Consider the following 124582-nt stretch of genomic DNA (forward strand, 5'->3'; position numbering starts at 1 on the left):
ATACATAATAATATTCTTTAAGTGGTAATAATTGCGTAATCCACAAGACGACCCGAGTCGACCTCGTGTCGGAACGAGCAGCCAGTTCCGAGGCATTACCTGTAAGTGCGTCAAACCCACAAAAGCTATATTATAATCAATCAAATGAGGAATTCTTAGTAATTATTCATTACTAGTCAGCCGTTTCATATACTATTCTCAAAAATAATGATTGCATAAATAATAAAAGTACATTGAAAATGCTAATCAGAGGTATACAGAAAAACAATTTGCTAAACAATTGCGACAGTCAAATATTAATTTGTATACAAAATATTTATAACACGTTGCTTAATATATTGCACTGCCGTGAAAGAGGTTTTTAAGTTCATTCACTAAAAGATAAAGTTACCCTGAATTAACATGATTGGGTAAGACACGATCACGGCTTTAAATAATTTATAATGAATATAATAAACTTCGGTACATGGCTGAACCAAACATGGATATATATCCTACAAACACTAATACGTACATAATATGTATTAACACGATTATTTATCTATATAGGTGTGTATAATTAACTACATGTTTCAATATTAAGTCGGATGTTAATATATATCTCTATAAACAGGAGATTGGAGATCCGATTGGTCGACCATACACGTCTAGTAACGTGCATGTGTATATCATATCAGACTATAGTAACACTGTAACACTAACACCTACGCCACGGCGGCTTGAACACTTTGTGCATAGTTGCGGATAAGGAGGGTCCTTATAGATAACACACGGCCGGAGAGACTCGCTACATTTTGTAGCTAAAGAAGATTTTCACAAACCGGCATTTACTTTTAAAATGTCACAGCTTCAATGTTAGCCCGATAGCTTTATTTATAAATTTCAAATCAAAATACTGAATAAAAAAAATATTTGTTCACCTACATGCTTAATTTATTAATTGACAATATCAAATCATAAATATTTTTAAATTTATTTGAAACACCCGATCGTTTCGATCAACCTTATCAATCATAAACTTGATAAAAATATTACATCATTTGAATGCAAAAAGTCACCGATTGAGTTAAAGATGAAACGTGGATATCATTCAGATATCTTCTGTTTAGTTAAAGGGTCACTATTTGAGTACGTTCCACCTCGCGTCGGGGGATAAAATCGACAAAAGATTGGCCTATTTTCCTGAACACAAAAACATCACGTACACTTGTATTAGACGGACAGTTAGCCTGTAATTGTAGCTGCATATATATCTCGCAGACGGGAGTCAGTCGGCCTACCCTGAGCGGTGGAGGTGCCGTTATAAGTATTGCTCCCAGAGCTGGGAGTCGGTCCCCGCCGGGCAGGAGGGGGGGGCCAGGCGACACGTGTAGTCGCACTCCCCGCTGTACTGGTCCACGTAGTTCCCGTACTCGTCCGTGTAGCAGCGGTGGCGCGGCCCGGCACACACGGCGGCCGCTGGCCACGGTTCTTCCTCCTCCCTGGGTTCGTATACTGGAAAGTTAAGAGTCAAACGTTGAACGCGAGCCAGCCAGCTAGAAGACGGAAAATTCCAAAACCAAAAACGGAAACCCACCCAGATGACGGGGCAATTAGCAACATTGACGATTTACAATTCGGAACCTGGAATGTATTATCTACCGAGGTATGATAAATATCGATCTACCGACATGTCAATCTGTGTTTTCAGGAAGATAAGACTATCGATAAAGAAAAATGGTATTATTTATTTGCCATAGTGTCTGTCATTAGTTTTTTATATTTTGAATCTGTTACTGTTGGCATCCCCAATAAATGAAATAAAAACAAACACAAATTGTGCATACCCTGGATCATTTCATTATATAGTTAGAGTTGATGTCATATACTCACGCTCGGGTGTATCTACAAAGGTGTAGGTGTAATTGGAGGGCGGTGGGGTCGGAAGGCCGGCGGGGGGGAGGGCTCCGGGGACGCTGGGCCCGTCCGCCGCTGCGTGGACCCCCGCGGCGCCCCCCAGGGGCCCCGCCCAGCCCCCGAAGTCGCTGCTGTTGCTGCTGCACTCTGGACTATACGGTGAACTCTAAACAATGGAAATATTACATTATTTATTGTGAATGCATTTGGTAGAATTCCATTTTCACTATCCAAAATATTGGAGTTTTACCTACCATTAAAACTCTTATTATGTTTCTATTGATTTCTGGAGTCCAGGTCCAACACCTACCTGGTGCATTATGAGCTTTATGAAAAAACAAAATCCATGGATGACCGGGATACCAAATTGGCGGAAACGGACAGAGCGACCATAGATTAAGACATTGACCCAGGAATAGACGATACGAAACCACAGCAACGGGAAAGAAAATGAACGCTTCTCTCATAATATGGACTCCAGAAATCAATTCAGAACACATAATAAAAGAATATTGGATTTGATTCTACTTTGATTTTAATAATATACAAGCGTATACAATGTGACGTGTTTCGTCTTGTCGGGATATTATCGAAACAAAATGCGCCTTTAGGCTTTTGCGATGAGACCACGCCGTGTGTAGTGCACAGTTGTAGCGCTACAATGTTTCGATTGAATTGAAAGTCCGCTCGGGAGGCCTGGGGCACAAGGGCCTGAAAACATACTTTCATTGTCAATATTCCTTATTAGGATAGTCCCTATTTATTTAGGATAGTTTAAATAGTGCCATTTTGTGAAAATTGCCTCGAGAGTGCTGAACAATAAATATCCCAACATGCCTTGGAGGTACAGAGCACATGGACGTTTAGAAATCTGGCCCTATTTACATTGTAGAAAAAAAAATGCTAAGTGTTTTCAAATTTACAAATTATCTAAAATGTCTTGCAGCTATAGAGCGAATGGGTGGTTGAAAATCTGGACGCTATTTACAATTGAAGTTTAAGCTAGGGATAATTTAATGATAATTTCATTTACATAATATGGAAGCCAATATCACTAAAAGTCGAGGAGAATTCCAGCAACTTAAAAATGATTTTAAAAAGTTGACAAAAAAAATCCATTGAGCAAAGAAGTAGTAAGTTTGGCAAGTGTACATGATGGCACAAAAAGTAAACAAAGGTATCATTCCTTAAGGTATTATGGTTAGCAAGATTACAAAAGCGATGGCTGATACCCGAAGGGTGGGTATTTTAGGTGTTCAGTGTCCGCTGTCCTCTGCCTAGTAACAGTAAAAATATTTGGCTCAGAGCTGCTTGCTTCCCGGGAGATGGTAGATGCACATGTGTGCAAGTAGTGTAGATACCAATTTCTTGTCCTCAAAATTTCTGATTGTAATTATTTTACATTACCTTTCTGTCAAAGGTGCATATGCTTTTTCATAAAATTAAGCAAACAAAAAAGAAAAAATCTGGCTGAAGCAAATTTGCGTAGAATAAATAAAATAATATTCGAGTGACACGAAAACACTGTAAATTAAATATTGAACGCTGTATCATTCCTCCTCAGGACGGGTTTCCTTTGTGAGGACTCAATTAATTTCGTATAAAATTTTTTTTCTCACTACAGTATAGTAATAAAAAAACAAACATAAAAAAATATCTCCCTGAATTCCCAGAGGGATGTCTGTAGTGATAGGAATGTATCTCACCCTAAAGATAGCCTTTTTCCTCTTGGCGTGTCCTTCCTTGTGCGGGAAGCTAAGGTCAATAGCCCAATATGAGCCCTTCCCCGGGTCATCTTTACCGCGGGCTATTTTCTGGAAACACTTGTTCAGGGACAGATTGTGCCGGATGGAATTCTGGAAGAGATTAATAGGCAATCACATTTCCTTATCCGCACAGTGGTGCAGAGAACAATGCTCGATACAGTCCGGGAGACTCGATACTCGTCCCGGACTCCGGTTCTATTTTGTAGACAGAAGTGTACTTCATTCCACCTGGACGTGGGAACGTCCTAGAAGTCACTACTTATATTTTACTCGGGCCAACCCGTGACAAAATGATAATTTTCGTTGTAAGTAAATATTATATTCATCGAAACAAACATATTTATAAAGATAAACATGAAATAAAGCGGTGAAGAAATGTGGAAACTAAAACAAAGCAAAAGTGCTGAATTTTAATTGAGGAATTTAAGTTTTCAGGTCCGATATTAAAAACTTGGAGCAATTTCATATCCTAGATATCGTCGCTGGGCGCGTAATACCTCCAACGTGACGATTTTTCCAATGTGCCATGTCTCAATCACTCAGATTAAAATAAACCTCCAATTTGTTATGTCTCCCAAAGGTAGGACCGTAATAACTCCAATGTGCACAATCGTCACATTGGAGCTTTTACATTAACAGCTGTAACTTCCCCTGGACCTGGCTCTCCACATCGGAGGTATTTCCCTACAAGTTTTCAAAAATACAATTTACCATCGAATTACTCATCTATTAGGCCAGGCAGAAAGGCGGAGGATCCAGTAGTTGTCGACATATAATAAGACAATTCAAATATGCACCCGATGGTTGTGTGTATTTAACATTGGATTATTCTTCCAATTGGGAGATATTACCGAGTCGCCGCGAAAGTCAGAACGTGATTATTTACTCCGAGAATTTATACAAAGCCCGGCTTCCAATATCAGAAGAAAAATTCAAGCAACTACAAGAAATTAAATTGGTTATGGAAAAAGACCATCATCCTTTCTACGATACCCTACCCCACCGAGACAAAACAAATCATTTCCTATTAATTGTTAGGTAGTAGTTTTATTTAGTGCTTTATAAGGTTTTGTGTAAGAACTTTTCTTTGCATCTCCAAATATACCTATGCAACTGTAAAAACGGTTTTTATTTATTTATTTATTTAAATCTTAAAGTAGGGCACACATATCATACATATTGTTATGTGTGTTCTAATAATAACATTGCAAATACACAATTTACACAATTCAAGTAACTTTTAATTAAGGCTTTAACAAAATTAAAGTCACCTTTCATTTTCCTTATCTTATAAACAGAGAAGATGCTAAATAAATTCAATACGATAAGTTGTCAATACAAAAACCCCGAATGTGTCATTTTTAAGAACGAACAATACCTCCAATGTAACATTTTTAATTATATTTCTAAATGTATCTATTCAAATAAAATTTAAAAAATGCTATTTATAAAAATACATAATTATTTACACGGTCCTTGCTTAAAAATCGGTTTTTTCACTCTCTTGTGTAATTTTAATTTGGTCACAATAGAGGTATTACGCACCCAGAGACGATATAAAGCATTAAATTGTCTAGGAGCCAGAAACATATGACTTATCTGTTCAAAACAATAAAACATAGGAATAGGGTTCAGAAGGAGTTTTCGACTCGTGAGATTGGTAATATTCTATTTTAATGCATTTTTTTTCATACTGTAGAAATTATACAGTTTTTGACAAAAACTACATCGTATAAAGATTACATTGGAAAAAAAAATAAGGACAATTACAGATTACAGTTATATTTACGATGGTTATGGTAGAAGAAAAATGTTACCTTCCAACCGGAGCTGGCCATCCGGTAGTAAGGAAAGGTTTGTATTATAAACTGGTAGATCTCCGAGAGGGTCATCTTCCCATTAGGACAGTTGCTGATGGCCAACCTGATGAGACTCGCATAGCTGAAACAAGATCCTTTGTTTCAAATAGACTGCGTTGATAACAAAATACCTATACTAGCTACGCAGCAATAAAAAAAAACATAATAAAATTGATACATTTTATTTAGTAAAACTAAAACAAACTGATTCTTTCAAAATTTACAAAAAATATACTTTAATAAGAAATACTACTTCCTTACTTTACTTTTAGGAATAAGATCATGAACAAAGTATAAATGAGGGTACTACTTGCAAACCCGGCAAATTCCAAAATTTAAAAAAAGTGAAATATTAATTGAAACTTATTCAGAATACATTTTTTTACAATAATTTCAACATTGTCAGTTAAAATAAGGCTTAATTTGTAAGACTTGACTTATACATGCTTATTTGAGGTCGGCTAGATATAGAGAAAAGTTAGGTATACGTGTAGAGAAAAACTTCATAATTATAATGACCTGTATGGGGGCTTGGCGTCTTTGGGCTTGGCCGTGTGCAGGGGGGGCGCGGGGGAGGCGAGGACAGGCTGAGGGAGCTCCAGCTCTCCCCACTCCAGCTCCGGGTCCACCATGGCGGGGGTGGAGGACTACGCCACCACTAGCATGGCCTTACTCTCGCCCGATCCTGCCGACGACCGATGTACGATTAGATCAGATGTGGAAATGTTATAGAAAAATTGCACAAAAAAGCAACAACTCACATATAAAAAGTGAAGAACCTCGATACAGCGAGTGAACCTTGAACCGGGTTGTGGTCCTGTGGCTAGAGTCGTGGATCGGAGATCCAAGTTTTGAACTCCACTTTACCACAACTTGATTCCCATTTTCTATGGTGAGTTATTTACAACTCTTTGAAAATGGGCACCAGGACAAATAAAATGTACTCTCACTATAAAATTGCTATCAAAAATTGGATAATGGAGGTGGGTTGCGCACGGATTGATGAGTGCATCAGGCCAAATAAGTAAAAATGTATTTTTATTGGATTAATTTTGCTTAATATGCATTTAGGGCAAGTTTCAGAATAATGTAAAAGTTTCCCTCGGCGTGTGACCCCAAATATACGAAAATTGTGAAAGAACAAATAAATAAAATAAACAAAATACAGTGACCTACATGAAAACAAACAGTCTGCAGAATATGGTTACTTGACATCATTTTGATGCACACAATTACTAATAAATTAATCGCAACTCAGCAATTAATTCTTTACATGCATTTTTTTATTGCGTACCCAGCGATTTTCATATATTAATTAATTGCTTATTTAATTAATAAAATTGACAATATCTTTAATTCTCAAATCTTTGTGTACACCTGATGGTGCATAGGACAGTGCAATAGTACAATCAATGCAGCGTATCTCGATCTTTGGTTACAGGAAGGTAAAGTGATCAGTCTTACACTTCAGGTCCAGGGACAATGAATATTGTGGTGTAAACTATACCATAAATAAATATTTCAAGTCGACCCTTCCAGGATTCGAACCCAAAACATGTAAAGCGTATGCGCCAACCATCACATTCGGGGTGGACCCTTCACCGCATGATTTCCTTTTTCAGGATTTTTACTTGAGAGCAGTCATCGAGACGAAAACACTCACTCAGGAATCTGGTTCTATTTCACACACATAACTGTATTCTTCATTCGCCCAGACACAGAAAAGTTTATTAAAATTACACACAGATGATTAAGAACACTCATTGTATTAATGGACAAGAAAAAAATATTTCAAAGTGTATTTTTATATTTTATTGACTTCAAAATGACTTCGTATTTGTTACGTTAGCATTTTTTTTACATTTAATGACTTTCTTACTTCAAAAACAAACTAACCTCAATATTCTTATTGTTATTCTTGTTTCCTATGAGTTTAATGTCTTTGAAGAAATGTCTGTTTTCTTTTAAGTGTTTGAGAAGAATATACTTCAAAGTGTTAAAATCCTACTGTAAAAAGGGAAATATAAAATATGTTTTGAAATACAATACGCGCGCGTAGTGAATTTTACTATTTTATATCATACCATAATATCAATAAATCGTAGTACTATCTACTATCACTTGTGTCAATTAATAATAATTGGAATTCAGGACGACGATTGGCAAAAGCAATATTTGAATTTATTCGTTTTAACATAAAACGGGGGAAGGCGGAAACAGGCTGATAAAATCACAAGATAATAGACTTTACCTTCGATATTATAATTGCATCCTTGAAAACATACGAAATTAAGGCTACACGGAAGAGTCCGAAATATAATTCAACTCAAAAATACCACCTTACAAAAAGTTTTTAAATTGCTTAAAGAAAAGAAAGAATATTTTGAAAAACTTACAATAACATGTGTGCGATGAAATTTGTTTATAAACATTAATCTTCACAGAAACAAACAATAGCGCAAAATCGCCAAACGGGTGACATCTTTTCAGTGTTGCTAGATTATCATTTATCTTCGACACTGCTAGAAAAAAATCAATTTAAGAACTGTTTTATTTACGGGGCTTGTATTTTTTAAGTAGTAAAATAATTCCTCCAGTCTATCGCTATCCAACACTTTCGCTCCTCTTATCTTAATCTCGCGTCCCTTAGTTACGGCGAATAAAACCGGAAGTCTTCCAGGATGAGACCGGCACTATACTAACTAACTAACTAACCATCACGCCATTTCCCCAGAGGGGTAGGCAGAGAGGATAGAACGCCACACCACTCTGTCCTGGCACACTTCCTTTGCTTCCTTCACATTCATACATCTACTCATGCACGCACGTCGATTATTCCGACTTTTCACATGACCACTTTCAAGAATTTGTTGTACTTGATCATGCCATGTCTTTCTCGGCCTTCCTCGACTTCTACAACCAGACACATTCGCATCATAAATCTTTTTAGCCGTTCTTTCATCATTCATTCGCTTCACATGACCGAACCATCGCAAAAGACCTTTCTTAATTTTGTCGATAATGCTTAACTCAGCCTTGCATTCTGCTCTAATTTCGACATTAGGGCACCTATCATATACAATAGTTAAATAATCGGAATTTCGTTTTGACCGAGTAGACTAAAGTTCCAGACGGTAGGAATTGTGTTTTATTATTATCTAAAGCTTTTCGAACTTTTGTTACATATTTCATAAAAAAATCATATTTTCTTGCCTTTTCTAGGTTTATACTTAACTAATTTTTGACAGAAATTGTAGTTTCGGTCTTTCTCCGTACGAATGCAGAATAATGTTGTGGGGACTATTACTTTAAAAAAATAAATTATTTCGCATTTTAAAAATGCATCATCATAATTTCCTTTTCGCACCTAATGGTGCATAGGGCACTGCACTGGTACACCAATCGCAGTATATCTTAATATTTTTTGTTACATGAAGGTAAAATGATCTGTCTTACGGTTCAGGTGCCAGTTCAGAGTCCATTTTAGTAACATTGTTGTCGATTTTGAGAGAGCTTTTTGTTAAATAAAATAATTCTGAATATTTTATTATTTATTAAAAATAACATAAATCATCATCATCGTTCCCTTTCCACCCCTAATGGTGCATAGGGTACTGCATTGGTACACCAATCACAGTGTATCTTGATAATTTTTGTTACATGAAGGTAAGGTAATCTTACGCTTCAGGTACCAGTCCAGGGACTATGAAATAATCTAGTGTAAAAACACCTTTTAAAATAAATATTTCATGACAACCATGTTAGGAATCGAGCCGAGACCTCTGCATCGTACACCACGAGGCCGACAAATGACATAATTAAAATCAATATTTTGTTTATTTCACTAGAGTTTATTTTGAAGCACTATTAGTTTTGGAAAGCACAGATCCCTCCACCTACAGGTGTAATTATTATTAACCACATATTATTTCATTTCATTTTCTTTTTTTTTTGCACCACAACAGGCCAGGAGGCCCAATTGCAGTGGTGAATTACATTACAGAACAACCAGGCTTGAGAAAAATTATATATAGGTACTAATATAAACTAGAAAATAAATTTAAAATCTAAGTACTGACAGGGGTGCGAGGAGCTAATAAAGGAGGGGAGGGAGTTTACATAACGGGAATATTGTGGTAATGATAACAGATTTTTTAGTATAATTTTAATTAACATTCTTTTAAAAATTTTTTTTTTCTGTATTTCTCGATTTTGTAAGCTATTCATTATTTGGCCTTTACTTGTTCTAGAATGAAGGTGTTTGATTACATATGAATAAACAAAATAAACAAAATGGCTCGATTCCATTATGTGATTGGCGAATTCTGAGAAGGTATTAGATGTAAGGGCTTGATGGTGTTTTTTCATTCTATTTTTTTAATTTTCCTGTTCGTCTGATGTACTAATGGTTATCTCCACACCGGATATGGTTAATATGCCATTTCTATTTAATATGTTTTGGATTATCAATTTTATTTTCCTAACTTATTATTCGTTAAATACACAGGTTCAATGTGTGAAGTGTTTGTTTTTTTAAAAGAAAATGTTTAATTCAATATATTTAATCATGTTATTCCACAAAGTTAATGCGGATTCAATAAATAATATAAAAATGACATATTGTTCTAATAATTTCTCTTACAATTTTCAATATGCCTTAGACAATTTTTGTCATCATTGATTTTTTTCTATTAATTTGCGAGAAAAATATATTTTGTTTTTAGACCATTTCTAAATTTGTCAACTATATACCAAAACCACAGTTCATATATATCAGAACCAGGGTTCCTTTAGTTCAACTGGATTTTTCGACATCTGGGTTTTAAATAGTTGACTAAATAAAACAAATTAAGCTTTTTTTAGTTTATTTATCAAAATGTTAACATTAATGAAATGCTACATAGCTGGTGGTGGTTTCGTCAAGAAACATAAAATTTAAAATGTAATAATGTGCCAAGAGTAAACATACCAATCAACCAATAATAATAATTAATTTGACTTAATCTACTAATAAAGGTGCTTAATATTCAAATGGTATTATCATAGTGTCCACATGGAGTTTGTAAAATAAATAATAACAATAATTTGATTACTTAATATCCATATAAATAATTAATGCAATACAACATTAGCTGCTATAATCACAGATTTGTAAGATAAATGAGTGCAATAAATATAATATTTTAAATAATTAAAACTACTAGCGCTATTTAAAGGCGTTGGCCGGGAACACGTGGAAATAATAATTTAATTGTTTTTACTGTTTCAACCACTAGTCACGGCACAACATTTGATAACTTCCTAATATATAATATTTAGGAATGTTAATTAGCATAAAAATATTATAACTATAGAATAAGGATAAGTATTTACGTGCTATGCACAAGATCTTTTTAAATCAGTAAATTTTACTTTATTTAGTAATTAAAATATCTTTAATAAAGCGAATTGCAGTTTTGGCTTAGCCAAGTTCCCCTTTTTCATTTAAACATCGAGGGTGATCAATAATAAATAATTAAAGCACCTTTTTGAGAAAAATTTAACCAAATATAAAAAATTCTCACAACCTAAATATAATTTATAACTTTGATTCATCTTTTACAATGATTAACACAGATGCCATTCGTTATATTATAACGATTGTTTATAAAATTTATTGAGTTTTCAGATATTAAATATAAAAATTATAATATCAATATTGTAAATCAAGATGAGCACAATTTGTGTCTTCATTAATAATAAAAAGGTTTTTATAACGGGTAAAATGGACACACGTTCAGTTTATCTTTTGTTTTCAATATTTTTTTAAATAACAGTTAACTTTTTTTGACAAGAGCCAAAGTTATTGTTTTAAAAAGGGTGAATGCAATTGGTGCAAGATCCAATAAATAAATTATAATCAGTGGGTAACGATGATTAGGTACTTGTTGTACATATGTGTTCCATTGTGATGGATGTTCTTGGTAATGGTATAAACAACTCTCAGTTCAGCCTTGGCCTGGGGGTTCAGCTTACGGAGAGGGAGGTACTTGTTGAATAATCTAAAAACAAACATTTAAATATGTGGAATATGATTACCAACGCAAAAAATAAATAAAATGGTTTTTTTCTAAATGTTATTAAATATTTGTATATAACCACTTACCGACATTTAACCGATAATCAAACAAACTTTAAATATAGCCCATTATCTATGTTCCATTGTAATGGTTACCCTGTATCTATTAAACTTACGCCCCTCCCTTCACCCCCTCCTTTTTTTTTCAACTTTTTCTCCCACGACATTTTTTTTTTTTTTAATAAAAATAAATATTTGCGTTCTTATGATTTACCCAAATATTTAATTTTGAGGGCCATTTTCAACGAGTTGTAAATAACTCACTATTAGAAAATGGGAATCAAGTTGGGGTTGAGTAGGATTCGAACCACGGACCTTTAGTCCGTGAGTCCGAGACACTAGCCACATAACCACAACCTGATTCAACATAAAATATTTTCATAACCTAATCAGTGCATGTAAGGGTTAATTATTAAAATGCATGGAATGTTGGTTTTATATTTTTGTGAAGGTGTATAGTGGGCTTTGCATGTTGGTTTAATGAAGAGGCGGGTACGTCTCTAAACCGGTAGACATTGAAAAGTCGGTAAGTGGTTATATGCAAATATTTAATAACATTTAGAAAAATGTTTGACCACAAAGCTAATGCTTTAAATATTAATAAGATTTTTTTCTAAATCAGTAGTTTAAAAATCTTAATTATAGATAGATTGTGAACAGTAACAAAATAAATTTTGCGAGTGTGAGGTTCCTAGTTCCTACCCCTATAATGTAACAACTTACCTTGCTAATAGAATCTAATCTTCTCTGTCCCGTTGGTGGTCCATTTGATTCCGGAATATATCCATTGGAAAGAAGTCTCCCTAAACTGTGACACAAAAAATACAACAGTTGTAACTAATCAAATGAATATTATAATAAGTAATACAAGAAGACATTTGTTAGTATCTACACAATGCGGGGGAAGACTAAATACTACAAGTCTTACATATAAAGATTAGTTATTTCTTAAAAGTATGGCATAACTTTACTAACAATTATGTACTAATAAAATGATTTACAACCGATTCTCTTTCAGCATTTTATGAACATGACAACGTTCAAATTTGAAACAAACAGATGTGATCCGATGTTTTCTAAATTTTCAACTAGAATAACTTTGAATAAAGTGCAGGCGTTGTCAATGTCTCCAATAATCATTCAAATAAAAATAGTACTAACACATAATATTATAATAAAGTTAGTTCATTACGAGCAATATATTATTATAAACCAATAAACATAATAGTAAAACAGTGTGATGGTAATAAAAAATGAATGTTGTGCATAATATTTTGGGGTAATTACTACACTATAAAATCAGCATTAGTGAGATACCCACTAAAAACACAAATTTGTATTTTCCTCAATAAATGCTACGAATAAACAAGCTGTGATTCGTAAAAATGATTTGAATGGATGACTCGTCTATTTGTAGCATTCATGGAGGAGGATAAAAAAATAGTTTTTAGTGGGTAAATCACAAATGCTGATTTTAAGGTTATCTAGTCGTAGTAACTACCCCGTGATATACAAAATATTGGGTCCACCAGAATAAAGACAATGGACTATGACGGGAAAATATAATATACTAGATAGCCCAAATTTAGATTTACACGCGCAAATACAATAGGCTAGAATAAAGAGAGCTTTCATGCATTTTGTATGATGAGTGGTGAAGAAGCACTACTGAAGACAAGCAAACCAAAAAGACTTGAAACTTTACCTAGATCGTTTATTTTTTTTTTCTGAGTTATGAGAATTTGAGTACCTATCGAAGTAATCTTTGTATATTGTATAACGATTGGGTTGCCAGATAGAATTAGTCAAGTCGTAATGTTTCTTTAGAAATTTGATCAGTTTGGGTGACGGGCGATCGTAGGCCATTGTTCCCGGAGTTAGATTCTCCACCTGCAAAATCACTTTATTAAAAAAATATATCACAAAGTTACAAAAAAAATATTTTAATTTACAATTACAAAATTTAAATGAAGAAAAATATACACAAGAAACAGTACATAAATACACGGAGCAAAGATTGACGGCGAATTAACAGTATAGGTGTACATTAAAAACACACCATCTACACATGAGCGCCGTGCATATTCTTCTTTATCCTACACTGTGTTATGGTGAAGAAAACTACGAAAAGAAATAAATAAAGTCGATCGTTATAATCATAATAAACTTACGGATAACATATAGTCAAATATTCGTCTCCCCCAACCCTTGCGCTGCTCCTGAGTGAATACGTAGAAGTCCAACACACAGGGAATGTCCGCAGCCACCTGTTCCCTCTGTCCGTCGGTGAGGAAAAGTTTCTTCTTGCCGACTTTAATAAATCCCGCAGCGGCTCCCTTGCCACTAAACAACATAATACAAATATCAGTTGAAATTGAAGATTTTAGGTAAGTAGTAAATACACCGGAACCTCTTTTTACACAGGCGATGCGTTCCACACAATACCATGTAAAAAAAAATTACTAAAAAAAAACAGTGATGGGTAGGTATAAAATAAATAAATATATCAAATTATCCTTGTATAAAAATCTTATAGGAATTGAAAAAAAATATTGTTTACTATTTATTGTACCTTAATTTTATTCAAAAACATAACATAACAATAAAATACTTTAAACAATAATAGCCATAATAGGCAGAATAACGTAAGCGACATTTTTGGCGAATTGCCTTTTTTTAAAGGAAGTGTTCCTTATTGCCAAAAACATCATGGCTCTATAAAATCCACTTGCCACATTTAAGAATATTTATTTATTAAAAACAATATTTACAAATAAACCAAAATTATAGGCCAATTATAGTTTTCTGTGTATTACTCCGCATCATTCCACTCTTAAAAAAAATATATGTTGGCACATTATTTTTAAGCTATACAAAACAACGTAACCGACGACAACAGTGAATGTGAACAGTGAAAACAGCGTTTCCGCCACTATCTTAAAAGCGGAAGGTATTTAAACAATTTGGCTGTCGTTTCAGTATTGGCAACCATTATAAATCCCATTTACCGAATTATTCAAAAAATATAAATGGAACAAACATTAAAGAAAACCTTCTCCTGCACAATTCACTCTTTGTCGCACACGTTGTTCTGCCGATTATGGCACAAAATATTGTTTATTAGTTAAGGTATAACTAGGTGTTTAAATTAAATTTGTACAACTATCTAAATAATTACATTACATATGGAGGGTAAGGTGATCAGTCTTACGCTTCTGGTAGCAGACTGAGAACAATAAAATATTGCAGTGTGGAAAGAACCACAGCTTTGAAACCAATACTTCTGACTATAGACTCGAAGCTCGAAAAAAGTAACGTAAACTAACATATGAAATAATTACAATGGCGCATGATACAAACACATCAAACTTTTCTCTCGAGATTCACAAAGAGTTTCTCCTTATTCTACGAATAGAAAATTACTCATTAAAATCTGGGTCCAGCGCCATGTAGATGGTGTGGTTGGTGTTGATGAGATTCTTGAAGGTGGTGATGGGCTTCTTCAGCTGCTGCTCGTGAGCTGACAGTTCTCCCAGAGCGTCGACCAACTTCTCCACCTGAAGGAAATACCTCCTGGAAACAATCATTCATATTGGCCAATTTGTTTACACCCATTCTGATAACAAATCACTTTGGGGACTGACTACCTATCATGTAAAAATGTACATACATACTTGGGTAGGGTCAAATGAAGAACAGTGTAACACGGGGTATACTATAAAAGTAATAATATTTCTTTTATTTTTCTTCATCGCAACACTGTTTTTTTTACGACCAACGAGAATTCAATATCTGCCATCCTAATACAGAGCTAATTTGATAACAGTTTTCATGATTTTTGAAGTAATTGCAATATTTTGTTTTTGTTGGTGTTAAGCAATGATTTTAAAAATAATCTTTTTTAAATAGTTGAGGGTTACTAGCAGCAAAATGTGCAAACCCAGCAAGACCCAAAATCTTTAAAAAGTGATATATGAATTGAAACATATTCAGAATACATTGAGGAAGTTCAGTGTCTTTTTTTATTTTTTTGTTTGTTAATAGAATATTAAACTTAGCCAAATTACTTTATTTTTATTTTTATATATCGTATAATCAGCGCAATGATTTTTTAAAGTTTTTTGTTTCTGAAATAACTCCACGTGTGATATCAGAGGTTGTTCTATGACAGTTCTTCGATTGGTTCGTTTAAGGTGACCAAACCGGATATCCTTCAATGCTCTCTATCATTGGATAGTTCATATGAACCAGTGACGTCATTCAAAGTAGTGCGTTTTTATTTAAATATATATTTTTTTTTAAATTGTACATTTTTAAGAAATTTTACCGTACAATTTGATGCATTAATTTTTACCGCGCGTAAGAAAACCTTTTTTGTATCTAATTTCCCGTAGGGCTGAAGTTCCTCATTGTTTACAATAGTTATAACATTGTCAGTTCAAAATATGGCTTTATTTGTGAGAATCTGACTTTCAAATTATTGGGTTTGTTGCAAGCATGGCAACCTTTGAGTATTGCAAAGTTGACTCCAAAATCAAATCAATTATTCCATTATTGTTTCTTGACATAATCATGATTATTTCATCACTCATCATCATTCCATATCCGCTCCCTAGTTGGAGCATATGGTATCCACAAAGAGCTTCCATGCATCTCTATCGGCAGCCAACTCCTTTGCGTCCTCCCAAGTCGGGTTCTCGTCCTGGAGTTCTGACATAAACTGCCAACGAACAGTCAGCAGTGGACGTCTAGGACGTCGAGAACCTGATGCAAGTAGGCAAGCGTGGTTAACATATAGGCAAAATGGTGAATGTTACACAGTGTGTAAAGTGGCCACTTAAACCAGCCAATAATCAGGTCATAAGCCCTGTAAATGCCTAGACTTCCATATTCCCTTATTTAAGGTATTCTCCATCCCTGTTGTAATTTGTTAAGTAAATAATAATATTTAAAGAATATCATACGAGAGAGTTAAATGAAATAATAATGATTTCGTTCCCAAAGCGTTAGGAGGGATAAAAAGGATAAAATAGATTAGGATAAAATAGGAAAAAGGGGGGATTCTGTTAAGGAGATTAACCTTAAAATGCCTATAAAGAATAGAGACAGGAGAATAACGTGATAGTGATACATATTTAATTAAAGTAGTTCTAATATTTATTTATTTTAAATGAGAATGTTTTGAATCAAATATATCACGGGAGGAACAAATTTTGTTGTATTCTGTGCAGCTATGGTTAATGAAGGAATATTGAGCGAAGAGAATTCATTATCATATAAATTTATGGGAGAAGAAAATCTGACAAAATATTACAATTACATGCTATAAAATGGCGAAATATGCAGGTTATCAAAATTGATAGATAGATTATTGGATTAACATAAAAATAGAAACCTTACATATTAGAATCATATATGAAGCATAGATGAATATTTTATTTAACAATATTTATTTTTCTTGTTTAGTATGACTATATGTATTTTTTTTTATAAGTATTATGATTATCAGTTTATATATTATCAAATTTCCAGAATACGGATATTTTAAGTTGGTTCCTAAACTCCGACGCCGAACAGTAAGTCTTCTGCTAAACTGGAAAACCGTGACTAAAAATAAATATCCTATTTTGGATGTAAGCTTCACGATAACCTTCGCAGGAGAGTGAAGCCGAGTTTAATTTTTATAATATTTTCCCTAGTATAAATTTGAAGAGGTCAGGCTGAAAACTAAATTTAGTTCACCAAAATACGCCAAACGTCATTTGAATGCCCACAACGGTAAAAATTATACCGTAAAAACTCAATTTAAAACCATATATCACCTTCTGTCATCGTTGTTGATTTTATAGTAGGATATCACGTCAACTTCACTGATAATTAAAAAGTCTGTGTTTTGAAGTTCCTTTACATCGTATTGAAATTCCATAACTATCTTAATTTACTTGATAATTTTTATTTTTAATATTGTACGCTGAACACTGACAGAAGCACAGAACCGAGAAAACCCGCTACTCGCCTGCGCCGCCTTTTGACACAAGACAACGTAATAATCGTAATAATGTCAGGAAAGCAAGCGAAGCATGCAATTATGACTCACTTCACGCCCGAGAAACCTTAGCTAGTTAGGAAAAAAATCTAGTCTTTATACGATAAAAGGCCTTATTTTATCTTTCCACAAGGGTAATTTTCTTATACTATTATTTTGATTGGTGCACGGCCACGTGTGACAAAAAGCGCCAAATTTAAAGATAGAATAGATTTTTTTTAATTTCCAACAAAACTAAAGTTTGATTTATGCTCTTATTTTTTTCTTATCTTTCTTGCATAGACATTTGTAAATGGGGGCTAAATTTCTAACTGTCTATGCGCTCTGTAGCTGCAAGACGTCCTGTAATCTAGCTCCTATCTGTTATAATTTTTGATTGACCTTAATTGAAAACGAGGAGCTAGAATCCCAACCGTCCATGCGCTCTGTAGCTGCAAGACGTACTGGGATATTTATTAATTGTACAGCGCCCTTGAGGTGATTTTCACAAAAATAGCGCTATATAAATTATCCAACTATATATATATATATTTGACCGACATTATCAAATATTATTTAACATGATATAAAAATATCAGTTTTATGTAAAATAAAATTTATTTTTATATTTTAAGTTTAAAGTTCATTAATTCAATTACTCTAATAAAATGATCCATTACTTATCTACTCTGTTGTGTCAATCAATATTTCCGAGATTGCTTTTTTTTTACCTTACATTTGTGTTATGATTTTTTTCCCTTCAAGCAACATTACGCTACGACCTCACGAATGCGCGCGGCGAAAGTAGGGCATAGTGGGGGAATTATTGGACACAGTTCGATGTATTCAAATATGATTCTACGCTCCTTCTGGAATATTCTTGATTCTATGCTTTCTTGTTATTTTACAATAGGTATCTAAAAAGTTTGTTATTGTTCTTGATGTTACTCTTTTTTAGGAAGTTCTAAATTTTATTTGGATGATTTGATCATTTATTATAAGAACCATTTTTTATTTTAAATATGTTTTTTGGTGAATTTTTCCTGATAATACTCGTTTTAAATTTATGTTGAAATCGTATAAGTCTTGTCATGTGTATATAATTAAATCCTTAGAGCATAGAATTAAGAATAGTCCTTAATTATATGCCTTAGAGTTTAGAGTATAATATACTCTACACCAACTCTTCTATGTTATTCTTGTATGAGTTTGTACACATTAATGCTTTATATTTATCTTGTTATTTGTATATTGTTATCCACTGTCTTTTTGGATTTGTTATTTTTAAGATACATACATAAATCTCTTATTTAATTTATAATTTGTATTTCAGTCGATTTTATCATGTTTTGGTTCACTAAAGTGGTCTTTTAAGACTCCGGTAAAATAATAAAATACACAGGTACCATTTTTCAGTCATGCAGGGCTTTTGATATATGCTATACCTAGATAACGACATACCTTCCTTCTCAAAAGAGCTTAGTGCGCATCACAACACAGGCTAAGTTACATTACAAGACCCATGCTTGAAATTTTTATTGATTATTTTACAGCACATACTTATTTAAGTAAAAACGTACATCTATGCATTTTTATTTTTATTTTTCCTTCAGGTAAAATGATAATAATATTTTAGAACATATTTTATTTTTAAAATCAAAAGCAGTATAGAAGAACTTCTTAAAATTAAACTCTTATAGTAACATTGTAATAGTAAAAAACAATAATACAAAAGCCTTGAAAATATGACAACATTGATATCAAGAGATCATTTTACATCAAAGTAATATTAATTATAATCTCTTGTTTCTTCATAAATGCCACAACTATTCAACAACAATTTTCTGGTGCCCAGGGGACATATTCTTTTTGAAATAAATATTTGAACCACTAACCTTGTGATTTTCCATGTAAAAAAAATGTTGACCGAGTATTCAAATTAATATTGCTGAAAATTAAACACGTTGTACCTCTGATAAAATAGAGTCAAAAGTCAAAAGATTTTAAGTTTGAGTTAAATATGCATAGTAAATTATTTAAAAAAAACTCATAAAGAAAAAATAGACATAATTCCAGCTTACGATTTAACCACTTAATGGCTCTGATACACTGGCTTTAACACTTATTTAAATGCGTCATTCTCAAATGTAAGTCATTCTCAAACAGTGTCATATTTCAACAATTTTTTATACGACAATCGAGGTTTTCTTTGAAAATGTAGTAATGTAATAACGTTTTTTAAGAAAAATCTAAATATATATGACACATCAGCATTGCTTCAAAGAGTGAAATGAAAAAAAAAACTAAAAAAAGAAAACCCAGTTTTAAGATGTGTTATTTTAGTTTTTAGACTGCCCTGGCAATTCAGCATTTTTGAGTTATGAGTCTATTTTATCGGATGTGCAACATGTTATCAGACAGGTACAGTGCAATTGAATGTTTATGAATTATTTATTTATGAACGCCCAAAATTTACTAACATTTTTTTGTTTATTTTCAAAAGTTTTGAATTGATTAGGTGATTTGCGAATTCAGAGAAATTATTATTAATTGAAGACACCTAATATGTTCTTTAACACGAATATCAAAATTTGATGTTCTTCCAACGTAAACAAGGAAAGGAGGCGAATGTGTGGTAAAACTATGTACGATAGATGCACAAATGTTGAGATCCGTACCTTATGTAAGGCTAAGACAAGCATTATCAACAAAATCAAGAAAGGAGCTCTGCGCTAGTTTGGACATGTAGAACGAATGGACAGCGAAAGAACAGCTAAGAATATTTACAATGCGAATGTTCAAGACCGAGAAAGATATGGCATGACCAAATCCAACAAATACTTGAAGATGGACATGTCAAAAGAAGATGTATGAATGTAGAAGAAGCGAGATCTGTATGCAAAGATAGAGTGATGTGGCGTTCTATCCTCTCTGCCTACCCTTACGGTGAAACGGCGTGATGGTTTTTTGTTGTTATTGTAAATAAATATAATGTTCACTGATTAAACTTTTTTAGTTTATTTACGCCTAGACAAAATAATAACAGTTCTGAATTAAATAAATGAAAATAGGTATATTGATTAATTTATTCTTCAATTTGGTTACTGGTTATTGGACACATAGGATGAAATAAATTTAAAATCAAATATTAAAATACCTACACTGCAATTGGTGTAATGGTATATTGTCCAATGCACCATTAAGTATGGATATGGTAAAGAAGAAGAGCGAAAAAATTGAGATTAGTATTTTTATTACATAAATACTTTCTTTCTGTCTGTATATTATTCTTAACCGAATTAAAATTATTTACGAAGAGTATTTTAAAATCACATGGAAACTCTCAATCACATGGAGCCGAGAGTGCCGTTAGGTATAGCAGGCATTGCTTTAAACAGTACAAAGACTGTTTGGAGATCGTAGATTATACAGTAAAAGCCAAATATCGACTATACAACACCTGCATAACATCTTTTCTCCTTTACGGATGCGAATATTGGCACCTAGCTAGGGCCCAAAACAGCAAAATATTGAGTTTTCTAAACTAGGTGTTTAAGAATAATTTCAGGCGAGCAGAAGTTCAACTTAGTGAGAAATGAAGAAATAAGAGAACAGACACAGAAATTTTCATTGAAAACCTTCATCAATCGAGGCGATACAGATACCTTCTGAGAGCATTAACTACGCTTGCCTACTTTACAAGTCATCTGGTTCATCAAGGACATCCACTGCTGATTGTTCATGGACAGTTCATCGCAGGACTACGGAACACAAATCTGACTTGAGAGGATGCACAGTAGCTGGCACCGGCCTGAAGACTGTTTGAAGACAACTCGCTCCAACTAGGAAGCTACATGGCTTATTTTGCCTTCCAAAAATTTACTTATTTATTTAATGGCAAATTTACTGAAGAAATAATAGAAAATTTAATTTATGAGCAGGCACATTCCTAAGGACAGCTGCCATGCGATCATTCTTCGCAAAATAGAATTAAGATTATATCGAGGCTTTACTGGTAGAATGCATTAAGTCATTAAAACAAGTTCCGAGATAATTGCATTTAAGGCTTTTTTATTCTTTCAACGCATTATTTCTCCCACAATTTTTTTTTTTAAGCTTTAAAGATTAATCTTTATTCTAGACATCGCATAAAATTTGAAATCAACATTTTGCACTAATATTAACAAATATTTTAAATATATAAAGACTGTTGACTTAATGCATTCTGTTAGTATAGACAAACAAACAAACAAAAAAACCATCACGCCATTTCCCCGTAGGGGTAGGCAGAGAGGATAAAATGCCATATCACTCTGCCTTAGCATACAGATCTCGCTTCCTTTACATTCATACATCTTCTCATGCACGCACGCCGATTATTCCTACTCTTGACATGTCCATCTCCAAGTATTTGATGGACTTGATCATGCCATGTCTTTCTCGGTCTTCCTCTTTATATGCACCCATTAACATTCGCATCGTAGATCCTTTTAGCCATTCTTTCGCTGTCCATTCGCTCTACATGTCCAAATCAACGCAACACCCCTCTCTTGATTCTGTCGATAATACATGTCTCAGCCTTACACAGTTCACGGATTTCGACATTCGTGCACCTATCATTCATCGTTTTACCACACATTCGCTTGAGGGACCGCATTTCGACAGCATTCAACCTATTTTCATCATAATTTTTCCAATTCCATACTTTGCTCCCGTACATTAGAGTTGGCACTAGAACTCCATTGGGAACTGCTAGTTTTGCCTCCTGCGATAAACGTTTGTTTGCCAAAGTAGATTTCAGTGCACCGTTCACCCTGTTCCCGGCACTCACCCTCCTTTCAATATCCTTCAATGTCAGTATAGCCATAATATATTATTACATATATTATAGAGACGTGTTGTGTTGTGGCTAGTGTCGAGCATTCCAAGTCAGGAGGTATTTACCACTAGAAGAATATGGTTAACAATATTGAAATATTTGTACGTAATAAGAATGCAAACATATATTTTTTTTAAAGTATATATTGTATTATTAAGATGATATAACATTACATCATTAAATATTTCTAGCATAGAGATTGTCTTTGAAATTTAAACAAATTTATATCCTTTGGTATTATATTATATTACATAATTAATATTACATAATATCACAATCATATGATAAAAACAGACATAATTTGGTAATGTAATAAATATCGTAATATATGTTTTACGTTTTGACTCATTAGTTTCTTTGTAGACGTCGCTCAGAATGCAACTCCGGATTTGAATTCAACTATGAACTAGCGAAAATTGGATCTCTCGGATTAAAGAACGCCGTGGTGGACATTTGACCGAAATTATCTTTAAAACATAAAATATTATTTAACACGACATAAAAACATCAGTTTTATGTGAAATCAAATTTGCTTTCTTTTTTAAGTTTAAAATTCATTAATTCAATTACTCTTATTAAATGACCCTACGACTTATCTACTCTGTTTTGTCAATCAATGTTTCCGCGTGTACAATAAGATTTTAGAGAAATTAACAAATTGCTTTTTTTTAAAAATAATTATCTTACATTTGTGTTATGGTTATATTTTTTGCGATCTGGCAACATTACGCGGCGACTTCAAGTATGCGCGCGGCGAAAGTGGGGCAGAGTGAGGGGATTTTTGGACACAGTTCGATGTATTCAAATATGATTCTACGCTCCTTCTGAACTATTCTTAACTCTATGGTGGCAGGTTTATTGCCAAATGGCAATTTCATCCAACCATCCAATAAAAGTTTCAATACGTATGTGAAAAAAAACAAAATAAAATAAAATAGGTAGTATATTTATATAGCAATGTGTATATAAATTAATTAATTTGTTACTATTCTTCAATAGGATAGAGGTAATAAAAGGATAAAAAGAAATTTGCATTTTAGCTTTTAATAAAGGTTCTCCATCTCTGTTGTAAATCTATTAAATATTTACAAAGTTAAGGATGCACGACTTCTTTCCAGAAGTGCAACAAGCAAATACATTTCACAAGCGTCTGTTAACTATTTAACTATTTATAAATAATACTTTGAAATAATTATAGTATCCGGCATTAAATAAAATACATCGGGCTTAAGAAAAAATCTGCCGGCCTAATTGGCTAACTTCGGCTTTGTAGATTGTAAAGATAGGAGAGTGGTTAGTATATTAGGAGGTAAAAGCAACTTGTAACAACGTATTAAAGCATGTAAAAAAATAAATCCTAATATATAATATTAAAACCTTTTATTTGAATAGATTGGTCAGTCTTCCCACCTCTTTTTTCTACCACTGTTTAAGTTGAGTTTAATACGAGTTTAAAAAAAATCATAAGTGTATACATTCATATATGTATTGTATTAAAATATTATCAAGTTTCATAATACAATTTTTTATTGAATGTTCTGACAGCGGGACTCGGCAGTATAAACATATATTATAAATTAAGTGAAGAACATTTAAATACTTACTGTAGTTTTGTTTACTAAGAATTGACATGTTTTCATTTCTCTTAGTAATATTAAATCCTTATTATAAAATTCAGTTACACATATTTTAAATACTGTATGTACTGCATGTATTTAGTATCAGTCTTTTCCAAAAGGCTTAAAAAATATTTCATGAATTCCAAATCTTAATATCAAGAGTATTTGATTGTAAAGTAGCCCAAAATATAAATGAAATGAGGATATAAGATAAATTAATAAGAACTATAACTGGTGTCAGATTCATTTCATTAATATTTTAACAGAAGCGGAGAACTCTTTTAACACTCGTCATTCTGCCCATTTTAGAACATTAAGAATCCTTCCATTTGTTGATTTCTGTGAAGTAAAAGAAATAATTAGTATGAATTATTTCACCTACTAGGCAATGTCTGAGAATACCCTTCGATTCGTATACTTCTATTTAAAATCTTATTATCAATGGCCAAATCAATGTAGACGTGTACAGCATTTAAGATTCTGGGAGAGAGACAGGTATGATTGATAAAATTAAGAAAGGGTCACTGAGATGGTTTGGTCAGGTATATGGCGAGAACGAAAGGCAACGTAGGACATAGATGACCAATATCTTAAGTCTGGTCATGTCAAAAGCAGGCATAACCGAAAGGCATGTATTACAAGATGTATGAATGTGCTAGGAATGTATGTCGGGAAAGACTTGTGTGGCGGTCCATCCTCTCTCCCTATCCCTATGGAGAAATGGCGTGATGGTGGTAGTAGTGGGGAGTTTATAGAGATTGATAGATGCTTCAACAAATAAGAACTTTTTTAAGAGAACATGGAAGCATTTACAGGGCTTATGATCCGTCATAGGCTGCTTAAAGTGATCACTTGCTGATAAAACCGAATAAATATATTTTTTTAAAATCTAAATCAATCGGTAAAGTCAGACACCAAAATGAATATTTTTTTATTAAATCTACTTATGTGGAAATAAATTATATAAATTAAATGCTGTTATATGCTACTTTGTGACAGAAAACAATAAAACTCAATTATTATGAATTTAAAAAAGTAAATAACCATAAATGCGAGTCAAAGGATACAATTTTTTCAAATTTAAAATTAAAACAAATTCCAAAAAATTTTGTTGTATTGATGTTTTCAAATACATACAAGCATAGAATTAAGAATAGTCCAGAAACCGCATACGAGCATCAACTACTTATAAATGAGTAGTTTTACGTTTGGACCTATTAGTTTCTTTGTAGACGTCGCTCAGTACGCAACTCTTGATTTGAATTAAACTATGCCGTGTTGTGTCCTTTTAAAGTGTAGAAATACTGCTAGGATCTTAAAGAAACAGGATGGGATCACATTTCATATGTAATTAGCAAATGAATGTGTAAGTAGCAAATACATTACTTAAAAATTGAATTATTTTTCCATCTGTCAGATTGTCAAAGAAATCAAAATGAACATTTCGTTAGTGATGCCAGGGTAGTAATTTTTTTTACCCTACTTTGCTCATCTAATGAGAAAACTAATAAAAATTGGACCTCGGATTAAACAACTCTGTGGTGGATATTTGACCACCTTTATTATTTATCTACTCTGCTGTGTCAATCAATATTTCCACGTGCACAATAAAATTTTTAAGAAATTAACAGATTGCTTTTTTTTTTACCTTACATTTGTGTTATGATTATATTTTTTCCCATCGTGCGACATTACGAATGCGCGCGGCGAAAGTGGAGCATAGTGGGGGGATTTTTGGACAAAGTACGATGTATTCAAATATGATTCTATGCTCCTTCTGGACTATTCTTAATTCTATGCATACAAGATTACAAATTCAGAACCGTCAAATTCTGAATCTGAATTTTAAGTTTACAATTTAGTCATTTTAATTACAATAATATTTAATTACATTGCAGTAGTAGAAATAAGACATGTATAAGATTGCATCTGTTTTTTTCCCTATATCACATCTTCCAAATTTTATCAAAAGCTAATGTCTACTAAAGCTAAATGTTATACATACATATTTTGTACATTTACACAAGTACCTAGTCAATAATAATACAATATGGTGTTATTAAGTCCATATAAAATATGGCATTTTCTTAATTTTGTAATTTAGTAACCCAAGTTGTTAGCTCAATCTATACATTTAGGAAAATAATTTTTCCTAACTATGAATACGAAAAAAAAACCTTTGGAAAACAGTTTGAGGGGACTCAAAGAGCAAAGATTTTTGATAAAGTTTTCGTAAAGTCTAAATTAAAATCTTTTCAATAAAATATACTAGAAGTTAGTTAACTCAATTGCAAATTTATGATTACACTACAATATTTTTTTAATCTTCAAGAACAGTTATAGAAAAAAGAGCCAATAATAACATATATATGATTTTGAGTAAGCAAACATAAACTAGACTAATAATACATAATATGTCTTTTGAATATTTCAAGCATTAACTTTATGGTCAAACATTTTGATAAATGTTAGTAAATATTTTTATATAACCTTTAACCAACAGCGGTCTCGACAGGACACTTATTACACTAACTTTGAAAAATAATATCCCAGTAATAATAATAATATTTGGCTGATTTATACAGCACCATTTTTGTAAAAAATCACCTCAAGGGCGCTTTACAATTGTATATTTAAACTTACATTCTAACTAAACTTAAGTGATACATTATATTTCCAGATTTAAAATTGAGGGTATGATAGTTTAAAGAAGTGGGATTTTAGTTGGGATCTGAACTGACTGGGACTGTCGATGATTCGTAAGTTTGAAGGCAATTGGTTCCAGGCAGAGGGGCCGGCGGCGGCAAAAGCACGATCTCCAAATCTAGTGTTTGGGGAGCGCCGGATTTCAATAAGTTTTCCTCTTCCTGAATCAAATGCTGACCTAAGAGTAGATTTTCTTTGATATGTATTTTCCCTAATACAAAGGTCCGATAGGTATTTTGAAGCCATTTCATGAAGGGATTTGAATACTGTCCAGCACAGCTTGTATTTTATTCTCTCTGGGCTTTTTAACCAGTGCAAATTTCGAAGATGTTGCGAGATGTGAGAATATTTTTTTACTCCCGTAATAAGCTTCGCTGCTGCATTGAAAACAGATTGAAGTTTATTAGTTTGATATTTTGGGATATTTGCGTATATTCCATTACAGTAATCTAGACGCGAAACGACATAAGCATTTACAAGAGCTTTAGTTGCATCTATAGGAATATTTCTCCGCACGGATTTGATCTGTCGGAGATGGAAGAAACCAGCACTTACAATAACAGTCAAATAACTTTTCAATATAGTCCACTATACGACGTTCCATTGTAATGGTCACCTTATGCCTAGTAAATTCAAACTCCTCCCTTCCTTTTTTTCCCCTTATTTTTATTTTATTTTATTTGGAAAACCAACAGTTCTACATACATATTTATGGTAAACAGATACAGTGTATAAACTCAGAACCAATAACAGATTTCCACAAAGCATACAAAGTTAGTAAATAAAATATAATACAAATTGAAATGCGATCTCTCAGGCGAATGTGTGGTAAAACTGTGTACGATAGATGCACAAATGTTGAGATCCGTACATTATGTAAGGCTGAGACAAGCATTATCGACAAAATCAAGAAAGGAGCTCTGCGCTGGTTTGGACATGTAGAACGAATGGACAGCGAAAGAACAGCTAAGAATATTTACAATGTGAATGTTGATGGATGCAGAAATAGAGGAAGACCGAGAAAGACGTGGCATGACCAAATCCAACAAATACTTGAAGATGGACATGTCAAAAGTCGGAATAATTGGCGTGCGTGCATGAGAAGATGTATGAATGTAGAAATTGCGAGATCTGTATGCAAAGATAGAGTGATGTGGGCAACGGCGTGATGGTTTGTTTGTTGTTTATATAAATACATATAAGTCTATACATACACGTAAACATTTTATTTTCATGTATATATGTATTTTTTAATAATAAAAAAAAATACACTTTTTAAAAAAAAAACAGTAAGTTATTGTAAATTGGGCGGGATTAGAACAAGGACGCATGAAGAGAGGATAAGGAGGGGAAGGGAGATATATTTATCATTATAATGTCTACTAAGTTACATAATGCATTTTTAGTGGCATTTTCCCAACTATTTCTCCCACAAGCTTAAAGATAAACAACAAAAAAATCAGTGCATGTTGGTGTCGACTTCTAATAACAAGAATCACATCAGCATGCCTGTTTTATATTTTCCTGCAACTATTAGGGTGAAGGTTTATAGTGGATTTTACATGTTAGGGTGATTAGTGTCCTGACGAAACCTAGTAGGTAGACATAGAAAAGTCGGTAAGTGGTCATACACAAATATTTACTAACATTTATTGAATAATTTATCTTCGACTAAAGCAAATTAATGTTAATTAACCCTTTGCACTCAAAAGGCTTTTGCTTTGTGCATACCGCCAACTCGAGGCATTTTTTAAGTATTTACATTTTTTTAAAACATAATTAAGTTTATAAAAATATACATTTTAAAAATAAAAATGTTTTTGTTAAAATAGGTATGCAAGGAATAGAGTGGCCTTGAAAATTGATTACTCAAAGTTTTTCATGGTATTCTTATTCTTAGTGGTGGGGGTCAGCGCTACGCAAGCTACTGACGTCACTGCGGCCTGTGAAGATCTATTGTGACGGGTCCCCGTGAATAGTTCTCGCCCTCCAAGCCCAGGTCTATAAAGATATTTTACAAAATATTTTCCAACGTTAAATACAGATTTACTTTCGCAAGTTTCGAAATACACCTGTGTTGCTTTTTTTCCACCTGAATTTTTCCATTTACCTTTCATCATCGACTACTTTATTTTTAAAGATGTATTTTCAGAATCAAAAATCTCTAAAACATTGAAATGTGACAGCAATATTCCAGCGCAGTAAGCATTGAAGTATGATGTTTCTCCGCGCAGTTAGCTCATGCAGTAATAATATATCAGAAGAGTACACGCGTCGCTCTTGGGACTCGTTTATCTCTGACCAAAATACTCTCAGGTATCTCACTTCTCAAAACATCCTTATCTGCAGAACTAGCATATCATTTAGCCTTACGTACAACTTTATATGGGTACAGAATAATTCCACCACACATTGATTATATCCTCCGTGTAGGTTGAACACCGTGGAAGAACCATTTGTCGAAATGTTCGGGAGGAAGAAAAAACCCTTTAAATTTTGTAAAAAAAATAAAGAAAAATAAATTTAAATGCATTTTACTTTGTGTTGTTGATTTATATTAGATTTATTATTTTACTATCGTATGCATCTATACGAAGTTAATTGTGGCAGATACATATGGCTTATTCGCTGTAAGTTTCATCCGCTGCATTGGGTTTTGAAATACATGCGATGTTGCTTTGCTTCTTTAATAGGGAGCATTCATTCGCGGTACTAAATTTAATCAAAAGCAAGCAGTCTAGTGGTAAATTTCGAAATTCAAATGTACCCATCAACGCGGCTTGTCCCATTCAACTGAAAACGCCAAAAATACAAATTTTCATTTTTTTGGCTCTCATTGAACTTAGATGGACGAAATATTATATTTATATGCAAAACCAACTTGATAATAAAACTTTTTTTAAATAATTTTTCGTAACTTAGGCTACACTTTGTAATATTAATTTTCATTTTAATACTTCTGCATTAATTTGGAATCTGAATGACTTATTACTCGTTTCTTGACCAAGTTCCGTAACTTATTATTATTTCAATGCACTTAAATGATACTCGCTTAAATAATATTGAAAACTTGAAAACCAAATATATTAAAAATATTGAATAAGACTTTATTTTCTTGCCGCCATAGCGACGGCACTCGAGTAATACGGCAGACCATGCATTCAAGTGGAAAGGGTTAATCCACGCATAACTTACAGTAATGCAAAAACATAATTCACCTTTAGGGAATTTCAAAATCTTACTTATCAGTTTATAGCATTTACCTAAATCACATTATTATCAGATTCGGAAAAAAATGGCAAGACTACATTAGTACAGACTTATTATAACAAAGTACATATGTTTTTAAATGCAGTATAAGTACTCCCACATAATTGGCACAATGCTAATTATTTATAGTTGGTATAAATTGGAAGCCATTTTGCTTACAGAATAACAAACATAAATTTATTTATTTACACCTTTTATCAAAAATACAGTTTTACGTTCACTTTGCCCAGCTAACAAGGGTACATACCCCGTTCCAAACTAGGCAATTCCATTCTAATATATAAATGAAGAGCGAGAAATGGCTAACATTTTGTCAAAATTACATTTTTAAGAAACATGAAGAGACAAATCTTATATGAAACATGGCATAAGATTTTACTTCTTTTTTCACATCCTGCAGGTGTAATTGTTCAATTTTTCAAAACAATTCTTACTGGGAATATTTTAACCCAGACAAGTATAATTCAATCATCATAAATACATATTTGAAATATTTGATCATTGATACAAACGACATGAGTTATTACAATATGTGCTGTTAAGGAAAGGATAGCTAAGTGTATTATTTTACAAGTTAAAAGCAAACAAGTCATTAGATAAAAAAAGTAGCGAATTCTGTTGACTATTTCCTCGAATAATGTTGCTTTTTATTTAAAAAGTTATGTCAATTGCTAGATAAAAATAATGCCACTGTTTTCAATTATTTTGTGCATTTTCCAGGATGGTTATAAAAATTTCTGCGCAAGTTTCATCAATCTCGTTCTCTTTTCCCGTTGTCCGGATGTTCATTCGTCAACAAGATGGATATTCAAATTTGACAACTGTAAAAAAATAAACTCAACATTAAAACATATCATACAACATTCATATGAATAGCCAAAATATCAATCCAGCACCATTTTTACATCTACACACAAATCTATATTATGTATATTGATGTTGAGTGTTTCTTTAAGTGTAATACAACATTGAAAGAAAAGTAGCAAATATTTGTCTCAACTCTTTTTTATTGTTATTATTTCCCATATAATGGGTGTTTTGTTTATGTGTATATAGGCTTCCAATGCTTCAAGAGTTGTTGCTTTGTTTTTATGGACCATGGACTTAACATAGCTTCATAGGAAATAATCCAATGGCATCAAATCGCAGGATCATGGAGGCTAATTAATAGGACCATTTCTGGAAATGATGTTGTCGCCAAACTTGTCGCGCAGTAAATTCATGGTTTTACAAAGGGCCCTATACGTTTGGAGAATTGAACTTTGATTTTTAAACTAAATTTACACACTTTGCAAGTGTTGATCGAGAGCAAGATGTTCCATTATTAATTTGAGTATTGTTACTGAGCACAAACGTAAAAAAAAAACTGCCACTATTAGATTGACAAGAGAAGGTATTACTAATCAAAAGTTCCATCATGACAAAAAAACACCTGATATAAATATTGTTGTGCGAAAATGTCTGTTTCTGGCAGCAGTGGGATTTGAGAGTTACGAGTGTTTAGTTTTTACTACATTAATTTTTATCAATCAGACAGAGTGTACTCTCTTCTTACCCCCACAGAGAAAAGGCGTAATGGTTGGTTTTTATAAAAAATAATTGGCTTCAATTACATCGTATTGTTTAACACAGTCAATGCCAACCATTTTCCAGGAATTAAAGAGAGTCGTATGTCAACATTCAAACTTTATTATATAAATTTGCACTTTAAATAAATATTATGTAGGATCATAGTGAATTATGTAATATATTGTTTTACATAAAACAATATTACGTGGTCAGCTACAATGTTTACAGTCGGTTCTAAGTAAGTAGAGAAACATCACATGGTTAACAATGAGACAAACATTCCTACAGTAGCTTCTACCAATGACGGACAACCGACAAACGAATACCACCAATGAGATGTGTTACGACAAACTAAATATTGGTGTGAACATGTACATGTACATGAACAGAACTAACCAACACGCAAATGGGTGAGAAAGACGCGTCGTCAATGATCTTCTTCCCACGATTGCCATAATGCATTCAGCAACCGAGTGTAATAAAATATCTGAAAATTTAAATAAGGCCATTGTCGTAAAAAATAACCTTAAGGCCGCTGCACATAAGAGGGCTCGATTTCAACATGTTTAACAGCTGCAGAGAGCAGCGATGGTTGATATTCTGGCCCTGTATTTACTGTTAAAATTATTTAAATAATTTACAATTAAAAACCTTCTGAATGTAAATTTAATTTACTAAGGGTCCATAAAAAAATAATTTTGAACTACATAAGTTCAAAACTTACCGCATCTTCCTGCTCCATATACGGCAGCCACGCGGCGCTTCTAGAATGTTGTTCTGTAAAATAATAAATTCATTACTTTGGGGCAGTGTTTTTCAACCTTTTTGAATACGCAACCCCTATGACAAAAATCTGGCGACCCCCGGGACCTTAATTTTATTATACTACTCATATGTCCATGTTTAAGACGGCGACATATTTAATTTTCTATCTATTGAGACCGTATTATTATTAATCGAGAAATCGAGTGCGGGTGTATGTAGCGGGCTGTCAGCAGCAAGATATATAAATCTTAGACCACATTTTAAAAATCTAATTTAATTCGTATGACTGACAGGAAGCTGTAAAGGAAAACTTAAAAATTAAAAGTGCCATTTGCCACATCCTACCATGTGAACTAATATTCTCTTCGATGGCAGACATAAAAACTAAAAAGAAAAAAGGCTCAAATAGATCAGAAAATATAAGCTATTTGTGTATCTGTATTATATCTTTAATTCTATTTTAAAATATGATTTATCCTTACCTAAAAATGTTCCATTAGATTGAGGATGATTCAACACCTGGAAAATAAAAAAAATATAAGCCTAAACTTTAACATATTAGTCTAGTTAAAGTGTCTAATGAACATTATAAGATATTATATAGAAGTCTAGGCTCACGACCTGTCATTGGCTGGTTGAAATAAATGTATACAGTATGATTTTGGCACATTATATGGAGGGCTTATGTCAGATATGGTCATTCTTCCTAGTTACTAAATTGCAATTACATGAACAGTAACAAAAGCGGTTTAATTAATTTGTAATTTCCAGTTACAAAAATCCATTTCCATTGCAGTATTTTATATAAATTTAATAATATCAATTCAGATTTGTTATAAAAATAAACAGAAGGAAGAAATGTGAATGTCTAAACATAGGCAGAACAGTGAGTGTTGTAGAGCACAGAAGGTGATCACTGAAATCAGCCAACCACAAGACAAAAGCCCCGTAATTGTGAAGTCTGCCATTCCCGTCCTAAAGAATTTCATTGTTATCATAACATAATGATTCACATTGTAACCAACAAGCAGACTCAGAATCAAATTATTGAATTGTAAACAAAATATTAAAATGAAGGTTCATATTTCAGAGTTGTTGACTATATTTATACTAGATAAGAAACTCACATTGAATGCACCATGTGTGGGTCGGAATTCTCGCAAATCTTTACGAACACTTATGAGTGGATAACGAGGAGCCTAAAATTAAAAACATGTCATAAAAAACACCATAATTATCAGTAAAGAAGCATAGTTTACTTGGTGGTCAGCAGAGCAATAAAGTGAGTTTCGGTGCAAAGGGTTGAGGAGTTTTCAAACTTGGCAACATTTTCAATACTGTAATTTTGTAAATAGAAAATCAATATTAGTTTATGTCTAGAAAAATAAAAACTATTGATCATTTACATAAACCAAAGTGTTTTTAAGGAATTATAGTGCTTTCAGACTTATAGGTACACAGATAGGGTGTGAACCCACAGCGTGCGAGCTGGTGTCTTGAAAGACATCAGACCCTCACAAAAATGGTTTAGTTATAAACCAGGTGTGCCTTTTAGAACCACTACCTTAAATTTTCAAGCCAGGAGATACGTCTTCTACGTATTGCACTCCTCGCATAGGATGTCCAAAGTACTCGTTGCTTTCTTTTCCTAATTGTACTCGGTATTTCTCTTTTTTTTTTTCATGTGTCTAAATACTTTGCGAACCCTCTCTGCCCATGATATAGAACTACATTTGGAATATCCAAGCACCAGTCATTTGAATTTTTAGAGCAATATCATATTGCAATCAGTGGCTGATCTCATTACTGCCTTTGAAATGGTTTTATTTTGTTTAATAACTATAATATTAACATATTATTGAAAAAAATTACAGCTGAATAAAAAAAAATTACAAGTAACAATAAAATTACGCTTACTTGCATGAGGTGGCCCTGAGGTGTGTAGGAGTGTTGGTTGTATAATCCATTCGGAGCTTGGCTGAGTGTGAAGCTGTGTGGGGCGGGTTGTCTATCTACCATGTGGACAGTGGAGTTCCAGTATGGTGGCGGAGGTCGCATCTCTTGGGAGGGATCTACCGGACGGGCGTAAGACTGCCCGGAGTAAGGCACACCCTGATACTGAGGGCCACATGACACGGCTTCTCCCACTACCGCGTACTTACTGTTGAAGGGTTGAGTTTCTACAGTTTGCGAGATTAGTAAATTGCGAGATTGAGAGGCCAAACCATTCTGCAAATGGTTTCCCATTGTCGGTTGTTCTTGAAAACTGTTCGATGTTTCGTAATAGTTGTTAAAACTAATGGGATACGGTTGATTTACATTCTGATGCCCGCTAGACAAGTGTGAATAGTGTGTGGAGATTCGGGTAGTTTCCGTAGATGAATAAAGATGCGTTTGTTGATGCTCTATTCCCAAGGAGTTTGTGACTGAGTTAACATTCTGATGGAAATTCGGCTCATTCCATCTACTCCGAGTCTTAGGTTTCCGGCTGGTACCTTTATTAGTGACTTTTTGTTTTCTCGGCTGTTGTGTATCGGTATGAGGATATGGTGCATTCAGATTCCAATTTAAAGTTCTAGGTAATCCTGAATGAGCTTGTGGATTTGGGTAATCCACTGCAGCACCGGTGGAAGGAGAAGCATGGGGTAAATTAGCATTCTCGTGACTTTGACACGAAGGAACCCAACTGGAGATCTGATCAGATTGCTGAGAAGAAAGCGATCTTTCCTCTCTGTTAGAGTTTAGAGTTGGTCCAATAGTAGTACTAGGGTCTTGGTGAATATTCCGGACACCTTGAGAACCATTTATCGATCTTACCGGGGTAGGATATAAATGGTCTTTCATTTTATGAGTAGGTACTACGGGTCTTTGCGGGATAGACTCTCTGTTAAAGTTTATTTGTCCAATAGCAGTACTAGGGCCCTGGGAAATATTTCCGGCACCTTGAAAACCATTTGTTGATCTTACCTGAGGATGGCAAGAATGGTCTCTTTCTTGAGGAATGGGTACTAAGGGTCTTTGCGGAATAAACTCACTGTTAAAGTTTATTTGACCAATAGTAGTACTAGGGCCCTGGGTAATATTCCTGACACCTTGAAAACCATTTGTTGATTCAACCGAAGGATAGTACGAATGGTCTGTCACTTGAGGAATGGGTACTAAGTATCTTTGAAGAATAGACTCTCCGTTAGAGTTTACTTGTCCAATAGTAGTACTAGGGCCTTGGACAATATTCCTGGCACCTTGAAAACCATTTATCGATCTCTCCGGAGGAGAGTACGAATGGTCTGTCACTTGAGGAATGGGTACTAAGGATCTTTGCGGAATAGACTCTCCGTTAGAGTTTACTTGTCCAATATTAGTACTAGGGCCCTGGGTAATATTCCTGACACCTTGAAAACCATTTATCGATCTCTCCGGAGGAGGGTACGAATGGTCTGTCTTTTTACAAATTGGTACTACGGGTCTGTGCGAGATAGTCCCACTACATTCTTTGGTAAAACTGTTTACATTTTGTCCATTTGGATATGGTGTTTTTGATTGCCTTAAAAAATGATTTTTCTTAGATTTTATTTCTGAAGATTTTTTCTTACTTATTTGTGAGGTTACTGTGATGGGAATATTACAATTTTCCCACTGACCATTCTCAAAAGTTTGAGCGTTGCCCTCGGTAGTTGTAAGTAACTTTAAAGTCGACTGATGTATATTTTTCACTTTTCCAATAGCTTCAGTTTCTAAGCCTCCGTAAATTGGGGTATTTAGAGGTTTATTCTGATTATTTATTGAATTCAAACTTTGATGATTATTTTCCGCACTTCTTGAATCTATTTCAGGAGTTTCATTTACGACATTTCTGCGTGCGGGGATATAAGGGGATGTGATCTGATGGTGAGAATTAATTGGAATGTTAGGAGACATAGCCTGATTTATTTTCTTATTATTGGAGTGAAAAACTACTTCTTCTGAACTGGGTAAATCTGATCCGACAGTGGGAGTATTTTGTTGAGTAATTAACATACTGGCTGTTGATATTTTTCCCTTCTGTATATAACGGAGAGTAGTATTCGGCAAAGTATCACCATTAACGGCAAGGCTTGCTGCTTGGAATTGATGATCATCAAAATCATTCACCTCAGTTAAATTAGGCATACTCCTTCCTAAGCATTGAACAATCTCAGCTTGTGTTGTAGGAACACTGTTTGATGTAACAGTCTCCTGAGCAGTTCTTCTCACGGGTAAAGAATGAAGCGCCGTGTCTTTAGTTGAACAAAGCTCCGAATTATTAGGAAAAGATAAAGGCACAAGATCCGATGACTCGAGCGGTGACACTAGAACACTATTTCTTCTCCGAGGAATGGACTTCTTTATTTCTTTAGATTTCGGGGCCTGTCTGGTTTTGAACGAAGTTCCACTTTGTGCCACGGCAGCAGCACCTTCAGGCTGAGAAAAGATCTTTCGTAATGAAATTGTTTCTTTTCTCTTTTTAGGGGTACTTGCATCCATGTCCACATTTTCTTGTTGCGAGATGTTTCTTACATTAAAAGATTTACCACCTACAGTAAAATATGGCAGAGCTACATTGAGTGAATTAAGATTATCGATTGGGGAATCGTTTGGTTGAATTGTTGGTGCTTTTGAAATCTGATTGGTGTTTTTTCTAAATGTTGACATTGATTTTTCAACATTTGTATCTTCTAATATAGTACACTTTAGGAGTTTTTCAGTGGTAGACAAAGTCGAATCATTCAGAATTATACATTTTTCAGCTTGAGATAATGGAGATTCAGATCGCTCACCTACTTGTATTTTAAAAGTATTCCTTGACAGTATTCCTCGGTGAACTGGTGGGTCGGGCGATTTAAATAAGCTCTCTACTTCAGTAGCTGATTCATTGTAAATGTTAACATTGCAATCTATTTCAGAAAGTGGCAATACTTGGTCAAATTGGGTTATACTTGATGACTTTTCTGAAGAATATGTCTTATGTTTTTGGCACTGTGGATATGAGTTCGAGGCATCTGAAATTTCGTCGCGAAGTGCATAATAATTCTCTTCAAGGACATTCGACATGGAGAGAGAATATATTGGTTTCAATAAGATGCTGCTTTGATCTAGCAGTTCTTCAGTGGATAAAGAATGTTCGAAAATTCTAGTAGTTTCTTCCTCGAGGGAGAATTTTGTATTTGGATAATCCTTTTCTAAAGATCCTAGGTCACTGCATACTTCTGAATAACTTTTAATTGTGTCTTGTACAGATCCATGATCATTAGTCACATTCACAGTACTGTCTTGCACAGATCCTTGATCATAAGTCACTTTCAGAGCACTCTCTTGCACAGATTCTGGATCATTAGTAACTTTCAAAGTGCTGTCTTGTACGGATACACGATCATTAGTCACATTCACAATACTGTCTTGTACAGATCCTTGATCATTAGTCACTTCCACGGTACTGCCTTGAACAGATCCTTGATCATTAGTCACTTTTCGAGTACTGCCTTGAACAGATCCTTGATCATTAGTTACTTTGACAGTGCTGTCTTGAACAGATCCTTGATCATTAGTCACTTTCACAGTACTGCCTTGAACAGATCCTTGATCATTAGTCACTTTTCGAGTACTGCCTTGAACAGATCCTTGATCATTAGTCACTTTTCGAGTACTGCCTTGAACAGATCCTTGATCATTAGTCACTTTCACAGTACTGCCTTGAACAGATCCTTGATCATTAGTCACTTTTTGAGTACTGCCTTGAACAGATCCTTGATCATTAGTCACTTTCACAGTACTGTCTCGAACAGATTCTTGATCATTAGTTATTTTGACAGTACTGCCTTGAACAGATCCTTGATCATTAGTCACTTTTACAGTACTGTCTTGAACAGATCCTTGATTACTAGTTACTTTGACAGTACTGTCTTGAACAGATCCTTGATCATTAGTCACTTCCACGGTACTCTCTCGTTCAGATTCTTGATCATTAGTCACTTTCACAGTACTGCCTTGAACAGATCCTTGATCATTAGTCACTTTTCGAGTACTGCCTTGAACAGATCCTTGATCATTAGTCACTTTCACAGTACTGTCTTGAACAGATCCTTGATCATTAGTTATTTTGACAGTACTGTCTTGAACAGATCCTTGATCATTAGTCACTTTTACAGTACTGTCTTGAACAGATCCTTGATTACTAGTTACTTTGACAGTACTGTCTTGAACAGATCCTTGATCATTAGTCACTTTCACAGTACTGTCTCGCATAGATTCGCTATCATCCAATATGTTGGAATCACTCGTACTCTCTTGTATAAATTTTAGGTCATTAATTACATTTGAATTAATGGATGTGTTTTGTGTGGCACCTTGTGTATTATTATCAGTTACTTCAGAATCACAAAGTGTAGAAGCTAATTTATTTGAACCATTCGTTATATTTATTTCTTCTATTTTTGTTTGCGGAATTTCCTGTTTCAAAATTTTTGTATTATTTTTGCAATTATGAGAGTGATATAAATTATATAAAATTGTGAATATCTCTTCTTTTGTAATATTAATGTTAATAGCATACGGCTTACTGGCATTGATCCAATTATAAGTCATATCGATTAAGATGTTTACGAAGATATTATTCGAAGAGAAATCTCTTAACTTGGTGTCGGAATATATAAAGTATAAATCTGATTCTTCCAAGTCTTGAAATTCTCCAACGACACATTGGACCACATAGTTTGAGAGCATTAACATATTGTACATAGAATAAACTTTATTTGACTTCTTCTCTTGCTTCACAGTAACGGTTTTATCGCAAGTATTGTTGTTTTCACTCGTGCATTTAGTGTCCATTTTTTGTCTTTTTGGATTAGGTGAAAAACAATATTTAGCAATTTTTGGCGAGTGTTCGATGCATTGTACTTTTTTAATATCATTCTTCTTGTTACTTTCATTTAGGGTACGATTCGAAACTAAGATATTCGGCTTTAATATAAGAATGGTTGATTCTATAGGTTTGTTTGTATCTGAGTTCTTCAGTTTTTCATCATCGGCATGTTTTCTTTTCTTATTTTCGTTTTCGTTCATGTTGTTGTTAATAACATCCGCATTAATATTCCGCAGTCCATCTTGATCCGAAGGATTGTTTAGAATATTTACTAGAGCGGGGGTCACCGCAGTTTGCCCTAGCAGTCCTCCCTGCATCGAGCCATCAATATTTAGGAGTGCAGATTTTATCTTGGATTGGTTTCGGTTACAGAGATCAGTTTTACCTATACTCTTAATCCTGTCTATCCAGGAAGACTTTATACTTGAATCTTCTCTCAGCAGCCCGGACATTTTTGAATATGTTTGGATATGCAACATTACGTCGGAGACGATAATATCTAGTCTATCCGAAGATAAAAAGTTAGAAAGGGGTTCCAGAGGCGGCGTCAAGCAACGGAAGAGCTCCGAATCATCTTGCGTCGCATCCTCCATGTCGCTATGGATCGGTGGCTCAGTCTGAAAACCAAAAAGACATAGTTTAATACTTATATACAAAAACAAAATTTGAAAGTTTTGTTTTGACTGACTTATTTCAATATTATACATATTTAAAAGTTCGTGATTCTTAAATCTATGATTTGTGGTAAAACATTTTATAACCAAAATATAAGAAAACAGTGGAAACTCTCAAACGTCATTTTATAACTGTTTAGTCTTTAAGCATGTGTTTATTTGTGACAAGCGGTTTACAAGGCAATTTAACTCTCTCGAATAATATTTATATATGTATATTTATCTAATATCAATGTAAAACAATTAGAATCAGAAATGTTATGGAAATTTTGCATATATTAGATTGTATAAAAACTTTTAGTATTTCTAATTATAAACATTTGTTTGTATTTTTCTTTAATTCTTTGTGAAATTATATGCCTTCAAGGATCGTTTTAAACAAATAAAACAGTTAAATTATTTAAGTTCTTACCTTTTTTATGGAATTATATATTGTCAATTGTTTTTAAAAATAATGTTTTGGTTGTAAGTTGTAAATAATTAATTTCTTCTGTGTTTTTATCAAAATTTGAAAGCTATTCAACGGCCGATATGAGCATTAATATTTGAGGCTAAATAGTATGATTTCCTTACTTTTTATCAGACTACGCAGCCTTAAACAAAACTAAAAAAAACATTTATAAGTTTATAAAATTCCATTCGTCCATGCTCTTAAGTAGCTGCAAGATGTTTGGTATTATATTATATCAGTAAACATTTATTTTTGTAATTAATTGAATGGGCATTCACTTCGTAACACTTCATTTTAAATTATTATGAAAATAAAACTTGATTATTAGTGTTTTTTTACGCAATTTTTATTATTTTACAAGAACACTACTTCAATTTCGGGAAAGCACTTCTCCCATCGACGGGTGATATAAAACTAATATAGTATCTTCCAGGAATTTAGCAAACAACGCGTGTTTGCACATGTGCGACACTGCGACAGTGACTACCCAAAATCTATGAAAGCTACCCTTTGGATATTTTTATCTGTTATGTTATCCATAGTGTTGAAACGGTGCTTTATCTGTTTAGTTTTTTATTGTTTACTTTTTATCATTTTTTAATTTTTTTTGCACCACAACAGGCCAGGAGGCCTAATTACAGTGGTGAATTACATCACAGAGCTCCCAGGCTTGAGAAAAATCACATTTTAATTTTTGTGTTCTCACCGGGAATCGAACCCGGAACCTTCCGTGCGTGAGTCAAGCGTCTTGACCACTACACTACGGAGGCCGCGCATGAACACTTTACAAATTTACTATTATGCTCGATGTTTATTTTTGTAACTTTATTGATAATTTCAAGTTGCTAGAGTTTCACGGGTCCATGCACTTTGTAGCTGCAAGACGACTAGTAATCTAGCTTCAATAGGTAATGTTATCAACTATCAAATATTCCAATTTAGTAAATGGGGTCTAGAATTCCAACCGTCCATGCATTCAGTAGCTGCAAGACTTGTAATCTAACTTCTATTTTTATAAATTTGAATTTTATTTCATTTTTCAAAATATCACTAAAACTCTAAACTTCATTGTCAAATATTTTTTTAAAAATGTAAATAGGGCTAGATTTCTTATTGTCCATGCGCTCTGTAGCTGCAAGACGTGCTGGGATATTTATTTATTGTACAGCGCCTTTGAGGTGATTTTCACAAAAACGGCGCAATATAAATTATCCATCCGCAAAAAGTGCGGAAAGGGAATGGTGATGATAATGATCAGTGCATCACTGTAACTAAGAAGAGCTTCGCATTTGCGCCGCTAGGCGTATGTATCGGACATCGCCGCGCGTGCGATAATACAACGTACAACACGGCCTGTGACGCGGCGAACGAGCGCCAAACGTTAGGCACCGACACCAAGCCGAGCGGCCCTTTTGCGGGCGCCCAGGCGGAGATGGTAGCTGCACGGGGAAAATGGACGGAATGACCGCGGAGAGACGGTCGAACCCCCGGCCACGACTGAAGCTTCCCGAGTGGCCGCTAGGGCGACGAATGGCGCTCGGACGAGAGTGTGCGGTGCCAGTGTTTTTAGGTTAATATTTGTATATCATGTTTTTATGTTTATTTTCGGCTAGGAGTCTCGATTTGTAATCTAACTAGCTGCCCCTAAAATAAAGACGGTTAATTATGTCACTCGCAGGGGCAGAAGTTAGGATATCGAGACCCTAGCCACATATTTGTATCAGATTGCGGGGAATCAGACCCTGTCAAATCCTCTAAAACTCATGTCACCCTTTTTCTCAGTATGTAGGACCTTTCCCTGTATCATTTCTACATTAAATAAGATACGGGGAAGAGGCCTACATACTCCCTTTACATGTAAAACTCATCTCGAGGGAGTTATTTTATCTTATAAGCATACGTGTAAAAACAATATCTGAAATTGTCCAGCCAATAGGAGAGCGTGCTACGGCGTAAGCCGGGAAAGTCCGACCCCTTCTCGCTCTCCCTTGCGGCTTATGTATGCTGTCTCGTACCGTGCCCGACTGCGGCACGGTACAAATTACTTGATAGAACCTCTGTATTTTTATTGAATAAAGTGTGTATAGTGTATAACCAAGACTGCGTTTTTATTATATCTACGCCCTCTCCGCCTCTGATGTCGCCGCCTGCCCTTCTGAAGAAGAAAACTGAAGCCTGAAGAAAGCTATCACCCGATAGCCGGTCAAATAGCAGCTCCAAGCCACCTCCTATCTACAGTTCAACTGTATGCACGGCGAGGTGTCGTGTATATAGTTGTGGTCCTTCGTTTCACCGGATCGGAGCTGCTATACGGACGCCACATCCCAGTGGAAGATGACGCCTTCACTTCGCTCTGGAAAAGGCTCCGCCGAGAAAACCTCTGATGTCACCCCCCCTGCCGACGTCGTATCCACGGTGACGGGTACCGAGGCGTCGTCACAGGAGGTTTCCGAGGAGGACACCGTCGAACTTCTGCAGGCTGAAGTTGCGAAACTGCGCGCCGCCCTGAGGCGCTCTGAGAAGACACCGACCGCACCTGGACCCCCAATGGAATCTCCTAGGGCAGATGCGGGCCCCAGCGGACGAGCTGGGGTGGCAGAGAGACAAACCGGAGACTGGGTACGCCGCTCTTCGGACCCGATCGCGCAGATGGCTGCGGCGATCACCGAGATGGCCACCGCGCTACGTGGAGGATCAACGGGGAGCCCACGATCACACGATGGCGACGATGGAAAAATGGAGGCGCTGTTGGCGCGCCAATCTACGGCAAAGGAATTGCCCGCCTTCGAAGGAGACCCACTGGAATGGCCTGCCTTCAAGGCCCAATATACGAGGTCTACGGAAGTCTGCCGGCTGACGACGCCGGAAAACCTGCTCCGACTACAACGTGCGCTGAAAGGGGCCGCCAAGGAGGCGGTTTCCTCCCTGATGGTGGATCCTCAGAATACGGACCTCATCATGGAAACCCTGGAACTGCAGTTCGGCCACGAGGAGATTGTGACGGCGCACATGCTGGAGAAAGCGCGCCGCCTACCCGCCATAGTGGAGAGCCCCAACTCAACCGGGATAGTTGAGTTATCCGTGGCCCTGAGGAACATGGTCGCCACTCTGGAGCGGACAAGGAACTCGAGCTGCCTATCATCACCGCAGCTACTGAACGAGATGGTGGCCAAGATCCCGCTAGCGATGCGGGCTCTGTGGTGGTACACCTTACCGAGGGACAGAGACGAACGCGCCACCGTGAAGGAATTTTCTTGCTGGCTTAGCGAGATCGCTCAGACGTCAATGAGCGCCGGTGGAATGGACGCGGGGTCGTTTTTTCCCAAAAAGAAAACAAAGAACAATGTGTATACAGTGTCCGCGCCAACCGAGACAAGGGACGAGTGCGGAGTGTGCAATCGCCCGCACAAAAGTGAAAAGTGTCGCGAGTTTTTAGCGAAATCGGTAGCGGGCCGATGGGAAATTGTTCGCGAAAAGGGTTTATGTTTCTCGTGTCTGAGGCATAAACATTTAGCCGGTAAATGCCCGGCGGCTAAGAAGTGCGGTATAGAAGAGTGTCGCTATACGCATCATAGGACACTACATGGACAGCGACGAGAAGGCCGCGATAATGTAGTGATGAGCACCTGCGAAAAAGTTCAACCGGTATTGCTCAAAGTGATAAAAGTGAACGTGACCGGCCCCAATGACGGTGCCGACGTTTACGCCCTGTTAGACGAGGGCTCCAATGTGACTTTAATAGACTCCGAACTGGCGGACAGTGTCGGTGCGCCCGGACGAGTGCGCGGGATAACGATTCATGGTGCGAGTGATATGTGTTCCGAGGATAAGGCGTCGCGACGCGTCACAGTGACTATTCGTGGGCCAAGTGGGAATGGATACCCGCTCGTCGGGAACACAATGACGAGTCTAAATCTCCCGCGCCAGTGCATTCCGGAGGGAAACGGTATGAAAGAAGTGCTACCGAAAATATTAATTGGGCAGGACAACGCTCATTTAATCGTGACTAGGAAAGTCAACGAGAAAGGGAGATATTTACGCTCTCTGACGTCGCTGGGATGGATCACGCACGGATGCGTGAATCATAAGCAGAACAAAGCCAGCAAAACACTCACACTGACGAGTGCTAGCGTAGAGGATCGCATGGACGAGTTAATGCGCCTCAATTACGCGGTGGACGCTATGGGCGTCAAACCTAGGCCACGTGTTAACAGCACAGACACGCGCGCTATGGAAATTCTACAGAAAACCACCAGACCAACGCCAACCGGTCAGTGGGAGACGGGTCTTCTATGGAAAGAAGACAACATATGGTTACCGGACAATCGACAGTGCGCAGTAAACAGACTGAAATCTGTCGAGAACAAGATGGCCAAGGACCCGAGCTACAAGGCGGCATATTGCGCGAAAATTAAGGAGTACATCGAGAAGGATTACGCCCGGGAAGTTACGCCGATAGAGATCGCTCGTTTCCCGCGGAAGTGGTACTTAGCCCATTTCGGCGTAGTAAATGTGAACAAGCCGGGAAAGCTGCGAGTCGTCTTCGACGCGGCCAGCCGATGCCGTGGAGTTTCGTTGAACGACAAACTACTCACCGGCCCTGACATGCTGACCTCGCTATGGGGTAACATATTACGCTTCAGAGAAGGCCGCATAGCGCTTGCGGCGGACATAAAAGATATGTTTCTACGGATAAAAATCCGCCCCGCCGATCAAGGAGCTCAGATGTTTTTGTGGAGGGAGCGACCCGACGCCGAGATTAAAACAATGGTGATGACCTCGATGACCTTTGGCGCCGCGTGCTCACCGACAAGTGCGCAATATGTGAAAAATAAGTTAGCCTGTGTAAACGCGAGTGAATTTCCGGAGGCGGCGCGCGCAGTGGAAAACAATTTTTATATGGACGATTATCTTGCCGCGGTGGCTACTACGGAACAAGCTATTCAGTTAAGAGATCAAACAAGTGAAATATTAAGACGGGGAGGATTCCAATTGACGAATTGGTCCTCAAATGACGGTGAAGTGCTACGTACCACCGCGGATAATTTGCGCGCCACGGACGCTCGCGAGATAATAGTGAACGGTAGTGAGTACTTGGAGCGAGTACTCGGTGTTAAATGGGACCCAGTCAGTGATCGATTTGTGTTTCAATTTAATAAGACAATAGCGTTAAGCGCACATGAGTGGCCCACTAAAAGACAATTACTGAGCGCGGTAATGAGCATATTCGATCCGCTCGGTTTTCTAGGGTGTGTTACGGTACGCCCGAAAATATTATTACAAGCAGTATGGCGATCGGGAATAGGATGGGATGACGTCATCCTGCCGACCCATCAAGAAAAATGGGCCGAATGGAGAGCCTGTGTGGAGCGCACAGAGAGCTCTATACCCCGGCGGTGTATAGAAAATCGCACCAGTCGGGTGGAACTACACGTATTCTGCGATGCCTCCGAACTGGCGGGGTGCGCAGTAGCGTATTTTGTGGAAAAGACGGACCGTAATAGACATGTACGGTTCGTGGGCAGTAAAGTTAAAGTTAGCCCCTTGCGAGCTCTATCAATACCTCGACTGGAGCTGCAAGCGGCGCTAATGGCCGTGAGACTGGCAGACACCATCAAGCGGGAGAGTGACGTCACTGTGGGGAGGACAGTCTATTGGACGGACTCGGCGACAGTACTGTGCTGGGTACGAAACGACAGCCGTGCGTTCTCGCCGTTCGTGGCCCATCGCCTCGGGGAGATAGATGAGTTATCCCACCCGAAAGAGTGGCGGTGGGTTCCGACTAAGATGAATCCCGCGGATGCTGCCACCAGGGACCTCAACGCGCCTGATCTTACACCTCAGGGAGCCTGGTTCGGGGGACCGGCCTTCCTGACTGGGGAGGAGGGCGAATGGCCGCATCACAAGGGACGCGGCCTGCAGCCCGACATCGCCGTCATGGAAGCAAAGCGCGCCGAACGCATAGTCACCGCGTTACAAGCGGCGCTGCCAGACGCCGCACGGTTTAGCTCGTGGAGACGGCTTATACGTGCCACGGCATGGTGCCTGCGGTTTGTGAATCGATGCCGCCGTGCCGCCCCAGAATGCGTGGGAAAATACCTAACCGCAAAGGAGTGTATAGCCGCTGAGCGATTGTGGATCAGGCGAACGCAAAACGACGCCTTTGGCAGCGACATAACAGCCCTAAAGCGGGGGGAGTCGCTACCCAGAGGCAGCCGCCTGCATGCCCTCACGCCCCGGCTAGACGACACCGGACTGGTGAGGATGGGAACGCGGTTATACGCGGCCAGCGGCGTACGGGAAAATATTGGATTCCCGATAATATTAGACGCCGCGCAGCTGTACGTACAACTGATGCTGAGACACCGGCATGAGATGTGCTATCACGGAAGCACTGAGAGGACTATGGCAGATGTGCGTCAAGATTTCTACGTGATGAGAATACGCACAAAGCTTCGATGGATTGTAGCTAACTGCCAGAAGTGTAAGAACGATCGTGCGCGACCGCAACCGCCTTTGATGGGACGTCTTCCGCCGGCGAGATTGGCACATCACATGCGCGCCTTCACGCATTGCGGAGTGGATCTGTTTGGACCGCTACACGTGACCATGGGACGGCGCAAAGAGAAGAGGTACGGGGCCTTGTTCACGTGTCTCACAACCAGGGCCGTACACATTGAGTTGGTGACGTCACTGAGCACCGACTCGACGATCCAAGCCATCCGGCGGATGGCCGCCAGAAGAGGACACCCGTCTGTCTTGTACTCTGACAACGGGACAAATTTTCGCGGGGCCGATAAAGAGATGGCCGCTGCCTTCCGAGACGTAGCCGAGGACAAGAAAGTGCTAGATGAAATGAGCACTATGAAGATTGAGTGGAAGTTTATCCCTCCTTCATCCCCGCACATGGGAGGGGCATGGGAACGATTAGTTCGTTCCATTAAGAGGGCGCTGTTTGCTATACTGAGAGAGCAAGCGCCTAGAGAAGAGACGTTACGGACGGCGCTAGCCGAGGCTGAATTCTCGGTCAACAGCCGTCCGCTGACGCACGTGACAGTAGACCCTCGTGACGGAGCTCCTTTAACTCCGAATCACTTTTTAATTGGGTCATCCGGGGGCATGCCTTGCCTCGCGGATTACAGCGAAGCGCCGGAGAACGTGTGTTTGCGCAAACAATGGCGCATAGCCCAGAAGATGGCGGATGCTTTCTGGCGCCGATGGATGCGCGAGTACCTGCCAGGCCTGGGCGGACGTCAGAAATGGCGCATCGCGGCCACTCCCCTGCAAGTTGGAGACGTGGTAGTGATCACCGATCCCGCGATGCCACGGAACCAATGGCCACGGGGAGTCGTCACGGGAACCATGCCCGGGAAGGACGGCCAGGTGCGAGCCGTCAGGGTGCGGACCTCCACGGGCGAGTACACAAGACCCACGGTCAAGATCGCGGTCCTGCTACGCCCCACTGATGACAGCGCCCGGAAGACAGCGCCACGCGGCGGCGAGGCCCGATGCGGGACCAGCAGGTGCCGACTGCGCGACACCGGGGGGAGTGTATCGGACATCGCCGCGCGTGCGATAATACAACGTACAACACGGCCTGTGACGCGGCGAACGAGCGCCAAACGTTAGGCACCGACACCAAGCCGAGCGGCCCTTTTGCGGGCGCCCAGGCGGAGATGGTAGCTGCACGGGGAAAATGGACGGAATGACCGCGGAGAGACGGTCGAACCCCCGGCCACGACTGAAGCTTCCCGAGTGGCCGCTAGGGCGACGAATGGCGCTCGGACGAGAGTGTGCGGTGCCAGTGTTTTTAGGTTAATATTTGTATATCATGTTTTTATGTTTATTTTCGGCTAGGAGTCTCGATTTGTAATCTAACTAGCTGCCCCTAAAATAAAGACGGTTAATTATGTCACTCGCAGGGGCAGAAGTTAGGATATCGAGACCCTAGCCACATATTTGTATCAGATTGCGGGGAATCAGACCCTGTCAAATCCTCTAAAACTCATGTCACCCTTTTTCTCAGTATGTAGGACCTTTCCCTGTATCATTTCTACATTAAATAAGATACGGGGAAGAGGCCTACATACTCCCTTTACATGTAAAACTCATCTCGAGGGAGTTATTTTATCTTATAAGCATACGTGTAAAAACAATATCTGAAATTGTCCAGCCAATAGGAGAGCGTGCTACGGCGTAAGCCGGGAAAGTCCGACCCCTTCTCGCTCTCCCTTGCGGCTTATGTATGCTGTCTCGTACCGTGCCCGACTGCGGCACGGTACAAATTACTTGATAGAACCTCTGTATTTTTATTGAATAAAGTGTGTATAGTGTATAACCAAGACTGCGTTTTTATTATATCTACGCCCTCTCCGCCTCTGATGTCGCCGCCTGCCCTTCTGAAGAAGAAAACTGAAGCCTGAAGAAAGCTATCACCCGATAGCCGGTCAAATAGCAGCTCCAAGCCACCTCCTATCTACAGTTCAACTGTATGCACGGCGAGGTGTCGTGTATAGCGTAGTTTGACGTTTACAAAAAAAGTTGTTTCTATTTGAATATTAATTGTTTTAAGCTTTGTTAATCACTCACGAACAAATATTTACCGATGAAAAGCTAAACTATCCTGTTTATAATGTTAATCCGAAAGGTTTTTACACGTTTTCATGACACAAGTAGGCATTTTTGTTTCGATTCTAAACGTCACGCCTAGCTGGAGGTCGAAGAACGACTAAATACGCGTTGGGCATGACTGAGCGTTTGGTCCTGAGTTTAAGTGTCATAATTTTTGAGGGCTCGGGGCATGTCTATGTATTAATATGTCAACGACACCAGCGCGCAAATCTTAAAAGAATATGCGGTGGACGAGCGATTTAATGAATAGGTATTTGAATATAGTTTTTCTATCACTCTCACAGATGCCTCCCCGAATACTGTGCGAAAAAGACAAGTGCACCTCGAACTGATTGTGCCTAGATAAAATCGAAGAAATTAAGATTTCGCATTCCCGTTTTCCGCACCCCAAAACTGAAACGATTTAGTTTTTTTCGAACACAGTTATCATGTTGGAATACCGGACGTCCGAAGGCGGCAGGGAAAACTAGGCTCTTGGTTGTTCGGTCCAGGACCAGGGTTCCGATCGCAATGGAAAGTTAACTTCGACCGTCTATAAGGAAAAACCGATGTTTGGGTACGAAAGTTAGTATATTTGCATGAATATTTTAAGTATCTTCGCCAATAACCTATAATTGAACATGTTTATAAGAAAAAATTGCATGCATATTCTGCTTTTCATACAGAAAACTTAATTTTACTTTGTAGATTTTAAACCCTTACGGGTTACATACATTTAACAAAATATTTTCACTTTTAAAATTGACATTCTACTGTTAAAAAATATTTTTTACATCTTTTGTAAAGGTTGTCTAAGTCTTTTGTTTAGTTTTGTCTGGTAGTTTATTGTATAATTTCAGTCCATGGTTTATTAGTCTCGATTGTCCTTTTCTTGTTTTAAAAGGTTGTTTATGATATTTTTCTGATATTCTCGAATTGTGTTCATGTTTACTACAGTTTTTTCAAGTTTTAATTCTTCGTCTACAATTTCATCAGTGGCTGATTTATGAATAAATTTTAAGGATTCTAGTTTAAAGAGTTCAGTTACATTTAATTGTTTAGTTTGTTTAAAAAATTCTTTAGTTGCTGTTAGATAGGGTAGGTCATATACTAACTTTAATATTTTATTTTGCTGTCTTTGTACTGATTTCCTGTTCCCCATAGTAGTTGCATAAAACATATTTTAGTTTTACATAGGCTTCATACATTTTTTTTTCTTTTATTGGAACAAAGTTTTTGAAAAAAAAAGACTCGATAAAGTCGCCACTTTGCTCATTAAATTGTTGAAATGAATTGTCTATGGCAATTGTCTGTCTATTGTTAGTCCTAAAAATTTAACATGTTCAATTTCAGTTAGTCGTTCATTATTTATGTAAGCATCTACTTTGTGACTGTTTTTCTAGATTCAAAATGGATAATATTGCTTTTTTTTCATTAAGTGTAAGTAAGTTTGTGTTTGTTCATTTAGTCAACATAGTAAGGTCTTCGTTTATGGCATTGTTTGTTAATACGTCTGTTTGATTTTTATAGAATAGTCCAATGTCGTTCGCATACATAATAATTTTTCCTTTAAAATTATACAGTGATAAGTCATTAATATATAAAATAGTGGACCCAAAATAGATCCTCGTGGGACTCCAAAATTTACTGTTTGTATTTGACTTTTTTTTCATTTACAGAGGTATACTGCTTCCGATTTGTCAAGTATTGAAATTTAATTCCTTAAATAAAATTTAAGATAAATTTTAACTTCCTATCAGAATACGTACCCACCCTCCACTATGTTTTCTTGATAAACTATTTCAGTAGCTCAATCACAAATAACATTACATTACAAAAAGCATTATAATGTACACTTGAAAGCTACCGTATTTATTTAAACTAAGTATTACGTCAGAGTGACGTAGTAACCACGTGAGATTACATTTCTAATTGCCCTGAAAGGACCACGGTCCTGTGTATAGTGTGCATGGACTTATATAGTACAATTTTGTGTCCTTGTGGAAGGAATAAGTAAAACAAAAAAGTTATTTTCATCTTCCTGATTATTTCTGTCTACATGCCCCCGTTCGGCGATACATGCGCTACTTTACTAATGGATTCCATAAATAGCTATTTTTAATAGCAGATGTAGATAACAGAATTTAAAATACACTGTTTTTAGTATTACAGATAATCTTAGACAAGTGTCACCCCATAATGATAAAGAGACCCATTATTTTAGCAGACGGCTAAATTAGGTTATTATCTACCCCCAGCTGATGTGCCCTATGTTGGTAAAACCAGAACAGTGCCATAATCCTGGGAGAGAATACGAAAATACGTTTGCATACAAAAGAAAAGTCAGACTGCGTTTCCTCTTCAGCTCAAATAAAAAGAGAAGCGTTGTAAAGGGGGGACAGGGAAAAGGGAAGCCTTTAGATATTTAAAATCAGCCGCAGATTGCAAATTATGCAACAAATTTAGTAAAAATATAAAACTAAGTACTTATATTCGTATCAGATACTCGCGTGTTTATATTTGCAGTCAAAGCAAAAATATCATTATTTGTCCTCTTTTTGTTTACAGTTAATACAAAATAACGACGCGCGTTTAGCGGTTAGGACTTTGAAGTCAATTTATTTGGATCATAAAAATAACGAAGTCGAATTTCGGAGCGTGAGCATAATTATTAATTTATTGAAGAATAATCTCCAGTTGCAATACATTTCTCAGAAGTTTCGTAAAGTGCTATCGCCGTGTGTAGGTAAGGAAATATTATTATTATGATTTGCATTCCGTACGGGTGACGGGTGACGAGTGACGAGTGACGTATACCGTAGACTCGGGACTCGGGAGCCCAATGTCCGACGCGCGTACTTACTACTTACATGCCGGTCGCGGTCGTGCAAATTACATTATTTTGTTTTATTTTTATTTATTTGGTGGCTACTCACGAGATACACTGATGACACTGTCATTATTGCCGACACTGCTGAACATCTACAGCAAACGAGGAGGTGCTACAGAAATTGGATAAAAAAATTAAAGCATTTATTAGTACGGCGAAATTTCTCGAAAACATGTGAAAAAAATAATAAAAATGATTTTCATAAAAATAAACCAATTTGAAATACGCCACTAGTCTCCGAAATAAACCAATGATAGTGTTGTGATAGATTTCCGGTTACCGGGAAGCCAACTAACCAATTAGGACAACTCGTAAAATCACGGGCGGAGTAATTTCAAAATCACAAAACTTAAAAAAATCATAGCTCATCAAATCTACATTATAAAATATTTAAAAATTGTGTTGTGTGCCAACCTTTTTGCCTTTTGTTATATTCAAAACTAGCGCAAACCCTTGTTAGATAATCTGACACACCTTAATAACTTATACGGTATCGCAACTATTTTATTTTTGATCTTTTACTTGACATTGCGCTTTACTCAATGTTAGCCAAGAGTTATTTATTAGTCGTGATTCGTTATCTTGATGCTCTCATCTGCAAGAGAAGAGGCAGATGTCCCAAGGGACAATATTGTCTGTCTGAAGATTGACTATTTAGATGCACCTTGCGATGCTCTAAACTGAACCTTTCCCAAATTAACCTACTACGAGTATAATACCCACTTTACTTAATTCTGACCTTCTCTTGACGCTCAAATTAGTAGAACGACAAGTTCACGCTTCTATCAGCTGAGACAAATTAAATGCATACGCAAATTTGCCGGTTGATGCCGCCCGTCAATTAATAAATGCGTTTGTAGTGTCTAGAGTCGAATATTGTAATGGTATCTACGCAGGTCTACCGATGAACAAAATGACTCGCCTACCGTCTGTATTAAATGCTGCAGTGAGACTTATTTCCGGAATCTCTAAGTGCAGTCATATCACTCCACTGCTTCGGGAATTACACTGGCTACATTTTCCACAGAGGGTGGAATACAAACTCTGTTGGCTTATGTATAAGTTGTTGTATGCCAACCTCGTTTCAAACCCTTCTTGCCTTTAGTCATAATGAAAACTATCGCAATTCCTGGTTATATTCAATATGAGGGCCATCTTTTGTATCTTGACCAAATACATTTTTACCAATGTGTATTGTATTCCTATTTCTTTTAAACAATAGTTATTTATTACATCTTTTCCGGTGGTCATCTCTGGTGCACATCTACTTGCACACGTCAATAATTTATTGTCTTAATGCGTTTACGTTATATTGTTAAAATTAATCTTATATGCCTAAAAGAGCAGGTGTCTCTTGTTTAAAGGATCATATCTTTATGCTCTTAGAAGTTTGCATTCAAATAATACAATACTTAGATATTGGTTATCTTGCGATTTCTCCAAATTGCAACTTTCTTAACTGAAGCTATTATTATCTCCCCCATTTAATGAAAAGATACACTTTATAACCCAATACATTGGTTCCAGGAGGACAAATTGAAATTAGATTACAATCTTAGTACGTCGAGACTACGACAATTTATTATTAAATATAAACTTGAATATTATTAATTACAAGTACAGTAAGTAAACCCAACGAGTGTAGTTGGAGACATATTGTTATCTTCAAAAGTAAATAAAATAAACAAATACCATCTTCGACGCTGCCTTTTATTGACGACTGGAGGGCGATTCTCCCCTCGCTTCTCCCCTGCAGAAACAAGCAACCATTTGTTTTTTTAAATATTATATATTTTTTTAATTTGCGTTCTAAATATTGTTTTAAATATGCTAATATGTCTTCTTGCCCATACTGACCATCGTGGTTTCGGATGTGACAGGGTTTAAAGAACACCCTGTATACCCGAAAACCATATGCTTCAAATGCGTGAGAAACTGAATTTCGCGTGAATCTTGGGATGTCGCGTGGGAAGAATAAAAGTAACTATTTTTTTATTTATTTATTAATTCATTCAAAATTACACTAGTTTAAATATTAATGAACTTAGGCTTTTTAGGCTACGCCCGTGTCAAGCCATAATAATTAACAATAAAAATACAAAGTAAAATTAATTAGATTAAATTATAATGACATGTGATGCAATATAATAACAATCTAGAAAAAATGTATAAGTAAGAAATAATAAAATTCCAACGAATACAATGCAAAAAAGATAATCAGAAATAATTTTTAAAATATAAATTATGCAAATTAAGATTCAAACATAATTAAATATACAAAATAATGGTTTCATTAAAATCAACAAAATAATAGTAAAATATAGTAGTATTAAAAAAATACAAAATAAGAGTATCATTGAAATCAACAGAAAAAGAATGAATATACCAAAACCTGATTGAAATGATAATTGAGATATGTTTTCCATAAACTCACTCAATACTATAGTAAGAAATAGGAGTAATAAATAATATTCCAAATAATAGTACGTACTAAATTAAATAATACAAAAGTACACAATGGAAAAACAAAAAATATCAAGATATATGAAAAGCAAATAAAAGTTAAAGTATGGAAGGAAAGCAGGTTTGTAAATTTTTGCTAATTGCTAATCTCGAACTTTCAAAAAATTGACAACTTCGTCCCTATTGTATTAACCTACCCCTCCATCGGACCAAAACTTGCATTATTTATTAAATCCATACGCAGTCCTTTGGGAGGCAATTAGAAATGTAACCTCACGTCGCCACTACGTCACTATGACGTAATACTTAGTTTAAATAAATACTGTAGCTTTAAAATGTAATCTTTCTATAGACGCAACTAGAGCTCTTGTGAATGCTTAAGTCGTTTCGCGCCTAGATGACTGTAATGGAACTACTGCTACTACTACTGCCATCACGCCATTTCCCCATAGAGGTAGGCAGAGAGAATGGACCGCCACACACGTCTATCCTGGCATACATTCCTAGCTTCCTCCGCATTCATACATCTTGTCATACATGCCCTTCGGTTCTGTCTGCTTTTGACATGGCCAGACTTAAGATTTTGGTTTATCTGATCATGCCACGTCTTCCTTGGTCGTCCTCGTCTCACGTTGCCGTTCATTTTCGCCATATAAACTTACTTGTTTGACCATTCTTTCGTCGTCCATTCGTTCTACGTGACCGAACCATCTCAGAGACCCTCTCTTAATATTATCAATTATACTTGACTCAGATTTACACTGTCGCCTGATTTCATCATTCGTAACGGAATAGAATGTACGCATATCTCCAAAAATACCAAACTGATAAACTTCAATCTGTTTTCAATGCGGCAGCAAGGCTTATTACGGGAGTAAAAACATATTCTCACATCTCACATCTTCGAGATTTGCACTGGTTACAAAGCCCAGAGAGAATAAAATACAAGCTTTGCTGGACAGTATTCAAATCCTTTCCAAAAATAAAACTTGGTTATTAGTGTTACACAATTTTTATTATTATTATTATTATTTTTACAAGAACACTACTATAGTTTCGGGAGAGCACTCCTCCCATCGACGAGTGATATAAAATAAATATAGTAAACACAGAATATTGTTCACAGTGTCATAGAATTTAAACAAAAAATAAACAAATTAATCAGTGAAACTTAGAGCAGGGGGGTTTTTTTTCCACTTATCTAAGGTGTTAGCATATGAATGGATAGTTACCGAAAGTACAGATATGAAAACATGATTAATGGGGGACAGGACATTAAGTAGAATTTATTTCTTAAAATTTAGCACATAAGTTACAATAATTAAGTCTAAGATTTAATGTGTGGGAAGACATCGCTCGGCTAAGAGAGTGTTAACAGACGCGGGTCTAAGAGGGTGAGTGGGGTGAGGGGGGTCGCAAAGGGAACATAGTCAATAAAGGCGAGGGGTGGTTAAATGTGTGATTATTAATTAGGTTGTTCTCAAAATCTAAATTTTTGGGACTTCTATTATTTCTAGATTATTCATATTACTGCCTTTGTTATTTACTTGGTGCAGGAGTTTTAGGGTGTGATTATGAAATGAGTGATTACTGTCTATTATATGATTCGCGTATCCAGAGAAATTATTATTTGTCAGGCAACGGCGGTGTTCGTTTAGCCTAGTTTTAAGATTTCGCGCTGTTTGTCCAATAGAATGGTGACGAATGATAGTGGACTTAAAAAGAGATGGAAGGAATATTTTGAGGAGGTGTACGAAACGCACACAGGAAATATAGCCAGCGCACCACCTTCTCAAGTAAACATAAATGCAGATGACGATGCGAAAGAGATAAGTATGGAAGAAATTAAAAATGCTGCTCAGTATATGAAGAATGGGAAAGCGCAAGGTTATGATAACATTGCCACAGAGTTTATAAAGGCGGGTGGAGAAATAATTTTTGTATGGCTACATAAGCTCTTTAACCTATGTTTAGAGGAGAAATACACTCCCCCTGATTGGAGGAGAGCTGTTGTTATGCCTCTATACAAGGGGAAAAGCTCTAGGGTAGACTGCGGAAACTATAGAGCTATCAGCCTTTTGAGCGCTGTTGGAAAGGTTTATGGCAGAATACTGATTGAGAGAGTAAGAAAAGTGACTAAAGATAGAGTTTGGGATAGACAAAGTGGATTTATGAAAGGAAGAGGATGTATGGATCAAATATTTGCTCTGCGAAATATGACAGAAAAGTTTCTGACTAAACATCAGAAACTTTTCTGCGCATTTGTCGATCTGCAAAAAGCATTTGATAGAGTTGACAGAGAGAAATTGTGGAAGGTTTTATCGGAGTATGGAGTAAATGGTAACCTGACAAGGGCTATTGCGTCACTGTATAAGGACAGCACAGCATGTGTGAAGGTGAATGGGTCATTCACATCGTGGTTTAATATTCCGAAAGGAGTCAAACAGGGATGTGTAATATCACCATGGTTGTTCAACATATACATCGATAACTCTATAAAAGAACTGAAAGATTTAAGAATGGGAGCAAAAATGAGTGGTATAACTGTTAACTGTCTTCTGTATGCGGATGATGCCGTGCTTCTTGCTAGCAGCAAAGAAGACCTTCAATTCTTGGTAACAAAAGTCTACGATGTATGCAAGAAAAGCGATTTGCTTATGAATGTTGATAAATCGAAAGTGATGGTTTTTGAAAGGGATGAAAATATAACTAAATGTGAGATCAGCGTGAACGGAGATATTCTGAATCAGGTAGAAGAATTTGTGTACCTGGGAAGTATGTTTACTAGGGACGGAAAGGCCGATAAAGATATTGAAAGGAGGGTGAGCGGTGCACTAAAATCTACTTTGGCAAACAAATGTTTATCGCAGGAGGCTAAACTAGCAGTTCACAACGGAGTTCTAGTTCCAACTCTAATGTATGGGAGCGAAGTATGGAATTGGAAAAATAATGATGAAAGTAGGTTGAATGCTGTCGAAATGCGATCCCTCAGGCGAATGTGTGGTAAAACGATGTATGATAGGTGCACAAATGTCGAGATCCGTGAAGTGTGTAAGGCTGAGACATGCATTATTGACAGAATCAAGAAAGGGGTGCTGCGTTGGTTTGGACATGTAGAGCGAATAAGACCGAGAAAGACATGGCACGATCAAGTCCATCAAATACTTGAAGATGGACATGTCAAAAGTAGGAATAATCGGCGTGCGTGCATGAAAAGATGTATGAATGTAGAGGAAGCGAGGTATGTATGCCAAGATAGAGTGTTATGGCGTTCTATCGTCTCTGCCTACCCCTACGGGGAAACGGCGTGATGGTTTGTTGTTGTTGTTTTTGTTGTTGTCCAATAGACTTTTGCGAATGCAAAAAAGTTTTATTTTCATAACAATTTATAATAAAGTGTTACGAAGTGAATGCCGATTCAATTAAAAATGACTCTAAGATGCCTATCGGACCTTTGAATTAGGGAAAATACATGTCAAAGAAAATCTACTCTTAGGTCAGCATTTGAGTCAGGCAGAGGAAAACTTATCGAAATCCGGCGCTCCCTAACCACTAGATTCGGAGATCGTGCTTTTGCCGTTGCCGGCCCCTCTGCCTGGAACCGATTGCCTTCAAACTTACGAATCATCGACAGCCCCAGTCAGTTCAGATCCCAACTGAAAGCTTACTTCTTTAGTTTATCCAACCCTCAATCTTAAACCAGGAAATATAATACGTCACTTTAGCTTAGTAAGAATGTAAGTTTAGGTATACAATTGTAAAGCGCCCTTGAGGTGATTTACAATTGTTTACAAAAATGGCGCTATATAAATTAGCCAAATATTATTATTAATAATACAGTTTTTTTTTATATGAAAGGGTTTTTGGCAGAACATAGAATTGACCTTACTGCATTTGATAGCATCAATTATCTTTTTTTTTAGGACTCGCTGCTTTCTGCATAACTGCGTTCAATTTGCGTTTGGGGAAGGGGTATGTCACTTCAATTTCAAGAAGGCGATGCAAAAAAATATTCTGGACTGCTAGTACCGTAATAAACAATATCGGGTGAGCAGAAAATGCCTTGGGACTATTACACCGAGTCTTTTTAGACACCTAATTGCTCCGACGCGTAATAACACTTCGACAAAAATAATATACAATAAAACAATATCCATTAGGACGCTCGAAGCTTCGGTGACACAATGAGTGGTCAAAAAGACGGTTTTTTTTCTTTTTTTTATTATTTTAATTTTAAATTTCATTTATTGTTTATAGCATAGAATTAAGTCCAGAAAGAGCGTAGAATCATATTTGAATACATCGGACTGTGTCCAAAAATTCCCCCACTTAGACACACTTTCGCCGCGCGCATACTTGAAGTCACCGAGTAATATTGCCAGATCGCGAAGAATATAACCATAACACAAATGTAAGGTAAAAAAAAAAAAAAAATTGTGCACGCGGAAATATTGATTGACACAACAGAGTAGATAAGGTCATTTAATAAGAGTAATTGAATTAATGAACTTTGAACTTAAAATATAAAACAAATTTTATTTTACATAAAACGGATATTTTTATATCATGTTAAATAATATTTTATGTTTTAAAGATAAGTCGGCCAAATGTCCACCACGGTATTGTTTAATCCGAGTTTCAATTTTCATTATTTAATAATAATAATTATTAATATGGATAACTTATATAGCGCTATTTTCGTAATATAATACCTCAAGGGCGCTTTACAAAGTGATTATATTAAGATATAAATTTAATTTTAACTTTTTAATTTCAGAAATATAATGTACTTTGTCACCACATGCTAAGAATTTATTCAAACGATTTAGAGAACAAGTGGGTTTTGAGTTTCTTTCGAAACATCACTTCACTCTCACAGATTCGGACCTCTGCTGTGAGAGCATTCCACGCCGTAGGGCCTGCGACCGCAAATGCGCGTTCGCCAAATTTAGTCCGCTGTTCGCGTAGAGGTATAATAACTTTTCCTTTTGACGTTGATGTAGCTGATCTAAGCGTAAGACGTCTGTCAGCTAGTTCATCTAGAATGCAGAGTTCCCTTAGATATTCCGGAGCAGAGTTGTGCAGTGACTTATACATAAGCCAACAGAGTTTGTATTCCACCCTCTGTGGAAAACGTAACCAGTGTAATTTACGAAGCAGTTCTGTCCGGCGTGATGGTTTGTTTTTGTTGTTGTAGGGCAATATATTATAAGCAGAATTAAAACTTTTTCAAAGAAAAGGGCATAACCAAGCTAAGTGAGCAAAGTGCTTTCAGGCGTTGCCTTATAGGTAAAATCATTAATTTAACTTACGCAAATCCAGACGGGACATGGTGGGTTCGTGAGCGTGAGCTACCCGCGCAGATTCCAGCTATCCGAGATCGACACCTGCCCATGTGACGATGTAACTCCCCGAGATGTCCCCCATCTGTTGAAGCACTGCCCCTTTCTGCAGAGAATGCAACTGGAGGCGCGTCGCAAATCTGGATGAGGATATACACGATATTTAATATAATGATAAATCACAAGGACTTGTCAAGAGAGGTGACATTACACGCGATGGATATGGTAAAGGCAATAGACGGTATCAATTATACTCTATACTGGTAGCAGGGCACCAAATGCCGAACACTCTTCAAGTGGATCGGAAGGTTTGCTGACGAACGACAACAGTCCGCCTTCTCCTTGTAGCTACTACTACCATCACGCCATTTCCCTGTAGGGATAGCCGGATAGAATAGACCGCCCAACACACGTCTATCCTGGCATACATTCCTAACTTCTTCCACATTCATACATCTTGTCATACATGCCCTTCGGTTCTGTCTGCTTTTGGCATAACCAGACTTAAGATTTTGGTTTATCTGATCATGCCACGTCTTATATATATATACTTATTTTACTATTCATTCGTCGTCCATTCGTTCTACGTGACCAAACCATCTCAGAGCCCCTATCTTAATCTTATCAATTATACTTGACTCAGATTTACACTCTCGCCTGATTTCATCATTCGTAGCCCTGTCATACATTGATTTCCCGCACATTCATCTAAGAGATCGCATTTTAACCGCGTTCACTCGGCTTTCATCCTTCCTCTGCCAGTTTCATGTTTCACTTCCATACATAAGTATTGGGACTAAAACTTCGTTGTGCACAGCCAGTCACAAATAACTATCGACGTGCTTGTAAGCGATGTGATAGCGATTTCTCACCATGATTGTTTATCGGATTCGCGATAACAATGGAACATCCGTGAACACCGAACATTAAATGTCAACATATTTACGTTTCGCGACGTATAATCCTGAAAAACGAAAAACTGCTTAGCAGCTAAACGGTTAATAAACATTCGAACTCACTGTGAGTACCTAGTTCATTCAATTCTTAAAATATACATCGCCTTGCTGATCGCCAACACTTTATTTCTTTATTTATTCATACAAAAACTGAACAACTGTGGGTGGCTTCAGCCAGACGACAGAATTTGATCCAGGATACGGCTCTACCTAATGTAGGGAGTACCGCTTTACCCACCGTTAAACTACTGGGAGTTTTACTCAATTCTGACCTATCTCTTGACGCTCAAATTAGTAGAACGATAAGTTCATGCTTCTACCAGCTGAGACAAATTAAATGCATACGCAAAAATTTGCCGGTTGATGCCGCCCGTCAATTAATAAATGCGTTTGTAGTGTCTAGAGTCGATTATTGTAATGGTATCTTTGCAGGTCTACCAATGAACAAAATGACTCGCCTACAATCTGTATTGAATGCCGCAGCGAGACTTATTTTCGGCATCTTTAAGTTCAGTCATATCACTCCACTACTTCGGGAACTACACTGGCTACGTTTTCCACAGAGGGTCGAATACAAACTCTGTTGGCTTATGTATAAGTCACTGCACAAATCGGCTCCGGAATATCTAAGGGAACTATGCATTCCAGATGAACTAGCTGACAGGCGTCTGACGCTTAGATCAGCTACGTCTACGGCGAGAGGAAAAGTTATTATACCTCTACGCAAACAGCGCACTAAATTTAGTGAACGCGCATTTGCGGTCGCAGGCCCTATGGCATGGAATGCTCTCCCAGCAGAGGTGCGAGGCTGTGAAAGTGAAGTGATGTTTCGGAAAAAACTTAAAACCCACTTGTTCTCTAAATCATTTGAATAAATCCGTAGCACGTGACAACAAAATAAATTATTTTAATTTAATTACAAATTTAAAAGCTTCAATTAAATTAACTTAACAATAGAATCACCATGTAAAGCGCCCTTGAGGTATTTTATTACGAAAATGGCGCTATATAAGTTATCCATAATTATTATTATTATTAAAAGCCAATAAATGCTTCTAGGGATGAAACCTCCCGCAAAACAACAAAAATACGATCGGCCGTTGTCATATAAAAAAATAAACAAAAGGGGACAATTAAATACAAAACTGTTATTTTTGTCTTTAATCACTCTTGCGGCACGAGAAAACAGTTTTTCTCGTGTATTTTGTATATAATACACGAGATAATACGGCCGCGAGAGCGTTTGTAATACCAGTAGCTCAACCACAAATAACTATCGACGTGCTTAAAAACATGCTAAGCATTTAAATGCATGAACAATAATGAACATATTTAAATTCATTTCAACAGAGAGGGAAAAAAATTTTGAGAAGGGAATATGGAAGTCTAGGCATTTACAGGGCTTATGACCTGTCATTGGCTGGTTTAAGTGGCCACTTTACACACTGTGTAACATTCACCATTCTGCCCATGTTTGAACATCCACATTTCCTCAACTCTTCCATCTGTTGACTTTTGTGAAGTAAAAGAGCTGAAACCTTTATCACGTGGGTGAGATTCATCCGGCTGAACCAAATCTCAACTCCCTAGGGAGGAAATCCAGCCAGTCTGCAAGCATTTGGACATAATCAAACATTGTTGAATAATGAACATGCTTACGTTATCGCGGTCATAAGTCAACGCGTGTATAATCTCTAAGTCAACGCTCGTGTCGGTTTGTTTATTATTTTCCTCGTAAATAAATAAAGTTCACTGGCGAAAAATCGGCGTTTACTATTAAAATTTTTACAATATATTGCATTTTCAAAATAGTAAGGAGTATCTAATACAAAAAAGTGAAAATTAAATTACAATTAATATGGCGACTGCTTTTCTTGACATTTGGCTTGCCAACCGCCGGATAAATGCAATAAAAGCATGATAAATAATAAATAAATAAATAACAATAGCAGTTTTTAAATATTTTCCATATTTACACCGGTGAAATTCAAATATGTGATTGCGCAGCAGAATTATACGTCGCGAAACGTAAATATTTTGACATTTAATATTAGGTGTTCACGGATGTTCTATTGTGTTCGCGAATACAATAAACAGCCATGGTGAGAAATTGTTATCACGTCGCTTATTAGCACGTCGATAGTTATTCGTGATTGAGCTACAGCCCGTGAGTAGCTATTTTTGAATGGCAGCTGTTAGATTACAGAACATAAAATACACCGTTTTTCGTATTACAGATAATCTTAGATAAGTGTCGCCCCGTAAGGAGATGCATAATTTTACCTGATGGCTAAATGCTATATGCATCTCAGAACTGGATACCTACTTTACATCCTGATTGTAACGTTATTATCTACTGCCAGCTAATAAAATTCATCATTTGCCTAGGTAAGTTGTTAATCCATTACTGTTGCATGAAAATATCATTAAGAAAAAACACACATTTTGACAAAATTGCCATAAAATAATTTAACTTTTATGTTTTAAACTTGATTTTCCTCGGCTCAAGGTTGGTACAACTGACCCTTGGAAGTCGTTTGTGCATAGCTGGCCACGCATTACTTTTCAACGTTTTTTGTTGATAAAGCAGAAGGCGTGCCTCCATTGCATTTCTACAACGCTTTTATGACTCGACGTCAGCATCAGGCGCTGAGGCTGGGTTGTTTATTGAACACAGGACTAAAATACTGGAACCCTTGTCGTGCTATTTAAACAAACAAACTTATTGTTTATGAAAATAATATTATATTACACTTTTAGGTACCACTGCGCCGAGTGACGGCCGATTCTCCTTTAAAGCAATAAAATGGCTTATTATCGTCCGCACTTGTACAATTATGTATGGGGTATTGGAAACTTTATTTTTTGCTACGAACAGAAAACGGAGAGCCATAAATTAGATGAGTTCATTTGAAATTTTTTGTGACTTGTGAGGCCTCGCTTGTGAGTTTCTGACGCAAGCTTTAAGAGTTACCATAAGGAGAAATTATAGTCCTTAAAATATAGCTTGATTAAAATGACAGCTGCCAAACTAATGTAACCAGTGATGGAAAAGTACTGATCACTGACCATGTACCGATCAAATCGAATTTGTCTATTTTTATAAATGCAAACATGAGACTCTGTTTCCGAAAATATATATAAAAACGCAAAAACAAGCCTACTATAGTGTAAATAAGAAATTTATACTTTTTTCATGAACAACATCAAATGAATATTTTTTTATTCGATCGATTTACGTTGACCAATTTGTCCCATCTCTAACATTTTTGCAAAATGATGTAACCTTGTAAGAACGTCGTTAATAATTAGATTTATTTTAGTTTTAAAGCTGATTTTATATAATTATGTTGATTTATATGTCAAGCATTGTATTAAAAAAACAATTAAAATGCCAGATACCAATGATTTTTCGTGTGTCAATATAAATCACTCCTTAGACGTTGCTACAAAGTTATGTCGTCGCTTTTGCTGACAACTGTCATTCTAATCAAGCTATATTTTAAGGACTATAGTGGGTAAGGATTAACAATTATTATTTATAGCAGAATGAGTCACTTTAAGTCGAAGTACCGAGGTTCGGTATAAAAGCAATAAGAAATTGCAGCCCAGTGGTGTCTTTGATACCAAATTTCTAGTGAAGCTCAGATTTCGAGGATAAGTATAATATGCATAAATGTCAAGTAGGTACCTACAGTAAATAACACAGTACGGACTATGTTTGTAAGCATCTTTGAGCATTTTTATATTGGTTGCTAGTTTTTTATCTTCATAATGTGTTGATATAATGCGAATTAAAATACATATTAGGTACTGGTGACTGGTGAATAGCAATGATTTCTTAGTGAGGCTCAGCCTCACTAGATTCATACGGCCTTCGTGGTGTAGTGGTCAAGACGCTTGGCTCACACACGGAAGGTTCCGGGTTCGATCCCCGGTGAGAACACAAAAATTAAATGTGAATTTTCTCAAGCCTGGGTGTTCTGTGATGTAATTCACCACTGTAATTGGGCCTCCTGGCCTGTTGTGGTGCAAAAAAAGAAAATAATAAAATAAATAATATGCTTCTTCGTCCCTGCTTTAGCCCTACGGGAAATCGGATACAAAAAATGTTTTCTTAAGCGCGGTAAAAAATAAAGCAATTAATTGTACGGCAGTTTCTTGAAAATGTACGAAAAAAATAATAAAAACGAACTACTATAAACGACGTCGCTAGTTCATATGAATCAACCAATCATACGAGAGTCGTGAAAGATTTCCGTTTTACAGAAAGACAACGGGCCAATCGGCAGAACTGACCGAGATGAAGCGGAAGAGATCGGAAGAGAGAATTTCGAAAATACAAACCGTCAAAAAATCATAGCGCCGATAATACGATACATAAATATGTTTGCTTAGTTTTGTTAAGTGCTAACCTTTTGCCTTTTGTTATATTCAAAACTAGCTCAAACCCTTGTTAGATAATTGCCATCTCCCGCACCTTAATAACTTATATGGTATCGTAACTATTTTATTTTTGATCTTTGGCTTGACATTTTATTTTAGCCAAGGGTTATTTATTAGTCGTAGTCTCTACTCATTTGACGATTTATATCTAGAGTCTATACGCGTCTAATAATTTACCTGTCTTAATGCTCTCACCTGCAAGGGGCGGATGTCCCAAGGGACAATATTGTCTTTTTAAGGATTGACTATTTAGATGCACCTTGCGATGCTCCAAACTGAACCTTTCATAAATTAACCTATTATAATCCCCTCCATTTACTGAAAATGTACGCTTCATAACCCAATACATTGGTTCCAGGAGGACACATTGAAATTAGATTCTTATCTTAGAACGTCGTGACTACGACAATTTATTATTAAATGTAAACTTGAATATTATTAAATTATAAGTACAGTAAACCCAACGAGTGTAGTTGGACACATCTTGTTCTCTTCAAAAGTGAACTAAATAAAACAATACCATCTTCGAAGCTGCCTTTTATTGACTACTGGGGGGCGAGATTTAATTACTCATTACAAAGTGCCCCTCAACACCTTACACGGCACATAACAGTTTAATAGACTATTAACAAATAAAAAAATATAAAAAAGCACTGAATTTCGCCATTATAGCAATACGGCCCATCTCACTGACATGTATCGTGTCAACACACCCGGCGCGACCGGTGAAATAAGGGTGGGTGGATACTCTACTCGCGGGTGAAAATGTTGCTGAAGGAAATCGTGTGGAGATTGCCTTACACCTCGTGGTGTACTGGTTCTGTTATAACCCATGATGAATTACCAATACTCATAATTGGGATTTTCCATGTTGGCATTTTGTGATTAAGCGTCTTCCTTTTGATAATTAAATTGAAGCTAATTTTATATTTAATTGATAGTTTTATCCTGTTTATATATGGAAAATACGCATTATTCATTCCTGAAATCCCGTCATAATTAACTGATTATTTATCCTGTTGATGCATTAAAAATTCCTATTAGTAAGTTCTGGAATACGACGCAATAGGTGAATAAGCAGGATATTTGTGGTAATTGAACCATATAAAAGGGGGATTGCACATCCTAACTGTGTCATTATTATTCGATAGTTATACGCCTGCATAAATAATTGTACTTGTTCCCTTCTTGATAAAATAAATTATTAAGTTCTGCACAAGTGTTATCTCATTGGTGGACTATCCTGAGGAAGAAGACTACCCCTGAAATAGCCTCCTTCTAAATTTTCTACAACTTATCAGTGTAACGCTCACGACTGATTGCCTTCAGTCAAAAGTTCTAACAGTTCGTGCGTTTAGATAGAGAGTATGCGGTCGCAGGCCCTACGGCATGGAATGCTCTCCCAGCAGAGGTCCGAAACTGAGAGTGAGAGATGTTTCGGAAGAAACTTAAAACCCACTTGTTCTCTAAATCATTTGAATAAATTCTTGGCATGTGGTGAAAAAGTAATATGAAAAAGTACATTATTTTTCTTAAATTAAAAAGTTTAAATTAAATTTATGTACTTATATAATCACTTTATAAAGTGCCCTTGAGGTATTATATTACGAAAATGGCGCAAATAAGTTATCCATAATAAGAATAATTATTATATGCGTATATCTTTCTGGGTTCGTGTTTCTGAAGCATACAATATAGGAAAAAACGAGGGTTTTTACCATTTTTATTTTTGCAAACGTGGTGATAATAATTAGCTGTTGCCCAACCATTTTCAGCTTCACCATCGCAAATCGAGCCACAGCACTTCTTCGTTCGATCTCAGCACCCCACCCTCCCCTATTTACTATTATTTTATTTATTTATTTATTGTAGGGCACAAATGCCTTTTACAATATAAAATATAACAATATACAGTTAGCTAGATATGCAAAAATTAAAAAGCTAAAAAACAATATTAAAACATGGGTATAAAAAGAAAAATAACAAGAAAAATATATACATACATGTATGTATGTCAGCATACAAAAGATATAAAAAATATAAAATGAATTAACACCAGATCAATAAGTAGCTTTTGCAAATAATTCGTTAATCGTTACTATGGAACATCATAAAATAGTTATAATTTAATTTAGAAAGCTACCCTTCGGATATTTTTATCTGTTATGCTATCCAGTGTTGAAGTGCTTTATCTGTTTAGTTTTTTATTGTTTACTTTTTAGCACGAACACTTTACAAATTTACTGTTACGCTCAATGTTTGTTTTTGTACATTTATTGATAATTTTAAGTTGCCAGAATTTCACTCGTCCGTGCACTTTGTAGCTGCAAGACGATTAGTAATCTAGCTTCAATAGGTAAATGTTATCAACTATCAAATATCCAAATTTAGTAAGTGAGGTCTAGAATTCCAACCGTCCATGCGCTCAGTAGCTGCGAGACTTGTTATCTAACTTCTATTTTTATAAATTTGTTTTTTATATCATTTTTTAAAATATCACTAAAACTCAACACTCCATTGTCAAATAAAAAAATAGAAATGTAAATAGGGGCTAGATTTATTATTGTCCATGCGCTCTGTAGCTGCAAGACGTGCTGGGATATTTATTTATTGTACTGTTGGTGCCAACCTTTTTGCCTTTTGTTATATTCAAAACTAGCGCAAACTCTTGTTAGACAGTTGCCATCTCCCACACCTTAATAACTTATATGGTATCGCAGCTATTTTATTTTTGATAATAATAATAATAATAATTATGGATGACTTATACAGCGCCATTTTCGTAAAACAATACCTCAAGGGCGCTTTACAAAGTGATTATATAAAGATATAAACTTAATTTTAACTTCAACTTTTTAGTTTAAGAAAAATAATGTACTTTTTCATATTACTTTTCCACCACATGCTAAGAATTTATTCAAATGATTTAGAGAACAAGTGGGTTTTAAGTTTCTTCCGAAATATCACTTCACTCTCACAGTTTCGGACTTCTGCTGGGAGAGCATTCCATGCCGTGGGGCCTGCGACCGCAAATGCACGTTCGCCGAATTTAGTGCGCTGTTTGCGTAGAGGTATAATAACTTTTCCTTTCGACGTAGATGTAGCTGATCTAAGCGTAAGACGTCTGTCAGCTAGTTTATCTGGAATGCAGAGTTCCCTTAGATATTCTGGAGCAGAGTTGTGCTGTCAGTTGTGCAGTCAGCAAAAAGTAAAAATTCGACATCAATAAAACATTCAACAATATCATTTATAAAAACTAGGAATGATGCCGGTTCTAGATGGCTTTCCTGTGGCAGGCCACTTGTTGCGGGGATAGCACGAGATGTAGATGATTTTATTTTAACAAATAATTCTCTGTTTGACAAATAGCTTGCGAACCATTTACGCAATGGGTCATTTATACCTAGAGAGTGAAGTTTTTAAAGTAGAATCTTATCGAAAGCTTTTGTGAAATTCGTATATTTGCTATCAACTTTGTGTTTGTTTAGATACTTTTAATAATATGATCCTGATAAAGTAGCATATTAGTTGCGGTTACCTTTAATAAACCCATGTTGCCTTTTGTCTATTAATTTCAGAATATCTGGGTATATTTGGTCCAATAAGATGGATTCAATAATTTTGGGAAGTAACTATACGAACTAGGCGATAGTTTTTAATATTAGATTCATCTCCTTTTTTTAGATTAGGGGTAATGTAACTGGATATTGAGCCCATATAGATATTTGCGACCTCGCAGTTTCCGATTAGAGTTATTTCCGGTTTTTTCACATTTCTCCGGTTAATAACACTAGCGCGTAACAGAAGGCATAACAATATTGCGCCAGCATGTAATAACAGGAGGAAGTAAAGGAAGTAGAGTACATATATGTGTATCAGGGGCGAACCGTGTATAGAAGCGATTATGCGCAGCTTACCATTATATTTGACTAACCATAATAATGTTTTTTTCCTCATTTCATCATCATCAATCATTTCAACCGTTTGTATTTTTATTCTAATATAAATATTAATATTAATAAAGCGCGCCCGGCGCCTGCGGTGAGCCAAGAAACTAGCCGATTATTCCAGCTTATTTTTTCGTGCAAATAAGTATACTATATTTTGAATGTATTAACCCTAGTGCGGGTTTCTTCTCCCAGGTTAAACTTGCAGATTACACAAATTATTTGAAGATTCTTGATTTGGAAAACAGTATTTCAAACATTGTTTCTTAAGAGCTATTTTTCTTTGAAATGGTACTTTTGACATAGACCATAATTACTTTCATGCGTCATATTGCAGGACATATAGCGCTCCACGCGGCCGTTTTTAGCACTATTAATTACTAAGAACAATTCGGCCAGTCGACATTTCAATTGAATACCTAATATCGACTGAATTCATTGTGGTATTTTTTATTTATTTTTGAATGAATTATATATTAAAGTAATGCATAAAATATCCATATAATATAATACATCACGAAGTTACATCGTTTGAGTTGATTTCATGGATGAGAGTTGTTGTATCACACAGAACCACAGAAAAATATCAATTTATAGTTACATTACATTATATTATGTACCTTCTATGTAGGTACAAATATATGATATTTTATTATAGCTTACCTGTAAATAAAATCACCATTCGCCACTGGGTGGCTCAAGTGTTAGGATTCCATATAGGCAGGAACCGGTACCCCTTTTACGATGAGATATTATAAACATGTGCTGAGGCCAAAGTTGTAATTTATTTCAAATATTTTTTCTTAAGGGTTATTTTTCTTTGAGATGGTACTTTTGACATAAGACCATAATTACTTTCATGCGTCATATTGCAGAATATATGGCACTCTACGCGGCCGTTTTTAGAACTATTAATTTCTATAACAATGCGGCCAGTTGACATTTCAATTGAAAACCTAAAATCGACTGAATTCATTGTTAGGTGCTAGGTGGGTGTGAATAGTAAAAATGTACTTTCTTCTCATAATATAATTTAATTCCCACACAAAAATACTAAGGTTATGCTTCTAGTGACTACTGTAGCGTTCTCTCTGTGAACGGGGCTTACATGCCCTTATATTATGATATTATACAAATAAGATAATAGGGTCAGTAGCTCAATCACAAATAACTATCGATGTGCTAATAAGCGACGTGATAAAAAATTTTCACCATGGTTGTTTATCGTATTTGCGATCACAATGGAACGTCCGTGAACACCTAATATTAAATGTCAAAATATTTACGTTTCGCGACGTATAATTCTGCTGCGCAATCACATATTTGAATTTCACCGGTGTAAATATGGAAAATATTTTAAAACTGCTATTGTTATTTATTTATTTATTATTTATCATGCTTTTATTGCATTTAGCCGGCGGTTGGCAAGCCAAATGTCAAGAAAAGCAGTCGCCATATTAATTGTAATTTAATTTTCACTTTTTTGTATTAGATACTCCTTACTATTTTGAAAATGCAATATATTGTATAATTTTTATGGTAAACGTCGATTTTTCTCCAGTGAACTGCATTTATTTACGAGGAAAACAAAAAACAAACCGACACGAGCGTTGACTTAAAGATTACACACGCGTTGACTTATGACTGCGATAACTTAAGCATTTTTATTATCCTTAATTGTAATCGCTCAAATGCTTAACATGTTTTTAAGCACGTCGATAGTTATTTGTGATTGAGCTACTGGACATAGTTCGCTGTCTGACCATGCTCGGTGTACATGTATTAACATGATACATAATAATATTGATAAAGAAAGTGTATACAAGATTGTATGGTGTACATGTACTGGCGCGATACAGGGGTATTATCAATACAATAGGGAAGTTATACAAGATTATGGTGTAAACGGTGGCCGTTACATGAATCACAGAATACAATAAATAAAGAAGAATACACAGTAACTAAGATAATAGAATGAGTGGAAAATAACATAACAACACCAGAAACTTTTCTGCGCATTTGTCGATCTGCAAAAGGCATTTGATAGAGTTGACAGAGAAATTGTGGAAGGTTTTATCGGAGTATGGAGCGAATGGTAACCTGACGAGGGCTATTGCGTCACTGTATAAGGACAGCGCAGCATGTGTGAAGGTGAATGGGTCATTCTCATCGTGGTTTAATATTCCGAAAGGAGTCAAACAGGGATGTGTAATGTCACCATGGTTGTTCAACATATGCATCGATAACTGTATGAAAGAACTGAAAGATTTAAGAATGGGAGCAAAAATGAGTGGTATAACTGTTAACTGTCTTCTGTATGCGGATGATGCCGTGCTTCTTGCTAGCAGCAAAGAAGACCCGCAATTCTTGGTAACAAAAGTCTACGATGTATGCAAGAAAAGCGATTTGCTTATGAATGTTGATAAATCGAAAGTGATGGTTTTTGAAAGGGATGAAAATATAACTAAATGCGATATCAGCGTGAACGGAGATATTCTGAATCAGGTAGAAGAATTTGTGTACCTGGGAAGTATGTTTACTAGGGACGGAAAGGCCGAGAAAGATATTGAAAGGAGGGGGAGTGCCGGGAACAGGGTGAAAGGTGCACTAAAATCTACTTTGGCAAACAAATGTTTATCGCAGGAGGCTAAACTAGCAGTTCACAGCGGAGTTCTAGTGCCGACTCTAATGTATGGGAGCGAAGTATGGAATTGGAAAAATGATGATGAAAGTAGGTTGAATGCTGTCGAAATGCGATCCCTCAGGCGAATGTGTGGTAAAACGATGCATGATAGGTGCACAAATGTCGAGATCCGTGAAGTGTGTAAGGCTGAGACATGCATTATTGACAGAATCAAGGGGTGCTGCGTTGGTTTGGACATGTAAAGCGAATGGTCAGCGAAAGAACGGCTAAAAGGATCTACGATGCAAATTTTGATGGATGCAGAAAACAAGGAAGACCTAGAAATACATAGCACGGTCAAGTCCATAAAATACTAGAAGATGGACATGTCAAAAATAGGAATAATCAGCGTGCGTGCATGAGAAGATGTATGAATGTAGAGGAAGCGAGGTCTGTATACAAAGATAGAGTGTTATGGCGTTCTATTCTCTCTGCCTACCCCTACGGGGAAACAGCGTGGTGGTTTGTTTGTTTTTTGTTTTAATAATGTTTTATTGTGACTTTTTATTTACAGAAAAACAAATTAATAATTACCATTTATCTTAAATCATTTCCACTGTTTGTATTTTTATCCTCATATAAATATGAATATTAATAAAGCGCGCCCAGCGCCTGCGGTGAGCCAAGAAACTAGCCGATTATTCCAGCTTATTTTTTCATGCAAATAAGTATACTATATTTTGAATGTCTTAACCCCGGTGCGGGTTTTTTCTCCTAGATTAAACTTGCAGATTACACTAATTATTTGAAGATTTCTGATTTGGAAAACAGTATTTTAAACATTGTTCCTTAAGGACTATTTTTCTTTGAGATGGTACTTTTGACATAAGACCATAATTACTTTCATGCGTCATATTGCAGAACATATGGCGCTCTACGCGGCCGTTTTTAGCACTATTAATTTCTATAACAATTCGGCCAGTTGACATTACAATTAAATTCCTAAAATCGACTGAATTCATAGTGCTATTTTTTATTTATTTTTTAATGAGTTATGCATTAAATATATCTATATAATATAATATATCACGAAGTTACGTCGTTTGAGTTGGTTTCATGGATGAGAGTTGTATCACACAGAATCACAGAAAAATATAAATTTATAGTATATATTACAATGAAAGCATCCACCCCTTTCCCGAAACTGTTCATATAGACTGGAGTCTTTCTTTAGTTTCGCATATCAATATCAATTTATTTTTAAACTAATAATTTCTTTACAATTAAACCGCGAAAATAACAAATCAATTAACTTTAAAAACTTTCATTGTACCCCTCACTGCAGTATTGTCAGTTTGTGATCAATCAAATACACATGGTCAATCAAATACACCATCACCTTTTTCTAATTTCCCAGTATGACAGTGGAGGAATACAGTGTTAGTTCCAAATTGAGACCGCGGCCGCACGCTCCAGATCCCGCATCGGAAAGGAAGAAGAACGTAGTAATACAAACAAATCAAATAACGACACGAAACCTAAATACACAAAGGAAACATTAGAATAAATTGCCCTATACAATATGCACCCAATCAACAGAAGAAAAACAATACGTATCTATAACAAATCACAGAGGAACATCAAATTATAAAGACACTACCGGCAAAATCCTAACACAGATCCTAACATGATCCCTATCGAACTCAGGCGAAATTACTTTTCGTCATAGTACTGAATTCCTCGCAAAAACCATTTTCCTAATACCAACAGTAGAAACAATCCTATGCAAAGACCTTAATCGTCCTAACAATCTCTCAGACCTTAAAGCAGACGAAACGGGTCCTAGAGCATGGTCGGTGCGTGGTTCTCTCGAGTTAGTCTACTATTTAGATTTGTAATTTACCATTTCCCTTCTATGGGACAAGAACAACACAGACGGACAAGAGTTCAGTTCAGACAACCAATGCTAGTACCCAAGTATGTATCCTTTTATCTTAAACTGATTTAGTACTCATGGTAGGCCTTTACCCAGTTCCTCCCATTTTTCTACCCATTCACTCACAAAATGAAAAAATGCTTTAACGTTAGTTGGATTAGCCAATAAGCTTGGATTCCACATCGGCCTCGTCACCTCTGTCAAGCCGTTCAGCATGTTTTCCCTTTCAGTATCTAAAATCGGGCAATGCCATAGGATATGTTCAGCCGTCTGACGGGGAGTAGTATATATTACATACATTATATTATGTACCTTCTATGTAGGTACAAATATATGTTATTTTTTATAGCTTATCTGTAAATAAAATCACCATTCGCCACTGATGTGTGTTTACCAATATTTACTAACACCAGTTACAATGTTTGACCACAAAGTTCATGCTAATTTTATTAGATTGTAAATTGTAACTTGCTAACCAGAATGCGATAAGAGTTACATTCATTGTGGTTTAAGAACATCACTTAATTAATCTATTACAAAATCCGGAGTCCAGATATCGGCACGTCTCAGGCGCAGACGTGGTGTAAACAATTGAAATGCCACACAAAATTACGTACACATGTAGAAAACGTGTTTACATTCATATTCGCAACAATGAGACCTCATTGAGAACAAAGCTTTGTTGACATAACAAGCGTAAGTCATTAGCGATATAAACACACTGTGTCCAGGCTCCAGGCGGATGAAGAATACAGTTCTGTGTGTGAAATATCGGGTGTTTTTTTAAGCGTGAAACAGTGTGTTTTTATATTGTTATGCGCCGTGGGGTGTTGAGTGGCACTTTGTAATAAGTAATTGAATCGCCCTCCAGTCGTCAATTTTAAGCAGCGTCGAAGATCGTATTTGTTTATTTGATTCACTTTTGAAGATGACAAGATGTCTCCGACTACACTCGTTGGGTTAACTGTACTTATAATTAATAATCTTCGAGTTTACATTTAGTAATAAACTGTCGTAGTCAAGGCGTACTTAGTAAGGAATCTAATTTCGATGTGTCCTCCTGGAATCAATGTATGTCATTATAAAGCGTACATTTTCAGTAAATGGAGGGGACGATAGTATGTTAATTTAGGAAAAGTTCAGTTTGGAGCATCGCAAGGTGCATCTAAATAGTCAATCTTTAGACAGACAATATTGTCCCTTGGGACATCTGCCCCTTGCCGGTGAGAGCATTAAGATAAGTAAATTATCAAACGCGTATAGACTGTAGATAAAAATTGTCAAATGTGTATAGACTACGTCTAATAAATAACCTTTGGCTACAATAAAATGTCAAGCCAAAGATCAAAATATCACGAGTTTGATACCGTATAAATGATCACGGTGCGGCAAATGGCACTCAAAGGGGTTGGTCGTAAATATAATAAAAGGCAAAGGGTTTTCAGGTATACGACATAAAGTGGCCACTTAAACCAGCCATTGACAGGTCATAGGCCCTGTAGATGCCTAGACTTCTATATTACTTTTTCTTAAATGTTCTTTCTCTCTGTTGTAATATGCTGATATTTAGTATTATTTATGTTTAAAGCATTAACTTTGTGGTAAACATTTTGACTAATGTTAGTAAATATAAGTATTAAACAAAAATTAAATAGTCTACTTAAATCATGAGATACGTCTTCTGGTAAATCCGAAGAATTCAAAATATTTTTTATAATTGTTTTTGATTGGAACTGGCAGAGGAAGGATGAAAGCCGAGTGAACGCGGCTGAAATGCGATCTCTTAGACGAATGTGTGGGAAATCAACGTATGACAGGGTTACGAATGATGAAATCAGGCGAGAGTGTAAATCTGAGTCAAGTATACTTGATAAGATTAAGAAAGGGTCTCTGAGATGGTTTGGTCACGTCGAACGAATGGACGACGAAATAATGGTAAAACAAGTATATATGGCGAAAATGAACGGCAACGTGAGACGAGGACGACCAAGGAAGACGTGGCATGATCAGATAAACCAAAATCTTAAGTCTGGCCATGTCAAAAGCAGACAGAACCGAAGGGCATGTATGACAAGATGTATGAATGTGGAGGAAGCTAGGAATGTATGCCAGGATAGACGTGTGTGGCGGTCCATTCTCTCTGCCTACCCCTACGGGGAAATGGCGTGATGGTAGTAGTAGTAGTTTTTTATTCATCTACATTGACATTTGTGAAAAGATTTTCGACATCAAATGATACTAATTTAGAATTTTTGGGAATTTGCAGACCATTAAGAGTGTCAATCAGTTCTGTGAGTTTCTTTAGTTCTAATGAGTTTTTTATTGTGAATTTCGGCCGATAAACATTTAAATAGTAGTAAATAGTATTTGTAACAAATGAAGCCAATTTAAACGATGGGGACAACACGATAACACGAGCAAACTACAGTCCTAAGAGGATTATTATCCTTGTGAATTTCAATTAATCCATACAATTTGGGAATTTGAGGATTCGTTCCAACTATTTGTGGTAATATTTTACTATCTTGAAAAAAATCGCTTTTGCATGATTTTATGGATGTTTTAATGAAATTTGTTGGTAGGATTTTTTTAAAGGATTTTGAACGTTTCGTTATTTGAGAAATTTTCTACTTTTATACGCAATCACTTTTATTTTAAATCACAATTGAATTTCCTTTATCGGCTTTAGTTAAAATGAGATCTTTTTCATATAAGGTTTTTCAAGTATTTAGTAAGCGTTATGTGCCGATGTAGTGCAGCACACAGAGAATAAATATTCGAAGTCCAACAGATCAATTGAGAAGACAGGAAGATATTAATTTTATTATTAAAAAGACATTACAAAAAGCAATTATACTGTTACACTTGAAATATACCGCGTGTATTAAAATCAAGTATTACGTCAGAGGGACGCAGTAACCACGAGAGATTACATTTATAATTCCTCCTCAAAAGAATGCGTATGGATTTATATAATACAAGTTTTGGTCTTTTGAAGGGTAGGTTTGATACAAAAAGCAGGTACCTTTATTCTTCCCACGCTACATCCTGAGATTCACGCGTTGAAGCATATGGTTTTCAAGTGCATACGATTAACGACCCATTTCAATAAAAATACATGATTTTTGCATTCCGTAAGATGTTAATATTGATCTCGAGGACTTTACCAGATGGTTAAGTGCCAAATGCATCAAAACTCTAGGTATATTTCATCCTGCGGAGGAAGTTATTTCTACCACCAGCTTACTAAATACAATACGTACTATGTAAGTACATAACATAGGCGTGGAGAATTGTTTTCAGCCTTTTGAGCGCTGTTGGCAAAATGTATGGAAGAATACTGATTGAGAGAGTAAGAAAAGTTACAAAAGATAGAGTGTGGGATATTCAGAGCGATTTTATGAATGGAAGAGGATGTATGGATCAAATCTTTGCTTTACGAAACATGACAGAGAAATTTCTTGCTAAAAAACAAAAGCTTTACTGTGCATTTGTCGATCTGCAAAAAGCGTTTGATAGAGTTGACAGAGAAAAAATATGGACGGTGTTATTGGAGTACGGAGTGAGCGGAAATCTAACACGAGCTATTGCTTCTCTGTATAAAGACAACACAGCATGTGTTAGGGCAAACGGATCATACATATCGTGGTTTGACATTCATAAAGGAGTGAAGCAGGGATGTGTAATGTCACCATGGCTGTTCAACGTGTATATCGATAACTGCATGAAAGAACTGAAAGGCTTAAGAATGGGAGCAAAAACGGGTGATTTCAATGTCAATTGTCTTTTGTATGCTGGCGATGCCGTACTTCTTGCTAACAAAAAAGAGGAACTGCAATTCTTGGAAACAAAGGTCTACGATGTATGCAAGAGAAGCGATTTGCTGATGAATGTCGATAAATCGAATGTGATGGTTTTTGAAAGAAATGAAAGTATGACTAAATGTGAAATTACTGTAAATGGAGTTATACTAAAACAAGTAGAGGAATTTGTGTACCTGGGAAGTATGTTTACTAGGGATGGACTGACTGAGAAAGATATTGAAAGGAGGGTGAGTGCCGGGAACAGAGTGAACGGCGCACTTAAATCGACCTTAACGAATAAATGTTTGTCACAAGAGGCAAAATTGGCAGTTCACAACGGAGTCCTGGTCCCGTCCCTGATGTATGGGAACGAAGTATGTACTTAGAAAAACAAGGATGAAAGTAGGCTAAATGCTGTCGAAGTGCGATCTCTCAGGCGAATGTGTGGTAAAACTATGTACGATAGATGCACAAATGTTGAGATCCGTACATTATGTAAGGCTGAGACAAGCATTATCGACAAAATCAAGAAAGGAGCTCTGCGCTGGTTTGGACATGTAGAGCGAATGGACAGCGAAAGAACGGCTAAGAATATTTACATCGCGAATGTTGATGGATGCAGAAATAAAGGAAGACCGAGAAAGACATGGCATGACCAAATCCAATAAATACTTGAAGATGGACATGTCAAAAGTCGGAATAATCGGCGCGCGTGCATGAGAAGATGTATGAATGTAGAGGAAGAGAGATCTGTATGCAAAGATAGAATGTTGTGGCGTTCTATCCTCTCTGCCTACCCTTACGGGGAAACTGCGTGATGGTTTGTTTGTTTTTAGTTAAAATACATACATGTAAATGGAATTATAAGTAAAACATAGTATTCAAAATAAATTATTACTTAACAGTTATTTACGAATTGAGAGGTTTAAAAAATAGATACACAGTTTATTACCAGTTATAAAAATATTTGGTCATAGAATTATTTTGAGCCGGTAAAAAAAAACTAAGAAAGCAACACATATTAATAAAAAAATTAAAACAGTTTTGAATAATACTAAACGATAATATTTTTTTTCTTTGTATAGTGCCGTTTCCATCCACTTTCCATGGCTTGATTTTCTAAAGCTGGCTTTACGGTTGTAACATTGTAAATGAGATTAAATTGAAGGAAAAATTATTTAGTTTGCGTCAAAAAATTTGAATTTACCAACATCTCATTTTAAACAATTCCAGCAAGTTTATTTGGGCATAAAAAACTTTAATATTCTCCCTAAAGAAATTAAGAAAATAAATGATTATAAGTAAATTGAAAATAATGAAAAATGTCTAAATCAACTCGGTGTGAGTCCCTCTCCACGCACAAAGAGTTGCCTCTTTTTTGGAGAAGAACAGCATTAAAATAAAGAAAATACTGAATTTATACACAATGTAATAAAAATTGTATGTAAATGTAACTTAATTAAATGCGATATATTAAATTAAATAAATAAAATTCAGCACTCACCAACGATGGCTAAGAGTAAACAATCTGGAGGTATCTGGAGTACCTGGAAGGAATAAGGATCTACCAAAAATTCTCATCGATATCGCTAAGCTATCCGGAGGTCTCTGAAGCCCAGAGACATCGAGTGCAACCCGAAGCTGGACGCCCAAAAATATTGTAGCAAAACTCAAAAGCCCTCAGATTGATGACAGTATTATACTATCTGGTTTTCGTAAAACAAATTGAGATTTTTAAAATACACATATTTATTTATTATATATATACGGCATAAGCCAATTACAACAGTTACATGAAGAAACATAAATGCAAGAAACTGAACAAAAAGAAACTTAAAACTATTTAGCAAAGACAAACAAGGGCAAAACAATAATTGTATACAACATATTTAAAAAAACGAAAGACCTAAAACTTTGAGCTAAACCATGCCAATCCAACTTCATCCCCCACTGTTAAATCGCGAAGAGATCTACGAAAAGCCAGAAGATCTATTTCAAAAAATTCCAAGTCGTGTGATGAATTGACTAATCTACACATTCTGGATATTGGGGCATAAAAACCAAAGTTGCTCTTAGAAGATTTTATAAATAGCAGATTTTGACTTCTGGTGACACGGTTGGGAACATGAAAAGAAATTGATCGCAACAGAGATGGGACACCACTTAAAGCATTAAGTATTTTGAAAATGCATATAAGGTCCATCTCAGTTCTACGTCTCTCCAATGAAGACAGATTAAGAGATTGCTCTATTTCAAAATAGGAATAATTACCCCTTTGTAATCCGAGCAACCATGCCACTTTTCTTAGAAAACATATCGCACCTTTAGGACGATTTGTATATTTACAATTGTTCCAAGAAGCTAAACTTTTAGACCTAAGACAAATATATTGTTTTCAATGTTTAAAATATATATTTGAGAACCAAATTATTTTTACAAGTAATTCAAATAGATCAAGTCAAAGAAGGAATCGTGTGTTAGAAATACCACATTGTAAAACGAGGCTCGCACAGAGACATGCATATTTTATAGGCCAAAAAATGTTTAATTCTTTTTAAACTGATAATATTTCATTGATTCCGAGCTTTAAAAATTTTCCTTCTTTTAAAAAACACGCACTATCCTGGATTCAAACTAAAGATATGAACTCTTTTTTTCTATTGTATATTTTGTTGCCCTTTAATAATAAGGAATATTTTTATGTTTTTTTAAATATTTTTTTAATATCCTTTTTTAATAACTATAAAAAAAATACCATATAACCTTTTACAGAATATTTTATTTTCTCTTTCTTATGTTGCACAAAAATATTATAACTGTCCATTGTTAAGTATAGGAGAAAAAATTCATAACAATTTTCTTGTATACCCACGAACAGGCCATGCCTTTGTGGGATTTTTTGTTTACTAATTTTACTATTAATATGTATTTCATTGCTATGTAATTATGCTTTATTTTTTAATACCGTTTTACCTCTTATGTATATTGTAAAAAAAAATAATAATAAAATAAAACTTTGTTTCATCGGATTGTGGTCCCGTGGCTAGTGTTGCGGACTCACGGATCAGAGGTCCGAGGTTCGAACCCCACTCTACCCCAACTTGATTTCCATTTTCTAATAGTGAGTTAATTACAACTCGTTGAAAATGGTAACCATAATTGAAATATTCAGGTTTTTTAAACTAAAAAAAAAACGACTCAACGCAAAAAATCTACTTTTTGGGCAACTGCAAAATACTCGTAAGAATGTAAATTGTGACACCTTCGTATTCTTTTGTATTTTTAGAAGTAAGCACCAAAATTTAAGTTAAAAATTATACCGAAGGCATTCAGCTATGAATCTATAAAAAAAGCGTAATAAAAATAAATTATTGTAAGTTTAAACAAGACATTTATTTAATGAGTCATTATTATATTTAAAAAAAGAACAAACAAACAAATGCACTTTGATAAATAAGATACTGACATAATTTTTATTGGGTCAGATCAGGTCACCAAACACATGTTTTTATTTATTCACGAAATCACATAAACTGAAATAAGTCACTAAGGTTATCGGTAAGTCGGAACGAAACAATCAAAGTTAAATTGGTCGTTTTTTTTTAAAATAAAGTAAACACGCCATTTGTATAGTAATAAAATCGTTTCAACCGGCTTTCGGTCACTATATTATGTTTGTCTGCGTTGCGTCCATCACGCAGCAATGTGAACACAACACTAATTGCGTCGCTACCGTACTGACACGGAATCTAAATTCTCCGAGTAATAAAGAGACGGATGTAACGGTTTTGTCCTATTCCCACCCGAATGTTGCGTTTATTATAATGCAGGAAGATGGATAATGTTCATTGAAGTCGTTTTATGATCTTAACTCATTTTAAGCTTATTTTTAGTTAAGTCGTTTTCATCCAACGCAAGTATGTGCGTAAACCCATTGTAAACAAATAACTATCGACAATTTCTCACCGTGGTTGTTTATCGTGTACCGCGATCACAATGGAACATCCGTGAACACCTAATATTAAAATATTTACGTTTCGCGACGTATAATCCTGCTGCGCAATCACATATTTGAATTTCACCGGTGTAAATATGGAAAATATTCCAAAACGGCTATTTTAATTAATTTATTTATTATTTATCATGCTATTTATTGCATTGAGCCGGTGCTTGGCGTGCCAAATGTCAAGAAAAGCAGTCGCCATAGTAATTGTAATTTAATTTTCACTTTTTTGTGTTAGATACTCCTTACTATTTTGCAAATGCAATATATTGTATTATTTTTTATCACTATTTAAACGCCGATTTTTCGCCTGTATTTATTTACGAGGATAAAAAAAAACAAACCGACACGAGCGTTGACTTAGAGATTACACACGAGTCGACTTATGACTGCGATAACTTAAGCATGTTCATTATTGTTCATTGTGATCGCTCAAATGCTTAGCATGTTTTTAAGCACTTCGATGGTTATTTGTGATTGGAACTGCAGATATGCCACGCGGCGAAGAGGCGAACTGTGGATTCAGAGCAGCATTTACAAGGGTTGGGTCCGCTGCCACAATGTGCTGAATGTGAACAGGAGTATGTCGCGGCTTCTGTTAATAATCATTATCAATCCATTGAACATGGAACCCCGGGGTCAATATTACCAGCGTAGATAAGAAAAAATGTAAACCATATTTTTTCAAATAACGTGTTTTGATTGTAAGTATTTTAATTTTAAAATATCATTATATTACTCGTATATTAGTCTGGGAACAAATTGATTTATAATATCGAATTTTTCACATCTACTTTACAGTCTCGTTAGGTTAGGTTAAAAAAGCAAATAGGGGGTCCATATAAACACCGATTATATGTTTCTTTTGTAAAAGCAGTTGTTTTTCTTAATCAACAAAATAAATAAAAAATACCGCACGATCGAAGACGGCGGATAAAACTGGGGGGCGATCACATCGTTTTTCGTTACCATCCTTCTTCCACGCGAAAACTTTTATAAAACGGTAGCACAAGTGGATATTATTTGACTTCGTGACAGCGAATGAAATTCCGGTGTTGTTGTACAAAACTTATATCTACAATACGATGTTGTTGAAGTTTTGTAAACATCGGAAGCCGGTCGTTTGTTTAGGTGAGTTATTAATGTTTTAAAACAAATCATAAATAAACATAAATATATTTGAAATACTTAAATATTGTGTTATAAACTCAAAATAATATGACTTTTTACCGACTTAGCGATTCACAGATGATAGATGTCGAATGGTTTGTATACAATTACAATTTTACTTCAGACGCTTAGTCTGAGAACGTTAAGTACGAACTAATTCGTGCATTTTTGTCTTTCAAATAATGGAGATTTGCAGTTTCCCGCGGTTGGTCCGCAAGGACGCCTAACGGCGTCACGAAAGTGTTTTACACAGGCAGTTTTACTTCGAGAGTTTAGTAAACAACATAATATTATTACACAAAGTATTAGCTAATCAATACATCTTTGTTTTGTTTGCAGTAATTTAATGGCGATTTACACCAGTCGGCTTCTGTGTATCCACTAAGAAATAGGAGCAGTTAAAACCCAGGATATGAGGTAAAGGTATAACATTATTTTAGTCAGTTTTCAATGTATTTGTAGATAAGTCATGGCATCGCTTCACACTTGTCATTGATCTGTGCTTGCAGAATAACAAAATATTGCAATCCGCCAATATAGGTATGTGTTTTTGTATATTATATATATATATAAATGTATATCTTTCTCGCGTAAACATGACACATTAAATTTCCAGTACGCTCTAATGAATCAAATTGTTGTTGTTTAGATAAATTAATAATGTGATTCCAATTAGCTGTATTTTTTCAAAAGTAATAAAAATGGTAAATTTTGCTGTTTCTTTCAAAACATTGCCTTCATCTAAAGGTTAATGCAATTTCCGGATTTCTGCACAACTGGAAACATCTGGCATTCATGAATCCGGAAAATTTGAGTTTTACTGAATTTATTTTATACCAAGATATATTCGAATTGTTTAAGGACGAACTAAAAAATAAAGTTATTTATGGCAGAAAAAATGCGCGGGAGCGACAAGCGCACATAGAGCAAGTCGCTATCGTCCTGTCCGTGCCGCCGTCCCGGGGGTAATCATCGTTCGGCGGGGATATCCCGCCTGTCAGTCTCTGTGACAGTGTCTCGGAACAATGTCCCGTCCTATACATTTGTGTTTGTATGTCGGATCCAGAGACAGAACAATATTGTATCGTCACGTGCAAACAATACTTAAAAGCGGTTCTACACAGCGCCCCGAACATAGAATGTTTAAAAAAAACAATATTTTATAATTAATATAGGACTCTTTTGTGGAATGATCCGAATGATCGGTTCATTAACTTTAAAATATCAAAAATCATTTTGCCTTGCAAATCCACTGACTCAATCCTAGATCCATAAAAGACACAACACCTCACAAAATTCAACAATAATAATTATTATTGTGAGTACACTTTGATTTCACTCTGACACACGCATTGATATTAGAGTCAACTTTAATTAAGAGAAAACAACTTACGTTTTGAGACACCGCTAAATTAACTAAAACATCAAAACAAAACAGTTAAATCCGAGCGACGCGACAACACACGACGGAACCTTTTTGCAAACTGAACAGAAAACAGAACACTGAAGTTTGAAGTTGGCTCTCAAGCTGGAGTACAAAAAAGGTAATGATTGATAATTAGCATTAGCATTGTGAATTCATTATGCTTATTATTATTATTATTCATCATCATTCCCTTTCCGCACCGTATGGTGCATAGGGCACTGCATCGGTACACCAATTGCAGTGTATTTTGATCAATTTTGTTACATGAAGGTAGGATGATCAGTATTACGCCTCAGGTACCAGTCCAGGGACTATGAAATATTCTAGTGTAAAAACACCCCTTCAAATAAATATTTAATATTAACCATGTCGGGAATCGAATCCGAGACCTCTTGCATGGTAGGCAAATTCAATGACCGTTACACCACGAGGCCGACAATTATTATTATTATGGATAACTTATACAGCGCCCTTTTTTGTAAAATAATACCTAATTATTTATTTATTTATTCATTTATACATCAACGGTTCATAAAACCATGCACAAAGAAAAATGTTTTACTTAAATAATCACAGCAGTGCACAATAATCATGTAGTACAGAATATGAAATATAATATAATTATTTAAACCAAAAAAAATAAGTGAACATAAAATAAAAAAAACAACAACAAAACAACAACAAACCATTACGCCGTTTCCCCGTCCTTACGTGGAACCTACCCTTAAAGGCTGAGGATAGAACGCCACAACACTCTATATTTGCGTACAGATCTCGCTTCCTCTACATTCATACATCTTGTCATGCACGCGCGCCGATTATTTCGACTTTCAACATGTCCATCTTCAAGTATTTGTTGGATTCGGTCATGCCATGTCTTTCTCGGTCTTCCTCTATTTCTGCATCCATCAACATTCGCATTGTAAATATTCTTAGCCGTTCTTTCGCCGTCCATTCGTTCTACATGTCCGAACCAGCGCAGAGCTCCTTTCTTGATTTCGTCGATAATGCTTGTCTCTGCTTTACATAATGTACGGATCTCAACATTTGTGCATCTATCGTTCGTAGTTTTACCACAAATTCACCTGAAAGAAAGAAAAGAAAAAACAAAGAAAGTAAAAAATAAACATAACATTTATTCTTGTTTTCCTTACATTCTTGTATTTTTTAACCTCTGATGCCCGATGTAGCGTATTGTTCACATAAACTAAAATATAAAATTGAAATAAAAAAAAAAATATTTTTCCCAGTATTTGCATAAAAAAATGTTTTTAGTTAGAATTAGAAAAATTGGGCATCGAAGGGTTAAGTAACAATCGAGTGCCCTATGCTCCAGCAGGTGTGGATAGGGAAACGGTACTGCAATTGCATTAGCATTAGCATTTAATATACTTCGCTATTTTCATTTCATTAGCACGCTAAGAAAAAAAGTAGCATTCATCGAACAACATACCATGTGCTTTGTAGATTTTAGTTTTTATGGCACATGCAGGGTTGCCAATTTGTGGGGAATTCCTCAAACTGCGGGGAATCTCAACTCGATTGGGGATTTTGTGGGGATTGGTATTATGCGGGGACTTTAACATTTTACCATTTATTAATTTATATATAGCTAACACATCTACAGTTTGATGGCAAGTAATTCCAACATCAATGTTTGAGTATGCCAAAATGCTTGCAGACTGGCTGGATTTCCTCCGTAGGGAGTTGTTCATATTTAAATTTATTTCAACAGAGAGGGAAAACATTTTTAAGAAGGGAATATGGAAGTCTAGGCATTACAGGGCTTATAACATGTCATTGGCTGGTTAAAGTGGCCACTTTACACACAGTGTAACATTCACCATTCTCACTCACGTGTTAAAGGTTTCAGCTCTTTTACTTCACAAAAGTCAACAGATGGAAGAGTTGAAGAAATGTGAATGTTCAAACATGGGCAGAACGTCACCAGTGACGTCATTCTAAGTAGTGCGTTTTTATTGAAATATTTTTTATTATTTTTTCCGTACATTTTCAAGAAACTTTGTCGTACAATTTAATGCTCTAATTCTTACCCTGCTCAAGAAAACATTTTTTGTATCCAATTTCCCGTAGGGCTGAAGTTCCTCATTGGGTAATTTGATTTAGACTTTTGGGAAATTTGGAAAATTGGCATTGGCAGCACTGGACACATGCGGGCCGGGATTGACGCCGCACGCGCACGTGCGAAACTGCGAGACTCGAGACGCAAGATGCTCGCGCATAATTTGTAACATATCGCGGCAGATTGACAACTCCTGCTTGCGGGCAGGAATATTTTCGTATTTATTTATTATTTATTATGGATAACTTATATAGCGCCATTTTCGTAATAAAATACCTCAAGGGCGCTTTACATGGTGATTATATTGTTAAGTTAATTTAATTGAAACTTTTAAATTTGTAATTTAATTAAAATAATTTACTTTGTTGTCACGTGCTACGGATTTATTCAAATGATTTAGAGAACAAGTGGGTTTTAAGTTTTTTCCGAAACATCACTTCACTTTCACAGCCCCGCACCTCTGCTGGGAGAGCATTCCATGCCGTAGGGCCTGCGACCGCAAATGCGCGTTCACCAAATTTAGTGCGCTGTTGGCGTAGAGGTATAATAACTTTTCCTCTCGCCGTAGACGTAGCTGATCTAAGCGTGAGACGCCTGTCAGCTAGTTCATCTGGAATGCATAGTTCCCTTAGATATTCCGGAGCCGAGTTGTGCAGTGACTTATACATAAGCCAACAGAGTTTGTATTCGACCCTCTGTGGAAAACGTAGCCAGTGTAGTTCCCGAAGTAGTGGAGTGATATGACTGAACTTAGAGATTCTGAAAATAAGTCTCGCGGCGGCATTCAATACAGATTGTAGGCGAGTCATTTTGTTCATTGGTAGACCTGCATAGATCCCATTACAATAATCGACTCTAGACACTACAAACGCATTTATTAATGAGGAAGTTCAGTGGTTTTTTTTAAAAATTTTATTTGTTAATAGACTGTCAAACTAAGCCAATTTTTTTTTTTTTAATTTTTATATATCGTATTATCGGCGCTACGATTTTTCAAAGTTTTGTATTTCTGAAATAACTCCGCGTGTAACGTCAGAGGTTCATTTCCGCTTATTCTCATTCAGTTCTTCCCATTGGTCCAGAAGCGACAAGCATACCGGAAATCTTCCATAGCTCTCAGATCATAGGTCGATTCACATGAACCAGTGACGTCATTTAAAGTAGTGCGTTTTTATCAAAATATTTTTTATTATTTTTTCTGTACATTTTCAAGAAACTTTGCCATACAATTTAATGCTCTAATTTTTACCCCACGTAAGAAAATATTTTTTGTATCCAATTTCCCGTAGGGCTGAAGTTCCTCATTGACGGGCGGAATCAACCGGCAAATTATGCGTTTGCGTATTTTAGATATTTTTTTAGGTTTTAGCGTATTTTACTGAAAACCTGCTGAAAATATTTTATTAGTTATTTATTTATTTACATACATAAGGTTATTGCACATTATTTGAGACATGAGTCCCAACTCCACGGGACTAGAAGTCCTGTGTTGAGATGGGACGAGCAATTAGTAGACACAGACGCATGAGTATATATCATCACAAATATAGGATTGGAAACATAAAAAAATATTTAAATGCCCCCCATATTTGCGCTATTTTTACAGATCCTTATAGTCATCATCATCAACATTCCCTTTCCGCACATAATGGTGCATAGGGCACTGCACTGTAAGCCAATCGCGGTGTGTCTTGAATTATATAAATAAAAATAATACTTTTATTTTATTGGTTGGTTGGAAGAAATTGCCATTTGGCTATAAGCCCGCCAATGTACAATTAACACTATGTACAAAAAGTTAAACAAATAAAAAATAATCTTGATCATTTTTGTGACATGAAGGTAAGGTGATCAGTGTTACGCTTCAGGTACCAGTCCAGGGACTATGAAATATTCTAGTGTATTTTTTTTTAATATTTCATTTCAACCATGTCGGGAATCGAACCCTAGACCTCTGCATGGTAGGCAAACGCGCTGACCACTACTCCACGAGGCCAACTTAATAGTAAGTTAGTATAATCTGTGAGGAAGTTGTGACCGACCTCAGCGTTACCAACCCTGCTGGTAGATCTACCGATTTTGGGTGAAATCTACCGATCTACAAATTTGATAGAAATATTTCAGATTTTTAAACGTTTCCGTCTTTTCCGTATATATTTTTTGAAAACTATTTATTCATTCCTAATCTAGGCGACTCACGTGATCACTTATGGATGAATAAACCAAATACTCACTTTTTTCTGTTTGCTCAGAAAGCTACTTTTTCTGCCATCTGTTTATTATTATGACAACAACAACAGCAACAAACCATCACGCCGTTTCCCCGTAGGGGTAGGCAGAGAGGATAGAACGCCATAACACTCTATCTTGGCATACAGACCTCGCTTCCTCTACATTCGTACATCTTCTCATGCACGCACGCCGATTATTCCTACTTTCGACATGTCCATCTTCAAGTATTTGATGGACTTGATCGTGCCATGTCTTTCTCGGTCTTCCTCGTTTTCTGCATCCATCAACATTTGCATCGTAGATCCTTTTAGCCGTTCTTTCGCTGTCCATTCGCTCTACATGTCCAAACCAATGGAGCACCCCTTTCTTGATTCTGTCAATAATGCATGTCTCAGCCTTACACACTTCACGGATCTCGACATTTGTACACCTATCATACATCGTTTTACCACACATTCGCCTGAGGGATCGCATTTCGACAGCATTCAACCTACTTTAATCATTATTTTTCCAATTCCATACTTCGCTCCCATACATTGGAGTCGGAACTAGAACTCCGTTGTGAACTGCTAGTTTAGCCTCCTGCGATAAACATTTGTTTGCCAAAGTAGATTGTACTTATCCTCCGGACTTCGGACATAATACGTACTCGTTACTCGTATACATATGTTGGTTGGTACATATTACAGATATAAGATTAACTAGGTAAATAAAAGTAGAATCTAATAGAAAAATATATGGAAGTCTAAGCACTTACAGGGCTTATGACTTGTCATTGGCTGGTTTATGTGGCCACTTTACACACTGTGTAACATTCACCATTCTGCCCATGTTTGATCATCAACATTTCATCAACTCTTCCATCTGTTGACTTTTGTGAAGTAAAAGAGCTGAAACCTTTATCACGTGGGTGAGATTCATCCGGCTGAACCAAATCACCTACTAGGCAACGCCTGAAAACAATTTTACAATTGTTATACTTCTTCTTTTACCTTATATTCCCTTCTCAAAAATGTTTTATTTATTTATTTTTTTTAATTTTTTAATTTTCTTTTATTCAGGTAACATACAGTACAGTTACAAAGTTTAATATTATACACAATTAGACTTAATTCTAATGGACCAGTGAAGTTTCCATATTATAAAGCAATTATATGTAAGGTTAATTATGAAAGTATAAAAAAGAGAAGGAAAAAGAAAAACATAAATGAAAGTTGTTTAAAAATTAAAATTTAAGTGAAAAAAAGATATTTTAAAGTTTGTAGTTTGTAGTGAGTATTTACAAATGGAAATAATATTAAAGATGAAGAAAATTTGTAAGAGTAATTAAAAATTAAGAATTGAAATAAAGAATGAAAAACATGCTCAGATGTAAAAATAAAATAAAATAGTAATAACATTTTTAAAAAAAAGGAAAAACATAAATATACACATATTTATTTTAAGGGATCTTTAAGTGAAATATAAGACAATAAATTTAGGTCAATTTAAAAAACATCTTCAAAATTAATGACACATTATAGTAAGAGCAGCAATATATTGATATTATTTACATATATAATATAAGTAATTAAAAGTAGTTTAAAAGTATAAAAATATGCGAATGCAGCAGAGAAAAAATAAAAAATAAAGAAGGAATAACAAGTATAGCAAGTAATCTTTAAAATTTGGAAAAGCAATATAAGGAGAAGATTTTAAACCAAGAGAAGTCAATAAAATTTCATTAAAGCGATTTTAGTAGTAATACAAATTTCAAAAGAGAAATTTGATTTATAATAATAATATTAATGTATGTAATTTGAGTGATATAAGAGAAAAAAGGACTAACGGGAGTTTTATTCAAAAGTTTTCAATTCAGTTTTCCCTCTCTATTGAAATAAATTTAAACATGAACAACTCCCTAGGGAGGAAATCCAGCTAGTCTGCAAGCATTTGGACATACTCAAACATTGTTGATTTAATATATCTATATTAATGAATAAAAAATATAAAAAAACCCTAAGTCATTTTTTGTAGTGTAAATGGGGGCTAGATTTCTAAACGTCCGTGCGCTCTGTAGCCGTAAGACGTGTAATCTAGCTCCTATAAATTTATAAAATAATTCAACTTTAGTAACCAGGACCTCAACGGCCCATGCTCTCTGTGGCTTCAAGGCGTGTTAAAATGTTTATTGTACAGCGCCTTTGAGATGGATTTTTACAAAAAAAGCGCTGTGTAAATTATCCTAAATAAACAAATGATGTATTTATTTATAATTCATCAATTTTGTATTATTTTTTTATACAGAATAATGTTCCCTCACTGGGGTGTCCCGTGCCGAGGGAAACATTTTACAACCAGTATAATGAAACATGCCTTAAATTAATTATTTAACATAGTTAACATAATACTGGAACTGGCAGAGGAAGGATGAAAGCCGGGTAAGAATGGTAAAACAAGTATATATGGTGAAAATGAACGGCAACGTTAGACGAGGACGACCAAGGAAGACGTGGCATGATCAGATAAACCAAAATCTTAAGTCTGGTCATGTCAAAAGCAGACAGAACCGAAGGGCATGTATGACAAGATGTATGAATGTGGAAGAGGCTAGGAGTGTATGCCAGGATAGACGTGTGTGGCGGTCCATTCTCTCTGCCTACCCCTACGGGGAAATGGCGTGATGGTAGTAGTAGTAGTAGTAGTAGTCAACATAATAATAAAATAAAAACGTAATAAATTTAACCAACCTAATTATCATCGTAAACGTAATAAGCAAAATAAAGTGAAAAAATCATAAAAAACTGAATAAATTCATATAAATTTGCGGGCAAAATTTCATAATCGGGAAACAATTTTTTACCTATTTGGCTTGATCCATCCACTCATCGATCTGTGCGCAACCCACCTCCACTATTCATTTATTTATAGGAATTTTATATTGAGAACACTTACTAATTGTCCTTATGGACAGCGGAAGTTGATAATGAAAATAATGTGACCTCACGGGGGTTACCCGTGCCGAGAACACTTAGCAATATGCTTTTTTTCTATAATAACGGTCGTTGTTCTATATTTCAGGCGAAATCATTGCACGTGTGTGTCATCCATCAATGAAATGTCATACACGTGAAACGGTGCAAGACATCACCTGTCCCAGTGGGGACGATATTTTATGATTATCAGTACCTGATATTAAAAAAAAGCATTTTAAAATTTATTGACAGCAGCTGCTTTTCAAAGAAGGCTCTAATGGCATTTACTTGGGCAGACCACATGCATCGCAAACTTGACACGTGGTGAAATTTTACGAGAACTACAATACCCTTTGCACTGCTCCCCCGTCGCGCCGAGGGTTGACGTTTGCACGTTCTAAAATAAAATTGTTGTCTGCGTTTTAAAGTCCATAATTAATATAAATTATAAATTATGATAAAAATAAAGCTTTGTTATTAGTGTTACACAATTTTCTTTTACAAGAAAACCACTAATGTTTCGGGAAAGCACTTCTCTAATCGACGGGTGATATAAAACTACAGTATTGTGTAAATTAATGGAATAAAATTCCTTGTGGATACAATACGTTATTTATTAATATTTTGAGTTACAGGTGACGTACAATCATAAAATATTTTTTATTTAATGGGATGTATGTCCTCCCTTTGCTTTTATAACAGCCTGAACACGTTTTGGCGTGGAATCAATTAACCCTTAGACTGCTAAACAACGATATATCGTTGTTGTTAATCCCTATTATAAAATTCTAACTAGACTGATGCTGACGTCATAATCCCCAAAAGGGTAAATGAATTCGGGAACTGCTTGTTGCACTTAACCGTCAGTGGTATAAAACATTTTCTTAACATAAAAATTACTTATTCTACGGGTTATTATTTAGTTTCGTACCTATTTCAGCCCTACGGAAAATTTAATACAAAAAATGTTTTCTTACGCGCAGTCAAAATTTAAGCATTAAATTGTACGGCAAAGTTTCCTGAAAATTAATAAAAAATCATTAAAAATATTTTAATGAAAACGAACAACTTTGAACGACGTCACTTGTTCATATGAATCAATCAATGATAAGAGGGTTGTGTAAGATTTCCGGTTTGCTAATCGTCAATGGACCAATCAACAAAACTAACCGAGAAGAAGCGGAAGAGAACTTGCGACGTCACACGCGGATTAATGTCAGAAATACAAAACTTTAAAAGATCGTAGCGCTGATAGTACGATACACAAATACTGAAAAAAAAAGCTTTGACTTTAAACAATTTTTTTTTTTTAAAACCACTAAACATCCTCATTATAAATTTACTTATGATGTTTAAATTCGCAGTGCTTTTAAGAAAAGAGAAACGACTAAACACAGGAAACTTCTATCAAATCGGGACCTGAAACAGTGAACTTTTTTACATTCCAAAAACAGTGAAATAAAAAATAAATCAATGTTAATAGTTAGATTTTTAATCACCTATATGATATTTGGGGAAGATAATTATATTTGGTGTTTTCCCCGCTATTAAACCCGATTCAGTGATTACGAAAATATTGATGTACTTCCGTAATGAATAACTAATTGAATACTTTACCTTTAATATAATAACTCTTATCTGGTGAGGTCCCTATATAACCGGAAAACCCCATAATTAAGAATATAAACAAATAAGTAATGAGCCATAAAACATACAAATAATTCACCATGGAACCTAATGATTGTCAATTAGGACGTTTGAATATTAAGAAAATCATTTGTTAATTTATTATAATGGGTACCCACAGAAATGGGAAATCAAAATGTTTTAGCTATTCATTAGGTAGTAATTATTACTCTACTAACAAAACGTAATTATTACTATACAAACTCTATTCTACAAACAAAACGTACATGAGGTATATCAGCTCGATATTGATCCAAAAATACTTCAGAAAAAGCTTCTTCGATTTCATGCTCTTCGTAAGAGTCATATTATAAATTATTATCACTATCACTTAAAACAATATCGTTATTGCCTTATTCACTTTCGGAATAGGTTGAGCTGCTAAGCCTCCGAGTTTCTCGGCGAGGTACTATTATTTCTTTATCACTTTCACTATCCGTTATCATTTGGAATGATATATTTTGTAAATTTATTCATAATAAAAAGGACGCTTTGCAGAGTTAAATTGTTAGTTAGAGTAACAAAGTAAGATTAAAAATATATATAAATGTAAAAAATATGTAATTTACCTCAGCTGTTTGTAATTTCGGCAACTGTTGTCTATCTCGCTCAATCCATTATGCGAGAACTAGCTATTAGTGAAACGGAATATTTTTCTTTGAAGAGATATCAATTTGTGAGACAGTTGTACAAAAACATTATTTTTTTTAATTAAAATTATATTCAAACAACTACCAAGAAATAATATCACTTCTTAGTACATTTACCGGTTACCTTTAAGTTTCAATCTAAATAACTCCCTCTAATAATTTATAAATGTATTTAATAAATACAGTTTAAATTCGTTTTCAAAATTAATAATAATCTCTCGATAAAAATAATGATTTTTTAATAATAAATATTAACTCACCAGTTCGTCGGTAGGTACTAAATTAAATTTTCCCTTTTTTGAAAAAAAATCAATTCTTTCATCTGTTGATGTTTAAGAAGTTAAAGAGCTGAAACCTTTATTTATGTGGGTGAGATTCATCTAAAATTATTTCACCTACGTACTAGGCAAAACCTGAAAAATTTCTTTTTTGTTTTTTTATTTTCAATTTCTATATTTGATCATGGACCAGGTGTATTTATCAACAATATTTTGAGTTTGTCTAATTTTTGTAGACAATACTGGATTCGACTCCCCGGGAGGCTGTTAATATTATCATATTACAACAGAGATGATGAAGATAAACCAGCCAATGACAGGTCATAAGCCTAAAATGTTATTCATCTCTGTTGTAGCTCCCCAGGTAGTTGAATCTAGTCCTTGTCTTCAAAAACTTGGACAAACTCAAAATATTTCTAAAATACTCAATTAGGTTAAATTTACTAAACTGCATTTTTTTTTCCTATTTTAAAAAATTTTACACATCCAACAATGTTTGAGTATGTCTAAATGCTTGCAGACTGGCTAGATTTCCTCCCTAGGGAGTCACTCACATTTAAATTCATCGCAACAGCGAGCTCCTTTACTTCACAAAAGTCAACAGATGGAAGAGTTGAGAAAATGTGGATTTTCAAACATGGGCAGAATGGTGAATGGTACACAGTGTGTAAAGTGGCCACTCAAACCAGCCAATGACAGGTCATAAGCCCTGTAAATGCCTAGACTTCCGTATTCCCTTTTGCAATAATGTTTTCCCTCTCTGTTGCAATGAATTTAAAGTTTTATACATCAGTGTGGCCATTTGTGAAGTAAAGTGTCGTCACATTCAAAAAATATAAATCTCCAAATTAACCACGCTCTAGGGGGTAGAGAGGATTCAGAATACCACCCCTGGGGTCGTCCGACGTTTCTGGCAGTGGTAAATGCCTACATTTCCTTTATCTCGGTTAAGATATTTATCAAAGAATTTTTCTCTAGGAATTATCTGTTTCCATTTGTTACAATATGTGGCTGCTATTGATTTGTATGTAATTAATTAATTAATTATATCGGTGGTGGTTAACAAGTGCGTGTGTAGATTACATTAACACATTAATTTGCGATTAATCTACTAATCAAATTTATTATTGAACGATGAAATATTATCATTTGTGTCTAGTATACGAGATTTGGGTATTATACTTGACACTAAACTTTCTTTTACAATTCATATTAAACATGTTATCAATAAATCCTTAACTTCTTGGGTTTATTAACAGAAGCACAGCTGACTTCAAAAATATCAATACCCTTAAAACTCTCTTCTGTTCCCTGGTTCGCCCGCACCTAGAGTATTCCTCTGTTATCTGGTCTCCATATTATGATGTTCGCATCAAGAATATTGAATCAGTTCAACATCGATTTTTAAGAAAGATGGGCTGGATGTTGGGCTTATCTAGAGACCAATATACGTATAATGAGTTAGAAACTACCTTGAATTTATCTTCTCTTCGAGACCGTCGAAATAAATCCGACCTTATAGTCCTATTTAAAATTTTAACTCACTCTTTGATGCGCTTGAACTACTGAGCTCGATAAAATTAAATATCCCAACCTAGAAACCTCAGGCAAAACTTACTCTTTCATACCGATAACCATAGAACTAAATATGGTTTTCATTCCCTTATGCCCAGGATTCACAGGTCTGCCAACAAACATACCAGTCTTGATTTCTTTGATAACAAGTTGTCTTCTTTCAAACGATCACTGAATAAAATTCAATTATAAACACCTCCCTCCCGCTTCCACTCCCACAAAGTCTACTACAAACCATTGAATCTTTTTATTTTTTTTATAATAATTTTCTATGTGTAAATGTGTCCATAAAAATGCCCATTGGGCGTATATGTAAATAAATAAATTTGTATAAAACGTCCCGTCCATTAGCCAGACATATCCGAATCACAAGCTTAGAGAAAATGAAAAAATATCATTTTTAGATTTATTGCAACAGACAGGGAAAACATTTTGGAGAAGGGAATTTTGAAGTCTAGGCATTTACAGGGCTCATGACATGTCATTGTCTGGTTTAAGTAGCCACTTTACACACGGTGTAACATTCACCATTCTGCCCATGTTTGAACAATTACGTTTCCTCAACTCTTCCATCTGTTGACTTTTGTGAAATAAAAGAGCTGAAACCTTTATCACGCGGGTGAGATTCATCCGGCTGAACCAAATAACCTACTAGGCAACGCCTGAAAACAATTTTCCAATGTTTATACTTCTTCTTTTACCAGGTAGTTAATTCAACAATGTTTGAGTGTGTCAAAATGCTTGCAGACTGGCTGGATTTCCTCCCTAGGGAGTTATTCATTTTTAGATTTATTGCAACAGAGAGAGAAAACTGAATTTGTTGAAAAATTGAAAAATTGTTTTCATGCATTGCCTAGTAGGTGATTTGGTTCAGCCCGGATGAATCTCACCCGCTTGATAAAGGTTTCAGCTCCTTTACTTCACAAAAGTCAACAGATGGAAGAGTTGAGGAAATGTGGATGTTCAAACATGGGCACAATGGTGAATGTTACACAGTGTGTAAAGTGGCCACTTAAACCAGCCAATGACAGGTCATAAGCCCTGTAAATGCCTAGACTTCCATAATCCCTTCTCAAAAACGTTTTCGCTCTCTGTTGAAATAAATTTTAATAAATAAAGTTATTTTTATCTTAAGGATCATTATCAAATTTTTTTCTTTGGGTTAACTAATGAGTTGATATAATGCTGGATATTCCAAACTTGTGGATTAAAGTATCACTCGTGTTTTATTTATAAAATAAATTACAATGAACTTCCATCGAGAATTTTCACTTACAAACTTAAATATTATTTTGAGTTTATAAAACAATATTCAAGTATTTCAAATATGCGATTTGTTTTAAAACATTAATAACTCACGTCAACAAACGACCGGCTTCCGATGTTTAAAAAACTTCAACAACATCCTCCAACAACAAGCGTTTATTTAACTTTTGACACATGGGCCGAAGAATGCAATACTTTTTTTTATTTTTTTTTTTTTATTTATTCATATTTTTCGCTTACAAACTATAAATTAATAATAAAAATAATGTGACCTCACTGGGGTTTCCCGTGCCGAGGACACTTAACAATTTAGTTTTTTTTTATTACATTTGAGAATAAACAAAGAAGACTCACTTAAAAAACAAACATAATTAACAAATATTCAGACAGTTTTAAAAACAAGGTATTTATATACATCTATATTATTTATATTACAAAACACACAATGAAAACAACAAAAACCTAACATAAGCCATACAGTTGTGGAGCAGTTGATTCAGCATTGGTATGGGCGAATGAGACAATCCATTTTACTTCTACCTAGCTCCACTATCCATTTTTTTATAGCCTTTTTAAACATTTTCTCATTACTAATTGCTTTAATAGATAGTGGAAGTAGGTTATAGATTTTAATTGAATAATACTCAAAATCCCTTTGTCTGAAAGTGGTATTAGTTTGTATTTGTTTAAGTTGTTTATGTGTTGAGGATCTAGTGATTATATTATTTGTATGTGATGTATTGTGGGGGTTATGTCTTTCATTTGAGTAAGAGTAGTGTTTGAATCTATAAGTCAGTATTGTTTTAGCGTATAATTGTTTCTGTGTCATAAGTTGTGATTTATGGAATATTTCTTCAGTAGATGTCTGTATCGGGACTCTGAGTATTATTTTAATGATCTTAAAGTAGGGCACACATATCATACATATTGTTATGTGTGTTCTAATAATAACATTGCAAATATATTTAATTTATAAATTGTTAATCACATATGTCTTGACCATTATTTTAAATTTTGAAATGTTTTTTTCTTCATAAATATTTTTTCCATTTCTTAATACTTTTTAATTGCTTTAAATAAAATTGAATTTTGTGACTTTGCCTTTTTCCTAAATGGAAGTCTAATTTTGTTCTTATCTCTAGTATTGTGATCGTGTTCATGCTGGTTCCGATCATTTTTTTTCCAAAATTCTGTTTTTTTATTGGAGTTTATAATTTTATGAACAAATATCATTGTATTGTAAAATATTCTTTGTTTATATGTTAATAATTTCATTTCATTTACCATCGACTTTACCCTCGTGTATCTGTTTTTTTTTCAAAATGATTCTAAAGGCTTTATTTTGTAATACAGTTAGTTTATCTATGTTTTCTTTGTTTGATAAAAATAAAATGCTACTACAGTAGTTAACGTGTGGTTCAATAATTGCTTTGTAAATAGTTTTGCAAGAGTCCTTATCAATAAATCTTCTGATCCTTCCCAAAATTGATATTTTTTTTGCAATCTTATTTATTAACATCTTAGCGTTTTGGTGAAATGTGACGCGACGCTCAAATTTTTGTCGAAACTCAACCGGGCAGCGTCACAACACTACCCCATTCCTCCAGTGCACCATGAACGTAGACCCCGCCAATACCTAATATAGTAATCTGTATTCTATCCCCGTAAATCGAAATCCCTTCACTTAGGTACCTACGAGGATTATATTTATAAATTATTTGGTTTTTCCTAGGATCATTAGGGGAACGGACACCCTCATACTGCTCTATAGGCGATGGTAACCGGGCTTACCTGTGCCTCGATTATGAGCGCTATCTTCTTCTGAATATATCGAGACGGTATACTTGACTTCTGTACTATCTGTATCTTACCTCGGTATGTTCTACTTACTTGTCGTATCGACATCATATGATCAAAACAAGCCAATGGAATGACCGCAAACAATTAGTCCGCGTTCCTTACGTCATTAACATTTAAAATAGTTCTCATTTATATTTTAAATAGGCTTCTGCAATAAAAAGTGCTCATTTCAAAGCGATTATAAACTTCAATAAATCCCAATGCATGACTTTTGGAAATCACCTAGCCAGTAGAGTGGTAACTTTCTAACGCCCAGATACTCTTATTTGTTAATAGGGCAGAACCTAGCGAGATTTTTTTTTTTGCACATAGGCGTTTGTTTGACCACACTGACAGTTATGTCGGAATTCAATTCGACTTCAAAATTGGCTCTTAAGAAAAAAGTGCCAACCTCGAAACGATTAAAATTTTTAATAAATCACAATTAAAGGAAAAATTTCTCGGTGAACAATTTTTTTGTCACTTTTAATGCGTAGATAAACGCATCGAGGGGTTCTAGACCCGTCGGTATAAACCGATGTACTTACATCAAAACTTGATGGGGGGGGGGTATCGGTACTATACCTTTGTAGTCGGTCGGGAGACTTTTATCTTCAACTATGACGTTATACTGAAGCTATGTCATTTTAGAACGTAGATATGTGTACCGTGACGTACGCTTCCCCTTGATTCACATCAATGTACCTACCCAGAATTTGAAGGGTGGGGGTCGGTAGTATATCTTTATAATCGCTAGAGGGAATTTATCTTCAACTATACCGTCAAGTCTTCTTTTAAAACTATTCCCGTTATGATTTATTTTATCTTCTTTCTTTCAATTTTCTGTCTCTTTCATACAATATTTTATTTTATAAATAGCAACGCGTGTAATTATAAGTTAGTTAAATTCCTGACGATGAGGTAGTAACCTCGAAACCGGTCGAAATGAAATTAAATGAAAAAAATCAAAGTGGTTTACACAAATTTACAAACAAATAAGTGTAAAATGTCATACCACAAAGTGAAAATAGTTTTGATAACAATAATATAGCATAAATCTTTTTTCCATCCACCTACCAGGGTTACATTCGACGAGAATGCATATCCGAAAAAATAGAAGGACGTTGTTTTTGAATGCTTACAACAACATTCGCTTTTTATGGATCCCAATCAGATTATTTCCTCACATTCCTTGTAATTTCTTCCCATTTATTTCTTTTCACTGGATATTTGGTAATACTAAAATTATATTAACTGACATTCGATACATTTTTGAAAATCGCCTTCATGAATAAAGTGCACCCCTGTTAGTGAGAAGAGCCGAGTTTGAAATCTGCAAAAAGAATTCTATATTTAAAAATGAATTATTTTAAGTTTTGTAATTCTATTATAAACGAGTACCTACGTACCTGCTTATCAATGAAAAGTCTTTTTTCAAAGTAATAGCAGGCAAGTCAACGTTCTGGCAGAACAAGGTATGTCGGGTCCGCTAGTGAAAAATAAAATGAAAAGTGATTTAAACAATGTCGTTCATATTGATTAAAACAAAAGAAATAAGGATATAGTGGGAAGAAAAAAGTCTAACTTACCGCTACGAGGAAATGGCGTGATGGTAGTCCGCGGAAAACTTTGTATTGTCAATCACGCGCACTCAAGCAGCATGAACAACAATCTTCCATCTCCGACAGATCAAATCCATGCGGAGAAATATTCCTAAAGACGCAACTAAAGCTCTTGTTTCGCGTCAAGATTACAAAACTAATAAATCATTATCAAACTAATAAACTTCAATCTGTTTTCAATGCAGCAGCGAGGCTTATTACGGGAGTAAAAAAATATTCTCACATCTCACAACATCTTCGAGATTTGCACTGGTTAAAAAGCCCAGAGAGAATAAAATAAAAGCTTCGCTGGACAGTATTCAAATCCCTTCATGAAATGGCTCCGAGATACCTATCGGACCTTTGTTTTAGGGAAAATACATGTCGAAGAAAATCTACTCTTAGTCAGCATAAGATTCAGGAAGAGGAAAACTTGTCGAAATCCGGCGCTCCCCAAACACTAGATTCGGAGATCGTGCTTTTGCCGCCGCCGGCCCCTCTGCCTGGAACCGATTGCCTTCAAACTTACGAATCATCGACAGTCCCAGTCAGTTCAGATCCCAACTGAAATCTCACTTCTTTAGATTATCACCCTCAATTTTAATTCAGAAAATATAATATGTCACTTAAGTTTAGTTAGAATGTAAGTTTAAGTATACAATTTTGTAAAGCGCCCTTGGGGTGATTTTTCACAAACATGGCGCTATATATTATTAATACGACAAAGGCTCATCGGGTGTGGGACGCGGGAGCGGAAGTTTCTACCCCGCCGGCACTTCTTACCGCGCACGTCATGAACGCGGACCCCGACTGTACGAGGTGCACAACCCCCGCCCTATTGCAATCAAATAAAAGTAGTAATACCTTATTAGGTGGTATAGTGGTAAATAAGGTGGGCGGTTTAACTGTGTATTATACCTATATCTTGTTTGCCATGTTTTAGTTTTATGGAGATTAGCCTATTGTCAATACTCCCCCTACCTGCAGATGCTGGGATTGGAAAACACGCCGGCCTACGAGTTACAATGCCTCAAAGTATTTTCAACGAGGAAGTTTAACCCTACGAACAATTTAATATAAAAAAATGTTTTCTTACGCGCGGTAAAAATTAGAGCATTCAATCGTGCTGGGAAGCTTCTTGAAAATGGATGAAAAAAAAGATTTAATAAAACGAAATACTTTGAATGACGTCACTAGTTTTTCCGATTCAGCCAATGATAATCGAGTTGTGATAGATTTCTGGTTTGCGTTAAGTCGACTGGCCAATCAGCAAAATTCTCAGAGAAGAAGGGGAAAGAACTTGAAACGTCACATGCGGAGTAATTTAAAAAATACAGAACTTAAAAAAATTATGACGCGATATTTTTTTTTAAAATTGCTTAAGTTTAATAGTCTATTAACAAATAAAAAAATATAATAAACTATTAAACGTCCTCATTGCCGAAGAAATATGTTTAGCAAAGTGCAAAATATGTACTAAAAAGCACTATAAACATTTTTTTATTTTTTTTTAAAACTTTCAAATGCGCGTCCCAGTCTGAATGAACTTTCTAGCAACTAACATCATCATGTAATGCTTATCATGTAGTGCTTAAAAACATGCTAAGCATTTGAGCGATCACAATGAAAAATAATGAACATGCTTATTGCAGTTATAAGTCAAACGCCTGTGTAATCTCTAAGTCAACGCTCGTGTCGGTTTGTTAAAAATCGACGTTTACTGTAAAGAAATAATACAATATATTGCATTTGCAAAATAGTAAGGAGTATATACAACAGAAAAGTGAAAATTAAATTACATCAATTACTATGGTGACTGCTTTTCTTGACATTTAGATCGCCAACCGCCGGCTAAATGCAACGAACGGCATGATAAATAATAAATAAATAAATAAAAATAGCGGCTTTAGAATATTTTCCATATTTACACCGGTGAAATTCAAATATGTGATTGCGCAGCAGGATTATACGTCGCGAAACGTAAATATTTTGACATTTAATATTAGGTGTTCACGGATGTTCCATTGTGATCGCGGACACGATAAAAAACCATGGTGAGAAATTGTCGATAGTTATTTGTGATTAAGCTACTGGTCTGGTACGATTTTAATCTAGAAATATTGTAGGGTCAAAGCACCAGTAAATGACCGCCCCCCAGTAAATAACCATTGGTTAATAAAACACATACATATAATAAGAATTGCTACATGTGTCCAGTCAAAAAACTTTTAACACTAGAAACTATGACAAAAGCAGTAGGCGGACACATCTTTTGGTAAGAAACAAATCTATGTGTTTGAACTGTGAACTGTGAGTTGTCAAAGGGTAATAGTGCGTCTTCCCGTTATTGTTCTGAGATTGATAGTGTTTTTTTAAAGGAAAGGTGTGGTAAGTGTTTTATTTGATGCTATTTCTTATGCAATTCTTTGAATATACCTAGGGTGTTTTATAATGTTATGATGTAACTAAATCTGAGTATTATTTTTACTGGGGTAGTGGTGGTCATTCACTGGTGATTCTGCCATTTTTTTAGAGCAATATCAATTATAATTGTAATACTCGCATTTCAATAAAAAAGTAAAAGTATTTAGAAAAAATAATATGTTTTTTATTGTTTTCTTTTATTTTGTGCGTTTAAATAATGAAATTTATACATTTAATGTGGATTTTACTTCAAGCTGAACCTTAAACGGTCATTCATTGGTGCTTTGACCCAAATTAAAAGTACATTTGACGTGACCCGCGATAGTGCTGTGTCCGCTGTGTGACGGTGTATGTATTAAGAAATAGTAAATCGTGGAATATTTATACACCGGTCGACAAGGGCAGTGTTTGTCAAGTTCAAATGTACGTAAAATACTCGTAATGCGCCCGCCGGCGACTTTTTAATGTTTCACCTTTGAACCATACGTAATTGTACGCGTATCTACTGATACGCGACCAGTGACCAGTGACCAGTGACCACCATAATCGTATCGGACACTGATAATAAATGATAACGGGTAGGTAGGTCAATAATAAGGACTTGATTTACGTTCTTCCGACAGATGGCGTTATCAATACTACAATACTACAGCCAACTACCGATGTAGGGAGTACCGCTTCACCCGAGTACCACTGTTACTGGAACATTCGGCATTCGATGTTCTGATCCGCCGGTTGCGAAATAATAATGTGCTGTTCCTCGATCAACACAGCACAAACTATGGCTTGCATGCGCCAATGTCCCGATTGTGTCGTATTGTAAACTCGAGACAAGATCGTGATTTTTTGGTGCAAGTCTTTATAGATTTAAAAAATCACTAAGATAGACCGAATCTTGTCTTGGGTAATATTTTCTTTAGTCCGTAAAATGTAACATGATTAGAATGACAGTTGTCAGTAAAAGTGACGACATAACTTTGTAGTAACGTCAAAGGAGTTATTTATATTGACATACGAAAAATTATTTGTATCTGGCGTGTTAATTAATTTTTTTATTACAATGCTTGAAACATAAATCAACATTAATATATAAAATCAGCTTTAAAACAAAAAAAAACACTAAAATAAACCTAATTATTAACGACGTTCTTACAAGGTTACATCATTTTGCAAAAACGTTAGAGATGGGACAAATTGATCAATGTAAATTGATCGAATAAAAAAATTATTCGTTTGATGTTGTACATGAAAAAAGTATAAATGTCTCATTTTTTGGTGAACAATTATGCCAAACACACTATAATAGGCTTGTTTTTTTCGTTTTTTATATCAATTTTCGGAAACAGAGTTTCATGATTACATGAAATTACTGATAAAATCGATTTGATCAGTGATCAGTAATTTCCCATCACTAATGAAATTAGTTTGGCAGCTGTCATTCTAATCAAGCTATATTTTAAGGACTATAGCTTTAATTTTATTTAGTTGTATTTTATTTGATTAGTACCTGTATTTGTTATTAAAAAAATGTATTTACCATTGTTAGAATGGAATGCACAAGTCCGTCAATAAATAAATAAATAAGATCCGAGGTAAGCGTTATTGACAAAATCTTGAAGGGAGTTCTGCGTCGGTTTGGACATGTAGAGCGAATGGACAGCGAAAGAACGGCTAAAATGGCTCAGGATGCGAATGTCGATGGATGCAGATTTCGAGGAAGACCGAGAAAGACGCGGCAAGACCAAATCCAACAAATACTTGAAGATGGGCATGTCAAAAGTTGGAATAATCGGCGCGCGTGTCTAATCTACTTTGGCAAACAAATGTTTATCGCAGGAGGCTAAACTAGCAGTTCACAACGGAGTTCTAGTGCCAACTCTAATGTATGGGAGCGAAGTATGGATTTGGAAAAATGATGATGAAAGTTGGTTAAATGCTGTCGAAATGCGATCCCTCGGGCGAATGTGTGGTAAAACGATGTACGATAGGTGCACAAATGTCGAGATCCGTGAAGTGTGTAAGGCTGAGACATGCACTATCGACAGAATCAAGAAAGGGGTGTTGCGTTTGCTTGGACATGTAGAGCTTATAGACAGCGAAAGAACGGCTAAAAGGATCTACGATGCGAATGTTGATGGATGCAGAAAACGAGGAAGACCGAGAAAGACATGGCACGATCGAGTCCATCAAATACTCGAAGACGGACATGTCAAAAGCCAGAATAATCGGCGGGCGTGCATGAGAAGATGTACGAATGTACAGGAAACGAGGTCCGTATGCAGAGTGATATGGCGTTCTATCATCTCTGCTTACCCTTACGGGGAAACGGCATAATGGTTTGTTTGTATCTACACTGTTTGTACTATGAACTACGAGTATCGTGCCGGGTGAAATTTTAGTACGCCCGTACCCCGTGGTGTAAAAAAACCGACGGGTTTAAAAAAAGTTTAGTAACGTAATAATGTAAGAACTCTTCTTTATCAATTTTTGTGTGTATTTAATTCGTAAAAAAGAGTCAGTTTTAACTTGAGCTTATTTAATAATATCTACGTATTTCGGAATCTAATTAAATATATGTTTTCTTAAAATTACTCAGCGGGGTTTTACAGAGAATGATCATACGAATTAGCAAGTTTATTTTTAAAATAATAAATATTGGGTCCATAGAATTAAGAATAGTCCAGAACTGCATACGAGCATCAAACAGAAGGCAAATAAACTAAAAATTAAAGGAGTAGTTTTACGTTTTGACCTATAGTCCTATAATATATAGCGAGATAGTTTTAGCATCTATCCATACTCCATACTTCCATACTAATATTACAAAATGCGAATGTGTGTTTGTTTGCTTGTGTTTTGTAAACATCTCAACGGAGCGACCGATTGACATATTTTATTACTTATGGACAGCCGGTGAGAAGTAAAATAGGATACTTATTTTTCATCCCGAAAGAAAAAAAAGCAATATAAATAATAGGCGGTAAGGTGGGATGTCTAAAAGAACAAAATTGAAATGAATTCTTTATATGAGGAACTTCAGCCCTACGGGAAATTGGATACATAAAATGTTTTCTTACGAGGGGTAAAAATTAAAGCATTAAATTGTACTGCAAAGTTTCTTGAAAATGTACAGAAAAAATAATAAAAAATATTTTGATAAAAACGCACTACTTTAAATGACGTCACTGGTTCATGTGAATCAACCTATGATCTGAGAGCTATGGAAGATTTCCGGTCTGCTTGTCGCTTCTGGACCAATGGGATGAACTGAATGAGAATAAGCGGAAATGAACCTCTGACGTTACACGCGGAGTTATTTCAGAAATACAAAACTTTCAAAAATCGTAGCGCCGATAATACGATATATAAAAATTAAAAAAAAAAATTGACTTAGTTTAACAGTCTATTAAGAAATTTTTTTTTTTTAAAAACCACTGAACTTCCTCATTGACTCGCTTTATCTGTGGTTAATTTGGTTTTGTAGAAGGATTTTCGATTTGTGAACAGAATAACGATGCTACTTGTTGATCGTATGCTTATTTATTTTTATTTTTTGTATTTTTTTTGTTTTTTTACAATATACATAAGTGGTAAAACAGAGTATTTAAAAAAAGCAATAATTACATAGCAATGAGATACATAAACAGTAAGAATAGTGAACAAAAAAATCCCACAAAGGCATGGCCTGGTCGTGGGTCGTGGGTAACAATAAATGTTTATGAATTATTTGCTCCTATAATAAATAGACAGCATGCGCGATCCGTTGATAGAACGCATGAATCATTGGTTCCCCTAAATTAAGAGAAATAATGTTTATAAAATAGCATGTATAGTAAATTAATTATCAGTTTTAATACCTACCATTTAGATTACTATAAACAATTAATTTAATAATAATTTCAATAATAATCGCGATAAATTGTGGAGGAGTTTTACTATCGCCTAGTAAAAAAATGATAAAAAGCAACGTAACCCCCAAACACATCCATTCGTCAGCGCTGTCATGCGCGTACTGATCGGCGCGTACTTGCTACTGGCTGGCTGCATCTCGAGGAAAGAACGATCGCGATGGAACCAAATATGAAATTCCGCTCCACCGCCGGAGTGAACGCGCAGTCCGGGCGCAGGCGCAGACTAAAATTCTCACTAGGCTGCGGAAGTAATCGAAACATACCGATATATTTTGTATATTTTTATGTAGTTTAGACGCGATGCGAACGCAACGCCGCGCAGCACAGATGCGATTTTGGTATTTTGGATTGAACATAATATTATAATTATTATTTTGTGATCATTATAATTAGTAATAATATTATAATTAGTAAGAATACAAAATAAAATAAAGAATTAAATTTAAACATAACATGTATATAATATTTATTTGGTATAAGAAAAAAGATTATAATCTACTACAGATATTGATTTTTCGGGTTCAAATATGACCAATTATTTTTCGTTAAAAAGTCATGTTTTTAACAAGATAATGTCTATTTTGGTTTCACAGCATTTTAGTCAAATATAATATAACGCCACAAAATACTTCGCAGTTATTTATTACAGTATATATAGTAAAATTGGTTGATTTGATATTACAATTTATTACTTGAGAAGTAAAATTATTGTTATTATTTCTAATCATATGTATATAGTATTAAATATGTCTTTAATAACTTATATATTAATTGCTTCACTATCAAAAACCCCACCGCACGCTCCTGATAGACAGGTATAATATAAGAAAGAGAAAAGAAAATATTCTGTAAGAGATGAGAATGTACTTTTTTATTATATAGTAATTAAAGAAAGGAAATAATAAATATTCAAAAAAACATAAAAATATTCCTTAACCTGTCTGGGAGTGAGTTTCTGCGGACAAAACTGTATCTGGGGGAGTGAGTTTTATTGTAAATATATTTTTTTATAATTTTATATCTTTGTAATAGAATGCTGTCAGTAAAACATAAAATTAATCTGAACTGTGGTTTTAGGTTTTTAATACAACCACAGGTGGCAGTACAAATGTCAAAAAAACGTTTTTATTTCTAAAGAAATTAATGTCACCGGGCTTTAGTTATAAGCGCAGATGTACATGTACTCCCATACTCCTTTAAGGAAACATTTGTTTGAGCGTACATGTACGGCCATACTCTTGGACAGGTTAAAAGGGCAACAAAATATCTCATAGGAAAAAAGAGTTTATAACTTTAGTTAGAATCCAGGATAGTGCGTGTTTTTTAAAAGGAAAATTTTAAAAGCTCGGGATTAACGAAATATTATCAGTAAAAAAATAATGAAAAAAATTGGGCCTATCAAATATGCATGTCTCTGTGCTAGTCTCATTTTACAATGTGGTATTTCTAGCACGCGATTCCTTCTTAGACTTGATCTATTTGAGTTACTTGAAAATGAATTTTGGTTCTTAAATATATATTTTAATCATTGAAAACAATATATTTGTCTAATTTCCAAAACTTTAGCTTCTGGGAACAATTGGAGAGGAGAAAAGAGCGATTTTTGTGAAGCGTTATTTCTAAGATAAAATTTAGAACAGTTTCTAATGGTTTAATATGGCTACCCATCCAATTATTCCATAGGAAAGCGATGACTGTACAAGTGCATAATACACCATTTTAATAGTTTTTAGCTGGGCGTAAATACTCAATCGTTTGAACACATGGGTTAAATATCTCAGTTTAATTTACTTTAAATAAGTCAACACATGAAAGATTTGAGGAAATGTGGATGTTTAAACACGGGCAGAACAGTCAATATTATGTGGTGTGTAAAGTGGTGACATAAACCAGCCAACGACAGGTCATAAGCGCCGTAAATGCTTAAACTTCCAAATTTACTTCTCAAAAATCCTTTTCCGTTGCAACATGTTTAGATCTAAATAACTCCCTAGAGGGAAGTTCCAGCCAGATTCCCAATATCGTTCAACTCAAAAAAAAGTCGCCGATCTTACATTTCATCATCCAGAACTTTCCCAAAGATTTTTTTACTCTGAAAAAAATTGGCAATCTTTTATTTTGTCATCCAGGATTTTTCCCGATGTCTAAAATTTTCCCAAAGATTATTTAACACCAAAAAGAGTAATCGAACTTACATTTTGTCATCCGGAATTTTCCTCGATATTATCCAAAATAAGTTAGTAACTTTTTATTTCTTCACTTAGGATTTCTCAAGATTGTTATTATTTCATCTTAAAAGGCTGCTGACTTTAATTTGTCATTTAGGATTTTTCCACCTAATTTTACCACACGTTCGCCCTAGGGATCGCATTTCATCAACATTCATAAGAAATAAAATGCACATTTTTGCATGAATTAACACTTTATTAGATTATAAAATGACAGAATCGTAACAGTTTAAGGCACATGAATTTTGTATAGGTACGAATCAAGTTACAATGGCACTTTCTGTATCTTTTGCAAATCCACACTAGACGTCTCATATTCAAATACATACTCATTTTTATCATAAATGAATTGCGGAAAGTATATTAAGTTATTAAATAGTTAAACTATTAAAGAATAAATATTTTGTTATAGTATAGCGAGCTAAACCGCTATTCGGTTGAATAAATAAATAAAATTAAATTAGAGACGCCTAGATTGCAATTGAATTACGGACACACAATAATATATGTACATAATATCCCCGGTAAAACCTAAATGGCAAAATTTGAGAAAACAAGTTAAAAATGTAGTCATTTTTCTAGCTTCATCAACTGATAAAATCTCCTAAATCTTCCAAGATTTCGTTACAAACTTATTATGCATAAAAGTCGACTAAAAGTACTTTTAAAAAAAATATATTCTGGCGAAAATCATTAATTCCATTCACCAGATATATTTCTAGAAATCTCAACTGTTGGAAACTGTTGAATAAGGAAGACCGGAAAAGACTTTTATCGAGTCAAACATTCAAATCGATTTTTCTCAGAATAGGCCAATAATGAATTTAAAGGATTGTATCAATATATCGACGATGTGTTTATTACAATAGAAGCTTCAAGGCATGATTATTATGGAATAAATCATTTTACAAAATCATTGACGTATGATATACAGACACGTTACTCCTAGCTAGATCTAATCTATGGCAATTATCATGTTGCCTTAGACAATTTGGAAAAAAAGAGATGGCAAATCATGATACGCATGCAATTATTCATGGAAGATAGAGATATACATTTCCTTAGTTCATATTTATTTCTGTGAAACTCGTTACTACAGATACGACACTAACTGACAGCTGTCAAAATTTTAAATGATGCACTTAAAAATATCACCTACGTATTCCATAAATTGAATTGAATTTACGAATTAAACGATAAATCTGTTTTGTTTTTTAAAGTTGCGATTAAGCATTTTTCCATCACATCTGATCATGATGAAAGTCTGTTAGAGAATGAAGTAACAAATTGGAATGCCATTTTTTGCGTTTGTAACGTGTCTATTTAATTATACGTCACTGTACAAAATAGAACCCTTATGTACATACAATATTTATCAGCAAATGCGTATTTTTCCTTTTATTTCAAATAATTTAAAACTTACACTGAAATTTTTTTAATACATCAATTTTATATATTAAATATTCATCATTTGTTCCGTAGGATTTGGATGTAAATTAATATAATTATTTAATTGACAAATCACATAACATTACATGTCATTTCATTTTTTGAACAAACAAAAACATGATATTGAAATAAATTCTGTATAAAAATATGAATTTTAAACTTAATACGTAATTTATAATTAATTAAAAAATAATAAAAATAGAATTAACACCTTTCGACATATACAGTTATTTTTTAATTCATATACATAAAGTTTGTGAAAATAACATTGAAAAATTACCGAGTACTATAAAATAAGATTGAATATTTCTGCAATATTTGGTTTATAAATAGCAATTTTATATCCATTCATTAATTACTGTAACAACATTTTATGCGGGCGGCTTTTCAAATGGTGGGCAGTGAATATAAGATAATATTTCGATGACCTTCATAATGGCAGCTTTACGATATTTTTTAATGCAATTCTTATAAAAACATTAGCACGAAACTTTGGAATTTTTCTATGCTTTTAGAGTATAAAAAAGCGTAGTCAAATACTGGAAGGCTCCATTTCTTAATCTAGAGTGCAGTGTTAGGTACAAACAAATACTGAATCTGTACAATATTTAGGAAAAGAAAAACTAAAGCTACATTGCATTAGAACTAAGTACTATGTTTTGCATACCTACAGGTTTAATATTTAATCTTAAGCAATTGAAGATCTCGTTCTCAAAACATCAAATGTCCAAAACAATATTATTGTGTTTTATTATTCTGTCTGAGTCCATACAATTAATTGTTCCTTCCAAATCAAAAAAAATAAATCATACGTCCCTCAAATTCACTGTTAAAAATACAACAGATCAATTTGTTTGAATGAACGGAAAATATAATTTAATTAGCATTTCTACCACAATGTGGCGCCACTATCACTCATTATTTGACAGTTCAAAAGGTGTTCTGGATAGTCACGGATAGTCAACTACTAGTTACGTTTTCCCGCTTTTTACGCCGAAATGTTTAGGTCCCATTTTTTTCCATACATTCTCATTCAAATATCCCCCAATTAACGTTTTTCGTAACCCCGGTTTTACGTTGAAAATTTTTCAAAACTCATTCGATCTGTCAAAAGACGCCGATTCGCGCGCCGCCGCGTTTGCCAAAAATGGTGAATAAAATCAAGGTAAATAAAAAAATGTGTAAATTGTTGCCTCAAACTACATTCAAAGTAGGTGCAGTGTAATTGACCATTTTGTTTAAGTGTCTAATTTGGACACTTGACTAAATATGCAGTTGACGCATGTTTAGGAAAAATAAAGTCTTTACATCAATAAATTACGATGCGGAAAGTTAAAAAATTTGGCAATAGAATGGACTCTCCTTTTTAGTTTTGAAACGAGAAAGGAGAGAACTTTCTCGGAACTGTTAGACTTATCTATGTTTATGTTGCTTGCAGACCCGACAGTTGGGCCTGGTTGCTGGTTGCGTACTGTGAACCGGTTTGTTTTATAAAATGATTCAACATGACATTGGCAAAAGCATACAATTTATTATGCAAAATTATTTTTAAAAAAAAAATAAAAAAAAACCCAATTTGGCAAGAAGATTGTTTGAACAGTTATCATAAAAGTGTGAAACAGTTTTGCCGCGATGTATATGACAGTTGAAATTCTGCGGTGCTATACTAAAAAAAGTGATACCATATAAATAAAATCTCCCAATATTTTGTGAAAAAATCATTTGATGCAATTTTAAAATTTTATTTTTACGTTTTTAAGGTTAAGTACCTCCATAAAATTATTTAAACATGTTTTTTTTTAATTCAATAAAAAACACACATTGTAGTATTGATTGAAAAAATACAAAATATTTTACATGAAATCCTAGGTAAATATGAATAGTCCCCAATTATGATCGTTTTTACAATTTTTCTGCAGTTTTTCATTTCCTCACTTTAGCATTTTCCCCAGTTAAACACTTTTTTTCTTGCTCCCCTTGAAAATCGTAAAACAGGGGTTTTACTGTATGTATATTTTTAGCAGTGATTACTGAATATTTTGATAAATCTAAATATGGATAGTTCACAACTATCCAAATGTATGAAAAACTGCTATTTTGATTTCAATCATTTATACTATTTTTCATAGTTTGCACTAAAAACCATAAAGGTCTAAAAACAGCAAATGCCACACTGACATTTTATTTAATATTGGAATATTTATACAATTTTCTATAGTATAGATGTATAGACAGTGCACTAAAATCATATTACATACTATTTTATTTCATTAAAATACATAAAAATCAAAGCAGAAAAACTGTGGTATTCAGTTAAAACACTCTCCTCCTGACATTTGAGGTTTTTAAAACGAGGTCTTCGATTGCTTACTTTCATAGCACCCGATCTAAATATTCGTCAGGAAAATTATATATTAAATTAATGTCAGTATAATCACAAAAGCTCAACATACATAAATATAAGAACTCGGAACACAATGCTGTCGAGTTCGCCATTCGCAACATCCTTATATCGCTTAATTCAAGCGCATTTCAATCCAATATGGCCATAAAATAACGAAATATAAATTACTAATACTGGCTACAGATAAACTTACACTTAATACTAGAATTTCGTTTTCTTCCCATTCATATTAATTTTATACTGCGTATGAAGCTTTGGCAGTTGTTTTGTCATAAACTTAAGTAAATTTATTAAATTATTAAGTAAATATAGTACAAAATCAAACATAATTTAAATCACACTTTAATCGGACGAGGAATAATTTTTTCGATTAATCTTGTATCTGTCGGCATCTTCCTATTGAGACTGCGAAAATATCCCATTTAGGTTAAAACAAATTTGAGTTAATTTTAACTTTTGACATTTAAGTAAATATGTCCGCAGCTATTTGACTTACTGAAAATTCAGCTTAAAACCGGGCCCCTGTCACATTCTATACTTATTATCCATGAGTGACGTCTTCTTCTCTAGCATCTACCCTTCCTCTCTCCGCCGCTGGACGTATGCATCTTCCAGCCGCTTCCACTCGTCTCTATCTTAACCTGTCCGCATCCAAGCACCACCAGCCACCTGGACGATGCCGTCGGTCCATCACTTCAGTGGCCTTCCGACACTCCTGATATTCGATACTCGTGGCACCCATTTCATGTTCCCCTGTCTAGTCCATTGCCAGATTACAGAGAGCTCCTTCGGGCAGCTTTTCTCGTTCGGCAACAGAGACAAGGAGACTTATGTCCTCAGATGCGGTGTGCGGTATGTGGTGGGCAAGCTGTCAAGTCCATTGCCACTTAAGTTTTGCCACACGACATATGATATCAGGACAGTTAGTTGCATTGTGCTGATTTTTAAGTAGGTATATAAAAACAGTATGGAGCTGTATTGAAGCTGTGATGTGGAGGTTAAGACAGTTATCGAGTTCATTCATTTTTTAATCTGTTTTCAAGTGCCCAGAGACCTGTTTATGATTTTCTTTGTATTTCACTCTTTTTTTTAAATGCTCTCTAAGAATGTAATTTTAAAATTATATTTGAATAGCCTATGCTGAAGTGCATTTCAACTATCAACTAATTTAAATGTAATACAATAAATATGTATGTAATTATATATGCGAATATAAATAAAATATTATTAAAATGCATTGAATGATAACAAATCATATGCGTGTATAAAATATGCATCGATAATTTGTAATCGAAAGGTACATAAAAATGTAAGTAACTATGCAATAAGTGTATTGATTAATAAAGACAAGTGTTGACGCAGCATATTTAAAAAAAAAATAACCAAATATGTAGAATTTTCAAAATACAAACAAATCGACAAAATGCCAGATTAAAATTTTACATATCATGCAAAGTTATTATTTTATATTTTAAGTAATGGTTGGTATTTTATATGCAACAATTTTACTGAGGTAGCATTCCTAACGTTTATATTTCTGATTACAATTATAAAACAATATCAATTACGTTATATAGACTCGTGACATAATAATATACATAGCATACCTACGTCAGACAGTTTTACTTAGGGATTTTATCATAATAATAATTTTATTATTTCATTTAAGGTAATATATAGCCAAATCACTAAGCTTATAAAAATTCTGAATCAATACTCATACTAATAGACAGAATTATTAATGTACAAATGGAACATCGTGACCACGTCATAACCGATCACAAAACAAGTACTTATAATTTGGTGTTGGCGGAATAAAAGTCATTTTGACAGTTTTCTATTTCTCGAGGCAGCTAGACTCGGACCGCATTAGGGTGGTGGTTGATGGTGTTGTGCGTGTGAGAGAAGGGCCCCGGGCCGCCGGAGCCCTGCGCCAGCTGCAGGGGACGCGCCTTGCCCCCCAACATGCAGCGAGTGGTCTCCCCGACCTCCACTTCCACCGACAGGTCACTCCCACGCAACCTGAAGAAGAAACGACTCATTTAGAATAATCAAATTTTTATAGTTACATTGACGGGAGAGTCGCGCATAGGAGGAAAATCAACTTTGCAAAAGAGCTCAGCTTTTTCTGGGCGGATCATGTGACCCCGGGTGAAATCAGATGGTACGAATACTCCGCTCACCACCCCCACCTCTCACTTCATAGCCAATTCGGAGAAAATTCTAAACTCACCGTTTAAATGCATTACTCAACTTTTTGTCCACCCGAAACTCGACCATAACAAGACATAAGAAGATTCCTTGTCGGGTGCATTGTTTGTATGTTGCAAAAAACTGTCTTTTATACAAGGTTCGTTTTTACGTTGTTATGTTGATGATTTTCATTCAACGCGTCGCATTGTGAGCGTGCAGAGTCAATACTCCCAAAAGCCCACTCTACCCCAAAATTAATCCCATTTTTTTAATAGTGAGTTATTTAAAACTTTTTGAAAATGGCCCCAAAATTGAAATATCAGTATAAATTATGAGAATGCAAATTTTTATTTAAAAAAAAATTGAAATGCCCGTGACTTCTTGATTTTGAGGTACATAAGGTTAAATTTATTTTAAAATCATTGAAAATAGGTTAAAAAATATTGTCAATTTCCACTAATCACCGTTTCTACAAATTTTCTGGAAGTATATGTACACTATAGTGTAGCAAATCAATTTTATTTTGATGTAATTCCTATTTTATCCATATATTTTTAATTTCCTCAGTTTTACACTTTTTTTCTTGCTCCCTTGAAAAACGTAAAAAGGGGGTTTTACTGTAGTTTCTCTTGTGTTTGATAATCGGAAGACTTACATGTGGTACCTATTGGCGACCACTCCAACCAGCTCTCCCACCAGGTCCTGGCCGGCTGCGGGGGGCACGAGAGCCACCACCAGGTCGTTGTTGGAGGCCGGGACGCCCAGCACCACCAGCTGGGCGTTGCCGCTCATCACTCGGATCACTCCCAGCTGCGGACAAATAAAATCGTCAGAAAAGTACGGAGGGAACAGTGATAGTTTTAGACACAACATCGCAACCCCAGAAGTACACTGGTATGTCAAAATTGGCCATTTTGCAGGGGAGCAAAAACCAACATTCAAAAATTTATCAATGCTCTTAATTTATATTGACATTATAATGCCCAATTTTTTATGGTATTAGCTATTTGACTGTTAAAATATGAGAAGATATCTGTGGCATCGTAATTACTATTCTTCTTGATAATTTACTCAATTGATTTCTAAGAATACTGAAGTTTGTGGTATATCTCACTCAAAAAAATCATAAAGTGTTCTCGTAAGAGAAAAAATGTGGTTGAACGGCGTTCATAACTCAAAACAGCCAAATTTAGACTTACGAAAGTGTACTTCTAGGGGTGAGGTTTATTTGAAAATACCTATTAACTCTCTCTTCCCGGTGGGTAGCTAGTACATATTGCATCTAATAACTTTAATCTATATATATAAAAGGCAATGTTCGAATGGTTCTCTTCGATGGACTCGATAACTATCGGACTGATTTACGTGCGGTTTTCAGATAAATGTACGTCTTTACTGCGAGAAGGTTTAAAACTCATAGAATCTTCAATTTATTAAGTACAAAAAAAATTAGTTGGCATTTTATCGAAAATCGGAGATAAATCACCAATACAGCAGAAAGTTTACCAATGTATGTTGCGTATGTAGTAAAAGAGTGATCCTCATATATAATTGTTTCACACACTCTTTATGTCTTACTCTTGATAATACAGGTATGTTCGGGAGCGAGAGAGACAATTTCACGCATCACACGCGCGAACAGCAAAGTTTTTAGTACTTCTCCCAGATGCCTGTTAGTAGCTACTCGACTTTTTTAGGGGCGGTTCTTTCGTGCTGTGAGCATGAGCTAATGATTTTTTCATGTTTTTAGCAATCAGATTAAAAATATTATTTCTTTTGACTTCAACTATAAATAATTAAAACAATTGCCTATGAATATGAAATTTTTCCCATATAAAATCTCTCATTTTTTGCATGCGTAATGATTACACAGCACCTTTACGCACATATGATTTTGAGACAGATAAAAAAGATTAAAACATAGAAGTGCGCGCGCAGTATAAATAAATCCCGTAAATAAAATACAGATGATGTATTAATTTATGATTTTTGTAGATAACTCGAAAGTGCTTGTTGGTCGGTAAATAAATATGGTAGAAATAAACCGAGGAGTTTGGCTAGTGTTTTATGTCAAAATTACTATAGATGATATACCTCTGAGATAGGCAGAGGCTTCTTCATCGGCTTGAATGTCTTAGGGTCCAGTTTATAGAGGTGTTCAGCTGTGACCAGCAGACAGCGCTCGGCGACCTTGTTGAAGCGATTGACCTTGTAGAGGCGGCAGGAGAAGAGCGCCTTGGCGGGGGGCTTGAGCGCCGCGAGCGCGCGCGAGTACGTCACGCAAGACGGGTTGTAGCCGCTCTGGGACAGGTAGTCGCCCTGCCAGGAGCGCTGGGCACCCCACTCCGAGCGTCGGCCCTTGAGACACCCGGCTGCCGCTATTTTCATCCTGGGAACAGAAATATGTTGGAGTGAGCGGCAACAAATTAGCTAAAAAATAAACAAAAACAAAATTAACATTTGAGACATTGTTTCAATTTATGAGGGTACTGGATATTTGTCAATTTTTTTAAAAAGGGTCATCGACACTTTTCTGATCATGTGGTTACAAGAGGAGATCCCAGCAGAATGCTCTTATGAGGTTTACCTGTCATTTGTATTATTTAATACCAAAAACCTTTACGATTTTCGCTAAGAGAATTTCTCTTTTGTGGCCCGAAGAGTGTTCAATGTCCTGGATGAACATATTAAGTTCTCAAAAACGAAAGCAATTTTCAGAAGAAGTGTACAAGTTTGGATTTTGTCTGAGGGAAAAGACCATTGCAGGAGACTGCTGCGAGATATCGCATAGACTTATGTACTATTAAGCTGGTTGTCCAGATCTTTATTAAAATGTATGTTTATGTAATAATTTTTATTTATAATATTCTTTAATAAAATGCACGCTTCCACATTCTATTATATTGTATCCCAACACAACACAGATGAATGCGTAGATTTTTATAGTTCGGCATCTGTCAATGTCTGTGTTTTGAAATATCATAAACCTTGCGATCAAGAATAAACTGGAATTTGTCAAAAAAATGCAAAATTTTAATTTTCAATAAATTTCTTTGTCATCCTCTTCAAAATACTCGCCATTTGCGACGATGCGTTGATGCAAACACTAAATACAATTGCCCATGTACTTTTCATAGGCCTGCAGAGGTATGGCCTTCGGCTCTGGCAGTGAATTCTTTTTTATGGCATCAATGTTCCTCTTAATAGCAATTTTAGTCTTGGGAAAAGAAAAAAGTCAGACCGGGCTTGGTCTGGAGAATACGGTGCTTGGCTGATGACATTAGTCGAATTTTTGGCCAAAAACTCCGAATTAATCAGCTCTGTATGAGATGGCGTATTATTGTGGTGTAAAATCTGTACAGTAATGAGAACCTTCAGCCCTATGGGAAATTGGATACAAAAATGATTTATGGGGCGCGGTAAAAATTATAGTATTAAATTATACGGTAAATATTCTGAAAAATGTAAGAATTTTTTTTAAAAAATAAAAATGCACTACTTTGAATGATGTCACTGGTTCATATGAACCATCCAATGATATGAGAGCTTTAAAGGATATCCGGTTTGGTCACCGTAAACGAACCAATCGGAAGAACTGTCATAGAAAAACCTCTGACAACACACGCGGAGTTATTTCAGAAATATAAAACTTTAAAAATTCATAGCGCTGATAATACGATATATAAAAATAAAATTTTTGATTTAAAACTTTTAATATTCTATTAAGAAATAAAAAAGAAAAAAAAGACACTGAACGTCCTCATTCTCAGCTGCTTTTGGATAAAATTCAGTGTTTTTGGGATTAGGCAGGCAGCGTCGCGTTTCATATGAGATGTTCAATAACACAGCAAGCTCTCGGATTGGTAAACATCGATTTTTCAACACGATTTGCTTTGCCGATTCGACATTGTTAGTATGTTAATCCTCATCTAAGCAATTCTCGAACGTCTCCGAACCTCTTCATTAGTGTGCCCGTGTTTTCGACATTCACGATTTTTCAAAGGTTTTATTCAACAATTTCAATGATTTGGCACACGAATTTCATAAGCAACATTAAATTTGAGGCACGCTCGTTGTTCCAATTTTTTATCCATTGTATAAATCGCCACAAACAAAATTTTTGACTCACTCAAACAGGCGCTGACAGAATACTGAAAATTCGATCGCCGTCAAACTTTGACAGATTGTCAAAAAAAGTGTTGCCAACGTGGCTGCATAAAAAATACCGATTGATGCAGCGCAGTTTATTTTTGATCATATGGTAAGTTTGTATATTGGTTGAATTATGACAAAGCACACACAAAAAAAAACGTAAAAAGTAATTAGTTAGCTTAGGCGACAGTTACGCATTAAAAACCAAACAAAAAAGATTACGAAATTAAAACACTGAATTATCTCTGTTATGGAAAATTTATCTATTCCAAACTATTGAACAGCATCATAAGTAATAATTACTTGAGTTGCGGCCACTGATCCCGAGGGACCGGCTTGAGGAGCAGCCAGGCCTTCCAGCGGCGGTGGGCGGCCTGCAGGAGCCCCACGGGGAGCCCCCGTGGGGCGGGGCTGGGCCAGCTGGACGGGGGCAGAGCCCCGTTGCGACTGCTCTTAAGTCTGCGCTGGAGCTCGGCGATGTACTGCCTTCTCTTGTGGTTTCTGGGAACAAACGAAATTGATTGATTTTGTACAATTTCGAATTTCGATTTTGAACATTGTTGGCGAGTATTCTCTCGAAACAACAGCAATGATTTAATAATTAAAATAAAGTCAATTGTAAGACAATGATTTTTATTTTGGAATGAATTTGATTAAATTATTTTTTCACTGAAAAAATCATGAAAATATAACAATTTTTTTTTTTAACTGAGTGTTCTTTAACACTCAATCAAAACTTTGTATGTTTACTAATTAGATAAAAACGGAATATCTTTTTCCAAGGGGGATATGTTCCATGCAGTCCCGTGTGAAAAATCATACTAAAAAAAGAACAATGGTTTATAGGCTCCTTGTATAAAAATCTATTCGGAATTTTATTTATTTTTATTATTTAATATTTATTGTACCCTAATTTTATTAAAAAATGTAACATAACAACAAAATACTTTAAAAAAATTATAACACAGATAATTTGATATCACTATCATATGACTAGTAAATAAAAGAGTGATGTAGAGAATTCGACAAATGTTATACTAATTATATTACTATTAGGCATTGTTAAATTAATGTTGAAAATGTTTTTTAAATTTAATTTTTGCACTGTGTTATTTTGAAATCGTGTATCGTAAGGATTCTGGTGTAAAGTAAATTAAAGTATGCTTAGAAAATACTTTAATATTCTACAGCATTGTAGATAGATAAACAATAAATAAGAAGGGTCCAAGCACAGTTCCCTTGTTATTTTCTTGAGTTTTACTATGTATGTTTCTCTGTTCACATTTATGTTTATTAATTGTGTTAAATGAAATATTTACCTCCAAGCACGTGCAATAACCATAGCAGCTTTGAGCTTCTTGTAGTGCATCCTGGCCAGAGCACCTCTCCACTGCTTTTGCAGGAGTATCACTATACTGGGGAGTAGAGCAGCTCGAGCTGCTTCCAGAGCGTGTAAAGTCTTCGCACTCCTGAAATGTTGCAAATCGCGAATTCAGTTAAATAAGAGCAATTTTAAAATGACAAATATAGTAAGAGAAAGTTAGAAAATAACAGAAAAAAAAAAATCGATTCCGAACAATAGATGATATTCTTTCTTTTCTTCCTCAGCCTTCATCTTTCCACTACTGGATATAGGACTCTGCCATACCCTTCGATCCTTCTCTGTTGTTTGCTATTAGCAGCCATTTCGTTCCCCCCACAGCGGTTATATTTCTTTTGAGGTATTCCGATGACTGGTCTCCGTTTCAGAACTCTAGGAGTTCATATTGTGGCGTCCTGCCTTGCGACATGCCCTGCCCGTTGCCACTTTAACTTTATTATATGATCCATAATATCCACCACTTTGGTTCAGCAACTAATTTCATAATTTGTAATTCTATCTTTTAAGCTTATACCAAGCATGGACCAATCCATAGATGGTTGAGTGCATTTGAGCCTTTTTGCATTTTTCTTTGTATGTTTACCGTTTGGTAAAAGAACTTTACTACTTTGCATGAACATAATTTGACATACAGTAACTATATAAAATATCTTTGGTAAGAATAAAATAATTATCTTTGAATTTTAAACATTTGTAGGGTTCATAGTCCATAATCGATGACACACACGTGCTAAAACGCTTCACATGAAATAGTGTGATGACCGAATAAAGCAATGTCATCATTTTCTGAAGAATCCAATATCAGTATTGGACATGAAATCGGGAGCATCGTTCTGCAGTACATTCGCATCGTCTTACAGAGGAATGTGGTTTATAAAGAGACCACAGGACGCAACGCCAGTCAGTCGGCCCAACAAGTTCAGTTCTGTCAGTCAGTCCAGCTCGACGATGTCACACAGTTCCAGCATGTAGTTCCTTATCGCCATTACACTCGTACGACATAATTCTTTATTTATTTGCCAAGTAATTAATCAGCATTCAAACCGCAACCACGTCTTCTCTGTCAATATCTAACCGGGGAAGGAACCCCAACCGACCCTTAACTACCTAAATCCTACACATTTGGTAACTTTTTCATTAACATATTTTATTTTGTATGACTTGGAACAAAAATAGGGTATGCAGTAAAAAAAAAGTTGACATGACAGACAAAAACTGGGGTCACTTTTGGATTCAGATGCCATCACGCCAAATCAGATCTTAGTCAATGAAATTAGTGTTTCCCAGTGTAATATATGTTTGTCCTTGCCTGATGAAGAGCTTGGTGTGCCCGTACTGGACGTCGGTGATGTTGCGGTCCCTCAGCAGCACCATGACCCCCTCCCGGTCGCTGCCCTGGCGGAAGTTGGGCCACGTGAACTGCGACAACATCTTGTAGCGCTTCAGGAAGCGGTCATAGCGTTGGCGGTTGGCGAACCCGGCTCTCCTCACGCGAACGTTCTCCACCAGACCGAGGTACGCCACTTGGTGAGCAACCTGGTAAGAGAAAATATAGTGGAGATTACTTGCTTAGAGAATAAGAGCTGTCAGTGACTAATTTTCTTTCTAAGTTCAGAGCTAATTTTTTTTATTTGTCAATTAACTATCAAAATAAGCCGAACTCACCAGTTGTCTGTCCCATATAGCCGGACTCTGGATCGGGTTTGGCTTGACGCAACGCACGTAGAATGGCTCCTTAGTCTGCAGATCTGTCACCAGGGCCGACATGGAGCCGCGGAAGAGAGATGCGGCAGACGGAGGTCGCTTGGACGTCTGAAAGGAGGGATTTATTTAAACAACAGGCTGGGAGAGAAACATTTTGAAATTGTTCAAAGAGAGCAGATCAGATGTTCCAACTTACACACCATCGAAAGGTTTATCATTTCTCAAATCAGAGCTTCTGCACGCCATGTACACATCTGGGCCGCGATTAAAAATGCTATATTCATCGGTAAATATCGAGGTGGTGTAAAGTAAACTCGATGTTTATGCACAAAAATGTGTATATTTGAATTAAAATATAAATTATCTTTGTCCGTAATAAATTGAACATGTTTAGAAAGAGAAATTGTATCCATTTTCTATTTTTCATACAGATGTTTTAATTTCACTTTGTAGATAAATATTAACTTCACCCCTTATAGATTGGAATATTTTTCTCAAGATCAAGTGATCTACAGCTCTTTACCTGTTGAATGTGTGTCGCCCCTTCGGGCCACATATCCTGCAGGCTCTGGTTGGTGGAAGAATGCAGAAGCCTCTTCAAGTCCTGCCAAAGAGCATCTTTGTTCTTGTCCATGAAGCCTTTGATGCTGTAAGTCACATCGCCAGCGTAGTGTCTGAAAATAAAAGTGACTCTGTGATTTATCTTACTCTCATGGAAATCAAATGGTGTACTGTACGAGCAGATAAATTACTTCGCTATTGAACATAATAACAACCAACGGCGCTGACTATTATACTGTTAGGAAGGTTATTGATTATATAGATGTCATTTATGGATACCTACAAATCAAACACATTAAAGCTCACGGTGGAGTTTTAGTCCTAACACTTATGTATGGAAGTGAAAAATGGAACTGGCAGAGGAAATGTGAAAGCAGAGTGAACGCATTCACATGCAATCTCTTGCACAAATGTGTGGGAAATCAATGAAATTTAAATCTAAGACAGGCATAATTGATAAGATCAAGAAAGGGCCACTAAGATGGTTTGGTCATGCAGAAAGAACGGATGACGACATAATGGTAAAACAGATATATTTGGCGAGAATGAATGGTAACGTAGGAGGAGGACGACCGAGAAAAAGGTGGCTTGATCAAATAAACCAAAATTTCATGTCTGGTCATGTCAAAAGCAGACACAATCGAAGGGCACGTATGACACGATGTGGATGAATGTGGAAGAAGCTAGGAATGTATCTCGGGTTATACATGTGTGACGGTCTATCCTCTCCGCCCACCCCTACGGAGAAGTGCAATGATGGGAGCATCTGGTGTCTCGGTAAAGATGGATTAGTGAATAATTTTAGTATAAACTTACGTGATTCTAAAATGTTCCTTGTGCTTGAGGGCTTTGTCAGTAGGAAGCAGCTGTCGGGAAGTGTAATGTGCATGTTGAGCCAGTCGGGAGTCTAAAGCTCCCAGTAATACTTCATCTGATACCTAGAACATTGCGTAAACCAACTACTTAACACAATTTGCGCCCAACATGTGGATCGTAAAATTATACATATGTACACAGGTATTTATTTTTACATTTCCATACTCAGAGGTGCATAAAACAATTAAATTAATATTTCAAGTACAACTTTTCAGAAATCAAACCCAGGACCTTGAGGATGGTTAGCAAAGGCGCCAACCATATGAGGTGGACTTATCTTCACTCAATTTCCCCTTCCAGGATTTTTGTCCGAGAGCACCCATTGAGTCAAAAACATTTGCTCAGGGTTTGGATCAGAGGTTTTTTCGCATAATGGATTAAATAAATGTTATTCCAATTGATTGATAGAGTAATTAAATTATGTGTCAAAAGGGCCGACATTTTTGCTTGGATATAGACAAGTGATATAGACGTTCGGGTAATGCTTACACTTAGTTTGACATTCGGCTGTGAAATTTTAGCTGTTTTTCAATGGAATAATTAGTTTCTCTCGAAGGCATAGGATAGAATTGAGCGGAGGAGTTGTACCTGTGTCGGATTAAGACACGCTTCATCCATGATGGAAATAATGCCCTTGTGGGGGGCGTCGACTAGTTCACAGATTACTCGGTTGTTGAAATATTGCACGGGGGTCCACTGAATACCTTCACGCTGGTATTCCTCTTGTTCTTGCCTTAATACCAATTCTGAAAAAAAAAAAAAACATTTGAAAAAATCAAACAAAACAGTTAAAGAGCTGAAACCTATATTTATGCAGGTGAGATTCATCTAATTGAATTATTTCACCTTCATACTAAGCAACGCCTGAAAATCTTATTTTTTCAATGACGGGTCATAAGCCGAGTATATACCTAGACTTTTATATTACCTTCTCTAAAATGTTCTTCATCTCTGTTGTAATATGATAGTATTAACAACTTCCCAGAGAGTTAAATCCAGTCCTCGTCGACAAAAATTCGGAAAAACTCAAAATATTGTTGATAAAA

General features: G+C 35.5%; 4 protein-coding genes and 1 long non-coding RNA gene across 6 annotated transcripts; all 5 read right to left on the bottom strand.

Moving 5' to 3' along the window:
- Positions 1-917: 917 nt before the first annotated feature.
- LOC148272807 (uncharacterized) lies at positions 918-8015 on the bottom strand. The gene is made up of 6 exons (XM_088239545.1): positions 7918-8015; positions 6041-6206; positions 5480-5603; positions 3603-3752; positions 1873-2062; positions 918-1494 (listed from the first exon to the last, which is right to left on the bottom strand). The coding sequence occupies exons 2-6, from the start codon at positions 6151-6153 to the stop codon at positions 1301-1303; spliced, it is 771 nt and encodes a 256-aa protein (XP_088095671.1). The 5' UTR covers positions 6154-6206; positions 7918-8015; the 3' UTR covers positions 918-1300.
- Positions 8016-11321: 3306 nt separating this feature from the next.
- On the bottom strand, positions 11322-17734 carry LOC148272808 (alpha-tubulin N-acetyltransferase 1-like). 2 transcript variants are annotated; one of them, XM_088239546.1, is made up of 6 exons: positions 17462-17734; positions 15063-15212; positions 13811-13982; positions 13345-13529; positions 12363-12447; positions 11322-11562 (listed from the first exon to the last, which is right to left on the bottom strand). In XM_088239546.1, exons 1-6 carry the CDS (start codon positions 17563-17565, stop codon positions 11533-11535), a joined length of 726 nt encoding a protein of 241 aa, XP_088095672.1. In that variant the 5' UTR covers positions 17566-17734; the 3' UTR covers positions 11322-11532. The 2 variants fall into 2 exon arrangements, with proteins under 2 accessions (XP_088095672.1, XP_088095674.1); XM_088239548.1 differs by having other exon boundaries at positions 11395-11562; positions 13390-13529; positions 17462-17690.
- A 5837-nt stretch (positions 17735-23571) lies between these two features.
- Positions 23572-38733, bottom strand: LOC148272809 (uncharacterized). The gene is made up of 5 exons (XM_088239551.1): positions 34390-38733; positions 33600-33671; positions 32955-32991; positions 32432-32484; positions 23572-30959 (listed from the first exon to the last, which is right to left on the bottom strand). The coding sequence occupies exons 1-5, from the start codon at positions 38731-38733 to the stop codon at positions 30924-30926; spliced, it is 4542 nt and encodes a 1513-aa protein (XP_088095677.1). The 3' UTR covers positions 23572-30923.
- Positions 38734-39410: 677 nt separating this feature from the next.
- Positions 39411-84151, bottom strand: LOC148272810 (uncharacterized). Its single transcript, XR_015824771.1, has 3 exons — positions 84057-84151; positions 59750-59919; positions 39411-39966 (listed from the first exon to the last, which is right to left on the bottom strand). It is a non-coding gene; the product is annotated as an uncharacterized LOC148272810 (long non-coding RNA).
- A 24840-nt stretch (positions 84152-108991) lies between these two features.
- On the bottom strand, positions 108992-124282 carry LOC148272811 (unconventional myosin ID-like; the record flags this gene model as incomplete). The annotated part of the gene is made up of 10 exons (XM_088239552.1): positions 108992-114691; positions 115518-115672; positions 116957-117251; positions 119318-119515; positions 120334-120483; positions 121705-121931; positions 122061-122207; positions 122623-122773; positions 123477-123598; positions 124125-124282. Coding segments are annotated over 10 exons (1772 nt in total), but the record flags the coding sequence as incomplete, so codon positions are not given.
- Positions 124283-124582: the final 300 nt, after the last annotated feature.

This window comes from Micrasema longulum, unplaced genomic scaffold (assembly GCF_059751315.1).
Source record: "Micrasema longulum isolate JH-2025_06_02 unplaced genomic scaffold, ASM5975131v1 h1tg002185l, whole genome shotgun sequence".
Taxonomy (NCBI): domain Eukaryota; kingdom Metazoa; phylum Arthropoda; class Insecta; order Trichoptera; family Brachycentridae; genus Micrasema; species Micrasema longulum.

Coding starts and splice junctions, on each gene's coding strand:
- LOC148272808 (XM_088239546.1), bottom strand. CDS start 17,565: ATGGAATTTCAATACGATGTAAAGGAACTTCAAAACACAGACTTTTTA. Junction 13,983..15,062: donor CTGGACCCAGATTTTAATGA/GTAATTTTCTAT, acceptor TATGTTGTTTAG/TGGCAAGGGAGCCGCTGCGG. Junction 11,563..12,362: donor GATTAGATTCTATTAGCAAG/GTAAGTTGTTAC, acceptor GTTTGTTTTTAG/ATTATTCAACAAGTACCTCC.
- LOC148272807 (XM_088239545.1), bottom strand. CDS start 6,153: ATGGTGGACCCGGAGCTGGAGTGGGGAGAGCTGGAGCTCCCTCAGCCT. Junction 3,753..5,479: donor TGGCCAGCTCCGGTTGGAAG/GTAACATTTTTC, acceptor AATCTCTTCCAG/AATTCCATCCGGCACAATCT. Junction 2,063..3,602: donor GGAAAAAGGCTATCTTTAGG/GTGAGATACATT, acceptor TCCATTGTTTAG/AGTTCACCGTATAGTCCAGA.
- LOC148272809 (XM_088239551.1), bottom strand. CDS start 38,733: ATGCGAGACAGTACTGTGAAAGTGACTAATGATCAAGGATCTGTTCAA. Junction 32,485..32,954: donor ATCTAATGGAACATTTTTAG/GTAAGGATAAAT, acceptor ATTATTTTACAG/AACAACATTCTAGAAGCGCC. Junction 30,960..32,431: donor ATATGGAGCAGGAAGATGCG/GTAAGTTTTGAA, acceptor ATTTTTTTACAG/TTGTCAAATTTGAATATCCA.